The 144,179-nt window shown below is 42.0% G+C and overlaps 2 protein-coding genes across 4 annotated transcripts in view; both read right to left on the minus strand.

The window, feature by feature from the left end:
- Nucleotides 1–2,846: 2,846 nt before the first annotated feature.
- LOC140210885 (monocarboxylate transporter 5-like) lies at nt 2,847–82,399 on the minus strand. Its single transcript, XM_072280141.1, has 8 exons — nt 82,280–82,399; nt 46,073–46,205; nt 35,403–35,546; nt 30,468–30,629; nt 20,413–21,093; nt 14,075–14,286; nt 11,323–11,416; nt 2,847–3,379 (listed from the first exon to the last, which is right to left on the minus strand). The coding sequence occupies exons 1-8, from the start codon at nt 82,397–82,399 to the stop codon at nt 3,150–3,152; spliced, it is 1,776 nt and encodes a 591-aa protein (XP_072136242.1). The 3' UTR covers nt 2,847–3,149.
- Nucleotides 82,400–126,708: 44,309 nt separating this feature from the next.
- LOC140211220 (interferon-related developmental regulator 2-like) overlaps nt 126,709–144,179 on the minus strand; it is a 46,578-nt gene continuing 29,107 nt past the window's right edge. For all 3 annotated transcript variants that reach the window (XM_072280834.1, XM_072280833.1, XM_072280832.1), the window contains 7 exons: nt 143,895–143,945; nt 135,429–135,607; nt 133,649–133,757; nt 132,609–132,743; nt 131,331–131,459; nt 130,323–130,418; nt 126,709–129,053 (listed from right to left, as the gene is read on the minus strand). In XM_072280834.1, coding sequence (XP_072136935.1) covers nt 128,973–129,053; nt 130,323–130,418; nt 131,331–131,459; nt 132,609–132,743; nt 133,649–133,757; nt 135,429–135,607; nt 143,895–143,945 — 780 coding nt within the window. In that variant the 3' untranslated portion in view covers nt 126,709–128,972. The remainder of the gene's footprint in view (nt 129,054–130,322; nt 130,419–131,330; nt 131,460–132,608; nt 132,744–133,648; nt 133,758–135,428; nt 135,608–143,894; nt 143,946–144,179) is intronic.

Genomic DNA, 144,179 nt, shown 5'->3' on the forward strand with positions numbered 1-144,179 from the left:
GTGTTCCATAAGCTTCCATTATTTTAACAGCGGAGGACATCAGATACAGATAGATCTGGATGGGGATGGGACAGGGAGTTAAAGTGGCAAGCATTCAGAAACTCAAGATTACTCTTCATATTGAATACAGGGGCTCTCAATGCAATCACCTAAACGACACCTGGTTTCCCCAATGTATTGTGGATAACCAATGCAGTGTCCTCGACTGGAAGTGACAGTGACTGTCTCTGGATGGTGGGAAGGGGAGGTGTGAATGGATAGGTGTCACATCTGAAGCTGAATGTGGGTGCATGGTAATGTGCTGTTGGATGAGAATGTTTGACGTTGATGTAAGACCAGACGAGGCAAACCCAAAAGAAATGATCGTTTTTGAATACTGGAAGTCTGGTAGTGGAAATTTCCTGAAGGTGACAGAAATTGTGAAATCTGATAAATTCATTCAAAACAGAAATAGGTCCTTTGGCCCAACTCATACACAGCAACCAAGGTGTCTAACTGAGTTAGTTTCATTTCCATGAACTTGGCCCATAAACTTTTCCTATCCATGTACCTGTCCAATATCTGTTAACCATTGTAATTGTACCCACCCCTACCATACCCTCTGGTAGTTAGTTCCATGTAGCCACCAGCCTCTGGGTGAAAATTTTGCCCTTCTGGTTCCATGTAGCCACGTGTTGGCACATGACCAAGTGGTTAAGGTGTCGGTCTAGTGATCTGAAGGTTGCTAGTTCAAGCCTCAGCTGAGGCAGCGTGTTGTGTCCTTGAGCAAGGCACTTAACCACACATTGCTCTGCAACAACACCGGTGCCAAGCTGTATCAGCCCTAGTGTCCTTCCCTTGGACAACGTCGGTGGCGTGGAGAGGGGAGACTTGCAACATGGGCAACAGCCGGTCTTCCATACAACCTTGCCCAGGCCTGCGCCCTGGAAACCTTCCAAGGTGCAAATCCATGGTCTCATGAGACTAATGAATGCCTATAAAAAAGCCACTACCCTCTATGTGAAAATCTTGCCCTTCTGGTTCCATGTAGCCAACAGCCTCTGGGTGAAAATCTTGCTATTCTGGTTCTCCTTAAGTATTCCCCCCCCCCACCCATCCTTAAGTCGATAAATTCAGACTCTCTTGAGAAAAAGACTTTGACCATCTCCACTTTATCTATGCCCCTCATGATTTTACAAACCGCTAGAAGATTGTCGGTTCAGCTCACCCACTCCAGAGAACACTGTCCCATCCTATCCAGACTCTCCTTGTAAATGACTCAGAATAGAACAACATCCCTTTAGAACAGAGTTGAAGAAGGATTTCCTTAGCTGGAGGGTGGTGAATCTGTGGAATTCATTGCTATAGCTGGCTATGAAGCCAAGTCACTGGGTCTACCTAAAGCGGAAGTTCATAAGTTCTTGATTAGTAAGGGCATCAAAGGTTAGGGGGAGAATGCAGGAAAATGGGGATGAGAGGGACGGGCTGTATTTTGTTCCTGTGTCTGATGGTCTAATGGACCAAGCCCTCTTGGTACATTAGTATAATGAATGTGGTGGCTGGTGGGGTGGAGTCATAGGTTCACACAGCATGGAAACAGACATTTTGGCCCAATGACTGACCAGCATTTCACCTAAGCTTGTCACATTTACCTGTGTGTGACCCATATCCTTCTAAACCAGGGGTTCCCAACCTCGAATCCACAGACACTATGCTTAATGGTTTTGGTCCATGGCATAAAAAGGTTGTGAACTCTGCTCTAAATCCTTCCCATCCATTTGGCCACTCTCCTTTCTGAAGTCCAGGCAAACTCTCTGTCTGGAGATGGGGACAATGAGTTAATTTTAAGTTGCAGAAACAATGAAGGACAGTTGAAGTTTCATCTTCCCAAATTCTATATTGAATTGTTTAATCTGCCCATCCTTCAGCCAGGGAGTGGGGGGAGAAACTTGAGTAGTTATTGCTGAGATTTTAAGTAAGGAGGAATATCGACCACGATATGGGAGATCACCTTCCCATTTATGAAACAGCCCCAGTGAATCCTCTCCATTCACCTGAGAGAGAAGATAGGGTCTCCATTTGACATCTCATCCAAAGACAACAGTTCCATCAGTATGATGCTTCTTAAAGAAATCAGTCTAGAGTTTTGCATTTTGGTTTATCTCAGGAGGTGCTTGAACTAACTTTATACAGCAGGTTAAAAATGATGTAAGGCACTGTGTGCTCGGCGAGAACAAAAAGTATGCATCAGTATATCATACATTCCACATTTAATTTATTTAGACCCTTCCGGCCCTTCGAGTCGTGTCACTCAGAAACCATCAATTTAACCCCAACCTAATCATGAGACAATTAACCGACTAAACTGTATGTCTTAGGACAAAGGGAGGAAATCAGATCACCCTGAGGAAACCCACACATTCCATAAGGAATTGAACTTCGAACTCCGACACCCAAAGCTGTAATAGTGTCGCACTAATCGCTACGCTACCATAGCACCCTGACAGAACTAAGGTGGAGTCTGAATCAGTGTTCATCACGTGGTGTTACTCTGCTACACTCAGGGTTTTTGCAACCTCACATTTGTCCTTCATCTAATATGCAATTCCCCTCAATTTCTCTACAATATATTTTCAATTGCTTTACATGCTATTCACAAGTGGGCTGTTTGGTGAAATGGTCCTAAGACTCCTTCCAGATTGATAATATCAAAATCCTAAAACACTCTAGGCAGCATCTGTGGAATTTATTCTGAGTCCTCAAGATTCATTTATTCTTTTATTCTCCGTGCTTTACAAATTACCAGTGGTGATTAAAATTATATTTGTATTATAAAACACAATGAAAACCAATAAAATTATCAGAAATATTGCTTTGTAGAGGTTTTGTACTCTTCAGTATTCAGTGGTTTTCAAATAAAGTGCTGTTCTCCTTTTCTCACCCCGTCTTTGGTTAGTCTGAGTTAGTTCAGGAAGCTCAGCCTCAAAAATCCAGCAAGCATCCAGTCCCTTCTTGGCAATGGAAACAACCATCTCTTAAAACCTTGATGTTCCCTTCATTTTGTTACCATCCAAAGACCTGTACAACTGAAGATGTGATTAGTGGCAAAATCAAGGCACTGGTATTCGTCGAACACAAGTTCTGTGAGATGCTGCGGGTTGAAGTCTCACTCAGACCATGCTTTCTTGTTGTAGATATTCCTTCTTCATGGTGGGACATGGAGAGACAACATCCTCTTCGGCAAAATGGCTGAAGTCATCCTTAATTTTTTTATTAGCCTCCCTGGACAGTTTTTGTTCAGCCAGTGGGACGAAAAACAAAATCAAGAATGAGAGAAGGTAACAAGAGCCAGCCAACTGGAATGAGGCATCGTAATTTTTGGTGAAGTCGTAAAGAGCTCCTGAAACAAGAGAAGATGGATTTTAGTTGAGTGACAGAAGGTTTAAAAACTTTCAAGCAAAGAAAACCTTTTTATTGTAATTCTCAGATGTGATTTGTGAATAACAGTATAGTAGTAGGCCAGTTAACCCCTCAAACCTGCTCTGCCACTTATCTGGATCTTGGCTGTTCAATACCTCCAATTCCTCCATATACCTGATGTCCTTAACCTAACAACAAACCTTTCAAAAGAACTCAGTAGGACCGGCAGCATCTAAACAGTCAATGTTTCAGGCTAAGGCCCTTCATCAAGACTGAAGAGGAAGGGAGAAGAAGCCAGAGGTTGAGTGTGTTGCTCTGGATTTCCTGCATCTGCAGATTCTCTTTTGTTTAACAAACCTTTCATCTCAAGTTTGAAAGCACCAATTGCTCCAGCGTCTTTCTGACTGCTATGGCCTTCTATTTGAACTGCTCGTCTCTAAAGTCTCCTCAGTGTTTGTATCTCCACTGAACATCCCTTTCTCCATTTCAACCCCATTTCGAACGTCATTGCATTTTGTTCTGCATATGCTGGAATCTAGAGCCACAAACAAAATACTGCGGCAAGCATTTGGTCCATAATAACAGATGAGGAAGCTCATTTAACTCAACAACCGTTTTTATTATCACACACTCTGGTAACAGTCAGGAAGACCCTCATACACACACAGTGCCTTACGTCATCTTGTTATAACCCAAGCTAAGATGTAACAATAAATGAATTTGAACATCCCAACGTAATCCCATAGAATCATTTTAACACAAGAACAATAAATAGTGCTGGTTATTAGGAATGCTGTTGACTTTGCCACTCTGGAGCGCCACACTGCCCCACTTGGGGGGGGGGGGTTCAGCCATCCCTGGCAACCTCGGGGTCCACAACAAAGTCCAAAAGTCCTGGTGGAGGTTGACGCTGCTGCTAGGGTGCTGGGAGGTTTCTGGAGCACCCTCCCCCAGGGGAGGCACTGTTTGGAGTGGCAACAGGCAGAGCATCCAGAATGCTATTTCCTTCCGTCAGCTCGACAGGTCAGTGGTGGCCAAGTGCCAACATGGTTCCTGAGGGTCCTGTTGCAGCACGACTGCCTTCTGATGCTCAGGCAACCACACCCGACATTGCACATCGGAGATGCAGTTGTGCACCTCTCCTAACCCCTTCTAGTGGCTTCCCAGTTTGGGGTTAGTCCCTTCTTCTGGGAGGGGGCAGCAGAGTCTTGCCCCCGGCTGCGGGCATCACAAGCCTGTTTTTGGTGGCCGTTGGCTGCACTTTGGTTCTGCCGAGCTGCATCGTGAACAGCCCATAGGCACCGCTGAGGTCCTGCAGGTACTCCCCAGGAATCTGGCTCAGGAGTGGGGTCCAAACACCAGATCCACTGGCGTGCACAGCTCCCACCCGAACATGAGCGCACCAGGGTGCGGATAAAACAGTCCAACTTATACTCCACGAGTCTCTTAGCGATTAAGGTGGTGCTCTGGTCTGGGTCCACGTATGCCCCTGGCCACTATGTGAAGTAATCTATGGCCATGAGAACCTAGCAGTTCTTGGTGTCAGTGCAGGGGAAGTGGCCCAGGATGTCTACCCCTATGCACATTGGGGCCCCCACCAGGTCCTGCTGCATTGATGCCCGAACAGCTCCATGTCCTGACTGCAGCCAGGCAAATAGAAGGCTCATGCAGCTTGCCCAATGTCTCTGCAACCCAGGAATGGCCAGCCCCCATCAGCCCGTGCACTGTTCGCACAGAGCCCCCAGGGGACCACAAACTACAGGAGATATCTGTCGCTGTCAGGAAACTGCCACCTCTGGAACAGCTGTCTGGCATGCTTTGGTTTCAGGACCCAGGGCAGAGACCTCCCCTCACCCTGGCCCACACTCAGCCATCCCCTCACTCGGGTCAGTATGCGATCACTTACTTGCTTGCGGCATGGCTGCTGGTGGTCCACGGTGGGGGGGGTCGCTGCTGACTGTCACCTGAAGTGCTGCCACCGGTGCTCACGGCTGGCTCCGCTCCTCGAGGCGGTGACAGCGTCGACACTCGGTGGCCTCAGGGACAGTGAGAGAGGGCATCAGCGTTGCCATGGTGCCTTCCAGCACGGTGCTGGGTCTCAAAATCATAGTCCTGGAGAGCCTCCAACTGCTGTGACAGCTGCCCCTCGGGACTGCGGAAGCTCAACGGTCAGATCAGTGATGAACGGTCCGTTCGAAGCAGGAACCGTCGGCCGGAGAGTGGTGGAGGGACTGGACCATGACCAAGAGTTCCCGGCAGGTGACACATCAGTTCCATTCAGGGTGGCTGAGGTACGCCACTACGCGCTCTCCTTGTTCCCCCTCCCATGACAGAATGGCGCCAAGCCCTCCCTTGCTGACATCTGTGTCAATAATGAAGGGGCATGCTGGATCGGGATACACCAGCACTGGGGCCTGGGTGAGCGCAGCTCAGAGCCGATCGAAAGTGGCAGCGCAAGTGTCCGTCCAGGTGAAGGGCCTCCTGTTCTCAGTGAGCTGGTGATGCTGGCAGAGTTCTGAGTAAACTGGCGGTAGTACGATGCCCGCTCCTGGAAACTGTGCAGCTTGGAGACATGGCAGGAGTGGGCCATTCCCTGACCACCACCACCTTCTCAGGGTCCATCACCACTCCTTCCATGCCCCAGGAATTTGGTCTGGCAGCACAGCAGGCAGCATTTTGCAGGGTGAGGCGCAGGTTCGCCTAGCCGATGGTGGCAGACCTCTTCCTAGTTCTGCGGCACATCATCATAATCGGCGGTGTGCGCTAGGAGATCATCCAAATAGATGACACTGTGACTCCACAGAATAGGAACCAGCAACCTCTCCATCGGTCTCTCGAATGTGACCAGGGTGTTACACCGGCCAAAAGGCATGACCCTGAAGTGCCACAGTCCTTGACCAATGGTGAAGGCAGTCTTGGGCAAGGCCTCTGGGGCCATTTCGACCTGTCAGTTGCCACTGCAGAGATTGAGAGAGCTGAACCAGGTCAAACCCATGATACAGACCAGTGCATCATCCATTCACGGCAGCAGGTAAGAGTCCTTCCGGGTCATGGCATTGAGACGGTAGTAGTCTACGCAGAGCTTCAATCCATCTTCCTGGCCAACACTGCCATAGCTGCCCATTGGTTGTCAGAGGGCTCAATTATGCCAGCAGCTGCCATCTCTTTGATTCACTGCTCAGCTGCCTGGCTTTTGGGAAAGAGCCAGGCAAAGGCACCGTAGATGGATGGGCTGGATGTCGCCGGAATTAATGTACTATTGGACCAGCCCTGTGCGTCTACAGTCCTCATCTCTGCCTGCGAAGATGTCAAGGAGCTGGTCCAGGAGGTCCTTCAGCTGCTGCCGCTGGTTCTGGTCCAAGCCCTCACGGTTCCAGTGCCATAGCCCTTGCACTACCTGCACAGTCTCACTGGAGGGCGCCACAGTAGTGCTGCGCTGATGTGCTTCCTGATGACAGTGGGCTGCACTGAGGTGACCAGTGGTGGTTGCTGCTGCATCCCCCAGTCCACTTTCTGGCATTGCCCTGCTTGACAGCCATGGCTTCAGTGCCAAGATAGAGGGTTGCCCCCGGCACATCCACACAAGCCCCCAGAGGGACAGCAGGTCCTGCCAAATCATGCAGGAGCCCTGGATGTTGCCTAGACACACCTTGTGCTCTCATGACCACACAGTCACCGGTGACCATATTCAGCTGAACTGCCATCGTTGTCCACCCAGGCAGGAATGGCTGGTCCCAGTTGGGGAGGACAACCAGACAGAGGGTGATGGTTGACCCTGTGTCCACCAGCGCGTGGCACCTGATGCCCTCCACCACGCAGTCCACGTATAAGCCTTACTCTTCACCCAAATGGCCCACCTGGGGAGGCAGCTATGGAGTGATTCTGCTGGAGGTCTTGGCCAATGCTGGAACGTCTTGAGGGGCTAAAATTGCTTCTGCCCCCCCCCCCCCATCTCGGCCAGCAATGATGGTGATTTTAGGTGAATGCGCTACTGAAAGCACTCTGGTGTCAGCATCTTTACAAAGGTGTGGAGGGCAAGCTCTTCCTGGGCCATAGGAGAGAACTGGGGGTAGCCATGCCAAGAACAGTGGTGGAGATCTGCTGCAAACGCCCACAAGCTCTCTCCCACACAGTGCCGCCTGCTGCCCAATTTTTCCCTCACTGCTTCCTCCAGTGGCCTCTGTTCAAAACGCTGCTCCAGCACCAAACGAGGGCCCTGCAGTTACACTGATCAGCTGGCGTTAGGTCAAGGAGGGCCCGCACAAGGGCAAGGTTCACCACCATCTCGGAAGGGCTCCACCCGCTGTGCCAAGTGGCAAGTTTGACTTCACTAGGTAAGGCTCCAGGCGGCCGGCATCATTGTATTGGAGGAGTTTAAGGGTGGACCTTGTGGCGTTTATTACTGAGGCCCATTGTCTTCCTCTTGCTCTAGTGGTGTTTGTGGTACCTGTCTTGTTGCCTGGCCTCCCAAGGCTGTGGTATCTTGTGTTCCCCCGGTGCGGGCCACAAGGGAGGTGGGTGATGCGCTCTGCTGAATTCCTCGGGTTGGAGAGCCTGGGCACACTTGCCCATCAGGGTTCCCTGGGAAGACATGATGCACAGTTCCCAGGTCCTCCCTTCAGGTCAGCGTCCCGTCTTTGGGAGCCCAGCTGGGGAATGCAGGGGAGGCATACAGCTTGGTCCCTCGACTTATTCCCCTGGCCTTGAGGTGCTCCATCTGCCCTCAACTTGTTCCCCAGGTCTTAAGGTGCTCCATCTGACATTGTAGCTCTTCAATCTTGCTGTTAATTCCTAATCTCACTCCTGACATTGATGTGGCAAACATAGTGACAGACCGTTTTTATTGTGATAAACAAAAACAGACTGGGTGCTATGACCCGGGAGAGAACCACTCAGTCTCATACAGATGGGGTAAGTGATTATCACACACCCTAGTTACAATAAGGATGACCCACAACCACACAAGCAAATAACTTTTTAACCCAAGCTAAAATGTAACAAAAAATGAACTTGAACATCTAACCATAATCCTACAAAAGCAATTTAACGCACGAACAATAAATAGCACTGGTCATTAGGAATGCTGTTGACCATGAACCCCCCCCCCCCCACAATACTGAAGGAACCCAATGGGTCAGGTAGCATTTGGACAGTGAACGGTTCAGATCAAGGCCCTTCATCTGGAGCGATCATGCAGAATTCCTGTTGTTTGCGTTTTTAAATTCACTACTGTGAAGGCTCTTCCAGTGATGCCTACACGGAAGAAATTTAGACCCTCTCTTCGACGGGAGTTCAGTGAAATCATCTCTCACTGCTTTCGCCCTCCCCCTCCCACTTTCAAATCTCTTACTAACTCTTCCTTCAGTTAGTCCTGATGAAGGGTCTCAGCCTGAAACATCGACTGTACCTCTTCCTAGAGATGCTGCCTGGCCTGCTGTGTTCACCAGCAACTTTGATGTGTGTTGCATGAAACATCACTGTCCATTTCCCTCCACATTTGCTGCCTGGCCCACTAAATTCCTCTAGCATTTTGTTTGTTGTTGCCATTAACATTTTACTTTGCTCGGCCAGATTGCTCCTTCAGTCTTTACTATTAACACCTTATCGACCTTTCTTCCTAACATAACCCTTCAAATGGTGAGCTATCCACCAAGGAATTGTACGAGATATGAGGTAATGGAAAGAAAGAAAAGGTATCCAAAAGGTAGGACAGCATTGTAGCATAACACCATTACAGCACTAACGACCGTAGCTCAAAACGACTGCTGTCTGCAAGGAGTTTGTGTGTTCTCTCAGTGACAGTGTGGGTTTCTTTCAGGTGCTCCAGTTTCCTCCCACCTTCCAAAGATACTTGAGTTGATAGGTTAATTTCTCATGTGGATATAATTGGGCAGCATGGGCTCGTTGGGCCAGGAGCACCTGTACCATGTAGTATTTCTAAATAAATAAAATAAACCTCGCACCATATATTCATGCAATGGATATAAGTTTGGCTCCATAACAAGGAAATGTTCACGCACCCAACCAATGAGTTGGAGAGGAAGAGGGTCTGGGAATTGGAACTACAGAATCTCAGACAACAGAAGAAACCCAGCGGAGTAGCAAAGCACTGTTCATCCCGCAGTCAAAGGACTCCTCCACTTGAGGGAATCAATTCAAAGATCAAGCAGACTAAAATGGAGATGAGAAAACCGAAGTATGTTGATTGCAACACCAGGAGTCCCAAGCTCATCAAGTTACCAATGACATAGTCATGCATCTTAGTACCTAGTGAACAGTCAGGTGCCCAATAGCTTCACACGATTTCCAAAGTTACGGCTTCATATCAGTGACTTCTGTATCACCTTACGATGGTGTATCTAATTTCTCCTAGCATGTGATTAAAAGGCAGTTGGTCAGATAAATCACCAGAGCAACAAACGTTCTGCTGGAGGATCTCAGGAGGTGAGCCACATCAGTTGGGTGAAAGGAATCTCCAACGTTTCAGGTCAAAACCCTGCATCAGGACTGAGAGTGGGGAGGTGAGATGGTCTGTATAAAGAGGAGAAGAAGAGGGGTAAGACAGGAGTCTAAAGTGGTTGGTGGACTGAAAAGGGGGATTATTGAAGTCTCTCTTCCACTTATTAGCGATATTGATTGGGAGCACTGCATACACAGTGCCCTTAACATTGTCAGTGACCTCTCCCACCCACCTAACCATTTCACTCACCCCCTACCATCAGGCAGGAGGTATCGCAGCATTAGGACAAAAACTATTAGGATGGGAAACATCTTCTTCCTCCAGGCCATATGACTACTGAACTCCCTGCCACCACCCAGGTCTCACTAGTAGCATTATACAGTTTACTTTATAACTTGTATCATAAATGCTCCTTATAATTTGTTAATTAATTTGAGGTGATATTATTTTATGTGTTATGTGTGTGAGTTACGTGTACTGTGTGTGCACCTTGGTCCAGGGAACCATTGTTTCATTTGGTGGTATACGTGTGTACGGTGCAATAAACTGAACTTGAACTCGAACTTGATTACCGGCAGGTCATGCCAGGTAGGAGAGGGGAGTAGTGGTAGAATTGGAAAACAGGGGCAGCTGAAAGCTGGGTGAGTGATTTCTCTTCTTATCCAGCCTCTGCTTCCCCTAAACTCGTCCTCAACTTGATGTGTTACACAAGTACCCTGTGGCCTCTTGTATCTCGATGAGCATTAGTCCAGTTCGATTCTCATCCAGGCTTTGTGCACATCCAGCAGGGCTAAATGGATCACAGTCAGATCTGGCATCCTGGTTTAGCTTAATTAAATGAGTGAGATCAACTTGAGCGTCTTTGCCATCTGCCTGAGATTAAATAGCTAACAAAAGTCTAAACAAATTTAAGACCAACATGGTCTCCCTTTGCATAAACTTTACAATTGTTCTTCTAGCTATGACATTGACAGAATGGATTGACATTCCATTAAGCAGCTCATTTGTTCTTTCTGAATAAAGAAAGAATATCAGTTAACAGCTTTACCTAATTTGGATCTGTCATACTTGATTTACCATAGATTTAGCAATACAGCATGGTGACAGGCCCTTCTGATCCAGTGAGCCCACATCACCCAGTTACATCCACATGCCCAAATAACTTACTAACTGGTATGTCTTTGGAATGTGGGAGGAAACCAAAGCACCTGGAGGAAAGCCATGGGGTCACGAGGAGAAAGTACAAATTCCTTACAGACAGCAGCAGAATTGATTCTGAGTCGTTGCCCCGCAACATTGTTATGCTAACTGGTATGCTACCATGCTATACAATCAAGGCAATTCAAATAATTTGACATGTGAGTCTCCCGTTGGCTTCTAAGCTACTGGGTTTTATACAGTACTTAAATTCATTCAATCATATCACAGATGGGTGCAAGAACACACCTGGGAATATTGCTTACCTGCAGCCGGTGGCCCTATCAAGCAGCCAATCCCTATAAAGAACTGAAAGAGCCCTATTCCCTTCTGTATTCTACGGTTTCCAATAAAATCAACCTTAATGAAAAAAAAACAGAAATTATTCATGTAATATGTTGAGAGTTCTGTCACTCTGAAGACATTTTAATCACTCTCATGAATAGAATGTTTTGTAAAATCCAGCAGATCCAGCCCTGGAATATTAGCCTCACTCAGTTGTTACAACCTTGCTAAAATATTGACTAACCAGTTCCATTCAAATCTACTGTGAGAGGTTGATCATGCTAGAATTAACTCCTGCTTAAGAAATGACCTGGACCCACTACAACTTGCCTACCGCCACAATAGGTCTACAGTGGATGTAATTTCACAGGCTCACCACTTGGCTTTAGACCACTTAGACAACAGAAATCCACATGTCAGGCTGTTGATTACTGATCACACTTCAGCATTCAAAACCATTATCCCCTCAGTACTAATCGATGAGCTTGAAAACCTGGGCCTCTGTATCTCCCTCTGCAGCTGGATCCTTGACTTCCCCAAAGGGAAACCACAGCGTGGATGAGAAATAACATCCTCTCCTCGCTGACAATCAACACAAGCACACCTCAAGGGTGCATGATTCGCCTGCCGCTCTACTTTCTCGACACCTATGACCGTGTGGCTAGGCACAGCTCAAATGCCATCTATAAATTCACTGTTGACACAATTGTTGTTGGCAGAATCTCAGATAGTGATGAGCAAGTGTTATGAAGAGTGCAAGCCAGCAGCTATATGCCATTAGGAGTTTGAGGAATTTTGGTTTGTCACCAAAGACTCTAGCAAATTTCTACAGATGTACTGTGGAGAGCAGTTGAACTAGTTGCATCATCATCTGGTTGCACAGGATAGGAAAAATCCGCGGAGGGTTGCTCCATCATGGGCACAAGCCTCCCCAGTATCAAAGACATTTTCAAAGGGCGATGCCTCGAAAGAGGCAGCATCCATCATTAAGAAACCCCACCAGCCAGGACATCTGCTCATTACTACAATCAGAGAAGAGCTACAGGAGCCTAAAGATACACAGACAACATTTCAGGAACAGCTTCTTCCCCTCCGCCATCAGATTTCTGAATGGACAATGAACCCATGAACACTACCTCACTACTCTTTTTGCACTACTTATTTAATTATTTCTCATCATAATTTATAGTAAACTTTATGCATTGCACTCTACTGCTGTGCAAAGCCACAAATTTCAAGGCATAATGTATGTCAGTGATAATAAAGCTGATCCCAATTCTGAAATCTAACCATAATATTGTGATTTGAATGCCTTCATATTGCAGTCTACAGTAAAAGACCCACTCTCTGTTGTAGACTCTGAAGATGCCCTTTGGTAATGTGTTGAAATCCCATTCTGAAATTCTGTTGTTCCATTGATTTCAACATTGATGTCCAGTGCTTATAACTAAGATCATTCTCTCCCTTAATTTAAACCTTCTGTAACTTTCTGTGGCATAAATAGAAGATGTAATGTGGACATTGGCAATGTAAACCTTTTTTATGATGTGGAATTGGGTATATTAAACAAAAAAGAACTATTCTGCTTACCTGACCTATGGTGGTGTACAGAATACATGTGAATCATCACCCAATCTAATTTCCACCCCATCACCATCCACCAAGTTCAGTCCCCACTATCACAATGATTTCCTCCTTATCTTTACATCAAGCAACAATATGATATGCGTTAACCATTCTTATGGTAGAAATGTCCAATTCCTCACCACTTTCACTGTAAAGGAAATCCTTTGCAATCTTCATCAGCTAGTTTTTTTTTGATACTTGAACCATGTTTGTTCTGGGGTCTGACCCAATTGCTTCAATCCTTGCCTACCCCTCACTATCAATCCCCTTATCTCCTTCAGTATTTTTGAAAACCTTTATCTGGCCTCTTCTTAACCTTCTGTGTTTTTAGAGTAAAGCAGACCAGCTTTCCCAATCTTTTTCATCAATCATGGCAACATCCTTGTTTTCATCTCTGCACTTTCACCAATATCCTTTCTGTAGTGTGCAGGGTGTAACTGGACCAAGTATCGCAAAGTATGGCCTCAATATATTTCTCCAGAATGTAACATTGCCTTTACAATTTTATTTGCTTAGAAATAGGTGCCAGTATTTTTTATCCTATGTTCACCATATGATTTTTAGTCAAAGATCAAAGAACAGAGACATCACAGGCCCTTCAGCCCATGATATAGTGCCAGACCTCTAACCTACTCCCAGATCAATCTAACCATTCCCCCCATTTTTCTATCATCCCTGAGCCTATGTACGAGTTTCTTAAATGCCCGTAATGGATCTGCTTCCATGGCACCATGGCAGGGCATTCCACGCACCCACCACTCTGTGTAAAAAAACTTATCTCTGACATTCCCCCTATACTTTCCTCCAACCACCCTAAAATTGTGCACCTTCAAGAAAGTGAAAGCTTACTCAAATATAGAGAGGCAAAGCCACCCTAAATCAGAATATATGAACAAGAATAGACCATTTAACCCTACACTCCATGCTCACTGTACTTAAGCTTTCTTCCATTCTCTCTCATCTACTACAATCTATTCTCCACCCAGCACTCTGACTGAGCAGTACTACTAAGAAGCCGCAAAGACGCGGGAGATCTGTGTATGCAGAAGGACCTATATGGAAAGGGGACAAATATATATACAAAATAATAAGTAAATTCCCTCTCACCAGGACTGGCAGCAACAAGGTCAGATAACCCCCACAGAACATGGCAAAGAACACTATGTACACCATGAGTGTTGGGAAAGTTTTTGCTAGGGGTGCCAGAAGATTGACAGCTCCACAAAACAGAAGGTAGATTTTATGGTAATGATACTTCTTGATGAAGTTGCGGTCAGCGATATAGCCCGAGATGAGCTGAGCCACAATCTCAACGACTCCTGAAAGAAAAACTTGTACTTTAGGAAAGCAGCCCGTGACTGTGACGTATCGTAAGTCGGCAACACCAAAATGTCAGTTAGCATCATAACATAACTGGCAAAATGATAAATCATAAGATAAGAGAACATCAATTATTTGGCTTTTCATACCTGCATTGCCTGTTTCACAGAACCATCCAAAATATCCCTCATCCTGTTCCAGTGCCCTAGAAATTTGCCCCAAGTTCACATCTTTAAAGACGTCAATTTTGTCTTAAGACTGCATATTTGGAAGATTTATTAGTTTTACCTTTCATTTTGCAAGGGGAACTATAGCGCAAAGGATAACATCACAAATCAAACCAGTTATTAAATGAGACCTGATGAGAATAAGGCTCCTAGTAGTCTAGCTGCATAATGCACTAATCAAGTACTCTTTGAGAAAGATTTCTGGTTTATTAGTGTCTTCCAAATACTCAAGATTTGCCAAAGCATTTCATGGTCATAAGAGTACTACAGAATAAGAGTGGTCTTTGTAATGTGGACTGTCAAACAGTCAATTTTTTTCAAAGTAGGTAACTAAAACAAGAGATAACATTTAAATAATGTGCTTTTATGATCTTGGTTGCGATGAGGCCACTCTCAGGGTGGAGGAACAATACCTCATATTCCATTGGGGTAGCCTCCAACCTGATGGCATGAACATTGATTTCTCCAAATTCAGGTTATTTGTTTTTTCATTTTTTCTCCTTCCCTTCTTTATTTCTCCACTCTGACCTCTTCTCTTCACCTGCCTATCACCTCCCCCTAGTGCCCCTCTTCATTCCCTTTCTCTCATAATCTACTATCAGATTCCTTCCTAAACACAAAATAATCTGCGGATGCTGGGGTCAAAGCAACACTCACAACACACTGGAGGAACTCAGCAGGTCGGGCAGCATCTGTGGAAACGATGAGTCGACGTTTCGGGCCGGAACCCTTTGTCAGGACTGAAGAGGGAAGGGGCAGAGGCCCTATAAAGAAGGTGGGGGAGGGTTGGAAGGAGAAGGCTGGTAGGTTCAGTTGAAAAACCAGTAATTTGAAAGACAAAAGGGTGGGAGAGGGGAAGCAGGGAGGTGATAAACAGGAAAACAATGGGTAGTAGAAGGAGGCGGAACCATGAGGGAGGTGATGGGTAGCTGGCCCCTTTCTCAATCTATCTCGGACACTTCTCTCGCCTTTCTCGATGTCTCGGTCTCCATCTCTGGAGACAGACTGTCCACTGATATCTTCTACAAGCCCACTAACTCTCATAACTACCTCGACTATACCTCTTCCCACTCCGCCACATGCAAAAGTGTCATTCCCTATTCCCAGTTCCTCTGTCTCCGCCGCATCTGCTCCCAGGATGAGACTTTCCGTTCCAGAACATCTCAAATATCCTCTTTCTTTAAGGATCGTGGTTTCCCTTCTACCGTCATCAATGATGCCCTCACCCGCATCTCCTCCATTTCCTGCACTTTGGCCCTCACCCCATCCTCCCGCCACCACAACAGGGACAGAGTTCCCCTTGTCCTCACCTACCACCCCACCAGCCTCCGGATCCAGCACATTATCCTCCGTAACTTCCGCCACCTTCAACAGGACCCCACCACTAAGCACATCTTTCCTTCTCCACCCCTCTCTGCTTTCCGCAGGGATCAGTCCCTCTGCGACTCCCTTATCCACATGTCCCTCCCCACAGATCTCCCACCCGGCACTTATCCCTGTAAGCGTAAATGCTACACCTGTCCCTACACCTCCTCTCTTGCCACCATTCAGGGCCCCAAATAGTCCTTCCAGGTGAGGCAACACTTCACTTGTAAGTCTGTTGGGGTCATCTATTGCATCCAGTGCTCCCGGTGCGGCCTCCTCTACATCGGTGAAACCCGACGCAGATTGGGGGACCGCTTCGTCGAGCACCTCCACTCCGTCCGCCACAACAGACAGGATCTCCCGGTAGCCACCCACTTCAACTCTACTTCCCATTCCCTTTCAGATATGTCCATACATGGCCTCCTCTACTGCCATGATGAGGCTAAACTCAGGTTGGAGGAGCAACACCTCATATACCGTCTAGGTAGTTTCCAGCCCCTTGGTATGAACATAGAATTCTCCAACTTCCGGTAATTCCCTCCCCCTCCCTTCCCCTATCCCTATGTCACTCTGCCCCCTCCCCCAGCTGCCTATCACCTCCCTCATGGTTCTGCCTCCTTCTACTAGCCATTGTTTTCCTGCCTATCACCTCCCTGCTTCCCCTCTCCCACCCCTTTGTCTTTCAAATTATTGGTTTTTCAACTGAACCTACCAGCCTTCGCCTTCCAACCCTCCCCCACCTTCCTTATAGGGCCTCTGCCCCTTCCCTCTTCAGTCCTGATGAAGGGTTCCGGCCCGAAACGTCGATTCATCGTTTCCATGGATGCTGCCCGACCTGCTGAGTTCCTCCAGCGTGTTGTGAGTGTTGCTTCAGATTCCTTCATCTTCTGCCTTTTAACTTTTCCACTTATCACCTCCAAGCTTCTTACCTCATCTCCCCTCCCTTGCCCACCTGCCTTCTTACTCTGGTTTCTCCCCCTTCCTTTCCAGCCCAGATGAAGGATCTTTGCCCAAAATGTCGACTGTTTATTCTTCTCTGTAGATGCTGCCTGTTCTGCTGAATTCCTTCAGCATTTTGTGTGTGTTATTCTGGATTGCCAGCATCTGCAGGATCTTTCATGTTCAATTTTTCTTTCTGTTTTAGGAATTGCTTAACTTTATCTACACCTTCTGGGATGAAGTCAGCCAAGCTAGAATTTGCTGTATCACAGGAACTAGAAAGCTATGGCTTCAAACACTGTTTGGTAAGCTGTCTACACAGTCTACACTGACACTTCAGGCTTGTGCTGAGGCCTGTCTGTGTCACTGAATGATGGACTCAAAATGCTGTGAAAACTCAGCAGGTTAGGCAGCATCTGTGGAGAGAAAAACTATCAACATTTCAGGTCAGTAATCCTTCAAACCAATGTTCTGCTAAAGGATCACCCTGAAATGTTAGTTTTGTTTATCCTTCCACAAATGCTGTCTGACCTGCAGAGCATTTCCAACATTTTCTGTTCTAACTAAGCCAATTATCATTCCATTGATGTTTGTGCAGCTTCTGTCTGAATGGGAGTTAATGCTACCATGTAGCCTAATCATCAAATATGTGGTATCGATCGGATGAATTCTTTTTTCCCGGCAGGTTGTGCGAACTAGAGATCATAGGTTTAGGGTGAAAGGTGAAATATTTAAGGGGACTCTGAAAGAGGACTTCTTCACTAAGAAGGTGGTGTGAACATGGAACAAAGTGATAGATTAGATTTCATTTGTAACATTTAAAAGAAGTTAGAAGGTAGTACATGGATGAGAGGGTATGGAAGATGATATTTTAGGTGTGGTAGATGGGACTAGGCAGAAGACCAGGCTGGCATACACTAGATGAACTGAATGGCCTGCTTCAGTGCTGTAGTGCTCCATGACTTTATCGTAAAATGAGACAGAATCATGCCTGAGACAAGACATCTCTTTGTGTGCCACTTGTAGGAGAGTCTGCCAACCATGGTGTCATGCATCTCAATTCAGATGGAAGGAAAGCATCCTGTTGTCCAGCTTGTCGGACAGCTCATAACTTAGAACAGACATTACAGTGGCATGAGGGGGGAAATGGCCAAAGTTGACTGGAAAGGTACGCTAGCAGGAAGGACAGCAGAGCAGCAATGGCTGGAGTTTCTGCAAAAAATGAGGGAAGTGCAAGACAGATATATTCCAAATAAGAAGAAATTATTGGATTGAAGAAGGACACTACAGTGGCTGACAAGTGAAGTCAGAGCCAATGTAAAAGCAGAAGAAAGGGCATACAAGGAAGCCAAAACTAGTGGGAAGATAGAGGATTGGGAAGCTTTAAAAAAATTGCAGAAGGAAACTAAGAAGGTCATTAGGAAGGAAAAGATGAATTATGAAAGGAAGCTGGCGACTAATATCAAAGATGATACTAAAAGCTTTTTTAAGTATGTGAAGGGTAAAACAGAGTTGAGATTAGATATAAGACCAATAGAAAATGATGCTGGAGATATTGTAATGAGAGACACAGAGATGGCAGAGGAACTGAATGTGTATTTTGCATCGGTCTTCACAGTGGAAGATATCTGCAGTATACTGGACTTTCAAGAGTGTTAGGGAAGTGAAGTATGTGCGGTGAAAATTCTGACTGAGAAGGTGCTCAGGAAACTTAATGGTCTGAAGGAGGATAGATCTCCTGGACCTGATGGAATCACCCTTGGGTTCTGAAAGAAGTTGCTGGAGAGATTGCAGAATCGATAGATTCTGGCATTGTACCGGATGACTGGAAAATTGCATATGTTAATCCATTATATAAGAAGGGTGGGAGGCAGCAGAAAGGAAACAATAGACCTGTTAGCCTGACTTCAGTGGTTGAGAAGTTGTTGGAATCGATTGTTAGGGATGAGATTAGGGATGAGTACCTGGAGGCACATGACATACAGGCCAAAGCCAGCATGGTTTCCTGAAAGGAAAATCATGCCTGACAAACCTACTGCAATTACAAGCAGAGTAGATAAAGGAGATGTAGTAAATGTGGTGTACTTGGATTTTCAGAAGGCCATTGACAAGGTGCCGCACGTGAGGATGATTAGCAAGATAAGCACCCATGGAATTACAGGGGAGTTACTAGCATGCGTGGAGCATTGGCTGATCAGCAGTAAACAGAGAGTGGGAGTAAAGGGATCCTATTCTGAATGGCTGCCAGATACCAGCGGAGTTCCACAGGGGTTGGTGTTGGCACCGCTGCTTGTTACAATGTATATCAATGATTTGGACTATGGGATTAATGGATTTGTGACTACATTTTCCGATGATACAAGGATAGATGGAAGAGTGGGTAGTGTTGAGGAAACAGAGAGCCTGCAGAGAGACTTAGATAGCTTAGGGGCATGGGCAAAAAATAGCAAATGAAATACAGTGTTGGAAAGTGTATGGTCTCATGCACATTGATGGAAGAAATAAACAGGCAGACTATTATTTAGATGGGGAGAGAATTCAAAATGCAGAGATGCAAAGGGACTTGAGAGTCCTTGTGCAGGACACCCTAAAGGTTAACCTCCAGGTTGAGTCGGTGGTGATGAAGGCAAATGCAATGTTGGCATTGATTCTAGAGGTATAGAATATAAGAGCAGGGATGTGATGTTGAGGCTCCATAAGGCACTCGTGAGACCACAGCTGGAGTATTGTTTGCAGTTTTGGTCTCCTTATTTTAGAAAAGATATACTGACATTGGAGAGGGTTCAGAAAAGATTCACGAGAATGATTTTTCATTCACAAGAAAGAATATAGTGGACATTATATAGAGTATATAATGCATATGGAGTAGAGTCAGTTCTGCTGAAGGGTCTCAGCCTGAAACGTCGACTGTTTACTCTTTTTCACAGATGCTGCCTGGCCTGCTGAGTTCCATCAGCATTTTGTGTGAATTGAGAGAAAGGGATTGTTTTGAAAACTGACATAGATTCAACGTTAAGTGTCTCCAGAGAACATACTTAGAATCGACAGTATATATATTCCTGAGCACCGAATGTCTGGTTGAGAGCAGGGAAAATGGGATGAATAATGCAACATGGCAAAATATGGATTCCTACTTTTCTATTTCCAACAGAAATAGGACGTTCCTCCACCTTGGTCCTGAGCAACATTGTGTTGTTTGGTGGTATTCATGTGTACAACTGAATGACAATAAACTTCAACTAGAGCTTGATTATTTTGTCGCTATCACAATGCTGCTCCTGGAACTTGTGCATAAACTCCTTACTTATTTATCTTACAACAGCTATTTCACTTCATCATCATTTCGGTGGCTGTAAGGAGCTTTAGCACATCCAGAAGCTGTGAAAGACACTATATAAGTATGACTTTTATTCTATAAATCCAATTTTGTCATTGCAACCTATATCCAAATATTGCTACCTAATTACCAATGTATCTAGAGCATGTGTGTGCAATGTGTGGGTGTGCGTGTGCGTGTGTGGTGCATGTTGTGAGTTTCAAATACGCACATCAGACCAACTACTTATCAATGTAATTATACAACAACATACTCACCAGCAACACAAATGAGTAAGGTTGCTTGAAATGGGTCAATGCCCAAAGCCTTGGCTTTAGCGAACAGGTGAAAGTAAGGTATGAAGTAGGCCAGTTGACTGAGGAAGCTGCATAAAGTGAAAATAATAAACATTGGGTTCACCAGCAGAGTCAAATCAATAAGGCTTTTCACTTCGACAGAAATGGATTTCAGTTGGTCACCAAATTCTCTGCAGAAGCCCTTGTGTTTCATATCAGTTGGCATGGTTTTGGAGGCCACAAATTGATTTGAAGTTTTGTTTGGGACCCTGCAGCTTGTTTGGGGAGTGGAATTCATCTGTCTTAAAAGGGGAGGGTCTTGAGATAAGGAAGATTCCCTGGGCTCCAAAACAGACAAGTCATTGGGGGTGCAACAGTTTTGCTCACTAGCCTGTTTCCCATCATGCAATAAAATGATAGGTTCCTCTAGGCCATTCCATGTCTGGAGAGTAGGCACTTCCATGGGCTTGTGGTGACTGACTGGAAACGGTGACTCCCCTTCAGTGTTCACGTCCTTTTTCTCTTCAAGCAGACCCGACCTCTTCTGGTGGTCTTGTCTCCAGTCACGGGTCTCGGCCACATCTTGCTTCAAGTAAATTGGACGGTTCAGCATGCCAAGTGGAATTAAGTGCAGTGTTAATCCACACAGGATGAGAACGGTGCCTGCATGATATGAGCATTAAAGTAATTTGTTTTAAAATCACTTTGAAAGGCACAAATTTAAATATGTCTTTCCATTTGAAAATGGCAGGGGAAAAAGTAGAATCCTGAAAAGAAATCAAAATTATCAGAATATATTTTCACTTTTTAAAGCATTACACACCTTTGGTAAGTTATGCATCTGCAGTGAGCTAATTGAACAGAGATAGATATACAGGAACAACGATAAACACAAGATTCTTAAGATACAAGAAATCCATAATAACATACACAAAATTTTGGAGGAACTCAGCAGATCTGGCTGCATCTATGGAAAGGAATAAAGAGTTAATGTTTTGGGCTGAAACCCTTCATCTTGAGCAGCTTTATGATCTAATTGCGTGGTTGAGGGAGATTTTAAATACAAGCAAAACTTCCTAAGGTCAGTCTAGAGTGTATCCTTCATGCACAGAAGGAAAACAAGGAAAAAAAGGGCGGGAGGAGAAGATGGCGATGTGACGCAGCGCGCGTAGCCTCTCCGGTGAAATGATATTGTGTTTGTAAGTAGGGTGCCGTGCACAATTCTGATTTGATGGAGACAGACGTGAGAAGCAGAGGAACATCTGGAGAAATTTCTGAAATGCTCGGTTCGCTGCCACTGCTACTGTGCAATCGAGAATCTCCGGAGGAAAGGCCCCAAAATCCCGGCCTTGTCTGCTGCTGGCGACCGAGGCTGAGGTCAAAGCGTTCGGATAGAGATGGTGCTCGGTGTTTGGTGTCGGAGGGCTGATCGCAGCTCGAACTTTTCAGATGTCTGTGGTCGGGCATGGCAGGGAGAGTTTTCTTCCTTCTCCCGTCTGTGTGAGATGTGGGACTTCCGAGAGACTTTGAACTTTTTTACTGTGCCATGGCCTGTTCTTCATCAAGTTATGGTATTGTTGCACTGTTGTAACTATACATTATAATTATGTGGTTTTTGTTAGTTTTTCAGTCTTGATCTGTCCTGTGTTTCTGTGATATCACATCGGAGGAATATTGTGTCATTTCTTAATGCATGCATTACTAAATGTCAATAAAAGAGGACTGCGTGTCCTCATAATCTAATCTAATCAGTCCTTTCTCCAACCTGAGTATCTGTCTGATATGACTTCATACCAGGAACCTCATTTGCCAATGCTCCCCCTCACTGATTAATATTATTTGGTTGCTGTTTGCTCTATCGTTCCTGCACTGCCTCTTCCCCAAGAAATGGTTTGCAAATGTGATATAATTTTGCACTGCTGTGATGTGGTTCAATCTGAAATGAGGTTTACAATCTGAGCTAAGGAAATTACGAAGGTATGAGGGCAGATTCATGAACAAAAGGGCTCGGCAGAGAATGTTTTTATTTATTTAAAAAATAGTAACAGGCCCTTCTGTCCTAACAAGCCTGCTTCACCCAATTAAACCCATGTGACCAATTAACCTACTGACCCTAACCTGTATATCTTTGGAAAGTGGAAGGAAAGCAGAGATTCAGAGGTCCCGGGGAAAACTCATGCAGTCATGGGGAGAACATACAAACTCCCTACAACAGTGGTGGGAATTCGACCCAAGTCGCTGGCACTACTGTACTGCCCATAAAAGACCGGCTTGTCTGGGATTTAAACCCAGGATCACTTGCACCCAAAGTGAGAATCATACCCAATGAGCCAATACTTCTCACGGCAGTTAGTAAAATTCCATCATTCCCAGAATGTACTGGCACAATTCTACACTGCCATTACTGTCTGGCTTGGTGCAACATCATCTCAATATATATGAAAAATACAGTGAACTGTCAGATCAGCAGAAAAGGACAAGGACAAAGAAGTGGGTGGGGAAAAATCACTGAGGACACTATTAACCCAGCAAACTTTCTTTTCAAAATCTCCCTCTGGAAAGTGCTATGGGGCAGTGAAAACAAGAACTTCACGCCATTTTTAATGATTCTTCCCCAGGGAGTTAATCTGATTAGCCTCCCCGCCCCTCTCTACCTAATACCCCCAACATCCCACTGCACTGGAAACACTTTAAAGCACTTTTTATAATGCTGTTTACATTGTGAATACATGCTGGCATTTATGTACATTTTATTCCAAATCTGTACTTTAACCTCAAACTAATATCTTTATATTTTTTTTTATTCACTAGAATTATTCAAGATTCAAAGATTCAAGATTCAAAAAACTTTATTGTCATTCTAACAGTACATCAGCTCTGCAGGGCAGAATGAGACAGTGTTTCTCAGAAGCAGTGCAATTATAACATAACAAACGCAACACTAAATAATAATAACAATAAATAGTAAAACACAACAGCCACATGTCAGTTAAAATCAAGTTATAAGTGTCCAGTGCAAGTTAAAAGTGTCCAAAGCAGAGTCAGGTAGAGCAGCTATTTAGCAGTCTGAGTGCCTGTGGGAGGAAGCTGTTTAGTAGCCTTGTGGTTTTAGTTTTGATGCTCCTGTAACGTTTGCCTGATGGTAGAAGAACACACAGTTCATGGAGAGGGTGTGAAGGGTCTTTAATGATGTCCCGTGTCTTCTGGAGGCATTGACTCTGAAAGAGGTCTTGGACAGAAGGTAGGGAGACCCCAATAACCTTCTCTGCTCCCCTAACCACCCTCTGCAAGGCTTTTTTGTTGACAGCACTGCAGCTGGAGTACCAGGTTGTGATGCAAAAGGTCAGCACACTCTCAACCCACGCCTCTGTAGAATGTAGTTAAGATGTTAGTGGGGAGTGATGCTTGTTTAAGCTTCCTCAGAAAGCTTATTGAATGTGTTGTTTTTTTTTGCATGTTGTGCCAATATATCACAGCAAATTTCTAATACATGAAAATGTATCATAACCAGCGCACCAATCGTGAGTTGGAGAGCTACGACAGAGGAGGTGGCGCACAGGTCCGAGAGCGACGTTTAAATGGGAGAGCTTCACGGGAGTCAGCTATAACCAATTATGTGTTGGAGAGCAGGGGAGGTTCCAGTATGAAAAAGGAGACACTGCCTAGCGGAGCAGTCATCTAAGAAGCGGTCATCATCGGAGCGGTCTGAGTCTGAATGGTAGGGCTTTGGCTCATTCCAGCTTCAGCAAAAGCGGGCTTCAGCGAAGTCAGCGGGTAAGTAGACTTCATTCTTTTCCCTTGCAATATTTGAGGAATGGAGAGCGTGTCTGTAGGGTTAGCACTTTGCTCTGGATGTCAGATGTGGGAATCCTGGGAATCTTCCAGTCTCCCAGATGACCAGATCTGCACCAGGTGCTCCGAGATGCAGTTTCTGAGAGACTGTGTTAGGGATCCGAAGCTGCAGCTTGATGACCTACAGCTTATTAGGGAATGTGAGCATGAGATAGATAGGAGCTACAGGGAGTTGGTCAGCCAGAGGATGCAGGAGTTAGTAAGTGAGTGACTGTCAGGGAAGGGAAGGGAAGAGCTCAGATAGTAGAGAGCACCCCTGTGGCCATCCCCCTCAATAATCGTTATCTCATTTTGGATGCTGTTGAGGGGGTGACCTGACAGTGGACAACCACAGCGATTGGGTCTATGGCACTGAGCCTGGTTCTGTGGTGCAGAAAGGAGAGAAGAAGATGAGGAATGTGGAAGTCATGGGGATTCCATAGTGAGGGGAACAGACAGGAGGTTCTGTCAGTCTGATAGAGATACCAGCATAGTGTGTTGCCCCCCAGGTGCCAGGGTACGGGATGTCTCCGACGAGGTGCAGAGTATTCTGAAGCTTTTAAAAACTTGCGAAGGAAACTAAGAAGGTCATTAGGAAGGAAAAGATAAATTATGAAAGAAAGCTGGCGACTAATATCAAAGAAGATACTAAAGGCTTTTTTAAGTATATAAAGGGTAAAAGAGAGTTGAGGGTAGATATAGGACCAATAGAAAATGACATTGAAGATATTGTAATGAGAGACGCAGAGATGTCAGAGGATCTGAATGCGTATTTTGCATCAGTCTTCACAGTGGAAGACATCTGCAGTACACCGGACATTCAAGAGTGTCTGGGAAGTGAAGTATGCTCAATGAAAATTACGACTGAGAAGGTGCTCAGGAAGCTTAATGGTCTGAGGGTGGATAACTCTCCTGGACCTGATGGAATGCACCCTTGGGTTCTGAAGGAAGTAGCTGGAGAGATTGCAGAGGCATTAATAATGATCTTTTAAAAATTGGTAAGATTCTGGCATTGTACCGGATGACTGGAAAATTGCACATGTTAATCTGTTATATAAGAAGGGTGGGAGGCAGCAGAAAGGTAAACTATAGACCTGTTAGCCTGACATCAGTGGTTGGGAAGATGTTGGAATTGATTGTTAGGGATGAGAATATGGAGTACCTGGAGGCACATGACAAAATAGGCCAAAGCCAGCATGGTTTCCTGAAAGGAAAATCCTGCCTAACAAACCAACTGCAATTCTTTGAGGAACTCACAAGCAGCGTAAACAAAGGCGATGCAGTAGATGTGGTGTACTTGGATTTTCAGAAGGCCTTTGACACACAAGGCTGTTTAGCAAGATAAGAGCCCATGGAATTATAGGGAAGTTAGTAGCATGGGTGGAGCAGTGGCTGATCGGCAGTAAAAAGAGTGGGAATAAAGGGATCCTATTCTGGTTGGCTGCCAGTTATCAGAGGAGTTCCATAGGGGTCGGTGTTAGGACAGCTGCTTTTTATGATGTATGTCAATGATTTGGACTATGGGACTAAGAGCTAACTTTGCCGATCATACAACGATAGGTGGAGGAGCAGGTAGTGTTGAGGAAACAGAGATTGGGAATGGGCGAAGAAATGGAAAACGAAATACAATGTTGGAAAGTGTATGGTCATGCACTTTGGTGGAAGAAATAAATGGACAGACTATTACTTAAATGGGGAGAGAATTCAAAACGCAGAGATGTAAAGGGACTAAGGAGTCCTCGTGCAGGATACACTAAAGGTTAACCTCCAGGTTGAGTGGGTGGTGAAGGCAAATGCAATGTTGGCGTTCATTTCTAGAGGTATAGAATATAAGATCAGGGATGTGATGTTAGACCATAAGACCATAAGACAAAGGAGCAGAAGTCGGCCATTCGGCCAATCGAGTCTGCTCCGCCATTTTATCATGAGCTGATCCATTCTCCCATTTAGTCCCACTCCCCCGCCTTTTCACCATAACCTTTGATGCCCTGGCTACTCAGATACCTATCAATCTCTGCCTTAAGTACACCCAGTGACTCGGCCTCTACTGCTGCCCGTGGCAACAAATTCCATAGATTTACCATCCTCTGGCTAAAAAAATTTCTTCGCATTTCTGTTCTGAATGGGCGCCCTTCAATCCTTAAGTCATGCCCTCTCGTACTAGACTCCCCCATCATGGGAAACAACTTTGCCACATCCGCTCTGTCCATGCCTTTCAATATTCGAAATGTTTCTATGAGGTCTCCCCTCATTCTTCTAAACTCCAAGGAATACAGTCCAAGAGCAGACAAATGTTCCTCATATGTTAACCCTCTCATTCCCAGAATCATTCTAGTGAATCTTCTCTGTACCCTCTCCAATGTCAGCACATCCTTTCTTAAATAAGGAGACCAAAACTGCCCACAGTACTCCAAGTGAGGTCTCACCAGCGCCTTATAGAGCCTCAACATCACATCCCTGCTCCTATACTCTATTCCTCTAGAAATGAATGCCAACTTTGCATTCGCCTTCTTCACTACTGACTCAACCTGGAGGTTAACCTTAAGGGTATCCTGTACAAGGACTCCCAAGTCCCGTTGCATCTCAGAACTTTGAATTCTTTCCCCATTTAAATAATAGTCTGCCCGTTTATTACTTCTGCCAAAGTGCGTAACCATACACTTTCCAACATTGTACTTCATTTGCCACTTCTCTACCCATTCTTCCAATCTATCCAAGTCTCTCTGCAGACTCTGTTTCCTCAGCACTACCAGCCCCTCCACCTATCTTTGTATCATCAGCAAACTTAGCCACAAAGCTAGCTATTCCATAATCCAAATCGTTGATGTACAATGTAAAAAGAAGCGGCTCCAACACGGACCCTTGTGGAACACCACTGGTAGCCAGCAGCCAACCAGAATAGGATCCCTTTATTCCCACTGCCTGTTTCCTGCCAATCAACCAATGCTCTATCCACGTATGTATCTTTCCCGTCATTCCATGGGCTCTTATCTTGTTAAGTAGCCTCATGTGTGGCACCTTGTCAAAGGCCTTCTGAAAATCCAAATATACAACATCCACCTCATCTCCCTTGTCTAGCCTACTGGTAATTTCCTCAAAAAATTGTAATAGGTTTGTCAGGCATGATTTTCCTTTAAGGAATCCATGCTGAGTTCTGCCTATCATGTCATATGCCTCCAGGTACTCTGTAATCTCATCCTTGACAATTGACTCCAACAACTTCCCAACCACCAATGTCAAGCTAACAGGTCTATAATTTCCTTTTTGCTTCCTTGCCCCCTTCTTAAATAGCGGAGTGACATTTGCAATCTTCCAGTCCTCCGGAACCATGCCAGAATCTATCGACTTTTGAAAGATCATCACTAATGCCTCCGCAATCTCCACAGCTACTTCCTTCAGAACACAAGGGTGCATTCCATCTGGTCCGGGAGATTTATCTACCTTTAGACTATTCAGCTTCCTGAGTACTTTCTCTGTCGTAATTGTGACTGCGCACACTTCTCTTCCCTGCCACCCTTGAGTGTCCGGTATACTGCTGATATCTTCCTCAGTGAAGACTGATACAAAATACTCATTCAGTTCCTCTGCCATCTCCTTATCTACCATTACTATTTCTCCAGCATCATTTTCTATCAGTCCTATATCTACTCTCACCTGTCTTTTACTCTTTATATATTTGAAAAAGCTTTTAGTATCCTCTTTGATATTATTTGCTAGCTTCCTTTCACAGTTAATCTTTTCTCTCTTAATGACCTTCTTAGTTTCCTTTTGTAAGGTTTTAAAAACTTCCCAATCCTCTGTCTTCCCACTAATTTTTGCTTCCTTGTATGCCCTCTCCTTTGCTTTAACTTTGGCTTTGACTTCTCTTGTCAACCACGGTTGCATCTTTTTTCCATTCGAAAATTTCTTCTTTTCTGGAATATACCTGTCTTGCACCTTCCTCACTTCTCGCATAAACTCCAGCCACAGCTGCTCTGCCGTCCTTCCCGCCAGTGTCCCTTTCTAGTCAACTTTGGCCAGTTCCTCTCTCATGCCACTGCAATTTCCTTTACTACACTGAAATACCGACACATCAGATTTCGGCTTCTCTTTTTCAAATGTCACAGTGAACTCAGTCATGTTATGATCACTGTCTCCTAAGGGTTCCTTCACCTCAATCTCTCTAATCACCTCCGGTTCATTACACAATACCCAATCCAGTACAGCCGATCCCCTAGTGGGCTTAACAACAAGCGGTTCTAAAATGCCATCTTGCAGACATTCTACAAATTCTCTCTCGAGATCCAGTGCCGACCTAATTTTCCCAATCCACTCGCATGTTAAAATCCCCCACAATTATCATAACACTGCCCTTCTGACAAGCCTTTTCTATTTCCAGTTGTAATTTGTAGTCCACATCACTGCAGCTGTTTGGAGGCCTATAAATAACTGCCATCAGGGTCCTTTTACCCCTGCTATTTCTTAGCTCAACCCATAAAGATTCTGCACCTTCCGATCCTATATCACCTCTTTCTAATGATTTAATATCATTTCTTACCAATAAAGCCACGCCTCCCCCTCTGCCTACCTTCCTATCCTTCCGATACACTGTGTATCCTTGGACGTTCAGCTCCCAGAGACATGCATCCTTTAGCCAGGTCTCAGTGATGGCCACAATATCATACCTGCCAATCTGTAGCTGTATGACAAGATCATCCATCTTATTCCTTATGCTGCATGCATTTAAGTATAACACCTTAAGACCAGTATTTGGTACTTTTCACTTTGATTTCACTGCAACTTTATTGCACTGCAACTCATCCCAATGGCTACGAATTTGCTCCATCACCTGCCTGTCTTTCCTGACATCTTTACTGCTCACTATCTTAGATTTATTTCTGGTTTCCCCTTCCTCCGCTCTGTCATTCCGGTTCCCATTCCCCTGCCAAATTAGTTTAAACCCTCCCTAACAGCTCTATGTTGAGGCTCTATAAGGCACTTGTGAGACCACACTTGGAGTATTGTGTGCAGGTTTTGTCTCCTTATTTTAGAAAGAATATACTGACATTTGAAAGGGTTCAGAGAAGATTCATGAGAATGATTCCAGGAATAAAAGGGTTACTGTATGAGGAACGTCTGGCAGCTCTAGGACTGTATTCCCTGGTGTTCAGGAGAATGAGGGGAGATCTCATAGAAACATTCCAAATGTTAAAAGGCCTAAACATATTAGATATGGCAAAGCTATTTCCATTGGTAGGGGAGTCTGGGACAAGAGGGCACGACTTCAGGATTGAAGGGCATCCTTTTAGAACTGAGATGTGGAGAAATGCGGAGAGTGGTAAATTTGTGAAATTTGTTACCACGAGTGGCTGTGGAGGCCAAGTCATTGGGTGCATTTAAGGCAGAGATAGATAGGTTCTTGATTAGCCAAGGCATCAAAGGGTATGGGGAGAAGGCAAGGAAGTGGGGGGGCTGACTAGAGTAATTGGATCAGCCCATGATAGAATGGCAGAGCAGACTCGGTGGAAGTGAAAAATGAAACGATTTCACTATTCCAATAAGTTACAAATCACAAAGAATTTGAAGGTATCGGCAATCATCTTAAATGTTTGAATAAAAGTGAAGATTTGGAACATGCAAACATCAACAGGATTGTATGAAAGCAGACGGTTAACTGCACTAGGTGTCTGCATTGATTTTGTTCACTTACAGTCAAAAGAACAGATGAATTCCTCTGTCACTAAGTTTTAGGAACTAATACAGAAGTTTACAGTGCTGTTGTAGTATTGGTGGTTTTCTAATTTGTTCTGTATTTCATTTAAATACAGAATTTGTTACCCAATTTGTTTTTCTAAATTTCTTTTTAACTATTTCCACGTAAATTCAAGTAATTAGGGCAGCCACTTAATTAGGCCAAAATGTACTGGTCCCAATGTGTCTCAGTTAACCGGAATCCACTGCAATGCTGAATAAAGTTGATCCTTGATCCTTGAGCAACTCCAGCCATGAAAACTAGCTGTGTTAGAAGACAGTGCTACATCCCAATAGTTTCTGTGTTTGAGATTGGCTAACAGTGAAAATGTAAGTACAGTAGCCTTTAGCTTTGCAGTATATAACCAATGGTCGATTAAAGTTTGGAACTATATCTTCATGCTCAAATACTAAATAAATATTAGGTTTAAAGGTGAAATAATTCAATTGCATTGAGGATTTGGTTAGAAGCTCACCTTTCCAGCCATATTCATTGAGCAAATACTGAATAAATGGAGCCAGGACAAAGGTTAGGCCTGTACCTGAACGGGAAATGGCACAGGCCATGCTGAACCTTCTACGGAAGTATTTGGTTGTATTAAGAACTGCGGCCTGGGACAGGAAGGCAAAACCACATCCTGAAAAGAGAAATTAAGGAAGACATACACATTAGTTTTCAGAACAAGCTATCTACAGATGGTCATTACCTGAGGGATTTCCTCACCAGCGTAAGTCTATAATTGTGTGATGCTGTGGAGCAACTGAGCTGCTATCCTGATCAGAATGGGGCAATAGCTGAGGCTGCATTGCCTCAGTGTCAGGTTAGGTCTCTGCAGCTGTGCTCTCCTTTTGGGCTTTCCTTAAAACAGTCTCCTTTCACCAAGCTAGTCCTAATTTCTTCTCATGTGGATTGATGTCAAATTTGTTTGAACTGTCTTGCAAAAGTTGCTTTTCATTTCATCATTGGCATTGCAACATCAAAGATCAGCAGTCGGGATTCAATTCTCGCTGCTGTCAGTAAGGAGTTTGTACATTCTGCCCCAAGACCATGTGGGTTTCCTCCGGGTGCTCTGCTTTCCTCCGACATTCCAAAAGCACACAGTTAGGATTTGTGAGCTGTGGGCGTGTTATGTTGGTGTTAGAAGTGTGCGACCCTTGCATGCTGCCCCAGCATAATTCTTGAATTGCATTGACCAGTGATGCAAATCATGCATTTCACTGTATCTCTTTGATGTATATGTGATGAACAAATCCTTAATCTACATCTATTAAAGTAGATGAGTGGAAAGGTAGTTGACACCCAGGTTAAATGAAATAACACAGGTTTCAAAGCTTCAGGAACGGGGCATGAGACAAGGAGACCTCCAGGAGAAAAGAGAGTGTGGAGTGGAAGAAATTAACTTCCCAAATGTAGCAGAGGATTGATATGAAGGACTGTCATAGATCAGGGATCCCCAATCTTTTGCGCACCGCGAACCAGTTTAATATTGACAATATTCTTGTGGACCGGCTGACGGGGTGGGGGGTGGGATCTTCAAGTTCAACAGTGCGTGACAGGGAATGAGGAAAGGTGCAGCTGACTCACACATCATTTCATATCGCCAAATCCTATTGTTTCCTTGCAGCCTGGTAGCACATGCTTTGCTGCCCGGTAGTTGGGGACCACTGGCATAGATCATTTAATTTAGCAACACTCACAACATGCTGGAGGAACTCAGCAGGTCGGGCAGCATCCATGGAAAAGATCAGTCGACGTTTCGGGCCGGAACCCTTCGTCAGGACTGTAGGGGGAAGGGGCAGAGGCCCCATGAAGAAGGTGGGGGGAGGGTGGGAAGGAGAAGGCTGGTAGGTTCCAGGTGAAAAACCAGTAAGGGGAAAGATAAAGGGGTGGGGGAGGGGAAGCAAGGAAGTGATAGGCAGGAAAGGTGAAGAAAGAATAGGGGAAAACACAATGGGTAGTAGAAGGAGGCGGAACCAAGAGGGAGGTGGTAGGCAGCTGGGGGAGGGGGCAGAGTGAAACTGGGATAGAGGAAGGGAGGGGGAGGGAATTACCAGAAGCTGGGGAATTCTATGTTCATACCAAGGGGCTGGAGACTACCTAGACGGTATATGAGGTGTTGCTCCTCCAACCTGAGTTTAGCCTCATCATGGCAGTAGAGGAGGCCAGGTATGGACATATCTGAATGGGAGTGGGAAGCAGAGTTGAAGTGGGTGGCTACTGGGAGATCCTGTCTATTTTGGTGGACGGAGTGGAGGTGCTCGACGATGCGGTCCCCCAATCTGCGTCGGGTTTCACCGATGTAGAGAAGGCCGCACCGGGAGCACCGGATGCAATAGATGACCCCAACAGACTCACGAGTGAAGTGTTGCCCCACCTAGAAGGACTGTTTGGGGCCCTGAATTGTGGCAAGAGATGAGGTGTAGGGACAGGTGTAGAACTTGAGCTTACAGGGATAAATGCCAGGTGGGAGATCCGTGGGGAGGGACGTGTGGACCAGGGAGTCGCAGAGGGATCGATCCCTGCGGAAGGCGGAGAGGGGTGGGGAGGGAAAGATGTGCTTAGTGGTGGGGTCCTGTTGAAGGTGGCGGAAGTTGCGGAGGATAATGTGCTGGATCCGGAGGCTGGTGGGGTGGTAGGTGAGGACAAGGGGAACTCTGTCCCTGTTGTGGTGGCGGGAGGATGGGGTGAGGGCCGAAGTGCGGGAAATGGAGGAGCTGCAGGTGAGGGCATCATTAATGACGGTAGAAGGGAAACCACAATCTTTAAAGAAAGAGGACATTTGAGATATCCTGGAATGGAAAACCTCATCCTGGGAGCAGATGTGGCAGAGATGGAGGAACTGGGAATAGGGAATGGCATTTTTGCATGTGGCAGGGTGGGAAGAGGTATAGTTGAGCTAGTTATGAGAGTCAGTGGGCTTGTAGAAGATGTCAGTGGACAGTCTGTCTCCAGAGATGGAGACCAAGAGATCGAGAAAGGGGAAAGAAAGGGATAGACCAAGTGAATTTGAGGGCTGGGTGGAAGTTAGAAGTAAAGTCGATGAAATTGACGAGCTCAGCATGGGTGCAGGAAGCAGCACCAATGCCGTCGTCAATGTACCGACGGAAAAGTTGGGGAGCAATACCAGAATAGGTTTGGAGCACAGACTGTCCAACATAACCAACAAGGAGGCAGGCATAGCTAGGGCTCATGCAAGTTCCCATAGCTACACCCTTGGTCTGAAAAAAGTGGGAAGAGCCAAAAGAGAAGTTATTGAGTGTGAGAACCAGTTCCGCTAACTAGAGGAGGGTAGTGGTGGAGGGGAACTGGTGAGGTCTATTATCCAGAAAGTAGCGGAGGGCTTTGAGGTCTTCTTCATGGGGAATGGAGGTGTGTAGGGATTGGACATCCATAGTGAAAATGAAGCGGTTGGGACCGGGAAACTGGAAGTTATTGAAGAGGTGGAGGGCATGGGATGTATCCCGGATGTAGGTGGGGAGAGACTGAACTATGGGTGACAAAATGGAGTCCAGGTAGGCAGACACAAGTTCGGTGGGACAGGAGCAGGCAGAAACTATGGGTCTGCCGGGACAGTCAGGCTTGTGGATCTTGGGAAGGAGGTAAAACCGAGCGGTACGGGGTGTGGGAATTATGAGTTTAGTGGCGGAGGATGGAAGGTTTCCGGAGTTGATAAGGGCGGTGATGGTACGGGAGACAATGGTTTGATGTTTTTTGGTGGGGTCCTGTTCCAGGGGTAAGTAAGAGGAGGTGTCAGAGAGCTGCCGTTTGGTCTCATTGAGGTGGAGGTCCATCGGCCAGACTACTAGAGCACCAACTTTGTCAGCAGGTTTGATGGTGAGGTTGGGATTAGTCACCCTCCCCCCACCTTTTTCATAGGGCCTCTGCCCCTTCCCTCTACAGTCCTGACGAAGGGTTCCGGCCTGAAACGTCGACCGATCTTTTCCATGGATGCTGCCTGACCTGCTGAGTTCCTCCAGTGTGTTGTGAGTGTTGCTTTGACCCCAGCATCTGCAGATTATTTTGTGCTTGATCATTTAATTTAGTTTTATTTTGGTTTATTTTTACAGAGGGATACAGTGCAGAACAGACCCTTCCGCCACTACATGCCGCACTGCCCTGCAACCTGCCAATTTAGCCCTAGCCTAACCACAGGACATTCCACAATAACTAATTAACTTACTAACCAGTATGTCTTTGGACTGTGGGAGAAAACCAGAAGACCCATAGTAAACTCAAAGGGAAAATGTATAAATTCCTTATAGACAGCACTGGAAACAAACTCCGAACTCCAGTGCTCTGAGCTATAATAGTGTCACACTAACTGCTACACTATTGTGGGGCAATCTCGCCATCAGAGGGAGAGCACTGCTTTCCATACCATAAGCCATTCCACATATAGCCCTCCTTGGTGGCTGTGTCCAGAGATATCAGCGATAACCTCTGTTGATGGGGTCATGTGTGTGTGAATGATGGAGGGAGTTCCTATAATGCAGTGAGGAATGATTAACAGAGACATCCTCACCAATCAGGTTTGGACTACGATCCGAGCTTTCATCTTTTAAACCATAAAACATATGAGCAGAATTGGGCCATTGAGCCTATCTAATTTACTCTCCCATTCCAGCTTGGCTGATTTATTATTCTTCTCAACCCCATTCTCCTGCCTTCTCCCCCATAACTTTTTGACCCCTCCTTACTAATCCAGAACCTAGTAACCTCTGCTTTAAAAATACCCAATGCCTTGGCCTCCGTAGCTGTCTGTGGCAAAGAACTCCACAGATTCATTGCCCTCTGGCTAAAGAAATTCCTGTTCTCTTCTGTTCTGAAGGGGTGCCCTCTGGTCATGGACCCTCCCACTTTAGCACAGAATAGGCTGTTCCAGCACTTCAAGCCGTGCCACCTCAACAACCTCAGTTTAATCCTAGCCTAATCCCAGAGCAATTTAATCCTAGTCTAATCCCAGTGCAATTTAGAATGATCAATTAACCTTCTAGCTGGTACATCTTTGGACTGTGAGAGGAAACCAGATAACTGAGAGAACACCCACGTATTCCACGGGGAGGATGTACACACTCATTACAGAGGACACAGAATTGAACTCCAAACTGTAATAGCGTCACATTAACTGCTCTGCTACCATAACACCCAAAGCTGGGTTTGTTCAGGATTTGAACATGGGATCTCTTGCACCCAGAGCAAGAATAATACCCAGACCAACAAGTCAATACTAGCCCATGCATAATTAAGCATCTCCCTATATAAAAATCATCCCCATTTGTCCAGTTAGCTTACTCTGACTGTGCCCATTGCACAGGGAAGGCAGAGGCAGAGGAGTTTATAAGCTGCTCCACAGCTCCTGGTCTGGAGAAAGGTCACTGCTCCTGTGCATTTCAGTAAATACTGCCCTCACCTGCCAATAGGCCAAGGCTGACATACAGGAGGGCAATTTGTTCAATGTAGGTGCTTAAAAACAATCCAGTCGAGACCATGGCTCCTCCCAGAATTCCAGTCTGCTTTTCACCGAGTTTTCCACAGAATATGGCAGCAATGGGACCTGGAAGAGACACATGACAGATAATCGCAATGAAAGGTGAGAAGTGTTGGACGACATCAACTGGTCATTCGCAGAGCTGCTCCAGTTCATAGGCTGTACAACAAGGTAGGACACTTTCATTCAAATTCCATCTCAAACACAAAACTCCAGGCTGACATTCTGGTGCAGGACTGAGGGAAGACTGTGCTGTTAAAAGTCGACTAAGCCCTCCAGACTGTGTAGGGAATAAGGTCAGGAATTGGCCTGCATTTCTTCGCTCATGGTGGAATTATCTTTCCTGTTGTATAGCTAATTTCCTATATGGAATGATTTTCTGGACAAAATGCCAGGGGACAATCTAGCTGGCAAGACCTCCAAGAAGGAAGTGAAGGCAGGCGGACATGAAAATTATGAAAAAGTTGGGAAAACTGTATGAGTTATTTATTAATTTGTTGAGATAAGCCCAGCAAGCTCGGATTAAACCCTAGCCGAATCATGGGACAATTTACAATGAGCAATTAACCTACTAACCAGCATGTCTTTGGACTGTGAGACGAACCCAGGGTACCCAGAGGAAACCCACATATTCCACGGGGAGGATGTACTGAGGACGCTGGGACTGATCTCAGAACTCCAACACCCTGAGCTGTAACAGCACTAGTCCAGCATCCACTTAAATAATACAAGTAACACAGAATCTCCAAGCCTGTCAAAATAGAAAGCATCAAGAGACCATATTATAAAGAGTGAATCACTCAAGAAAAAAGAGAAGGAACTCTAAACATTTAACAACTCTTGTTAAACAACAATTAACCAGTACAGGTGTTCTAAAAACCTTGATGTCCAACACTCTCCAGTGCCCTGCACAGGCTTGAAGAGCTCATTGCACTCTTGGCACTGCAGAGGCAGTGGGAGATCCACAACTGGACTACTGCATGGTCAGCGCCTTTTCCATTACAAACCACAGAACTCTATCAACACAAATGGGGTTATTCAGCTCAGTAACAGGAAATTTACCAGGATACTGCTTGGATGAGAGCATATGCATTGTAATAAAACTGGACAAACGTGGAGGCTGAGGGAAGACCTAATTGAAGCTCTTAGGACTGTAAGAGGCATTGAGGGGTAGAGAGTCAGAATCTTTTTTTCCCAGAGTGCAACTGTCCCAGTACTAGAGGAATCAGACTCACATTTAGTATCACTGCCATATATTGTGAAATTTGTTGTCTTGCAGCAGCAGTACATTGCAATCCCATAATAATAAAAACTAAAAATAACAACAGGTATATTTGCATTGCCTATAAAAAATATTCATCCCCTTGAAAGTTTTCATGTTTTATTGTTTTACAACATGTATCACAATGGATGTAATTTGGCTTTTTTTTGACACTGTTCAATAGAAAAAGACTCTTTCGTGTCAAAGTGAAAACAAATCTCTACAAAGTGACCTAAATTAATTACAAATATAAAACACAAATTCTTTGATTGTAGAAATATTCACCCCCTTTAGTATGATACACCAAATCATCACTAATGCAGCCAACTGGTTTTAGAAGTTACATAATTAGTTCAATTGAGATCTGCTTTTGGAGACCTGAGTGCGGTCAAGGTGTTACAATTGATTATGGTAAAAATACACCTCTACTGGGAATATCCAACTGCTGTGAGTCAGTATCCTGGCAAAAACTACAGCATGAAGACAAAAAATACTCCAAGCAAATCCACAAAAAGGTTACTGAAAAGCACAAGTCAGGAGATGGATACAGTAAAATTTCCAAGTCATAGAAATGTAGAAAACCTACAGCATAATACAGGCCCTTCAGCCCACAAAGCTGTGCCGAACATGTCCTTACCTTAGAAATTACCTAGGGTTACCCATAGCCCTCTATTTTTCTAAGCTCCATGTACCTATCCAGGAGTCTCTTAAAAGACGCTATCGTATCCGTTTCCACCACTGTCGCCAGCAGCCCATTCCATACACTCACCACTCTATGAGTAAAATAATTACCCCTGACATCTCCTCTGTACCTACTTCCAATCACCTTAAAACTGTGCCCTCTTGTGCTAGCCATTTCAGCCCTGGGAAAAAGCCTCTGACTATCCACACAATCAATGCCTCTCATCATCTTATACACCTCTATCAGGTCACCTCTCATCCTTCGACGCTCCAAGGAGAAAAGGCTGAATTCACTCAACCTATTCTCATAAGGCATGCTCCCCAATCCAGGCAACATCCTTGTAAATCTCTGCACCCTTTCTATGGTTTCCACATCCTTCCTGTAGCAAGGTGACCAGACCTGAGCACAGTACTCCAAGTGGGGATTGATCAGGGTCCTATAAAGCTGTAACATTACCTCTCAGCTCTTGAACTCAATCCCACGGTTGATGAAGGCCAATGCACCGTATGCCTTCTTAACCACAGAGTCAACCTGCGCAACAGCTTTGAGTGTCCTATGGACTCGGACCCCAAGATCCCTCAGATCCTGCACACTGCCAAGAGTCTTACCAATAATAGTAAATTCTGCCATCATATTTGACCTGCCAAAATGAACCACCTCACACTTATCTGGGTTGAACTCCATCTGCCACTTCTCAGCCCAGTTTTGCATCCTATCATTGAATATCCCTTGGAGTACAGTTAAGTCAATCATCAAGAAATAGAATGAATATAGAACAGGTGTAAATCTGTCTAAAGCAGGTAGTCCTCAAAAACTGAGTGACTGTGCAAGAAGAGGACTAGTGAGTGAGGCCACCAAGAGACCGATGACAACAACTTCCGTGGCTGAGATGGGAGAGATTGCGCATACAACAACTGTTGCCTGGGTGCTTCACCAGTCACAGCTTTATGAGAGAGTGCAGAGAGAAAACCACTGCTGAAAAAAAACTCACATGAAATCTCCGCTAGAAGATTTGCCAGAAGGCTTGTGGGAGATTCTGAAGTCAGATGAAAGGGGGTTCTATAGTATGATAAAACCAAAATTGAGCTTTTTGACCATCAGACTAAATGCTATGTTTGGCATAATCCAAACACTGCATATCATCAAAAACACACCATCCCTACTGTGAAGCATGGTGGTGGCTGCATCATGCTGTGGGGGTGGTTCACTGCAGCAGGCCCTGGAAGGCGTGTGAAGGTAGAGGGTAAAATGAATGCAACAAAATACAGGGAAATCCTGGAGGAAAGCCTGATGTAGTCTGCAAGAGAACTGAGATTTGGGAGAAGATTTGTTCTCTAACAAGACAATGACCCCAAAGCATAAAGCCAAAGCTACACAGGAATGGTTTAAAAACAACAAAGTTAATGTTCTGAAGTGGCCAAGTCAGAGTCCAGACCTCAACCCAATTCAGAATGTGTGGCTGAGCGGTTTTGTAAAGAAGAATGGGGAAAAATTGTAGTGTCCAGATGTGCAAAGCTGATAGAGACCTATCCACACAGACTCAAGGCTGTAATTGCTACCAAAGGTGCATCTACTAAAGTAGTAATAGTAGTAGTCATACTTTATTGATCCCGGGGGAAATTGGTTTTCGTTACAGTTGCACCATAAATAATAAATAGTAATAGAACCATAAATAGTTAAATAGTAATATGTAAATTGTGCCAGGAAATAAGCCCAGGACCAGCCTATTGGCTCAGGGTGTCTGACCCTCCAAGGGAGGAGTTGTAAAGTTTGATGGCCACAGGCAGGAATGACTTCCTATGATGCTCTGTGTTGCATCTCGGTGGAATGAGTCTCTGGCTAAATGTACTCCTGTGCCCACCCAGTACATTATGTAGTGGATGGGAGACATTGACCAAGATGGCATGCAACTTGGACAGCATCCTCTTTTCAGACACCACTGTGAGAGAGTCCAGTTCCATCCCCACAACATCACTGGCCTTACCAATGAGTTTGTTGATTCTGTTGGTGTCTGCCACCCTCAGCCTGCTGGCCCAGCACACAACTGACTTGAAGTGGGTGAATACTTATGCAATCAATTATTTTGTCTTTTATATTTGTAATTAATTTAGATCATTTTGTAGAGATCTGGTTTCACTTTGACAGAAAAAGTCTTTTTCTGTTGATCAGTATTTAAAAATCCAAATTAAATCCATTGTGATTCAATGTTATAAAACAATAAAACATGAACATTTTCAAGGGTGTTGAATACTTTTTATATGCACTGTACATAATTAAATGAGTAGTATTAAATCAGAGGTATAAAAAAAGTACTGGGGTAGTGTTTATGGGTTCATTATCCATTCAGAAATCTGATGGTGGAGGTGAAGAAGCTATTTCTGTTTTCCTGAAATTTTGAGTGTGTGTCTTCAAGCTCCTTTACTTCCTCCTTGATGGTAGCAAGGAGAAGTGGGCATGCATTTAAGGAAAGAGGGGGAGAGTGCAAAGGAGATGAGTGGGGCAAGTTGTTTCTGCAGGATTACAGCCATAAGATCAAAAGACTTAGGAGCCGAATTAGGCCATTCAATCATGGTTGATTTATTTTCCCTCTCTCAGCCATCTCCCTTTAACTTTTGATGACCTTACTAGTCAAGAATGTAGCAACCTCCGCTTTAAGTATACTGAATGACTTGGTCTCTGCAGCCAGCTGTGGCAATGAAATCCAGATTCTCCATCCTCTGCCTAAAGAAATTCCACCTCATCTATCTCTGTTCTAAGGGGAAGTCTTTCCAATCCGAGCTGTGCCCTCCTGTTCTCGAATCTCCCACTATAGAAAACATCCTCTCCACATCCACTCTATCTAGGCCTTACAATAATTGGTAGATTTCCACAAAATCCCCCCCTCACTCTTCTAACCTCCACTACTAAACAGGCCCAGAGCCATCAAATGTTTCCCACATATTAACGCATTCATTCCCAGGACAGCCATGCCTGGAGTGGTGGTGGAAGCGGATAGTGGTGTTTAAGAGGTTGTTAGACATGAATATAGGGAGAGAGAGGGATATGGACCTTCAGTTCTAGCCTCACTCATTCTGAATGTAAATGCAAGCAGGCTCTTTCCAGTAAGGATGGGTGAGTACCCTTGTGGCCATCCCCCTCAACAGGTACATCACTTTGAGTACTGTGGGGGGGGGAGGGGTGACCTAGCAGTGGAAAGTCACAGTGGTCACAGTAGTCTCTGGCACTGAGCCTGACCCTGCAATTCAGAAAGGAAGGGGGAACAAGAAGCGAAATTTGGTGATAAGCAATTCATTAGTTAGGGGAACAGAAAGGAGTTTCTGTAGATGAAAACGAGATTCACGAATGGTATGTTGTCTCCTGGGTGCCAGGACATCTCAGATCAAGTCTTTAGCATTATTAAGTTGGAGGATGAACAGCCAAAGGTCGTGTTCCATGTACTGTCGGTATCAATGACATAGGTAGGATGAATAACGAGGTTCTGCATAGGGAGTTCAGGGAGTTAGGTGCTAAGTTAAAAGGCACGACCTCCAGGGTTGTGATCTCAGAACTGCTACCTGTACCATGTGCTAGTGAGGCCAGAACTAGGAAGATTATACAGTTTAATATGTGGCTATGGAGTTGGTGTAGGAGGGAGGGTATCAGATTTTTGGATCATTTGGCTCTCTTCCAGGGAAGGTGGGATCTGTACAGAAGAGATGGTTTGCATCCGAACCGGAAGCAGACTAATATCCAGCAAGGAGATTTGTTAATGATGCATGGTGGGATCAAAATGGGGAATGGGAACTAGAATGCCAGAACAGATAGTGGAGATGTTGTAGAGACAGAAGTTGGTAAGACCTCAGACAAAGTCAGGATTCAAAAGCTTGAGCATGGTGGGACTAATGCCCTGAACTGCATATATTTCAATGCAAGTAGTATTGTTGGAAAAGCAGATGAGCTCAGGGCATGGATCAACACCTGGAGTTATGATGTTGTCACCATTAGTGAGGCTTGGTTGTAGGAGGGGCAGGACTGGCAGCTCAGTATTCTGGGGTTCTGTTGATTTAGATGTAACAGAATGGGAAGGATTAAAGGAGGAGGGATGGTGTTACTAGTTAGGGAAAATGTCATGCCAATGCTCTGTCAGGATAGATTGGAGATCTTGACTAGGGAGATATTATGGGTACAGCTGAGAAATAAGAAAGATAAGGCCGCATTAATGGGGCTATATTACAGACCACCCAACAGACCGTGGGATTTAGAAGAACAAATTTGTAGAGAGATCACAGACCGTTGCAAGAAACATAAGGTTATTAGAGTAGGGGATTTTGACTTTCCACATATTGACTGAGGCTCCCTTACTGTTAAAGACTAGATGGGATAGTGTTTGTCAAATGTGTTCAGTAAAGTTTCCTTAGTCAAGATGTAGAAGTCCCAATGAGAAAGTGTGCAATACTTGATCTCTTATTAGGAAATGAAGCAGAGCATGTGACGTTAGTATAGGGGAATACTTTGAACCTGGTGATCACAATCACATTAGTTTCAAAGTAAATATGCAAAAAGATAGGTCTGGTCAGTAGCTTGAGATTCTAAATTGGAGAAAGGCCAATTTTGGTGGTATCAGGAATCATCTGCCAAGTGCAGATTAGGGCTGGCTATTTTCTAGAAGCAGTGTACTTTGTAAGTGGGAGGCCTTCAAAGGTTAGGTTTTGAGAGTACAAAGCTTGTATGTGCCTGTATGGATAATAGGCAACGATAACAAGAATAGTGAACATTGATTTTCAAGAGATATTGAAACCTTGGTTAAGAAACAAAAAGGAGGTACAGAGCTGGTACAGGTAGGTAGGAACAAAAGAGGTGATTATAGAGTATAGGAAGTGCAAGAGAACACTTAAGAAGGAAATCAGGAGGGCTTATAGAAGGCATGAGGTTGCCCAAGCAGACAAGTTGAAGGAGAACCCTAAGGGATTCTACAGATATGTAAGGAGCAAAGGATTGAAAGGGACAAAATTGGTCCTCTGGAAGATCAGAATGGTAACCATGTGTGGAGCCAAAAGAGATGGGGAAGATCTTAGATAAATTTTTTGCTTGCATTTACTAAGGATACCACCACAGAATCTATAGAAGTGAGGCAAAGTGTCTTTGGCTTCATGGAACCTATACAGATTACAGAGCAGGAGGTGTTTGCTGTCCTGAGGCAAATCTGGGTGCATAAATCCCAGGACCTGAGAAGGTGTTCTCTCAGACTTTGTGAATGTCAAGTGCAGAAACTGCATGGGCCCTACCAGAAATATTTAAATCATCCTTAACAATAGCTGAGATACCAGACGATTGGAGGATAGCTAATGCTGTTCCACTGTTTAAGAAAGGCTCTAAACATAAACTAGGAAATTATAGGCTGCTGAATCTAACATGTAGTGGGAAAGTTATTGGAAAGTACTCTACGGGACTGGATATATAATCTGGATAGACATGGACTGATTAAGGACAGTCAGCATGGCTTTGTGCATGGTCATGTTTAACCGATCTTATAGAGTTTTTCGAGGAAGTTACCAGAAAAGTGGGTGAAAGCAAAGCAGTGGATGTTGTCTACATGGACTTTAGCAAGGCACTTGACAGGATTTGATAGAGGTTTACAAAATTATGAGGGGTACAGACAGGGTAAGTGCAAACAGGTTTTTTGCATTGAGGTTAGGTGGGAAAGCAACTAGCGGTCATGGGTAAAGGGTGAATGGTGAAAAGTTTAAGGGGAACATGAGGGGAAACTTCTTCATTCAGAGGGCCGTGAAAGTGTGGAGTGATCTACTAGCACAAGTGGTGCATGTGAGCTTGATCTAAACATTTAAGTGAAATTTAAATGTGAAGTTACATGGATGGTAGGGGATGGAAGGCTAGGGTCCTGATGCAGGTCAGTGGGAGTAGGATTTTTCAATGGTTTGGCATTGAATAGATAGGCTGAAGGGCCTGTTTCTGTGCTGTACTTTTCTATGACTGTGTGAGAACTGAGGTTATACATGTAGGTTAAGGGTGAAAGGTGAAATGTTTAAGAGAAACTGGAAAAGGATATTCTGCACTCAGAGAGTGGTGTGAGTATGGAATGAACTGCCAACAAAAGTAGTGGATTTGAGATTTATTTCAACATTTAGGAGAAATTTGGATGTACATGTATGGAAGTGGTATGGAGCTAAGGTGGAGGTATGGGTCAATGGAACTAGGCAGAATAACATTTTGCACAGACTAGATAGGCTGATGGCCTGTTTCTGTGCTGCATTGCTCAATGACTCTGTGATCAGGCACTAGAGATCTGGCATCACATTCAGTAGAGATATTGTGAGGCAAAGGGCCTGTTGCTGTACTATGCTATTTTCTACAACTCTAGCACCACATATACATTGCCCATACAGCAGTGCATCCATATTGAGGTGACCAGATCTGTGAGGACAGGATAGCTCACTTGTGACACAGTAGCACAGTGGTTACTGCATAGCTTTATGGTGCCAGTGCCCCAGGTTAAATTCCTGCCACTCTCTGTAAGGAGTTTGTATGTTCTCCCTGTGGTCATATGGGTTTCCTCCAGGTGCTTCTCTTTCCTCCCATAGTCCAAAGCCGGGCAGGTTAGTAGGTAAATTGGTCACACATGGGTGTAATTGGGTGACGTGAGCTCGTTGGGATGGAAGGACCTGATACTGTGCTCTATCTCTAAATTTAAAAATAAAAAAATAACAAAATGTCTTGTAGTCAGCAAGTGCATGCAGATATAATTTTGTCGTTTAAGTATCTGTGTGTTGTTTTACAATATTTAGTGTTACATACCTCAAGGAGATCTTATGACTTTCTTGTGAGAAGGATGTAATGGTCTTTTGAAGGTCACCTGATGTGATTTTCCCACTGATGTGAGGTCACGTGATGACGTGCACCATGGGTATAAAAGGGAAGACCTCTGATGACGCAGTTAGTGTTTTCCAGTTAGAACGTTAATGAGATACTCTGCTCCGCTGTGTATTTGCAGTATGACACAGTTTTGATTTTAAACAGAGTTTTATGTTCTAACGTAAGATACAGAAATCTGAGCCAGCAGTTTGACAATTGCTGCCAGGTTTGTTAGTGTATCTTTTCAGTAGTATTGGAGAGTAAAGACTTCATCGAAGAACAGGATATGAAGGATTAAGAGAAGTCGGGAATGTTCAGCAGTTTAATAAAGGATCGACCTTATTGAGTATTCGTTGAAGAAGTAACGACCTGCATCGAGATAACTCTTGCCAAAAGAGCAAGGAAGTTCATGCAAGGTGCTCGCTAGAAACTAAGGTCAGTTGTTTTAAGCCGTTTATTTCCTTCATCGTGAATCCTTTGGACAGAACCAGCAGGAAAGTTGCGTCTATGAAGAAATCCTTCTCCAGAGAAGTCTCTCCCAATTGAATGCATAAATCTTTTGGACTTTCGAATTTACCATTTTAAGAACTGTGTTTGACTTTACCGCTTTAAGAATTGTTTTCCAATTTGTCGTTTTAAGAATCAATACTGATTGTCAATTCGTTGAACGACCGCATAGCGGTTAACGTCTGTTTAAGGTTTTCATTTGTTTTTTATTGTTTATCCATGATTAATACATGTTTGAGCAACACACATCAAAGTTGCTGATGAATGCAGCAGGCCAGGCAGCATCTCTAGGAAGAGGTACAGTCGACGTTTCAGGCCGAGACCCTTCGTCAGGACTAACTGAAGGAAGAGTTAGTAAGAGATTTGAAAGTGGGAGGGGGAGGGGGAGATCCAAAATGATAGGAGAAGACAGGAGGGGGAGGGATCGAGCCAAGAGGTGGACAGGTGATTGGCAAAAGGGATATGAGAGGATCATGGGACAGGAGGTCCGGGGAGAAAGACAAGGGGGGGGGAACCCAGAGGATGGGCAAGGGGTATAGTCAGAGGGACAGAGGGAGAAAAAGGAGAGTGAGAGAAAGAATGTGTGTATAAAAATAAAAATAAATAACGGATGGGGTACAAGGGGGAGGTGGGGCATTAGCAGAGGTTAGAGAAGTCGATGCTCATGCCATCAGGTTGGAGGCTACCCAGACGGAATATAAGGTGTTGTTCCTCCAACCTGAGTGTGGCTTCATCTTTACAGTAGAGGAGGCCGTGGATAGACATGTCAGAATGGGAATGGGATGTGGAATTAAAATGTGTGGACACTGGGAGATCCTGCTTTCTCTGGCGGACAGAGCGTAGGTGTTCAGCAAAGCGGTCTCCCAGTCTGCGTCGGGTCTCGCCTATATAAGGCCACACCGGGAGCACCGGATGCAGTATACCACCCCAGCCGACTCACAGGCGAAGTGTCGCCTCACCTGGAAGGACTGTCTGGGGTCCTGAATGGTAGTGAGGGAGGAGGTGTAAGGGCATGTGTAGCACTTGTTCTGCTTACAAGGATAAGTGCCAGGAGGGAGATCAGTGGGGAGGGATGGGGGGGACGAATGGACAAGGGAGTCACGTAGGGAGTGATCCCTACGGAAAGCAGAGAGAGGGGGTGAGGGAAAGATGTGCTTAGTGGTGGGATCCCGTTGGAGGTGGCGGAAGTTGTTTGTTTAATAAATGTTTGGTTGTTTTTATATAACCTGTCTCAATTGATATTCGTTGTTGCCGGTTATGTAACATTAGCAATGCCTTGAATATTAATGTTACCTGCTGTTAATCGTACACATGACATAATTGATCCAATCCAACTGATCTGTTCCATCGATGCCTTGAATGTTTCCTGTAGTGCTACAGATAAGATGCCAAATGATTTCAGTATTCCCATGATCAACATATTTATCTGCAAGAATCAACGAGAAAGAAGAAATGTTAATCTGATGCCGTCCCCACTGCTAAGCAATGTTTCATGGAGCGTGCAGCTATCATGACCCAGCCTGTACATCAAGGACCCCCAGCACACAGACTGTTGTCATGATAACAAGACACATCACTACACCACTTTCATGTGCAACAATGCTTTTAGTTGTCATTAGTGTTAGTGTTGCTCCATTGAGCATTGGTGTTATGCTACACGCCTAAGAATTACATGGGTCAATTACCTGGAATTATAATCCAAAAGCCAACAATGTGTTTATGTTGCACCTTCAAAGTCCCAAGGTACTTTGCAAAGCTGCTATCATACAAAAATGGGGCGGATAATGGAAAGAGCCATTAACCTAATATCTAATGGGGTGGACAACAGAAAGGGAGCTGAACCCAAGAGCCAATGGGGTGGACAATGAAAAGAGACTTTAACCCAGGAGGTAATGGGATGGACAATGGAAAGAGAGCTTAAACTTAAGGGACTAACTGAAAGAAGCAGAAGAGGACATTGAGGAATGAAGAGCATAGCCAGAGATAACGGAGACTACAGTTGTCAGGAGAGAACAGACTGTGTAAGGGCTATGGAAAATGTTACTTTTCTCGTAAAGTATTGTTATTTCTCTCCTCCAAGGTCTATGTGCACCAGAGTGAATTGCTTCCTAAAACTGGGCCAAATCTCCAGAGTAAACCCATGGCAGCTGTTCACCTGTATACTCATATGCTCCACATCTACAAATCTGCTTATATAATGCACACAGCTAGAAACAAAACAGAATCAAGATTGCCATTTGATTTTTAACAGAAGCTTAGGTCCAGAGCACAGGAGAATTGAGGTTGCAGGTGATATAGTTGGAGAAATATGCTCGTATATAATCCACCCTTCAGACTAGGAAAGCAGTACTGCAACAATCCATGGAGAGAAAAGCACATGACAAGGTACAGAAGATGTCATGGTCATCCACACTAACCAAGGAAGTTTGGTTAGTTTGAAAAACAAAAAAACAGAAAATCAGATGCTGGAAATCCAAGCAACCTGCACACAAATATTGGTGGAACTCAGTAGGCCAGGCAGCATCTATGGAAAGGAGTATAGTCGATTTTTCAGGCTGAAACCCTTCAAAGGGATTGGAGAACAAAATATGAGCACTCAGAGTTAGAAGTTGGGAGGTAGGGTAGGAAGAAACACAATGTGATAGGTGAAACCAGGAGGGGGGAGAGGGGTGAAGTAAAGAGCTGGGAAGTTGATTGGTGAAGGAGATACAAGGCTGGAAAAGGTGGAATCTGATAGGAGAGGCAGAAGGCCATGGAAGAAAGAAGAGGGGAGGAGCACCAAAGGGAGGTGATGGGCAGGTGTGGAGAAAAGGTGAGAGAGAGGGAAAAGGGAATGGGGAATGGTGAAGGTGGGGGGGAGTGGGGAAGGTTCATTACCAGAAGTTCGAGAAATCAACCTTTATGCCACCAGGTTGGAGGCTACCCAAATGGAATATAAAGTGTTGCTTCTCCAACCTGAGTGTGGCCTCATCATGACAGTAGAGGAGGCCATGGACTGACATGTCAGAATGGGAATGGGACGTAGAATTAAAAGCATTGTAGAATATCCAGAGGGTCCTTTGCAAACTTGAGATGTGCAACAATGTTTGTTTTTTGGAGAGAGTGGTTTCTTCCGTGGTGTCCTTCCATAAACACCATTCTTGTCCAGTGTTTTTCTTATAGTGGACATATGAACAGAGACTTCAGCAAGTTCTAGAGATTTCTGGAGGTCTTTTGCTGTTACCCTTGGGTTCTTTTTCACCTCCTTCATCATTGCAAGTTGTGCTCTTGGTGTGATCTTTGCAGGATGCCCAATCCTAGGGAGAGTAGCAACATTACTGAATTTCCTCCATTTGTAGACAATCTCTCTTACTGTGGACTGATGATCACTCAGGTCTTTAGAAATGCTTCTGTAGCCTTTTCCAGCTTCATGCATCTCTACAATTCTTCTTCTAAGGTCCTCTGAAAGTTATTTTGATTGAGGTATGGTGCACATAAACAGATTGTTCTTGAGAAGAGCAGGCTCTGTCAGTGTCCTGACTTTCTGTGTCTTTTTTATAGGGCAGGGCACCTCTATATCCCACACCTCCAATCTCATGTCATTGATTGGAACTCCTGACTCCAAATTGCTTTTGTAGAAGTCATTACCCCAGAGGTTAACATACTTTTTTCAACAAATACATGTAATATTGGATCATTTTTCCCAATATATAAATAAACAAGTATAATATTTTTGTGTTACTTATTTAATTAGGTTCTCTTTATCTAGTTTTAGGACTTACATTAAGATGTAAGAAAAGTTATGACACATTTTTGGTCATATTTATGCAGAAATAGAGAAAATTCTACAGGGTTCACAAACTTTCTAGCACCACTATACTTTTTCTGCTAATCTGGATCTTCATGATTTTCGGAAGTCTGTGCCTGTCTGGACACCCTGGAATCTTACCTGTCTGGCTACTGGATGACTATTGGGGATGACTATTAGGCATTTGCAGTCTTTCTACACACTTCACAACTGTGGGGAAAATATTTTCCATCTCCTTGAGGTGATTTATCTGTTCCAATTTCTGTCAATTAATGACTAGCCATAACACACTACTTCCTCCAGAGCTTGTGTAAGTTTATTGCAAGGTGACGAGAACAGGTCAAATCTAAAGTCCATGATGAGCAACAGTACAGAAGTCACCTTGGCTTTCAGTTTCCAGACACCATTGTCCATTATGAAACATTAACCTAGCCTTAACTTCATACTTGCAAACTAGTAAGTACAGTTTGGGCACCACAGTAGCATAGTCTGACACCATTACAACCCAGGGCATTGAAGTACACAATTCAATCCTGGAGCCTTCTGTAAGGAGTTTGTTTGTCCTCCCCATGGAATATGTGGGTTTCCTCCGGGTGCTCCAGTTTCCTCCCACATTACAACGATGTACCGGTTAGTAGGTTAAATAGTCATCGTAAGCTGTCCCGTAATTAGGCCAGTGTTAGATTGGGGGTTGCTGGTGCCATGGCTCGAAAGGCAGGAAGGACATATTCTACACTGTGTCTCTAAGTAAGTAGGAAGAGATGCGGATGAGGACAGTGTTAATGGTGGACGGAGGGAAAACTCCCGGTCTCACCTACTGCCTACTACCTTGTATTTCTTCCTCCCTTCTTCCCACCTTCTCACTCTGACCTCATGTCCTGATGAGGATTATTATCACTGACATTTCTCCAGTCCTGATGAAGTGTCTCGGCCTGATACATTGACTGTGTACTCTTTTCCACAGATGCTGCCTGGCATTATCTTTCTGAAGATGAATTTTGTTTAACTAGAACACTTATTCTTCCAGATATAAGAAGATATAATAGAGTCAAGGTAATCAAAAAAGGATCTAGGAATAAAAACCGGCAATGCCTGAAAGAGATATACAAATTTAGGTAATATATTAATTTTGATAGAGTTGATTCAACCAAATCAGCGATAACAAAAGAGGTGACCAATTTGGTAGTATCCTTTTTACGTGATTCAATAGGGTAAGAAAATTTTCTTTAAATAGACACATAGTTTTGAGTGATCGTTACACCCAAGTAGGTAAATTGGTTTCTTACAATTTTAAAAATAAGGGTAGAATTTGTTGGTATCAAATTTTTCAAAGGAAAAAGTTCACTTTTATATAGGTTTAATTTATAACCTGAGAACTGGCTAAAACAGGAGAGTAAAGAAAGCACATGGGGTAATGAAGTCTCAGCATTAGAAATAAATAGCAGCAGATCATCAGCATACAGCGAGACTTTATGAATAACGTCTCTTCTTAAAATACCGGTGATATCATTAGATTCTCGAAAGGCAATGGCTAAGGGTTCTAAGGCCAGATCAAAAAACAAAGGGCTCAATGGACAACCTTGTCTAGTGCCACGATGAAGCTTAAATGGTTTGGAATTATAAGAATTAGTGATAACCCTAGTGGAAGGAGCTAAATATATTAATTTAATCCATTGAATGAAAACAGGTCCAAAATTGAATTTTTCTAAAGTTTTAAATAAATAATTCCATTCAACCCTGTTGAAAGCTTTCTCAGCACCTAGGGATACCACACATTCCGATATCATACTAGAAGGAGAATAAATAACATTTAATAACCGACGAATATTAAAGTAAGAATATCGATTTTTGATAAATCCAGTTTGGTTATCAGAAGTGACAGATGGTAAAATATTTTCAATCCTAGGGGTCAAAACTTTAGATAGGATCTTAGTATCAACATTAAGTAAAGAGATTGGTCTATAAGAAGAGCATTCAGTTGGATCCTTATTCTTTTTAAGAATGAGCGAAATGGAAGCCTCATAAAAAGATTGAGGGAGTCTGCCCGACTTAAATGAATCTGAAAAAAACTGAACATAAATGAGGGATAAGCAGTGAGGAAAAGGCCTTGTAAAATTCTCCAGAAAATCCATCTGGACCCGGAGCTTTCCTCAAACGTAATGAGCGCACAGCCTCAACAATTTCCTCAAAAGAAATAGTTCGTTCCAACAACTTTCTGTTGTCGGCAGCAATTGTAGGAATGATTAGTTGATCTAAAAAATTGTTCATTACAGTGGTATCCTTAGAAGATTCATAACTATAAAGTTTAGAGTAAAATTCTCTAAAAGTATCTGTTATTTCTAGATAATCATTTGTCCTATCATCATTAGCTTTGCATATTTCTTTAATCTGCTGTTTAGCTATAAAAGTTTTAATTTGATCAGCCAATAATTTACCTGTTTTATCTCCATGAATATAAAATTGACTTTTACCTTTTAGAAGTTGGGTTTCAATTGGATAAGTTAAAAGCAGATCATATTTCATTTTAATTTCAACATGTCTTTTATATAAGGCAGGTTCTGGAGCCAAGGCATACTCTTGGTCTAACTGTTTCAGCTGATTAGCTAACTCACTTCTCTCTTTATTAGCTTTTTTCTTAATACTTGCAGTATACAAAATAATTTGTCCTCTAATATACAGCTTAAAGGCATCCCATCTGCTAAGACTAGAAGTCTCCTCTAATGTATTCTCTTCAAAAAAAAAGTAATTTGTCTCTCCAGAAACTTTAAAAATTTTTTAACAGATAACAAAGTTAGATTAAATCGCCAGAATCTATTTGTTTGAAGAAGACCAGGGAGATTTAAAGATAGAAACACAGGAGCGTGATCTGAAACAGCAATCTCTTTATATTCACAGGATCGAACTAATGGAATCATTTGGCTATCAATAAAAAAATAACCAATCCTGGAATATGTATGATGGACATGAGAGAAAAACGAGTATTCCTTGTCTACCGGATGAAAAAAACGCCAAGCATCAATAATACCACATTTCATTAAAAAAAGATTTAATAAACACAGCTGATTTATTTGGTATTATTGGTTCAGAAGATGAACAATCTAAAACTGGATCTAAACAACAATTAATGTCTCCACCCATCACTAATGAGTAGAGACTTAGATCTGGCAATGATGAAAAAAAACGCTCAAAGAAACCTGGGTCATCTGTATTCAGAGCATATACATTGGCAAATACCATTAATTTGTTATTTAGTTTTCCTGATACTATAACAAAATGAAATTACTTTATGTTGAAAAAAGGGAACTTTATTATCTATAAAGATTGAAACCACTCTAGCTTTGACCTGAAATGAGGAATGAAAATGAGACCTTCTCCATCGATTAAAAAGTGTGAATTGTCACACTTATGTATATGGGTTTCTGGAAGAAAAACAATTGGTATCTTAAGTTTTTTAATATAGGCAAAAATCTTCTTTCTTTTCATGGGGTGATTTAGCCCTTTCACATTAAAACTAAGTCAATTAATACTTTGATCCATTTTAAAACTATTTATAAGAAAGATTAAAGTAGCAATCAGAAAAATATAAATTAAACCCAAATAATAAACCTTGAGCTATATTAGCTAAGCAACAGAATTGACTAGATTCCCAAATCAGCTTCAAAAAAAAAAAGAGCTTCCCATCCCCTTCCGTCCTCCCAAAGAGACAGCAACCGCTATCTACTTCCCCTAAACACATTCCCTTAGAAAGCCTGTTGGAACCGCTCCAAAGAATTCAAGATTATTTACTATTCCAAACAAGACTAAATAATATACAGTGGAAAAAAAGCTTAGCCAGGTTTATCAAACAGAAATAGCAATTATTCATACTGAAAAATATTAAACAGTCATTTTTAAATATGTAGTATTTCTGTTTTTGCAAGATTTTTAATCTATTCAATATACGTATACAGTCATTTTCTTAAGTCCAAAAATTCTTGTACCTGCTCCTTCATATAAAACCATTTAAATGATACATTTTCCAATATAATTCTCAATCGAGCTGGAGAACGAAGACAGGGTTTAAGATTTTGGCTGTATATCTCGCCATAACTTTGTAAAACTTAACACGTTCTGCCATAACTTCTGATGAAAAATCTTCAACAATACGAATCTTTTGATCTTGGTAGTCATTCATACCTTTTCCACGGGCAGCATGAATCAGACGATCCTTTATTTGAAATTCATGGAAACATATAATGACTGATCTTGGTTTTGATTTTGAAGTTGATCCATAGATAGGCGACCTGTGGACACGATCAATCAAAGACAGAGACTTTATAATATCAGGGAATAATTCCATGAAAAGGTTTGCAAAGAATTCTTTAGGATTATCTCCTTCTGTTTGTTCTTTAAGTCCCAAGATTCGTAAGCTGTTCCTCCTACTTCTGTTCTTCAAATCAATAATCTTCTGTCCTATTATTTCGTTGGACTTGGACTGTTTTTCATATAGCTTTTGCACATCATCCATTCTTTCATCCAGTAAAGTAATAACATCTTCATGTTCCTTTATCTTCTTATTGCGCTCAGTTAGAATTGCTTGAATATCTTCTAGTTTCGTACCTATTTAACTTCAGCGCTGATTTCTTTTCTGAACTGTTGAAACTCCTCAGTAAGTTTTTGAATTGAGACCAGAATAACTTCCAAAGCTGCTTTGGTAGTCATAGTAAAATAATATCCTGTCTAACAGTAGTATTTCAAAAGGTTGGAGAGAAAAGTAAGTAAATTAGGAGCACCAGGAAAGAGCTGTTACTCCATCAGCGGCCAGCAGGCCACCTGCCCTTCCTGACAGTCTGACTGCACGCTATCTTTACTTTTTTACTATCTGTCCTATCCTGAGTCCCTTCACTCCCCTGCCAAATTAGTTTAAACCCTCCTCAACAGCTCTAACAAACCTGCCCACAAAAATATTGGCTCCCCTCAGGTTCAGGTGCAACCCATCATTTTTGAACAGGTCATACCTCCACCAGAAGAGATCCCAATGATCCAAGAACCTGAAGCCCTGTCCCTCCACCAGCTTCTCAGCCATGTAATTATCTGCCAACTTATCCTGTTTCTACCCTCAGTGTCACGTGGCATACGCAGCAATCCAGAAATTACTGCCCAAGAGGTCCTGCTTCTCAGCTTTCAATCTAGCTTTCTAAATTCCCTTTTCAGGACTTCTTTGCTTTTCCTTCCTATGTCATTGGTACCAATATATCCCAAGACATCTGGCTGCTCTCCCTCCCTCTCCAAAATGTTGTGGATGCGATCTGAGATGTTCCTGACCCAGGAACTTGGGAGGCAACACACCATCTAGGTCTCCCATTGACATGCACAGAATCTGCTGTCTGTTCCCCTCACTACCGAGTCCCCTATCACTACTGCTCCCTTCTTTGCTCTTTTTCCCTTCTGCACCACAGACCTATGCTCAGTGCCTGTAACCCATTCGCCATGGCGTTATTTGTCACATGTACGTAGAAACATACAGTGAAATGCTTCATTGGCATCAAATCAAATCAGCAAAGATTGTGCTGGGCAGACCACAAGTATTGCCACTCTTCCGGTGGCAATATTGCGTGCCCACAACTCTGTAACCCATATGTCTTTGGAATGTGGGAGGAAACCTACGCAGTCATGGGGAGAATACACAAATTCATTGCCGACAGCAGAGGGATTTGAACCCCGATCTTAGAGCTGCCATGCTGTTAGGCGTTGTGCTAACCTCCACACTACCATGTGTGTAATTCACTCTATTACTCTGTTATAAAAGTGGATGGTTTGAAAGTATTCCATGAGACTGAGGAGGGCAGAGCAGTGCTACATGGCAACTCCTTTGCTTGCATCTTTGGAAACAGCTCTATTTCTATCTTTAAAATCTCCTTTTTCCTTTTCAAGTGTAACCCACAGCTTATTCTAGGGGAAGACAGCCTCTGGCCCGGCCAAACTGGAGAAATCTTGTTTGGGTGAACGCTGCGTGATGTGTTCCCGTGTTTCAAATCAGTACCCCGAAATAACAAACAGTACACAATATGCAAGTAAACGATTGAGCATTATAATTCTTAACTTGACTATAAGTTAGTAAAGAAACAAAATAGAACAAGGGCCCATTCTCATAAAACAGTCTAATGCACAACATTGGTGCTCACTGTGTTCCCGTCTGTTAGCTCTCCATCGATTTTCCCCTCGGGAGTTGATTCCTGAACCCATTCCAAGTGTACTGTATCCTGCAGACTATTGATCAATCTGACAGTTTGGGCAGAGTAACTGTTTTTGAGTCTAGTCGTCTCAGCATAGATGCTGTGTAGTCCCCTCTCTGTTGGGTGTGGGACAAACAGGGTCAAAGCTGACAAATTAGGTTCCACAATTGATACATGGGATAATCTCATCTCCTGGATCATTTGAGTATTTATAAGTTTTAACAATTATATAATGTTCAATCGACTTGTAACAGCTTCCCAAAAAGCTAAAAAAAGTACAGTTTTACCTGACAGACTTTCATAAAATGACTCAGATGTTACAAAGTCCAAAGTCATGCACTGATAAGGTAACAATAATGAGATCACACTGACAACTTTTAATACAGTGCACGCTAATTACTACACTTCCTCCATTTCCTGAGAAGATTGAGGCCAGCAAGGTGGCACTACCCCTCCCCCACCCATTCTAACCTATTTTAACAGAAGTACCATCGACAGTGTCCTGACAGGCAGAATTACCACAAGACACGACAAGCATTACAAAGACTGCTGAGAGGATCACTGAGGTCTCTCTTCCATCCACCAGAGATATTTATCAGAGGTGCTGTGCACAAAGGGCCCTTAGCATTTTCAATGTTCCCTCCCATCTGGCAACCAATCCCTTTGACCCACTACCATCAGGCAGGAGGTACCATAGCACAAGGACAAGAACAGATAGGATGGGAAACAGCTTCTTCCTCCAGGCCGTTAAAGTACTGAACTCTCTGCCACCATCCAGGTCTCATCAGGTACGAAGTACCAGTAGTGTTATACTGTTTACTTTTTAACTTATACTGTACATGCACCTTATTATTTATTAATTTATTTGCCGTAATATTACTTTATGTGTTACGTGTGTGAGTTATTGTTCAGGAGGAACATTGTTTCGTTTGGCCATATACATTTGTGCAGTGGGATAACCATTGGAATAACTTGAACTTGTACTGTCCATATACAGATTGAAATCTACTTTGAACATTGAGGAGCTCTGAGGGAGTGTCACTGACATGAAGTTGCTGCTTGACTGGGTGGCTTCTTTTGTTTTTGCATAGTTATTTCCGAATGTTCCAACAAGCCCCTAGCTAGCATTAACTGACACAAGACATTCATTTTTTTTTTATTTTTATAAGTGTATAACTACTAACTTGTCAAATTGATATGCAGGTAGAAAATACTTATCAGATTTATTTGAATATAAGGTAATAAGGCTTTGGGAATAAACCTTGACAAAAGGTCTGGAGTGGGAGTCCTCAGGCAGTCCTACGTTGAGTTCAACACTGTCGGGCAACTCCTGCGACGGACACTGCTGGTGCCAAATTGAATCGTTCACTGTTGTTCCACCATCATCAACTGTGTGGAGAGGGGGAGCCTGCTACATGGCAAGGGCTTGCTCTCCACGTTGTACTGTCTTGGCTTGCATATCACGTAGAAAGCTGGAACACAACTTTGTCGACCCCAAACAACGGAGGGCCTCAAGATCCCTTATGCGGGAAAAGGCTTGAAAATTGGTAAATAGCATTAGTGTGATGCTATTTGAGATCTTAAATTGTCGGAGCTTGGTGTTCAATTCCAACATTATCTGTAAGGAGTTTGTACGTTCACTCCGTGAATGTGAAGCTTTCTCTGGGTTCTCTGGCTTCCTCCCACAGTCCACAGACTGTGTAGATTAATTGGACATTGTAAATCGTCCCATGATTAGACTAAGGTTAAATAGGTGGGTTGCTGGGCAGTGCAGTTTGGAGGGCCGAACGGGCTTATTCTACAATGTACCTCTAAATATAATAAAGAAAGAAAGCCAAAACACAACTATATCCTACACATTATATGCTGCAACATTAGGGTGGTTCCAAATCTGGCAGTCCCACCATGTATTGGGGGAAAATATTTACTTGAACCAATTAGATTTCCTTCTTAAATCCCCCCGTTACTCAGAGAATGAATCACTTCAAATCACTGTTTGCAGTCCAGTCAGTTTAATACGATTGGTTTTACCCCAATTTAATACTGCTATTTTGTTATTCTTAGCAGCTACAGAAAAGAAAGTGCAGAGCAGATAAAAAGCTAAAGTGCAAAGGCCATAACAAGCTAGACTGGGAGATCAAAAACTCATCTTTAGCACGTGAGAGGATCACTTGGGAGTCTGATAACAGCATGATAAAAGCTGTCCTTGAGTCTAGTGGTATGTGCTCTCAAGCTCTTAATGATTAAAATACTCTGTATGAAAAGAAATAGGGTAAAGGTGTTGAATTGGGCTGAACTGTGCGCTGACTGGTGTCAATTTAATTAATTAAGTTTTAATTAATATAATTTTTAAAATCGTTTTTATTTTCATTATATAATAATGTATAGTTTTTATTAAGTATTGCAACGTACTGCAATTTGCACAAAACAACAAATTTCACGACATATTCCAGTGATATTAAACCTGATTCTGATTCTGATTGGAAACATTGCCTTGAGTCCCAGGTACACCTATACGTGCCTCCTTCAGATGCACAGTGCTCTGTCTCCCAAAATTCTGAAAGCTTTCTGATATTCAGAGTCATTTAAAAACAAGTAAAATCAAGATAAATTATTTTTAAAAAGCAGTTGAAATAAATTAATTAAAAACTATTAGATGTACTGTAATTAACATTACAACAAAAGAATTTCAAAATGATCTTAAAATAACCTTTATTGCAATCTTGTAGTCTGTGCACTGTAAACCTCATTGAAATGGAGTTGACACGGGATCCTGCACGTGCTCTGTGCAGAGGGATGGTGTGTTGATAACCCAGTACAATGCTATACACTGTTCTGCTACTGAACTTCACGTGTGGATCAGTAGAGAGACAATCTCATAGCTCTGGTCCCAAGAATTTCTACGTTCTCTGTCACCAGGTATAGCCAGAAGAACTTGGTCCCATCATTACCTTGACCCAGGTCAGTACCAGAGTGCTCAAAGCCTGTGCCCCTCAGCTATGTGGAGTACTTTGTCATGTATCCAACCTCAGCCTGAGGCTCTGGAGGGTTCCTGTACTGTGGAAGACGTCCTGCCTCGTCCCTGTGCCGAAGACGCCGCGCCCCAGCGGCCTCAATGACTACAGACCAGTGGCATTGACCTCCCACATCATGAAGACCCTGGAGAGACTTGTTCTGGAGCTGCTCCAGTGGCCAGTGCTATCATGTTTGCTGTTGTGTGCTGGAGCAGCAGGCTGAGGGTAGCAGACACCAACAGAATCAACAAACTCATTCGTAAGGCCAGTGATGTTGTGGGGATGGAACGGGACTCTCTCACGATGGTGTCTGAAAAGAGGATACTGTCCAAGTTGCATGCCATCTTGGTCAATGTCTCCCATCGACTACATAATGTACTGGGTGGGCACAGGAGTACATTCAGCCAGAGACTCATTCCACCGGGATGCAGCACAGAGCGTCATAGGAAGTCATTCCTGCCTGTGGTCATCAAACTTTACAACTCCTCCCTTGGAGGGTCAGACACTCTGAGCCAATAGGCTGGTCCTGGACTTATTTCATAATTTACTGGCATAATTTACATATTACTATTTAACTATTTATCGTTCTATTAGTATTTATTATTTATGGTGCAACTGTAACGAAAACCAATTTCCCCCGGGATCAATAAAGTGTGACTATGACTATGACTACCATAGTCACAATGGTAGTTGCCCGTGCATTAGCCTCTTCACGTTAAACAAAGTCACACACCAGCATTCTCCATTAAATTGATGATGATGATGATGATAATGATGTATATGTCATCATATGTTATCTTGATATTCATTTTCTTGCAGGCATTCACAGGAAAATAAAGACATACAAAGTAATTTATGAAACACTATACAGAAACAAAGACCAGCAAACAACTAGTATGCAAACAAGACAAACTGCAAATAAAAAACATACTGAGAATATGAGTTGTAGAGAACGTAGAACACCTAACCTGTTTAACATATGTTATTCTGTATGCACTGTTTTACCTATAGAAAATATTTCACTGTATCTACACTTGGCACACACACTATGCTTCCACCGGCTATAGCAGACATTTGATTATCTGATGTGTGTACCAGCAGGGTGAAGAGTGAATCATTTATCCCTTAAAAGCATTATAGATAATAACAGCAACTCTCAGCAAGTGAAACAGCATCTGTGGAAACAAAAACAAAGTTAACATTTCAGGTCAAAGATTCTTTGTCAGAAGTGGGAAAGTGCGGAAGACAAGTTATTTTAATGTGGCAGCGCTTGGGGGGAGAAATAGACAAGGCAAAGGAAATTATCTGTAAAAGGATGAGGACAGGGTAGTAATAGTGACAACTTATTGATGGGTTAATGGAGGCATTTAGGAAACAATAATAAGAATAAAGGATTGTAAAAATTCAGAGGAAAAATGCAGGACAAGCCCACCAGGTTAGGCTATACCAAATGCAAGGTGTAAAACTGAGCCAAAATCATGATTTAAAGAAGAAATGTCCAGTTCTCATTAAGCTTTAAATGGGCATTTATATGACCATAAGACATAGGGGCAGAATTAGGCTATTCGGCCCATTGACTCCGGTCCACTATTCCATCATGGCTGATTTAATATCCCTCTCAACTCCATTCTTTGGCCTTCTCTCTGTAAACACCAATTAATCAAGAATCTACAAACTTCTACTTTAAATATACCCAATGACCTGGCCTCCATCGCCATCTGTGGCAATAAATTCCACAGATTTACTACCCACCGGCTAGAGAAATTTCTCCTCAACGCTGTTTTAAATGGATGTTCCTATTCTGAGGCTGTGCCTTCTGGTCCTAGAATTCCCCACTATAGGAAAATCCTTTCCACATCCACTTTATCTAAACCTTTCAGTATTTGATAGGTTTCAGTAAGTCCCCTTATCCTTCTAAATCCAGCAAATACAGGCTCTGAGCCATCAAACATTACACACACGTTAACTCTTTCATTCTCGCAATAATTTTCGGGAACTTCCTCTGCACCCTCTCCAATGCCAGCACATCTTTTGTCCAACTCTGTGATTATTCTTTTCCTGGACATTTCGTTTGGCAATAGGCTTGATTTCAGTTCTGAGGACAACAAATGTAGAAACACAATTTCTAGCCTTAAATGTTTCCCTGTTAGATGCAACATGGAAGATGACAGCACAAATACAGTGGGAGTAACTGGGACCAACGTGCCTCTAACCCCACTCTCCTTCCAAAGCAGTAATCTCCGATAAAATTCAGTCTTAACCTGGGGTCCACAGATTCCTTAATTAATGGTATTAGCCCATGGCCTAAAAAAGGGTGGGAACCCCTGCTTGGAAGCTAAGAATGTGCAAATAATAATTAACAATGGGACAGAATGATTGATTAGTGTCCCAGCATTGAGTTTGCTTGGAAAATAAAGGTAAACATTACCAATACATAGCAATTGTTGGGCAAAATACCTGCTGAATAGTCCACAGAATAAAATGCATTCACACAGGTAGGTACACGTACTTCAGGTCAATTAACCTTCTCCTCAATATGAGACAAAGACTGGTGCATTTGACTCCATTGTCACAAGTATCTCCAACCCCCCAGAAGCTGATCAAGTAGCAGTAGGCTCAATTTGTAGCTGAGATATGATGAGTGAAGCCACCGTCAGTGTAGGGAGTATTGCTGAAGCATTTTTCCAGCTGCCAGATATCTGTGAGACATGGCGACCTGATGTTGAACATACAACACAGACATGACTGTGCAAACTCTTTCATTACATTACATTCTGCACAGGCTGGTGGCATGGTGTGAAGACAATAACCTATTCCTCAACGTCAGCAAGACGAAGGAATTGGTTGTTGACTTCAGAAGGAGTAACGGGCCGCACGACCCAATTTACATCGGTGGTGCGCAAGTGGAACAGGTCAAAAGCTTTAAGTTACTTGGGGTCAATATCACAAATGACCTGACTTGGTCCAACCAAGCAGAGTTCACTGCCAAGAAGGCCCACCAGCGCCTTTACTTCCTGAGAAAACTAAAGAAATTTGGCCTGTCCCCTAAAACCCTCACTAATTTTTATAGATGCACCGTAGAAAGCATTCTTCTAGGGTGCGTCACAACCTGGTATGGAAGTTGTCCTGTCCAAGACCAAAAGAAGCTGCAGAAGATTGTGAACACGGCGCAGCACATCACACAAACCAATCTTCCATCCGTGGACTCACTTTACACCGCACGCTGTCGAAGCAGTGCTGCCAGGATAATCAAGGACACGACCCACCCAGCCAACACACTTTTCGTCCCTCTTCCCTCCGGGAGAAGGCTCAGGAGCTTGAAGACTCGTACGGCCAGATTTGGGAACAGCTTCTTTCCAACTGTGATAAGACTGCTGAACGGATCCTGATCCAGATCTGGGCCGTACCCTCCAAATATCCGGACCTGCCTCTCGGGTTTTTTGCATTACCTTACTTCCCATTTTTTCTATTTTCTATTTATGATTTATAATTTAAATTTTTAATATTTACTAATTTTAACTATTTTTAATATTTTTAATATTTAATATTTGTAATCCAGGGAGTGTGAAGCGCAGAATCAAATAACGCTGTGATGATTGTACGTTCTAGTTCCAATTGTTTGGCGACAATAAAGTATAAAGTAAATGTCACAGATCACTTACAACTTCAACCAATGGTGGAGAAGCATACTGTATGCTGCATGACTTGTGACATCATTAGCCACATAGCTAATGTGACGTCAAAAGAAGTTGCAAGCAGGGATTGTTAGCTTATCAATGCCTTTTACAAATGCAACATACACTCAGATGTATCCAGTTTCTACATTCTGATCTTCTAGTTTAGCTCTAGAGTTGATAACAGTTTTGACTATCTTTATATCTCAAAAGACCTCCCGTACTTTTCTTCATGAAAGAATTGATTCAAGGAAACCAGCCAAAGACCTACAAAACTAATTAGCTAAGAGCTGGAAACTGCCAGAATTTATTTCAATTTAAGTAACTCTATAGTGCAGTTATATTGCAGTGTTAAAAAATTGAATTGTTAAGGAGCAGCACAGTAGTGTAGCGGTTAGTGCTACATTATTATGGCTCAGGGCATCAGAATTCAGGGTTCAATACTGACGTCTTCTGTGACCAGTCTGGAATGTGTGAGCTTTCTCCACTGAGCTCCAAAAACTTAGAGAAAACATTCTTTCAGATTCAGCACCACACTAAACATATCCTTTGTATTCTGCTATTGTTCAATTTAGTTATCTTGTTACACATTCTGTTATAAAAACTTTCTAGTCTTGAACATTATCAATTTGTCTTCAAAAACCTATGTGGGATTCAGAATTTCAATGTGCTGTTGAAGAATTCAGTTAGAATATTGATTATTTATTATTTATCAATATCATTCGTTATTAGACAGATATTGCTCATCTTTAAAGAATTTCGGAAAGATTTTAGAACAATTAGCTTTATTTGTGCACTAAAACATCAAAATATACAGCATGTTTCCATCAATGACCCACACACTCCGGGAATGTGCTGGGAGCAGCCTGTAAGTGTTGCCATGCTTCTGGCACCAAATAGAATGCCCACAAGATGTTAATGATAACCAGATCATCCTTTGGAAACCTGAGGTTCCGGCAGAAACCCCTGCAGTCACGGGCAAAGTGCACAGACTGCTTACAGACAGCGGTAGGAATTAAACCCCGATCTTCCAGTTGCTGATGTTATACAGGATTACGCTAACTGCAACACTACCATGCTCCCCATCAGTCAACTAGAAATGAATGTCAAGAGTTCCGATAAACAGCATGTGGAGCTTTGACATTGAAATGGCTAATATGGAAGGAAGATTTCCTCCATGCCTGTAAATATAATAAATTATAATTTAATTGCAAACATAATTTACCTCTGCTGTTTTTGTAGTTCTTGACAATACTAATTCCTAACAAAATTTGATATTTTGTAACCACCTTCCAATACCATGGAATATTTTGAAATTGCAGTTAAATTATATGACAAATTGTCAAACAGTTCCTGACCTAGCAAAATTCCCACATTTCTTATTCTTATTCTCTTAGCATTTTGAATCTAAATACACAGTGGTGAAGCCTGAAAGTTGGGCTGAATATTTTAAGGTGGAGGAAATAAAGAAAATGTACAAAATAGGTGAGTATTTTTTGTGAGTATTAGTAGTTTAATAATCCTGCCTATTATAGAATAGTTTCTTTTCACCAAGGATTAGCCATTCAGCTCAGAGAAGGGCAAGAAACAGCAGGGTCTCGAGGATGGTACGCATGTTGTGACTTCCAAGAAAGGCCCTAGAGACTGACTGTAGAGCTATGTGTTCTACTGAGAATGGGTATTAGTAAGTTAATCGGAGTGATATACTAGGAGCTCCACTGATAGGTGCAGAATTCTTTTATGCCATATTCCAGTTGTGTTCATCAGATTTCAATCTCTCCAGTTATGAAAAATTTGCATTACCAACCTAGTAAAGGAGATCTACTCTTTCAACAAAAGGGCTATTTTTTCCATTTAATCTCTGGTGCAAATATTACCTGATAATACTGTGTCATATTTTACTGAAAATAACAGATTGACTATAGAAAGTCTGCACTCACCTCTTATTATATCTAATAATGTATTTATTTATACATTAACAGAGGAGATGTCAGGGGTAAGTTTTTTTTTATACTAAGAGAGTGGTGAGCGCATGGAATGGGTTGCCAGCAATGGTGGTGGATACAATAGGGTCTCTTAAGAGACTCCTGGATCGGTACACATAGCTTAGAAAAATAGAGGGCTGTGGGTAACTTCTAAAGCAAGTACATTTTTGGAACGGCTTTGTGGGCCAAAGGGCCTGTATTGTGCAACACACACAAAATGCTGGTGGAACACAGCAGGCCAGACAGCATCTATAGGAAGAGGTACAGTCGACGTTTCAGGCCAAGACCCTTCGTCAGGACCCTTCGAAAGAAAAGATAGTAAGAGATTTGAAAGTGGGGGGGAAGGGGGAGATCCAAAATGATAGAAGACGAGGGAGGGGGGGATAGAGCTAAGGACTGGAAAGTTGATTGGAAAAAGGGGAACAAGGCTGGAGAGGGGAGAGGATCATGGGACGGGAGGCCTAGGGAGAAAGAAAGGGTGAGGCGAGCACCAGAGGAAGATGGAGAGCAGGCAAGGAGTTATTGTGAGAGGGACAGAGAGAGGGAAAAAAAGGGAAAATAATAAATAAATAAATAAATAGAAGATAGATAGAGAGATAAATAAATAAGGAATAGGGTAAGAACGGAAGAAGGGGCATTAGTGGAAGTCAATGTTCATGCCATCAGGTTGGAGGCTACCCAGACGGAATATAAGGTGTTGTTCCTCCAGCCTGAGTGTGGCTTCATCTTGACAGTAGTTTTGTTGGCTTTGTGGAACAGTCCATGTTCCAAGCCTATACTGGTATCTGTCCCCCACTTTTCCTTTGCTACATCGACGACTGCATTGGTGCTGCTTCCTGCACGCACGCTGAGCTTATTGACTTCATTAACTTTGCCTCCGACTTTCACCCTGCCCTCAACTTTACCTGATCCATTTCTGACACCTCCCTCCCCTTTCTAGATCTTTCTGTCTCTATCTCTGGAGACAGCTTATCTACTGATGTCTACTATAAGCCTACGGACTCTCACAGCTACCTGGACTATTCCTCTTCCCACCCTGTCTCTTACAAAAATGCCATCCCCTTCTCGCAATTCCTCCATCTCCTCCGCATCTGCTCTTAGGATGAGGCCTTTCATTCCAGGGCGAAGGAGATGTCTTCCTTTTTTAAAGAAAGGGGCTTCCATTCCTCCACTATCAACTCTGCTCTCAAACGCAAATCCCCCATTTCACGCACACCTGCTCTCATCCCATCCTCCTGCCACCCCACTAGTGATAAGGTTTCCCTTGTCCTCACCTACCACCCCACCAGCCTCCGGGTCCAACATGTTATTCTCTGTAACTTCCGCCACCTCCAATGGGATCCCACCACTAAGCACATCTTTCCCTCCCCCCCTTTCTGCTTTCCGCAGGGATCGCTCCCTACACGACTCCCTTGTCCATTCGTCCCTCCCATCCCTTTCCACCGATCTTCCTCCCGGCACTTAACCTTGTAAGCGGAACAAGTGCCACACATGCCCTTACACATCCTCCCTCACCACCATTCAGGGCCCCAGACAGTCCTTCCAGGTGAGGTGACACTTCACCTGTGAGTCGGTTGGGGTGATATACTGCGTCCGGTGCTCCCAATGTGGCCTTCTATATATTGGCGAGACCCGACGCAGACTGGGAGATCATTTCGCTGAACACCTACGCTCTGTCCGCCAGAGAAAGCAGGATCTCCCAGTGGCCACACATTTTAATTCCACGCCCCATTCCCATTCTGATATGTCAATCCATAGCCTCAACTACTGTCAAGGTGAAGCCATACTCAGGTTGTAGGAACAACAGCTTATATTCCGTCTGGGTAGCCTCCAACCCGATGGAATGAACATTGATTTCTCTAACTTCCGTTAATGCCCCTCCTCCTGTTCTTACACCATCCCATCTTTCTTTCTTTATTTATTTATTATTTTCCTTATTTCTCTTTCTCTCTCTTTCTTTTCTTTCTTTGTCCCTCTCGAAATAACTCCTTGCCTGCTCTCCATCTTCCTCTGGGCTCCCCTCCCCCTTTCTTTCTCCCTAGGCCTCCTGTCTCATGATCCTCTCCCTTCTCCAGCCTTGTATCCCTTTTGCCAATCAACTTTCCAGCTCTTAGCTCCATCCCTCCCCCTCCTGTCTTCTCCTATCATTTTGGATCTCCCCCTCCCCCTCTCAAATCTCTTACTATCTCTTCTTTCAGTTAGACCTGACGAAGGGTCTCGGCCCGAAACGTTGACTGTGCTTCTTCCTATAGATGCTGCCTGGCCTGCTGTGTTCACCAGCAGCTTTTGTGTATGTTGCTTGAATTTCCAGCATCTGCAGATTTCCTCATGTTTGCTGTATTGTGCTGTAGTTTTTCTATGTCTATGTTTCTATTAACAACTGAGGTTGTAACTTTTGATAAAATCACAAAGATTTTCATTCATTAGGTTTTTCTTCACAAGAAAAACTTCCTCTTCATAGTATATTCTTTCCACGTCTCACATTTCCACCTCCCTCAGAGTATTCCTCTGGTTGTTGTAATGCAATAAGGCCCCTTGGCCCCTCTTCTTAATTCCATCACCCCTACTGGGACATAAGCTGTTAAAAGCAGCTCACCAGAATCCTCTGTCCTGGGCTGAAAATTGATCAACCCTGTGGCTTCCTCTTTTCTCACATAACTTCATATGTTTTTTAAGCAAAGATCTTCCTCTTCCAGCGATGATGTCTTTGGAGTTTCTGTTGGTCTTTCTATAGTGTTGAGATTTTACGGGATTGTAGGCCCATGCTCAATCCTCCTCCTTTTGCAGATAGGCTTGGGACAACCCATGCCAGAGTTTCTTCAGTTTATGCTAACACCTAAAAAGAATAATCCTATCATGCTCTTTCACAAAGACTTACAAACTATACTTTGTCAAATGTCTCTTCAGTTCTCCCAAGAGGGGACTAATTGATTCAGCTTCCACCATTTTCACAAGAAGTAATTTCAAGATCATAATACTCTGCATGAGGAGGTCTTCTTCCAATCCCCTTTGAAATTGGAAACTTCCCCAGTCCCCCAACCCACACCCTAAAAGTTCAGCAATTACAGGCACAGGACCATCAAACACGTCTCATACATTAAATCTTTTATTCCCTGAATCATTGTGCTCAAAATTGGCCCTTGAACGTTTTACTTATGGGAAGAGTCTACCCCTTTCTACCCTTCCTAAACTAATCATGGAGAGGACAATTCTTCCGCATTCTGATGTTTGTTCTGAACAACAATTGAACCTCTCTACCATGTCCGCCTGCATGATATGCTGCCACATGATTGAATATTTGCATTAATGGACAGGTGTAGAGGTATACCTAATAAAGTGACCACTGAGAGTATGATTCAAATGTATAAAATCAGTCTTCATCATTTCTCCCTCCATTGATCAGGCCCTATAGATTGACTGTAAAGTTAAAGGAAGACAGTATTCTACCGAGAATATGTATCAGTAAGTTAATTAGGGTGACATAGTAGCAACCTTATGTGGGACACCTTTTCAAAGACCTTCTGAAAATCAAAGTGAAGCACTTTATCTACCCTGCCTATTATTTTCTCAAACAATTAAAACAGATTGGTCAGGCAAGATTTCCCTTCATGAGAACCATGCCGACTTTGGCCCATTTTATCATGTGTATCAAGTACACCGAAACTTCATGCTTAATGATGGACTCCAACATCTTCCCAACCACTGAAGTCAGGCTAACTGGCCTATAATTTCCTTTCTTCTGCCTCCCTCCCTTTTTAAATAGTGGAGTGACATTTGCAATCTTCCAGTCCTCAGGAACCATTCCAGAATCTAATAATTATAGAAAGATCATTTCAAATACCTCCACAATCTCTTCAGCTACCTTTTTCAGAACTTTTGGTGTAGTCCATCTGATCCAGGCGACGTATCTATCTTCAGACTTTTCAGCTTCCCAAGTACCTTCTCTTTAGTAATAGCAATGACATTATTTCTGGTATTCAGCTAGTGTCTTCCACAGTGAAGACTGACACAAAATACTTATTAAGTTCTTTGTTCCCCAATACTACCTCTCCAGCATTATTTTCAGCAGTCCAAAATACACTCTTGCCTCTCTTTTACTCTTTATATATCTGTAAAAGCATTTTGTATACTTGTTACATTATTGGCTAGCTTACCTTTGTATTTTATCTTTTCTCTCTTCATGGTCTTTTTAGTTGCCTTCTGTTGGTTTTTAAGAGATTCCCATTCCTCTATCTTCTCACTAGATTTTGCTATATTATATGCCTTCTCTTTTGCTTTTATACTGGTGTTGACTTCCCTTGTCAACCATGGTTGCCTCATCTTCCCTTTGGAATACTTCTTCATCTTTGGGATGTATCTATCCTGCACCTTTTGAACTGCTCCCAGAAATTCCAGCAATTGCTGTTCTGCCATCATCCCAGCTAATGTCCGTCGCCAATCATTTTTGGTCAACTCCTCTCTCATGCCTCCGAAATTCCCTTTACTCAACTGCAATACTGATACATCTGACTTTATCTTCTCCCTCTCAAACTGCAGGGTGAAATCTATCATATTATGATCACTCTCACCTCAGGATTCCTTTACCTTAAGCTCCCTAGTCAAATCTGGGTCATTATATTAGACTCAATTCAGAACTGTGATTGCCCTAGTGGGCTCAACCACAAGTTTCTCTAAAAAGCCACCTTGTAGGCACTCTACAAATTCCCTCTCATGGGATCCAGCACCAACCTGATTTTCCCAACCTACCTGAATATTGAAATCCCCATAATTATTACAACATCGCTCTTTTTACACGTCTTTTCTATCTCCCATTGTAATTTGTAGCCCGCATCGTGGCGCCCATCAGGGTCTTTTCACCCTTTGAGTTTCTTCACTCTAACTACAAAGATTCTACGTCTTCGATCCTACGTCACCTAAGGATTTGAGTTAATTTTTTTAACCAACAGAGCCACCCCACTCCCTCGGCCTACCTGCCTGTCCTTTTGATACAATGTGTATTCTTGTATGTTAAGGTCTCAACCATATTCTTCTTTCAGCCATGACTCAGTGAATCCCACTGCATCATACCTGCCAATCACTAACTGCGCGACAGGGTCATCTACCTTATTCTGTACACTGCGTGCATTCAAGTATAACATCTTCAGTCCTGTATTCATCACCCTTCTCGATTCTGGCCCCCCGTAAAAGCATTTTGTCAGCTCATCCCACTGACTGCAATTTTGCCCTATCATCTGTCTGTCCTTCTTCACAGTCTCACTACACACTGCATCTAGTTGTATACCAACTGCCCCATCCTCAGCCTTATCACTCTGGTTCCCACCTCCTACATTAAACTACATTAGTTTAAACCCTCCCCAACAGCTCTAGTTCCCCTCGTGTTCAGGCGTAACCTATCCTTCTGCATAGGTCATACCTTCCCCAGAAGAGATCCCAATGATCCAGAAATCTGAAACCCTGTCCCCTCTGCCATGTATTCATCTATCAAATCATCCTTTTCATACCCTCACTGGCATGTGGCATAAACAGCATTACAGGGAATACTATCCTGAAGGTCCTGCTCTTCAGCTTCCTGCCTAGCTCCCTATTTACTAAGTTAGAGTCTCTGCCTGTTCTTAGCCAACCCCGTGGAGCCAAAGCCTGACCACTCTAACTCTGGCCCACTCACACAATGACCATTCCACTTATACCTTCCTTCTTTTTATTGGCCCCGCACTGATCACACCCAACTCAAAAGAGCCAAAAGTATCCAAGCCCTTTTTAAAGCTTGCACTGCGTCACCAACAAGTGACCTCACTTTGATTGTAGCCCTCTGAAAACAGAAGAAAGCACCTGGGCTCCTTTTAAACCTTGCATTGTTACCAACAAACAGCCTCTCACACTGACTGCAGCCTACTGAAGCCTTCCCTATAAGTGGGTATAGCCGCATGGCAGCAGAGGCTTGAGATCAGAGTCTTCCTTCTCCCAGATGAGCTGCCAATAACAGCTGATGAGCCCAATCTACCCAGGATGGTTGCTCAACAACATAAAATATTGTCGAAAAGTACACTACAGATAAGATTGGCCCATCTTATTCGGCATATACTGTAAACAGCAAGTGGCTAAGAGGAGGAGGAATGGATGAGAAAACAATTAGTTGTCTGTGGAAGGAAGCAGAGAACATAATTGAATGCAGTGACTGCATGGCTTTGTTCAGCATAGAGTCGAGCTCTTCAGCCCACAGGTCTATTAAGTTTTCACCTACAAAGTTTTCAACCCATAATGATCTCATTTGTTTTATTCTCTCACAGTCCTAACTCTCCCCAGATTCTAAGATTTAAAGATTAATACTATTTGTCACATATGCATTGAGGCATACAGTGAAAAAGATCATTTTGTATCAAATCAAACGAGTGAAGATTGTGCTGGGCCACGTTTCTGGTACCATGCCCACAGCTCGCTAATCCTAACTGTACATCTTTGGAATGTGGAAGGAAAGGTGAGCACCTGGATGAAACCCAGGTGGTCAAAGGGAGAATGGACAAGCTGCTTACAGGTAGCAGCATGGATCTAACCCTGATCTTGCAGCTGGGAGGAGAAGATGGCGGCGTGACGCAGCTCGCAGCGGCCACTCCGGTGGTGATGTCTGTTATCTGTCAAGCAGGGTGCTATGCATAATCCTGATTTGATGGAGACGGACGTGAGAGCACGGAGGAACATCCAGTGAAACTTCTGAAATGCCTGCTTCGCTGCTGCTGCTACCGTGTGATCCAGAATCTCCGGAGGGGTAGGCCCCAAGTCCTCAGCTTTACTTGTTGCTCAGCGGCCAGGGTGGGGTCGAAGTGCTTGGCAGAGGATAGTGCTCAGTGCTCGGTGTCGGAGGGCTGGTCGGAGGCTCGAAGTTTTCAGACGGACTCAGAGTCCGCTGCAGTCAGGTGCTTCGAATGGTGTGGCACCAGCAAGTTTGCGGTGCTTGGAGGTTCATGGCGGGGAGAGTTTCTCCCTTCTGCCACCTGCGTGAGATGGTGAGACTATCGGAACTTTGAGACTTTTTTTTACAGTGCCCATGGTCTGCTCTTTGTCAAATTACGGTATTGCTTTGCACTGTTGTAACTATATGTTATAATTATGTGGTTTTGTCAGTTTTAGTCTTGGTTTGTCTTGTGTTTCTTGTGATATCATTCTGGAGGAACATTGTATTATTTTTTAATGCATGCATTTCTAAATGACAATAAATTAGGACTGAGTGTCCTCATAATCTAATCTAATCTAACTGTGCTACCATGCTGATCCTTGTATCTGCAATTATCATGGATACTGCTATAGCCTTAATAAAATAGAAGATAGAAAACATAATAGATGGGATGAAATTTGTGTAGGAGGAGGTACTAGAAAAGCAAGCTGGTTTATAGGTAAACAGGATGAATGCAAAGTTGATTAGAGATGGGAATAGAAATACAATAGATTCTGGTTAATTGGACTAAATGATTAATTGGGGCAGCTGATTATTTGGGACGACTCTTAAAAAACAAAAACTAATCGAGAAAATAGCCAGAATTCCCTTTGTTTATTTGGGACATTGTGCTGCTTAATTGGGTTAGGAGACTGTTGCCAAACAGTTTCTAACTAGTGTCAGTCACATGAACTTCTGTGGGTGTTAGACATTACACAGTGCTTAGAGCAAACACTTTTTAAATACATCAGTTGCATATGCTTGTGTACATAAAGCAGTGATTTTTGTCACTGATTGTTGGTTAGAAATAAGGAGTAAGACAATTCAGAACTGTTTTGTTCACTGTGCTTTCAAGCATTCAGGCTTGGAGATGCCAGAAATGGCCAGAAGTGGAAGTGAAACAATCTCACTACTTCAGCAAGTTAGAAACTATGAAAAATTTGAAGTAATCAGCAATCATCTTGAATGATTCATCCCAAACCATTTTGAAAGATTGACAGGCTCCGTGGAGCGGCTTCACTCACCCCAGTGCTGAACTTGCTCCATGACTGTGGACTTATTTTTGGAGACTCAGCAGTTAATGTTCTATGTGTTAATTGTTTACTTTTTTACTATTTGCAAGATTTGTTCTTCCTTTTGCACATTGGGTGCTTGATGGTCTTTGCTGTGTGGGTTTTTTAAAAATGGGTTCTATTGAGTATCTTTGTTTTGTGGCTACCTGCAAGAAGATGAATCTTAAGGTTGTGTACGGTATACATACTTCGACAATAAATATACCATGAAACATGAACTTAGTTACATTGGAAAGTGAAGAACTGGAATATGCAATTGTTGACAGCATTGAATAAAGGCAGTTCATTATCTACATCAGGTGTCTGTGCTGATTTTGTTCTTGTACAGTCAATCAAAAAAACACGGCAGTGTACACTGGATGAATTTCTACATTGATAACTATTAGATTAGATTAGATTAGATTAGATTAGACTCAATTTTATTGTCATTGTGGCGAGTACAGATACAAAGCCAATGAAATGCAGTTAGCATCCGAATAGAAATGCAAAGAATAGTGTTATTTACAAAATAACTGTGAATAAAAAGTAAGTGCTACAGCACACAAATATAAAAGTACTGAGACAGTACAATATGGGTGCAATACTGCTTAGCACTGTGATGTGAGGTTCAGCAGGGTCACAGCCTCAGGTAAGAAGCTGTTCCTGGGACTGCAGGTGCGGGAGTGGAGGCTCCTGTAGCGCCTACCGGATGGGAGGAGAGTAAAAAGCACATGATTAGGGTGAAATGTATCCTTGATAATGTTTTTCACCCTGCCCAGGCAGCGTTTATGGTAGATGTTCTCAATGGTGGGCAATTGGGTGCCGATAATCCACTGGGCAGTTCTCACCACAAGCTGGAGTGATTTGCGGTCCGATACGGGACAATTGCCATACCACACTGAGATGCAGTTGGTGAGTATGCTCTCAATGGTACAGCAGTAAACGTCCATCAGTATCCTGGGACAGAGGTGAGCTTTCTTGATGCTCTGCAGGAAATAAAGGCACTGTTGCGCCTTTTTGATCAGGATGGAGAAGTTCATGGACCAGGTGAGATCCTCGGAAATGTGGACACCCAAGGAATTTGAAGCTTGATACACAATCCACTACAGCTCCGTTGACGTAGATGGGGATGTAAGTGTGGCTCCTAGCATGCCTGAAGTCCACAATGATCTCCTTGGTCTTCTGGGTGTTAAGGGCCAGGTTGTTGTTGGCACACCACGTGGCCAGGTGCTGGACCTCGTCTCTGTAAGCTGTCTCATCATCTCCTCTGATCAGGCCAACGACCACGGTGTCCTGAAGTAATGTCCATTAGGAAGTAATGGACAGTTTTGTAGTACTGTAGAGATATTGGCAGTGTTCTAATTTGTTCTGTATTTCATATAAGTACATAATTTGTTATTCAGTTAAATGGTAGATTTTTTAAAAACCCTTTTAACTATTTCCATGAAACCGGCTGATTGGGGAAAAATGTACCAGTCTCGATGTGTTCCAATTAACCAGAATCCACTAGTAGGTGGACTGGCCATGGCTGCTCTCCCATTCTCTATGGACACAGAGATACTGCCAAAGAGCATCACAGGAGTGTAGAAACAATCCTGGCAACAAAAGGCCAATGAGTTTAACTTCACTGCTGGGGCGCTTTCAGTAAGATAAACAGAGAAAAATAAATGTTCGCTCTACAAAGCCAAAGTTAATAAAAGACAGCCACCATGGACTTGAGAAAGACAATTCATTATTTGACTAACCTGACTGGTATTTTTACTTATGTAGCTGAGAGTTCAAGATAATGCATTAAATCAATACATAGATTTCCAGAAGTCACACATAAAAGACCGGTAAGTTAAGCTGAGGCAAAGGGAATAAAACAGTCAGCAAAAACTTAGATAAGAAATTGACTCAAGGTCAGTGATAAAGTCACAGTAAATGATTGATTATCAAACTGAGGGAAAGGTAGAAAGTGACGCCTTTGATGGTACCACTGTTATTTATAATATACCGCAGAGTATAGCATCCCATTCTGCTTCCCAAAACTGGAGAAGGATAAGAAGAGATATAGACAGCTGAAACATAACTTCCTGACTCTTACACTCAACACCTGAATGACATAAGCAAGTACGCTAGACTACATCCTACTAAAATGCCCCTCTATTTACACTGTCTAAACGCACCTCGCCTGATCCAAAGAAACACAAATTCTTTAGCCTAAACTTGTAAAGTAAATCCCCTTAAAAAAATAGAATTGATTTGCACTCAGTGGCTACTTTATTAGGCACACCTGCTCACCTGCTCATTAATGTAAATATCTGATCAGCCAATCATGAGGCAGCAACTCAATGCATAAAAGCATGTAGACATGGTCAAGAGACTCAGTTGTTATTCAGATCAAACATCAGAATGGGGAAGAAATGTGATCTTAGTAACTTTGACTTTGGAATAATTGTTGATGCCAGATGGAGTAACACAGAAACTACTGATCTCCTGGGATTTTCATGCACTACAGTCTGTAGAGTTTACAGAGAATGGTGTGAAAAACAATAAAAATCCAGTATGTGGCAGTTCTGTGGGTGAAAATGCCTTGTTAATGAGAGAAGTCAGAGGAGAATAGCCAGACTGGATCAAGGTGACAGGAAGATGACATAACTCAAATAACCACGCGTTACAAAGTGGTGTGCAAAGGAGCGTCTCTGAATGTACAACATGTCAAACCTTTAAGTGGATGGGCAACAGCAGCAGACAACCATGCTGGGTTCCACTCTTGTACCTGATAAAGTAGCCACTGTGTGTATTTGTATAATGTGGAGCTGGCTGGCATAATGCACGTGGTTTGTCAGCTTAATTATATCCTGCCACTCATTCATTGTAATGTTGTCATCAGCTGGAGATTGTCTTTATATGGAGATCATATGGATTAATACAATAGATATAAACATTCAGTGTATTTACACTCTTGAACGTCATCAACCCACTGCATAATCAAATAGTTTGCACAACACACCCCTCACTATGACACAATTCAATACTTTACACTTTATACTTTATTGTCGCCAAACAATTGATACTAGAACGTACAATCATCACAGCGATATTTGATTCTGTGCTTCCCACTCCCTGGATTACAAATAGTAAATACTAAAAATATTGAAAATAGTTAAAATTAGTAAATATAAACATTTAAATTATAAATCATAAATAAAAAATAGAAAAATGGGAAGTAAGGTAGTGCAAAAGAACTGAGAGGCAGGTCCGGATATTTGGAGGGCGTGGCCCAGATCCGGGTCAGGATCCGTTCAGCAGTCTTATCTCAGTTGGAAAGAAGCTGTTCCCAAATCTGGCTGTACGAGTCTTCAAGCTCCTGAGCCTTCTCCCGGAGGGAAGAGGGACGAAAAGTGTGTTGGCTGGGTGGGTCGCGTCCTTGATTATCCTGGCAGCACTGCTCCGGCAGCGTGCGGTGTAAAGTGAGTCCAAGGATGGAAGATTGGTTTGTGTGATGTGCTGCTCTGTGTTCATGATCTTCTGCAGCTTCTTTCGGTCTTGGGACAGGACAACTTCCATTCCAGTTTGTGATGCACCCTAGAAGAATGCTTTCTACGGTGCATCTATAAAAATTAGTGAGGGTTTTAGGGGACAGGCCAAATTTCTTTAGTTTTCTCAGGAAGTAAAGGCGCTGGTGGGCCTGCCTGGCAGTGAACTCCACTTGGTTGGACCAAGTCAGGTCATTTGTGATATTGACCCCGAGGAACTTAAAGCTTTTGACCTGTTCCACTTGCGCACCACCGATGTAAATTGGGTCGTGCGGTCTGCTACTCCTTCTGAAGTCAACAGCCAATTCCTTCATCTTGCTGACGTTGAGGGATAGGTTGTTGTCTTTGCGCCATGTCACCAGGTTCTTAATTTCCTCTCTGTACTCAAACTCAACATTACCCAAGATACGGCCTACAATTGTTGTGTCATCAGCAAACTTATGTATTGAGTTTGATGGAAACTTGGCTACACAATCATGGGTGTACATTGAGTACAGCAGGGAGCTGAGCACACAGCCTTATGGGGCACCAGTGCTCAGAGTGATTGTAGCGGAGAGCTTGTCCCCTATTTTTACAGCCTGGGTCCTGTCTGTGAGGAAGTTGAAGATCCAGCTGCAGATCTGAGTGCTAAGGCCCAGGTTCTAGAGCTTAGGAATCAGTTTATTTGGAATGATGGTATTAAAGGCAGAGCTGTAGTCAATGGAAAGGAGCCTTACGTATGCGTCTTTATTCTCCAGGTGTTATAAGGAGGAATGTAGGGTCAGAGAGATGGCATCTGCCATTGACCTGTTGCTCCAGTAGGCGAATTGCAAAGCGTCGAGGTTGACCGGTAGGCTGTGGTTGATGTGTGCCATAACCAATCTCTCGAAGCACTTCATAGCAAATGATGTCAGAGCCACAGATCGATAGTCATTCAGGCATGCCACCTTGCTCTCTTTCGGCACTGGGATTATCGTTGCCTTCTTAAAACACGAGGGGATCTTAGACTGAAGCAAGGAGCAGTTGAAGATGTCAGCAAACACTCCAGCTAGCTCGTTTGCACAGGCCCGGAGAACCCGTCCTGGGACGCCATCTGGGCCCATTGCCTTCCTTGGATTTATCTTCAGGAAGGCCCTTCTAATGTCCTCCTCGGTGATGATGAATCTTGATGCCACCAGGTCCGGTTCATCTGGAGGGAGCAGGATGCTCTTCTTCTGTTCAAATCTTGCGTAGAATATGTTAAGTTCGTCAGGAAGAGATTCGCCACAATTATTGATATTCCCAGCCTTTTCTTTGCACCCAGTGATCTCATTTAGACCCTGTCATAGTCTATTGGCATCCCTCTGGTTAGCCTGGGCTTCCAACTTGGCTCGATTTTGCCTCTTGGCGCCCTTAATGGTTTTCCAGAGTTCACGCCTGGATTCCGTGTAGCGACTGGTATCCCCGGACCTAAAAGCCGCAGCTCTAGCCTTCAAAAGGGACTTGACCTCATAATTCATCCAAGATTTCCGGTTAGGGAATACCCGGATCGTCTTGCGAGACACACAGTCCTCCGTGCATTTCCAAATAAAGTCAGTGACAGTTGAGGCATACTCATCGAGGTTAGCTGCCGAGTCCTTGAATACTAACCAGTCCACCGATTCAAAGCAGTCACGGAGGACCTCATCCGTTTCCTCCGTCCAACGTGACACTACTTTTGACACCGTAACCTCCCGCTTCAGTTTCCGTTTGTAAGCCGGGAGGAGGAGTACGTCCTGATGGTCTGATTTTCCGTAGTGAGGTCGTGGGACGGAACGGTAGGCATCCTTGACTGCTGTGTAGCAGTGGTCAAGTATATTCAGGCCTCTAGTGGGGCAGGAGACATGTTGGTATAACTTTGGCAGCACCTTTCTGAGGTTGGCCTGGTTAAAGTCCCCGGCTGTAATGAGCAAAGCCTCCGGATACCTGGTCTCAAGTTCACTGATGTTGGCATAAAGTATGTTCAGAGCACACTCCACGTCCGCCTGGGGGGGAATGTAGACTGCTGTCAGTGGTGAATCTATGGAATTTGTTGCCACGGGCAGCAGTGGAGGCCAAGTCATTGGGTGTATTTAAGGCAGAGATTGATAGGTATCTGAGTAGCCAGGGCTTCAAAGGTTATGGTGAGAAGGTGGGGCAGTGGGACTAAATAGGATAAAATGGATCAGCTCACGATAAAATGGTGGAGCAGACTCGATGGGCCGAATGGCCTACTTCTGCTCCTTTGTCTTATGGTCTTATGGAATTCCTGTGGCAGATAGTAGGGATGATACTTCACTGACAGGTGTTCCAGGTCCGGGCTGCAGGAGCTTGTCAGTGCCACTGTGTCCGAGCACCACCCAGTGTTGATCAGTAGGCAGACACCACCTCCCCTCGTCTTGCCCGAAGACGCCGTGCGGTCCATCCAATGGATCGAAAATCCCTCCGGTCGGATGGCACAGTCGGGGGTGGCAGGGAAGAGCCAGGTCTCAGTGAAACAGAATGCACAGCAGTTCTGCATCTCCCTGCAGTAGCTGAGTCTCCTTTTAAGATCATCCACCTTGTATTAACAGACTATTCACAGATCTTTCTCCACTAAGAAAATATTGGCTTACATTATCTTGTGATGTGTCCCACATAACACACAGCTTTAATTCAAAAATCAAGGCCACTTATATCATAATCCTGCTTGCAGTGTATCTATTTACTTTCATATTCTAATTGTGACATGGAATCCTCATGATTCACATTTTGTCACCAATTGTAACTAGGGGGAAACACAAGTAATTATCTAGTTGAGATTAAACATAAATAATGACAAAATCATAGTAAATTCAATAAGCAAAGCTTTCTAACCCATTTTAGCTTTCTCATTTGCCATTGGATCTATCTTTGTTGTTGTAAGCAACAAAAACTGAGCAAAACCACACCAGGTTCTTTTCTAGAGATGCGAGAGACTGGAGATAATAGGATCTGGAGCAACACACAGTCCCCTACAGGGTTTTGACCAATGTGACAATTCCTTTCCCCCATTAATGCTCTCAACCTGCTGAGTTCCCCCAGAAGATTGTTTACTGCTCAACAATTATTGCAACATCAGTGCACAAAAGTGATCACATACTTTAAGCATGGAAGCAGCATGCCATAGAGTCGTAGACTTATACAGCCTGGAAACAGGCCATTCAGCCCAAATAGTCCCTGCAGACTAAAGTACCCACTTCAGCCAGTCTCATTTGCCTCTGTTTCTTCCAAATCCCACTATTCATGTTCAAGTGTACCGGTCTAAATGTCTTTCATATGTTGGAACTGAACCCTCTTTCATATACCCACCAATCTCGAAGTAAAACAACTTTCCCTTTCAGCCCTCATCATTCAGATTGTATCTCTAAAGCCATTACAAGCCACCAGAGGAAAACACAATAAATTATCTAACTGAGTTTAAACATGAGTAATGTACAATTCAAAGGAAATTCAATAAGCAAAGCTTTTTGACCCATTTTAGCTTTGTTTGCCATTGGATCCATCAATAATCATCACAGGCTGATGAAGAGCACTGATGGTGAAGAACATTACTATATTTCTCACTGCTAGCTTTCTAAGTGCAGGCTTCTCATTTTCTGTCTCCACCTTTTGCCAGCTACAACATGAAGAACCACGTGAGTAAAAATCATCTTATCAGTTTCATACCTTCCCCATCAGCAAGACCCTTATTGAGACTAGGGATGCCAGCTGCTGATTTTCCCCTCTCTGTGCAACTGAGGAATCCAAATTTACAGTAGAGATCGACACAGTTTGGCACCAGCAGCATTGCAGGATTTGTCAGTGCTACAGACACAGCAACAGAAGCTCCGGAGACCTCATCCCTGGGAGAGAAAGGATCTAAGAAGATGGGATACCCCTGGTGATAACTTGATGACTGGCTGAGGACTGAGGACTCTGGTGAGCTGTTGTCAGCAGCCTAGGCCCCAGTAGAGGTTATGGGGTTAAGTAAGTTAGGATATTTAGGATCCTTTAAACATCAACAACAGCCAGTCTCTCATTTTTGTTTTCTGTTTTGACACCAAGTAAGTAAATTCACATTTGTCCACATTATATTGCACCTGTCACTGAGAATCAAAATCAGGTTTAATATCACTGGCATATGTTGTGAAATTTGTTTACCTTACAGCAGCAGTACAATGAAATAAACAATAAATAAATACAGAGAAAAAAAGCTGAGTTACATCTATTAAATAATTAAGTAGTGCAAAATAACAGAAATAAAGTAGTGAGGTAGTGTTCATGAATTCAATGTCCATTTAGAAATAGATGGTAGAGAGGAAGAAGCTGGTCCTGAGTCACTGAGTGTGTGCATTTAGGCTTCTGTACCTCCTTCTCAATAGTAACAGCGTGAAGAGGGGATGTCCTGGGTGGTGGGGATCCTTAATGATGGACAGCGCCTTCCTAAGGCACTCTCCCAACGTGTCTAATTCCCCTTGACCACCATCTCCCCTGGCACCCCTGCTCCTTCCCTTTCTCCCATGGTCCACTCTCCTGTCCTACCTGATTCCTTCTTCTCCGGCTCTTTACCTTCCCAAACTCCTGACTTCACCCATCATCTCTTACCTAGTCGCCCTTCCCCTCCCCTCACCTTTCTATTCAACCATCTTTCCCTTCCTTTCCAGAACTGAAGAAGGATCTCAGTCCAAAACGACCTGACTATTCGTTCATTTCGACAGATGCTGCCTGACCTGCTGAGTTCCTCCAGTATTTTGTGTGTTTACTTTGGATTTCCAGCATCAGCAGAGTTTCTTGTCTTTAGCGTCTATGGAGGGGAATAAGATTCAGGATTCAACATTGTTTGTTATCATTCTTTCGTACAGGAGTGTAAAGGAGAGCAAACCGTCTGTTACTCCAGATCCAAGGCAGCATAAAAAATACAATAAGCATAAATAACACAATTTTAAAAACACACAATACGTATAAATACAAACCCCATTTCCAGAAAAGTTGGGATATTTTCCAAAATGCAATAAAAACAAAAATCTGTGATATGTTAATTCACGTGAACCTTTATTTAACTGACAAAAATACAAAGAAAAGATTTTCAATAGTTTTACTGACCAACTTAATTGTGTTTTGTAAATATACACAAATTTAGAAATTGATGGCTGCAACACACTTAACAAAAGTTGGGACAGAGTTAAAATAAGATTGAAAAGTGCACAGAATATTCAAGTAACGCCGGTTTGGAAGACTCCACATTAAGCAGGCTAATTGGTAGCAGGTGAGGTATCATGACTGGGTATAAAAGTAGCGTCCATCAAAGGCTCAGTCTTTGCAAGCAAGGATAGGTCGTGGCTCACCCCTTTGTGCCAAAATTCATGAGAGAAAGGAACATTTCTCAACGCAAGATTGCAGAGAATTTAGCTCTTTCAACACCTACAGTACATAATATTGTGAAAAGATTCAGAGAATTCAGAGACATCTCAGTGCATAAAGGGCAAGGTTGGAAACCACTGTTGAATGCACGTGATCTTCGAGCCCTCAGGTGGCACTGCCTAAGAAACCGTCATGCTACTGTGACAATTATAGCCACCTGGGCTCGGGAGTACTTTGGAAAACCATTGTCACTTAACACAGTCTGTCGCTGCATCCAGAAATGCAACTTGAAACTGTATTATGCAAGGAGGAAGCCATACATCAACTCTATGCAGAAACGCCGGCGAGTTCTCTGGGCTCGAGCTTACCTTAGATGGACCGAAAGACTGTGGAACCATGTGCTGTGGTCAGATGAGTCCACATTTCAGCTAGTTTTCAGAAAAAACGGGCGTCGGGTTCTCCGTGCCAAAGATGAAAACGACCATCCAGATTGTTATCAGCGAAAGGTGCAAAAGCCAGCACCTGTGATGGTATGGGGGTGCATCAGTGCCCACGGCATGGGTGAGTTGCATGTATGTGAAGGTACCATTGACTCTGAGGCGTATATTAGGACTTTAGAGAGACATATGTTGCCATCAAGGTGACGTCTCTTCCCGGGGCGTCCATGCTTATTTCAGTAAGACAATGCCAGACCACATTCTGCACGGGCTACAACAGCATGGCTTTGTAGACACAGAGTGCGAGTGCTTGACTGGCCTGCTGCCAGTCCAGATCTATCTCCTATTGAAAATGTATGGCGCATCATGAAGAGGAAAATCAGACAACAGAGACCATGGACTGTTGAGCAACTGAAGTCTTATATCAAGCAAGAATAGACAAAATTTCCAATTGCAAATCTACTACAATTAGTATCCTCAGTTCGAAAATGATTAAAAAGTGTTATTAAAAGGAAAGGTGATGTAAAAGGAAAGGAAAGGGAATGGTAAACATGCCTCTGTCCCAACTTTTGTTGAAGTGTGTTGCAGCCATCAAATTCTAAATTTGTGTATGATTACAAAATACAATTAAGTTGGTCAGTAAAACTATTGAAAATCTTTTCTTTGTATTTTTGTCAGTTAAATAAAGGTTCACGTGAATTAACATATCATAGATTTTTGTTTTTATTGCATTTTGGAAAATATCCCAACTTTTCTGGAAATGGGGATTGTATATATGAGTAGCTTATTTACTGACTGGATGCCCACAAAGTGACGCTAGGTACAGGAATACCCGTACATAAGGTAACTGACTGGAAATGATAAAGTAGGGGGTGTGACCACCGTGTCCAGCCGAGATCCTTAACGTCGACTGTTCATTTTCCTCCATTGACGCTGTCCTAAAAGTGGCCCTGCCTTTTATGCCCAAAGTATAGAAAAAAATCAAAATGAAAAATCATCCCAAAAATACAATGTGAAAAGAACTGATGTACATTATTACAGATTATTTACAATATATACAACTCTATTTAGATGATAATTGTACCTATATATTGAAGGATAGATATGCATATATAACCTCATTGGGACATTCATCCCTATACCATCAACGCCAAACGCAGTTATATCCTATGCAGCAAACATGAAGCGGAGTTTCCTGGTTTTACCGCCTTTAGCAAACAAATCTAAAAATATTTTTGTATTAATCCGAAGTCCCGTCCGAATATCAATGACTTCCTTTTGTCGCCAAACTAACATAATCAAACTCCATCAAACAAGCCTCTTCCTGTTTATGTTCGGCCCAGAGATTTCAAACATGCATATACTTCAACACCCAAGGCGCTTTCAACCCTGGGCAGCATTTCCAGGGAGCGAAACGCGACTCTTGGCTTCCAGCAACCACATCAATCCAGCGAGTTACCGGTGTTCCGTGTTTGACCGTGATATTGCAACAGGTAGTCACTGCTACAATTCCCACTTTGTTCTCTCTTGCTGTAAAACTTTCCCCTTACCGCAAAACAATAGCAGACGATGATCCATCCCCAGCCTCCTTCCGGGGGGTCTACCAGTTTCCGACCACGAACTTCGTTTGGACCAGACATTGTGTTGGCTGTCGTTTCAATTCGGTCCATCATCTCCTGCGTGCCAGCTTCCATTCTTTCTTGCTTTCTTTCTTTATCTCTCTGTCTCCCTCTCTCTCTCTTTCTTTCTCTCTCCCCGTCTCCCTCTTTCTTTCTCTCTCCCTCTCTCTTTCTCTCTCTCCCTCTCTCTTTCTCTCTCTCCCTCTCTCTTTCTCTCTCTCTCTCTCTCTCAGTCTCTCGCAATCTCTCTCTTTCTCTTGCACCTCCTACCTGTCCTTTAACGATGTGTTACCAGAATTGTTTTCTGCCTTTGAAAAGTCCAACGGACACAGCCTACCTACCCCTAGTGGCGGATGTAAACAAGTTCAATTCAAACCATCTGGGTTTTCTGAACATCAGTGGCATGTGGTATAATGGTCATCTTGAGTCCTGGGGTTCTACAGCACAGAAACAGGTCATTTGGCCCAACTAGTCCATGCCAAACTGTTATTCTGCCTAGTCCCATTCACTTGTGTCTGGCCCCATAGCCCTCCATACCTCTCTCATTGATGTATTTATTCAAAGTTGTTTTAAACGCTGCAATCGAACCAGCATCCACCACTCCTACCGGCAGCTTGTTCCACACTCCACCACCCTCTGAGTGAAGAAGTTCCGCCTCATGTTCCCCTTAAGCATTTCACCTTCAACCCTTAATCTAGTACCTCTAATTCTAGTCTCACAAACCTCAGTGGAAAAAGCCTGCTTGCATTTACCTTACCTTCATCCCTCATAATTTTGTATACCTCTATCAACTCTCTGCTCATTCTCTTATGCTTCACAGAATAAAGTTTGAATCTGTTCAACCCTCCTATACAACTCAGACCCTCAAGTCGTGGCAACATGTGTGTAAACTTTCTCTCTACTCATTGAATCTTATTGATATCTTTCATGTAGATAGGTGATCAGAACTGCACACAGTACTTCAATTTGGCCTCACCAAAACTTCTGATACAAATCTTATACAATTTCTTTTGCACAGATGCTGCCTGACCTGCTGACTCCCCCCAGCATTCTGTGTGTGTTGCTTTAAAATAGCATCCCAGCTGCTGCACTCAGTACCCTTCATTTCTAAAGGCCAAAAGCTCTCTTTATGACCCTATCTATCCGTGATGCCACTTTCAAGGAATTATGGATCTGTATTCCAGAATCCTCTTTTCTACCGCAGTACTCAGTGTCCCATGATTCACGGTGTAAGTCCTACTCTGGTTTGTTCTCCCACAGTGCAACGTCTCCTACTTGTCTGCATTTAATCCCATAAATTCTGTATTTATTTATTTAGATACAGCATGGTAATAAGCCCTTCTGCCCAGTGAGCCTACACCTACCAATTACATCCATGTGACCAATTTAACTGACTAACCAGTACGTCTTTGGAATGTGGGAGGAAACCAGAGCACCCAGAGGAAACTCACATGGAGAACATGCAGACTCCTTACAGGTCACTGGTGCTGTAATCTGAGGCCCTCAATTAGTCAGGATCGATGCTATAACCCAGCTGTCTACATGATACGCAAGCCCCAGCAATACAATATGGAAAGCAAGCTGGTGCCCATATAGCAGGCTCCCTCTCTCCAATATAGTTTGGCAGAGGTGTCGTGACAGGAGTTGCCGGTCAGCGTTGAACTCAATATAGTACTGTGTTTAGGGACTCCTAATGCATGGCACTGTAATAGCATTACACTAACTGCTACAAAAATTAAATAAAGTTTGTTTCAAAACTAACTGGTGGAACAAGACAAGGAGAAGAAGTCCTTGGAGACAGAAGTAATGTTATAGAATCACACTGAATGGAAACAGGCTGTTTGGCCTCATGGGCCTGTTTGACCAGTGAAGATCTGTTAGCATTAGTATCCCACCTTCCAGCACAGGCCCCATAGTCTTCTCTGCCGAGACAATTGAAGTGCTCCTCTAGCCACCTCTTAAAAACTGTTATCAACTCTGCTACCACCACACTCTCTGGCAGTGTACTCTCCAGGTACTCAGCACTCTCTGAGTGAAATTGGTCCTTGATAGATCCCCTCTAAATTTCTTACGTCTTCCCATGAATCTGTGTCTTCTAGTTCTGATGACATTTCATTAGAACTAGGCATGAATAGGTTCTATTGTTGTTGTTGTTCCTTTCTGCACCTTGTGGTGCATCGGGTGGCAACCTTGCTATTTCTTTTATCATTTTTGTCTGTTTCCATGAAGCTGAGTTGCTAGCTCCACCTCAGCCCAGCATGGATAGAAAGCAAGTCAGGATTCAAACAGGGAACCACTGGCCTCGAAGTCTGGTGCAGATGCCACTACAATATCACCGGCCATCAGAATAGGTTCTGTGGTTCTTATGTATTTGTGCATTGAATGCAATCTCAATACCTAGTGTTTAAAATATGTTTGGACAGTTACATGGATAAGAAAGGTTTAATGTGGACTAAATGCAGGAAAATGGAACTAGCTTGGATGGATCAGCATGAATGAGTTGGATCAAAAGGCCTGTTTCCCTGCTATATGATTCTATGACCCTCTGACCTTATGGAGTCCTACAGAAGGGCAACAGGCCCTTCAGTCCAACTTGCCCTTGCCGGCTGTGTAGGTGACTAGAGTTAATGCACGCCATGACCAGCTTCCTGAAGCACTTCATGATGGCGAATGTTGGAGCCACTGGGCAGCAGTCATTACCTTGATTTTGTTAGGTACTAGGATGTCTGCACCTTAAAGCAATTGGAAACCTCAGATCGAAGCAACGAGAGGTTAAAGATATCTGTGGGTATCCCCACCAGTTGATCTGCACAGGATCTAAGGACATGGCCAGGGACACCATCCGGGCTGAATGCTTCTCGTGTCCTCACTCTATAGAAGACTGATCTTACATCTAAAATGGTGACTGTGGGATCAGGTGCATTGGAGGCTGTTGTGGTGGATAGTGACATGTGATAATCCCATCCACTCATGCTGCTTGACTTGCTGAGTGGTTTTCCCCAGAACGTCTTGGGTAGGGAATGATACCTGCAAAGTATTACAGGTAAACTAGTTGAGTGAAACTAGAATTAGAGATCATAGGTTAAGGCTGAAAGGTAAAATATTTAGACCATTCCACTATAAGAATAAGAGCAGAATTAGGCCATTCAGTTCCACCATTCCATCATGGCTGATTTAATATCCCTCTCAATCTCATTCTCCAACCTTCTCACCTTTAAAGGGGAACCTGAAAGGGACCTTCTTCACTCAGAGGGAGAATGAGCTGCTGGAGGAAGTGGTGATGCAGGTTCAATTTCAACATTTAAAAGAAGTTTGGATAGGTACACGGACAGAAGGGGTATGGAGAGCTATAGTCCAGTTGTGAGTCAACGGGACTAGTAGACTAACAGTCTATTGTGACTAGATGGGCTGAAGGGTCTGATTCTGTGCTATACTGCCCTATAACTACACGACTCTAAAGACCCCATACATGTGCATAGGTTGTGTCAGTATTCTCAGAGCCACTGCTGAGTGGGGTTCTAGTTAGTGTTAACATAATTACATTCAATAATTATATGATTATAGTAACACAATAATCATTCTTCTCAAATCTTTTTTGCAATGCTCAGCAATTTTTTTCATATCTCCTACTAAAAATTTGGGATAGAAAAATGGATAATTTTAGGAAATATTTTGTACAGTGCATTTTACTGCAGTAAATTTTATGCTTGATGTTTCCCAAGACCATCCTTATGAACCAAAAACTAACAATAGACCTTGAAAATGATAAATACACGAGAATGACTATATCATTAACCTACAGCAACAGAAGGGCACAGACTTTTCACACACTTCACGTCAGACATCTTGTGTGTAAAATCCTGTCAGATTAAATGATAAACTAGCATTAACCTTTGGAGGAAAAGGGCTACATTGATAAGAGCATTTGTCTGTACGTGTTTAGACCATTAAACCGTAAGATCATAATGCATAGGAATGGATTTAGGCCATTCAATCCATCATGTCTGCTCCGCCATTCCATCATGGCCGATTTATTATCCCTCTCAACTCCATTCTCCTGCCTTCTCCCCTTTGACATCCTTAATAATCAAGAACCTATCAACATCTGCTTTAAATTTACCCAATGACTTGGCTTCCACAGTCGTCTGTGGCAATAAATTCCACAGATTCACCTCCCTCTAGCTAAAGATATTCCTCCTCATCTCTGTTCTGAAAGGATGTCCTTGATGCCCTTGCACTCTGAGGCTGGGGCTGGGACCTCTGGTTCTGGACTCTCTCACTATTGAAATAATAGGTTTTAATGAGATTCCCCCTCCCCATCCAACCTCCCCCCTCCATATTCTTATAACTCAAGTACCGGCCAAGAGCTATCAAATGCTATATTTACACCTCATAAAAATTGACTTATGAGGAATAATTCTGATAAAAGAAGAAATTAAATGTTGCTGTATTTATTGCATTCCATCGAAAAGAATTCTGTATTTCATTATTGATGTTATTACTACTCATCTAATGTACATATATAATGATTGTTACATCTCTTGTCCTCTAGAAGTCTAGTTGTGGATACATGGATATTAAAATTAATTATTTTTGTCCAAAACTGATATCAGGATTGAGATTGATATCTTTTTTTTTGTGACTGGACATGAAAAGACAATTGAGATAGACCTACCACCCACTTTTCTCCCCACCTGGTCTTACCTATCACCAGCTAGCTTTTACTCCTTCTACTCCCTGTAGCTTCTTATTCTGCCCCCTTCCTTTCCAGTCCTGAAATAGGGTCACGGCTCAAAACCTCTCTGCAGATGCTGCCTGATCAGCTGAGTTCCTCCAGCATTTTGTGTATGTTGCTCAAGTTTTCCAGCATCTGCAGAATCTCTTTGAGTTTTTGTGAGATGGATCTATGACATTATTGAAAGGGAGGTTCGATTTGTGACGGAGGTGTATGGGGTGTCAGGGAGGGGTAGCACCTCTGGTGGGGAAACATGTCACGTCCTTTTTAAGGTGGTTAGTCCACCTTTGGTCTCCACCTGGCACTCAGCTCTCACCTGTGGTTTCCTGTAGCTGTTTGCATGCGACAGCAGCCATACCCCTGGCAACGGCTTCGACAAGCCGGTTAAACCAGGTGAGGGTAGCCGACGGGTCTCAAACCCTCAGTGAGATAGGGAGTTGTCTATCCCAACATGTGAAGACAGACTCCGGCGGATTGAGCGGACGAGACCAATGGAAGGCTCAACGGTCAAGAAGGCGGTCTCTGCAAGTGTCGTGGAATGTGTAGAGCATGACTAGACACAGAAGACGTCCTGGTCATCCACTGCGCCTAGTCCCATCTCCAGCCGTCTAGACTCTGTCTTGCCACTGGATCCAGATGGGAATTGGGAAGAGAGAGTGAGGCTGACACTGCGCAACTCTCCCTCACTTAAATCCAAACCACGTGCTAGTCTCAACACCATCATAATGGTGTCAAGGTCCTCATTGATGTCGACGAAGGAGAAACAGATTTATGACAATGCTTTGGCAGTATACTGGTTAGATTAACTGCCCTTGAATTCAGAACTATCGATCCAGAGATATGAGTTCATATTGCAGGGGGATATATAAATTCACATAATTAAATAAATCTGGGACCAAAACAAAACACTTCTCATGGTTATAGTAATCATGAAACTAATAGATTGTTGTTAAGAATCCATTAGGTTTGCTAATGTTGCTCAGGGAGTTAAATCTGAAATCTTATCCAAGTCTGGCCCATATGTGACTCCAGACCAACTAATGGTACTAATTCTTAAATGCCTCCTCAGTTTAGGAGCAATAAGAGGTAAATAATGAAGTGCAAGTCATCAGGAGTTTGAGGAGATTTGTTATGTCACGAAAAACTCTAGCAAATTTCTACAGATGTAGTGTGGAGAGCATTCTGACTGGTTCATCACCGTCTGGTATGGAGGAGGTTCAGAAAAACCGCAGAGGGTTATAGACACATCCAGTTCCATCATTGGCACTACCCTTCCCACCATCAAGGATATCTTCAAAAAGTATTGCCTCAAAAGGGCGGCATCTATCATTAAGGACCCCCACCATCCAGGACATTACTATCAACAGAGAGGAGGTCCAAGAGCCTGAAGACACTCGCTCAACATTTTCCCCTCCAGCATCAGATATCTGAACGGTTCATGAACACTACTTCATTATTTCGCTCTCCTTTTGACTATGTATTTTATATATTTTTATTGTAACGTAGACATTTTAATATATTGCACTGTACTGCTGCCACCAAATAACAAATTTTACGACATATGTCTGTGATAGAAAACTTGTTTTTGGTCTTCATATCTCTAGGACAATTAAAATTTAAATAGGACAGTCTTTGTTTCTTACTTTTCATGTTCAACTAGGCAACGTGTGTTTCTAGAACATGAACATATATTCTTCAAAAACAGTTCTTTAATTCTTTCTCCTTCCTTCAGATTCACTGTGCAAAGGAGAACTCTTGGGTTCAAAGGCCAGAAAGGTTCATTACAATGTTGCTTTTATGTTTACCCCCCCCCCCCCCAAGCTCATGAGCAAAGTGCCACTGCAGTTGCTGGGTAACCGTGTGTTCTGATGGTGTAAGTGGCCAGTAAGTCAACATGGACCAAAATGTGGCTCAGAAGTAACTCTCCTACTTTAGCAATCCCTTGGGTGTGATGGTGAAAGGCTTCCACTCCAGTTTGTGGATTCTGGGGAACCTAATGGGGCTAATGTGGGAAATGCAAACTCTTCCATTGATGGCTCAGGAAGTGGTTGATGGGCTGGTTAAATGGGTACAACACACTCAAAGTGCTGGAGGAACCCAGCAGGCCAGGCAGCAATTGTGGAAAAGAGGAAAAAGCTAACATTTCAGGCCGAGACCTTTCATCAGAACTGGAAAGGAAAAGATGAGAAGTCAGAGCAAGAGGTGGGAAGGGGAGGAAGAATTGCAAGGTAGTGGGTGAAAGATGAAACTGGGAGGGGGAGGGGTGAAGTAAGGAGCTGGGAAATTGATAGGTGAAAGAGATAAAGGGCTGAAGAAGGAGGAATCTGCTAAGAGAGGGTAGAAGACCGTGGATGAAAGGGAAGGGGAGGAACACCAGAGGGAGATAATAGGCAGGGTAAGGAGATAAAATGAGAGCGGGAAACAGGAATAGGGGGAATGGTGAAGGGGGGCGTAGCAATTACCAGAAGTTTAAGAACACAATGTTCATGCCATCAGCTTGGAGGCTACCCAGATGGAATATAAAGTGTTGCTCCTCCAATCTGAGTGTGGCCTCATCGTGGCAGTAGAGGAGGTCATGGACCAACATGTCGGAATGGAAATGGGTAGCAGAATTGAAATGGGTGGCTACTAGGAGATCCCGCTTTTTCTGACAGACAGCGTGTATGTAGGTGTTTAACGAAGTGGTCTCCCAAACTATGTTAGATCTCACTGATATACAGGGGGCCACAGTGGGAGCACCGGGAAAGAGATCAGTGGGGAGGAAAGAATGGACAAGGGAGTCATGTAGGAAGCAATCCCTGTGAAAAGCAAAAGTGGGAGAGAGGGAAAATGTGCTTGGTAGTGCAATGCAGTTGGATATAGCATGTTATATAGAATTATGTACTGGATGTGGAGGCTAGTGGGGTGGTAGACGAGATCTAGGGGATCCCTACCCCTTGTGGGGTGGCAGAAGGATGGGGTGAGGGCCGAGGTACACGAAATGGAAGAGATGTGGGTGAGGACAGCATTGACGGTGAAGGAAGGAAAACCCCTTTCTTTGAAGAAGCAGGATATATAATTAGTTTTGGAATAAAAAGCCTCATCTTGAAAGCAGATGCATGCAGTAGAGACGGAGGAACTGAGAGAAGGGAATGGCATTTTTGCTGGTGACAAGGTCGGAAGAGGTACAGTCCTGGCAGCTGTGGGAATCAGTAGATTTATAAAAAATATCAGTAGATAAACTGTCTTGAGAGATTGAGAAAGAAAAGGGAAGTGTTGGAAATGGACCAGGTAAATTTGAGGGTAGGGTGGAAGTTGGTGGCAAAGTTGATGAAGTTGATGAGCTCAGCCTGAATGCAGGAAGCAGCACCAATGCAACCGTCAATTTAGCGTACGTAAAGTTGTGGAGTTAAATAGGTGGTTAGTGCAATGGTACATTCCTTCTGCTGTTTAGACAGGGCTTCAGTGCAAGGAAATGTGGTTCTCAATACCATCCTGAATATTCCTTCCCCTCATGGACCAGAAGTTTCTATAAATCAGTGAGGATATTACACTTCATCAAGAGAAATCTGAGCATACAACTGAATCTTTTTCTCTCCATGCCTAGTCATGTCCTCCCATGACAGAACTTAGAATTGAGTAACACATCCAAAATGCTGAAGGAACTTAGCAGGTCAGGTAGCAACTATGGAGAGGAATAAACAGTTGACATTTTGGAAGAGTCTTGGCCCAAAATATCAACTGCTTATTCCTTTCTGTGGCTGTTGTCTGACCAGCTGAGATCCTCCAGTGTTTTGTGTGTGTTGCTCTGGATTGCTAGCATCTGCAGAATCTCTTGTGTTTGTTTTAGGAGTCTTGCATCAGGAGTACAAATGATGTGTCCTACCCAACTGTGAGTAACTGGAGCCTCAATGCAGAGTAGGTAGGCCCCAGGAGATGGCGGTCTGCCTGTCCTAGTGAATTTGGAGGATTTCATTAACAGTATAGGTAGATTTTAAGACTGATGTTAGGTCTGTGGTCTTTAATATGAGAGTGATCTACGTATGTGTTTTTGAAAAAGTGATGCAACAGACCGAGTTGGTAGAGGATTTTGGTCTTGCAGAGGTTGATGAACAAGTCATCCATGTCTAGGAGCTCAGCCTGCACAACTGTCAGCATCATCTGAATGCTGCTACTCAATTATTGAGGTTTGGGTGACCTTGGCTCTGGAGGGTAATTGCTGCAGGTTGAACAGTTTCCCATTTGTTCTGAAAAGTTCTTCCATTCCTGCAGGATGTCTATTGAAGATGAGCTACAAGGAAGATCCAAAAAAGTGTTGTGGCTGTGTCACAGCTTGGTTGACCATAATATCCACTGAGATTGGTTCTGAAGTAAACACATTGGTTAGTACCATGATGAAATGGTGCTAAAGTAATATGGAGCTGAATTTCAGTTGGCATCTGAATTTGAGGAGGATGTTCACACATCTCTCTCAAGTGATGGTGTCAAAGGCTTTAGTGATGTTGAAGAAGACTACATATAGTTGCTAGTGCTATTCTGGATTTTTTGGGGGGCTGTCCTGCAGTGAAGATTATGTTCATCTGCCCCTGTGATGTACAAAATCCACTTTGTGATGGCCAAAATCCACTCTGTAATAGCCAAAATTCATTCCATAATGGACAAAATCCAAGCAGTATTAGCTGAAATTTACTCTGTAATGGTCTCACATTCTGATGAAGGGGCCAACAAAAGTATGAAAGGCAGCTCAGGGGGTTAGTCTACAGGGGGAAAAAAACAGTTACTTTCCCCAAGCAGTAAGGCTGATCAACACCTCCACCCAATAACTCCACTACTACTTTATTATTTCCCATCAGTCACCCTCTGTACAGCCTAGCGTCACTTTAAAGATATACACTTTATGTAAGCTGTCTTATATATTTATATTTATTGTGTTTTTATTATTATCATTACTATTATTATTATTATTGTATTCTTTATCTTTTATGTTTTTTTGTTCTGTATGAAATCCAGAGTAACAATTATTTTGGTCTCCTTTACACTCATACAATGGAAATTACATTAAATAATGTTGAATTTTGACTCCAGCCCCAATGTGCAGAAAAACTTGGCATTAATTTGGTTTCTCCTCTCACTGTGATAGCTGAGATGAGAATCTTAAGAAAAAGAGTACTGAATGCAAACCCTTTCCCAGCATGTTAGGTGCCTGCATCTGTTCTAGAAGGCTTTGCATGGTATTGGTCAGACTTTGCCTGGAGTATTGTGAGCAGATTTGGGCCCCTTATCAAAGAAAAGCTGTGCTGGCATTGGAGAGTAGGTTCACGACAGTGATTCCGAGAATGAAAGGGTTTATGTATGAGGACTGTTTGATGGTTCTAGGCCTGTACTCGCTGGAGTTGAAAAGAATAAACGGGTATCTCATCGAAACTTATTAAATATTGAAGAGCCTAACAGATGTGGAGAGGATATTTCCCATTGTGGGAGAGTCTAGGACCAGTGGACACAGCCTTAGCATAGAGGGACATCCCCTTAAAACAGAGATGAGGAGAAATTTCTTTAGACAGATGGTGGTGAATCTGTGGAATTTGATGCCAACAGAAGGCTGTGGAGGCCAAGACATTGGGTATATTTAAATAGGAGGTTGATAGGTTCTTGATAAGTAAGGGTGTCAAAAGTTACCTGGACGAGACAGGAGAATCACGTGACCCCATTTGCAGCATGGCCAAATGCTGTTCTTATGACTTATCGTCTTATGTTCCTCTAACTTACCACATCCACATCACTTTCAGCTTTATCTCAATGTCCAATCTAAGATTAGAACTTCCTGTAGATAGTCCCATGCAGAAGTACCATGTGTACTATTTCCTATCACAAGTATACAGTTCTCAGACCACGAGTAACTAGAAAAGATTTCCAATAGTTAAAGGAATATTCATACTCACTTTTATGCATTCATTATTGGTGTTGAATGCTACAGACCCTGGAAAAATACTGGCCAAACTTATCTTCATTTTCTTAGAAAATTATTCCCCACTCATTCAATTGGCATGGATGAAAGGGGAATCGACAGAATGTGGCTAGAAATTCCTAGAAACACAAGTGAAATATTAATTATAATGTGGATTATAATTTGTTGAATGACAAATAGAAGATTGGAACGTTCCTCTCTTGGTATGGTAATATTTGATAATGTTACATAAATTTGTTAAATATTTGATACAAAATAAGAGAACTTTGTGTTCTTCCACCTCTATTCAGGAGTGCTGGTGATGCTATTATTATGTGCCGTGCATATTTGTTGTATTTCAATATTTCACATTAATATTAGTAAAAAGGTAAAATAACAGAATCAGAATGAGAATCAGGTTTAATATCACTGGCATATGCCGTGAAATTTATTGTTTCACAACAGCAGCACATTGCAATACATAATAATAAAAAGAAACTGGTAAGTTACAATAAGAAATGCATATATAATTAAATTAAGTAAGTAGTGCAAAAAGAAAGCAAAAAAAAGGAAAAAATAGTGAGGTAGTGTACATGGGCACATTGTCCACTCAGAAATATGATGGCAGAGGGAAAGAAGCTGTTCTTAAAACATTGACTGTGTGACTTGAGGCTCCTATACCTCCTCCTCAATGATAGCAATGAGAGAGACCATGCCATGGGTGATGGGGGACTTTAACGGTGGGTGCTACCTTACACAGTAAGTCAGGATGTCCAAAGTGCTGCCTTAGTGACCTGCAGCCTCTGTGTCTTAGCATCCCATTGAATGAATTCCTAATAAACCCAGGTAGTCTTAATACATATTGTTTCTATGTTGTCCTCTATTAATGTAACTTCATTTGAATGTTCTTTTAGCAACGTGACTTCAATATAGCCCAAAATGAGGAGGCCAGGAAATAATTGTAATTGAGTGCTTGGTGTATGTGAAAATTAATACTTTAATCTTTGTATAACCATTGATACTAAGTTCTGTGCAATAGATTAGTTTACAAAGTATATACTTGCAATAATAAAGCTAGAATGGTTGACTTACAAGGGAGTTTGGGCAGGCTATCACTTTGTTCCTTGGACAACAGGAGACTGAGGAATGACTAGATACAACTGTAGAAAATCATTGGGTGAACACGTACACTTTTTTCCCGGGAAAAAAGTATCAAAAACAAGAATGCATAAGGTTTAAGGTGAGTGGGAAAAGGTTTAAAAGGACTTGAGGGCAACTTCTTCAAGCAGAGGGTGGTGTGTATGTGGAAAGAGCTGCCAGAGGAAGTGATTGAGACAGGTACAATAACATTTATAAAGCACACTTGGACAGATAAATGAAAGGACAATGCCGGCTAATGACACTAGTTTACTTGGGCATCTTGGACAGTAAGGAGTAGTTAGGCCAAAGTGTCTGTTTCCATTCAGAATTACGCTATGCGTCTATGAATATTGCACTCAATGCCTGCTATTATTTACACCATGAAATTTGATATATCACCCAGGTCATATCCTCTCCTCATTGCTACCAGCAGGTTCAGGAGCTTGAAGACAAACACTCAACATTTCAGGAACAGTTGCTTGCCCTCCACCATCAGGTTTCAGAACAGACAAAGAACCAACCTCTGAACACCACCTCACTATTATTTGGCTCTCTTTTTGCACAACTTATTTAATTGTGTGTTAGCTGAAGTTTCATGGAAAAAGTTTAAAAACTTTATAAAAGACCAATTACCATTTAACTGAGTAACAAATTGTGTATCTAAATGAAATACAGCACAGATTAGAACACTACCAGTACTACAGAGGATTTCATCCAGTGTATGCTGCTATGTTCTTTTGATTGTTGGTAACTGAATAAAATATGTGTGCATATATATTTCTTTTTGCAATTTATAGATCTTTAATGTGTTGTACTAGACTGCTGCCAACAAATTTCATGTCATATTGTAGTCAATGATATTAAACCTGATTCTGATTCTAAGTTACATGAGGGTTGTTCTCCCATGCACATCCGTTACCCTTCTCATCCCCTCTCCTCTCCCCCTCCCACACTGAGTCCTACCCATCCATCATTACCCCACTATCTGGTTCCACCTATCAGCTACCCGCCTCTGTCTTACCCCTACCTCTCCCCTCCTCCTCCCACACCTGATCCTACCTGCCCATCATCACCTCACAATTTGGTTCCGCCTCAAACACGAGGAAATCTGCAGATGCTGGAATTTCAAGCAACACACATCAAAGTTGCTGGTGAACGCACCAGGCCAGGCAGCATCTCTAGGAAGAGGTACAGTCGATGTTTCGGACCGAAACCCTTCATCAGGATGGTTCCACCTATTAGCTACTCGCGTCTACCTTACCCCTATCTCATGCCTTTTATATTGGCAATCTTTTCTCTTCCATCTCTGTGCTCTCAATCCAAAACATTGACCTGCACCCTTTGATCCACAGATGTTGTTTAAGCTGCTGAGTTGTTCCAGCGTTCTGTGATTTGTTCTAGATTCCAGCAACTGCTGTCATTTCTGTCTTCATGAATTACCTTTTGTGTTGTAGCCCTCATTTTTGTCAAACTGTATCTTGTACAATTGTAATACACGTCATGGGATTAATGGCAACAGACAAATGAACAATGAGAATGTTCAATGTATTTAAAAGAAAAGCCTTTAATGACAAGAAGATTAACTCCACCGTAGAATAATTCTGGTGTATGCAGCACTCCCTGGTCCTAACAAGATTCAAACTGGATGTTGGTGTAATTTGTGTCCTTTATCTTATAAATAATAAAAATAACAATATATCAACCTTTGCTAACCAGTAACAAAGAGGTATTGACAATAACAAAGACTTAGAAAAAGCTAGGAACAAAGGCAAAATAATACTTTGCTGGCAAGCTGAAATAATAGCAAAAAAAAGTGCTGGAAATTACACAATGTACCTGGAAACACCTGTGAAGACAGAAATGTGGTTAATATTTTAAATATGCAACCTTCAGTCAGAATTGGAAGATACTGGATATTCAGCAGTGAGTGAAAAAAAAAATTCAGTTAAAGGAGGTATTGAGTGTGGGAGGACACTTTTATCCAGATTTTCCCAATTTCCACCATGACTTTCTCCCACCCTCAGCATCAATTATGTACAACTTCCCTGGATCCACTACATCATTTGTTTCTTTTACTGGTGAGATTAACATCCCATTTTGACTCGTACCATGGCTCCTTCACTCCTACCTGGTCCGTAATTAATCCTAAACTTTCCCTCTTGCCCTCCCTTTTCCACTCACCTTGCCATCTAAACAAATGTTCCCTCTTTCTCTAACTTGAAACACTAAAACATTGTCCAATTTCTACATCCTTCATTTCTGACGAAATTTCATCCGACAGGTGGATAACTCTTTCTCTCCGCAGCATGGGAGACTTGCAACATGGGCAACTGCTGGTCTTCCATACAACCTTGCCCAGGCCTGCACCCTGGAAACCTTTCAAGGCGCAAATCCATGGTCTCACGAGACTAACGGATGGCTATTTTTTTTTTGTATTTCTTTCTGCACAGATGCTGTCTGACCCACTGAGTATTAAATAGTACTATTTGGAGCCATGTGTAACTATTGCAAAGAAAATAAATGATTTATATTGGAAGTGGGAAATGATGTTTAAAGTTGATTCATGGCGATATCCTGTTTTGCATTGGTACATTTACTGACAAAAATTGTTTAAATTAATAAATTCATGGTTAGATAGGTATCAGCCTACTATTTTTGTACATTTAATGAGCAGCTCCAACATTCATCTTGTATTAATTTACAGCACTCAACATTCAAATCACACCAGTTTCATATACAGAGAGAGGCATGCTCTTGTTAAATGGTAGCTTATGTGTTGTTGATTGTATCTATGTTCTCTGTGAAGTTCATCTGGTTTTGTAATAGGTAGCTTGCAAATTTCATCTGTTTCACACTCTGGTCCAAGGCATCCAGATAACTGGACATCTCCTTCAATTCTTTGTTCATTTTTCCTAATAGAATTAATTCAAGAATATTAGCAGAGAGGTTAACTCTGATACACATTCAAACTTTTCTTTGAAATTAAAACATTTCTTCCCTTCCTCTGAAACTTTCTTCCATGTTTCACATAAGATCTCGCAACCAAGGTGGCTCTTGCCATTCCCAACATCCTTTGCTCCAGCCAGATTTACAAACTCACCCTCCATTCCACATTGACAAATACAGCACTGTCAAAGGTTCTAGACACCTTAATTATATATATGTGCCTAAAACTTTTGCACAGTAGTGTATATCTTTGGAATGTGAGAAGAAACCAGAGCACCCAGAAGAAATGGGGAATAAGTAGAAACCCTTTACAGACAGTGGCGGAATTGAGCCAGGATCAATCACTTCAACCTTCCTACCCTATACCTACATCTTTAACTTCATTATTGTCCAAATGCCCATCTTAGCTTCAATTATATGATTAACACCTCAGAATTGAGAATTACAAAGATTGGGAGCTCTTGGAGAATACACATATTCCTCAGTATAATGGGAACACAAAGATAAAAAAGGAAAATAGGCTGCATCTTCTTTCAAGCTGTCCTACCTTTCAACAACATCATGCTTGATTTAATCTTTGCCTCAATCCTTGTTCCATTCCCATTCTCCACAACCCTTAATTCCCTCCTGGACCCTCATTATCAGGATCAGTGTCAAATGTAGGTCTCAATATACCCCTCTGCAAGAGCAATGTCTCTGATTTTGCATCAGGACATATCACCTGAATTAAAATAAGATGTTTGGTTTCACATTATTGTGTTTCCTTGATAGCTGGTTTCCTTGAACACAGAGAAAGGAAGGATAATGGCAGATTTTGTCATGAGATAACCAAGGATTTCAGCCCAAAGAGAGCATGCAGCTGAGAGGGTGATGCAGTTAGAAATGAGATGTAAAATGGATCCTGCAATGTATCAAAGCTCCCCTAGTTCTCTTTGAAGACGTGAGCAAGATTCAACCAATGCCTGTACACCAACACCAATAACACCAATGATCTGGTCATTCATCTCTTAGCTGTTTGTGGGAACTTGTGTAAATTAATTATCAAAGTACAAATTTGTCTCCATATACCACCCTGAGATTCATTTTCTTGCAGGCATTTACAGGAAAATAAAGAAATATAACAGAATTTATTTAAAAAACTATACATAAACAAAAACTGACAAACAACCAATGTGCAAAAGAAGACAAATTATGCAAGTATTTTAAAAAACAAATAACTAGTACTTAGAATGTGAGCTGTAAAGTCTTTGAAAGTGAGTCTGTAGGTTGTGGAGTAACTTCAGTGTGGAGTTAGTTAAGTTATCCATGCTCAGGAGCCTGAAGATTTTAGGGTAATAACTGTTCCTGAACCTGATGGTGTGGGACCTAAGGCTCTTGTCCCTCCTCCCTGATGGCAGCAGTGAGAAGAAGGCATGGCTTAGATGGGTACTCTGTAGGCTAGTACCAAAGATGGAGCCGACTAAATTTACGACCCTTTTGGTCCTGTGCAGTAGCACCCCCACCCCGCCCCCATACCAGACAGTGATGCAGCCTGTCAGAATGCTCTCCACAATATATCTATAGATTTTTTTTTAGTGTTTTTGTTGACATACCAAATCTCTTCAAAGTCCTAATGAAGTATAGTTACTGTCTTGCCTTCTTTGTAGCTGCATCAATATGTTGGGACCAGGTTAGGTCCTCGGAGATCTTGACACCCAGGAACTTGAAACTACTCATTCTCTCCACGTCTGATACCTCTATGAGGATTGGTATGTGCTCCTTTATCTTATCCTTCTTGAAGTCCACAATCAGCTCTTTCATTTTACTGACGTTGAGTACTCAAGGTTGTTGCTGTGACACCACTCCACTAGTTGGTATATCTCACTCCTGTACACCCTTTCATCACCACCTGAGATTCTACCGACAATGGTTGCATCATCAGTAAATTTATAGATGGTATTTGAGCTATGTCTAGCCACACAGTCATGTGTATATAGAGAATAGAGTAGTGGGCTAAGCACACACCCCGAGGTGCGCCAGTGTTGATCGTCAGCGAGGAGGATATTTTATCACCAATCCGCACAGACTGTGATCTTCCGGTTAGGAAGTTGAGGATGCAATTGCAGAGGGAGGTACAGAGGCCCAGGTTCTGCAACTTCTCAATCAGGATTGTGGGAATGATGTCATTAAATGCTGAGCTATAGTCGATTAACAGCATCCTGACACAGGTGTTTGTATTGTCCGGGTGTTTGTATTGTCCGGGTGTTTGTATTGTCCGGGTGTTCTGAGGCCATGTGAAGAGAGGCTGAGGTTGTTTTGTTGTTTCTAATCTAACCCTATGCCCCTCTGCTCCTGCTTCACCTCCCTGCCTCTCCTACCCAATCAGAAGCATGAGACCTGATGTAGGTTTTGACCCAAATTGATGACAATTCTTACATCACCCCCTCCACAGATGCCACTGAGTTCCTCCAGCAGATTGCTTGCTGTTCCAAATTCCATCTGTACTCTCTTAAATTCCATTTAATAAAAAATTTAATTCAATTAATTTTATTGTTATAACTGCCACCTATTAAATAGCAAGTGCTTGCTTGCAGATAAGCCCATAAGATGCAACAATATTTCTCTTTCCCAACTCCTAAATCAAACATAATCTCTGACATTGATATCAAGCTGATGAAACAAAGGAACAATAATCTGTTAATTTATTTGTGGTAGCATTACTTCATGTGTTATGTGTATGAATCAGAATCAGAATGAAGTTTAATATCACTGGCATATGTTGTGAAATTTGTTGCTTAATGGTAGCAATACAGGCATTACATAAAAATAAAATCTATAAATAATAATAAATATAATTTTTTAAAAACTGAATTAAATAAGTAGGGAAAAATGAGAGATGAGAGAACTGAGATGGTGTTCATGGGTTCTTCTCTATTCAGGAATCGGATGGTGGAGGGGAAGAAGCTGTTCTTGAAACATTGAGTGTGTGGCTTCAGGCTCTAGTATTTCCTCTCTGATGATAGCAAGGCATGTTCTGGGTGATGGGGAATCCTCAATAATGGATGCCATCTTTTCGAGGCATTGTCTTTGAAGTGTCCTCGATACTGGGGAGTCTACAGCTGCTGAATTCACAATTTTCTGCAGTATTTTCCAATCCTGTGCAGTAGCCTGTCCATACCAGACAGTGTTGCAATCAGAATGCTCTTCACAGTACATCTGTAGATTATATGTGTTATAGGTACCACGTTATACACCTTTGTCTGGAGAAACCATCTCATTTGGCAGTATACATGTGTAAAGTTGAATGGCAATAAACTTGAACTTGAACATAAAGCATGCATATGGTTTGAAAGAAAATAATTAGGGAGTTCAAACGTACCCATGTAACAAACAGTGAACAGGCCAATGATAATGGTGATCGACACAAGCAGAATTACCACTGCAAAGAAAACATTATCTCGACAAGCTGGTTGGCAGCAGATACAGTTGCATTCACAGTGATCTTGGGACTCCTGATGTGGATCGAACAGATGAGTTAGGGCTGGCTCACCCTGTCCCGGTTCCAGTAAAGGAGCAGCCACCAGCCCGTTCACAGACACTTCCGGTCCTGTGAAGTTGGCTGAAGATCTCGTCTGGTTTTGATCTGTAAAATGAGCATTACAGCCAAATTTAAGGGCGGCAATCTTTTATTTATTTATTCATTTGTTTGTTTATTTAAAGATTGTTGTTGTTATTCTTCTCCGTGTCTTGCGGCATATCGCATGGCAGTCTTGCTGTTTCTTTACTACTTTGTCTGTGTTTTACGAGGCCGAGTGCTAGCTCGATGCTCAACCCAGCACAGATGGAAAGTGTGCAAGGAGCCAGCCGGGTTCAATCTCGGAATCACTCTCCTCGAAGTCCGGTACTGATGGCACTACACCACTAGCTGGCTATTATTTAGAGATACAGCACAGAATAGGCCCTTCCAGTCCACTGAGCCACACCGCCAGCAACCTCTGATTTAACCTTAGCCTAATCATGGAAAAATTTACAATGACCAATTAATAGTCATAGTCATAGTCATAGTCATACCTTATTGATCCTTGGGGGAAATTGGTTTTCATTACAGTTGCGCCATAAATAATTAAATAGTAATAAAACCATAAATAATTAAATAGTAATATGTAAATTATACCAGGAAATAAGTCCAGGACCTGCCTATTGGCTCAGGATGTCTGACCCTCCAAGGGAGGAGTTGTAAGGTTTGATAACCAGTACATCTTGGGACTGTGGGAGGAAACCAAAGCACCTGGAGGAAACCCACACATTCTCTAGGGAGAATGTACAAACTTCTTACAGAGGATGCCATAACTGAACTGTGAACTCTAACACTCCGAGCTGAAAAAGCATCGTGCTAACCTCTACACTACTGTGACAATACTGTAGTAGATGACGCTTCATCATCATGAAGAATCTACCAAAAACTTTTGTAGAATGGTTATCTGTTGTAGAGACATAGAGTACTACAATGCAGAAACAGGCTCTTCAGCCTATGTACTTTGTGACAAACTGTTATTCTGCCTAGTCCCATTGACCTGCACCTAGCCCAAAGTCCTCCATACCCCTTCCACCCATCTACAAACGTACTTATCCAAACTCCTAAATACAATCGAACTTGCATCCACCACTTCCACTGGCAGCTCATTCTACACTCTCTCTACTCTGAGTGAAGAAGATCCCCCTCAGATTCCCCTTGAATATTTCTCCTATCACCCTTAACTCTGGACCTTTACTTCTTTTCCCACTCAAGGTCAGTGGAAAAAGCCTTCTTGTGTTTACCCTATCTCTCCACTCACAATTTTGTATACCTCTAAGCTCATCTATACCCTTCATAGGTTTGTATACCTATACTCTCACAATTTGCATTTATATAGTTATTTAATATATTATGTACATCAAAGAAGTAAAGCTACATTGAGTTACAGTCAGAGTAACAGCTTCAGAAAGTTACTTAGGTAACAAGGTAAAAGGTGACCAACCCAAAAGGACACAGAGACCTGAAGGCTTCAGCACAGAATTTCAATGGCAGGAACAGGGTTTCAGCTACTGATCAGTGGCTGCAATTTCAGTGACATACCATGAAAGTGAAGTCCACAAGACACAGGAGCAGAATTGGGCCATTTGGCCCATTGAGTCTGCTCTGCCATTCCATCATAGTTGATTTATTATCCCTCTCAACTCCATCATCCTACCTTCTCCCAGTAACCTTTGATGCCCTGACTAATCAAAAAGCATGGTGCAGCGTCTAAGTGCACGTGACTGACGCTAGTTAGAAACTGTTCAGCAACAGTTTCCTGCTCCAATTAAGCAACATGGTGTCCCAAAGGTAACAAATCAAATCCTGGCTATTTTCTCATTAGTTTTTGTTCTTTAAGGGTTGACCCAAATAAGCGAAGTCTTGATTAACCAATGGCCAGTTAACTGGAGCCCAATGTATAAATTTCTAAGACAGCATGGTGTGCGATCTGGTCAGAAATTTACAGATGCTGATGTTTCATTTGTCCTTCAGTGGTAGGTGCTAGCAGGTACTGTTTAACTTCAATGTAATTTTAGATGGTGCACACAGCAACCAAGTGATACCTTGGAAAAATGAGCTCTTCCATACTTTACTTGGAAAACATGGTGATGCTGACTGGCCAAATATAAGGAAATTCTATCACACATTAGATGGAATCATCTGTAACTAAATATCTTAAAACTTGGTTCCTCCTTACTGGTGAAAACAGAAGACATTGGAGCAAAATTAGGCCATTCGGACCATCGAACCTGCCCTACAATTTGATCATAGCTGATTTGTTTCTCTCCTTCTGCCTTCTTCCTGTAACCTTTGACATCAAGCCTGGGTCTTCTTGCACTAATCAAGAACCAATCAACCTCTGCTTTAAATATACTCTATGACTTAGCCTCCATAGCCATCTGTGGCAATGAATTCCACAAAGTCAGTGGCAGTCTTCAATGCCTCCCATTCCGGTGAAGAGTCATTAACCTGAAACATCAGGGAAATGAATTCAGAAGTAGAAATAACTGTTCCAACTTTATCAAACCTTGGCCATACCTCAGGTGGAGTACTGCATGTAGTTCTGGTCATCAAGGTAATAGGAAGTGAGTGATAGTGTTGGAAAGGTGCAAAAGGGATTCACGAGGATGATGCATGGGATGGAACAGCACAACTCTAAGACAACTCTAAGGAGAGACTGGACAGCCTGAGTCTTCTTGCATTATTTATTTAACACATATATATCTTATTATAATTTATAGTATATTTCTGTACTGCTGCCACAAAACAACAAATTTCACTACTTATGTCAGTGACAATAAACCTGATTCTGATTCTGTCTGTCGAACCTAATTGAGGTATACAAACTTATGAAGGGTGTAGGTAGATTGGACTAGGGTAAAATTTTGTCCATATACAATTAAAGCACATGGGTGTAGAGATAGGGAAAAGAGGTTTCGAGGGTTTTTGAGGGGACCTTCTTCACCCAGAGAGTGGTAAGTATGTGGAATACACTTTCTGAGAGAGTTATTGAAGTTGGGTCACTGGTACCACTTAATGTGAGTCTGGATGAACACAAAAATCGCTTAGGCATGGAGTGCAGAGGAGATTTACAAGGATGTTGCCTGGATTAAGCAGCATGCCTTACGCGTACAGGCTGAGTGAACTTGGCCTTTTCTCCCTGGAGCAACAGAGGATGAGAAGTGACCTGATAAAGGTGTATAAGATGATCAGAGGCATTGATTTTGTGGATAGCCAGAGGCTTGTTCGCAGGCTGAAATGGCTAACACTAGGGGGCAAAGATTTAAGGTGCTTGAAAGAAGGTACGGGGAGATGTCAGAGGTAAGTTTATCACACAAAGAGTGGAATGCACTGCCAGTGATGCTGGTAGCGGTGGATAAAATAGGGTCTTTTAAGAGACTCTTAGATAGGTACATGGAGCTTAAAAAAATAGAGGGCTATGCAGTCCTAGGCAGTTTCTAGAGCAGGTTGCATGGTAGGCACAACATTGTGTGCCAAAGGGCCCGTAATGTGCTGTAGATTTCTATGTTCTATGTGCTAAATCCATGGAGCAAGTTATTGGCAAAGAGGTTAAAATGGAATATGCTGTAGATGAGTTGGACCAAATGGTCTATTTCCTTGTTAAATGATACCATGAATTTTTTTTAGAGTGATAGAGTCATAGAAAAGTATCACACAGAAACAGGCCCTTCAGCCCATCTAGTCAGTGACAAATTATTCAAGCTGCTTCATCCTATTGACCTCCACCCAGACCATAGCAATCAATATGCCTAATATCCATGTACCTATCCAAACTTCTGTTAAATGTTGAAATCGAGCTTGCATGCAACACTTGCACTGGTAGTTCATTCCACGCTCCCACGACCTTCTGAGTGTTTCCTTCATGTTCATCTTAAACATTTAATCTTTTGCCTTTAATCCATTACCTCTGATTGTAGTCCCATCCAACCTCAGTGCGTCCACCACCATGCTTCATGGTAGGGATAGTGTGTTTTTGATTATGTGCAATGTTTGGCTTATGACAAACATAGGGTTTAGTCTGATGGCCAAAAAGCTCAATGTTTCATCAGACCATAGAATCTTCTTCCAGCTGACTTCAGAATCTCCCACATGCCTTATAGCAAATTTTAGCTGAGATTTCATGCGAGTTTTTTTCAACAGTGCTTTCTCTTTGCCACTCTCCCATAAAGCTGTGACTGGTGAAGCACCCAGGGAACAGTTGTATGCGCAATCTCTCCCATCTCAGCCACTGAAGCTTGTAACTCCTCCAGAGTTGTCATAGGTCCCTTTTTTGCCCGATCACTGAGCTTTTAAGGACGGCCTACTCTAGGCAGATTTACAGCTGTGCCATATTCTTTCCATTTCTTGATAATTGACTTAACAGTACTCCAAGGGATACTCAGTGACTTGGAGATTTTCTTGTATCCATCTCCTGACTTACGCTTTTCAATAACCTTTTTGCAGAGTTGCTTGGAGTGTTCTTTTGTCTTCATGGTGTAGTTTTTGTCAGAATACTGGCTCATCAACAGTTGGACCTTTCAGATACTGGTGTATATTTAACTACCATCAGTTGAAACACCTTGTCTGCACACAGGTGTCGAGAAACAAATTTCCATTTAACTACACACACAAAATGCTGGTAGAACGCAGCAGGCCTGGCAGCATCTATAGGAAGAGGTACAGTCGACGTCAGGAGACGAAGGGTCTCGGCCCGAAACGTCCACTGTACCTCTTCCTATAGATGCTGCCTGGCCTGCTGCATTCCACCAGCACTTTGTGTGTGTTGCTTGAATTTCCAGCATCTGAAGATTTCCTCCTGTTTGCTCCATTTAACTAATTATTTTGTGACTTCTAAAATCAATTGGCTGCACCAGTGATGATTTGGTGTGTCATATTAATGGGAGGTGAATACTTATACAATCAATTACTTTGTGGCTTATATTTGTAATTAATTTAGATCACTTTGTAGAGATCTGTTTTCACTTTTGACACAGAAGTGTTTTTTTTCTGTTGATCAGAGTCAAAAAAGCCAAATTAAATCCACTGTGATTCAACGTTGTAAAATAATAAAACATGAACATTTTCAAGGGAGGGTGAGTACTTTTTATAGGCACTGTAATAAATATGACTGCACTCTGGAAGTAAATAATTAGTACTTTACTGTATCTGGAAATGTGGAATGTGCTTTATAAAGACATTTTTTTATCTTTCTTTCCAAAGGAAACAGCCTCTGAACATCTATTTTATCAAGCCCCCTAAGAATTTGGTACTCTTCAATGAAATGACATGATTTATTGATTTAGCGATACCGCGCAGAATTAGCCCTTCCGGCCTAACAAGCTGCACCACCCAACAACCCCACCTATTTAACATTATCCTAATCACAGGGCAATTTACAATGACCAATTACTCTACTAACCAGTTTGTCTTTGGACTGTGGGAGAAAACAGGAGTACCTAGAGGAAACCCATGCAGTTCGGGGGGAGAACATTCAAACTTCTTATAGGGTGGAGCCAGAATTGAACAACCCGAGCTGTAATAGCATCACACTAACCACAATGCTAGTGAATTTCATTGGCCCATTATAACAGTTTCACAGGACCAGGCTCTCACGCCAGTAGTCAAGCTAATGAACAAGTTGATTAGCATTTGCTGGCTCTGGGACTGGACTCACTGGAGTTTAAAAGAATGAGGAGGGATCTCATTGAAACGTATTGAGTATCGAGGGGCCTGGATAGACTGAACTGGCAGAGGATGCTTTCTATAGGGGAGATTCTGGGACGTATCCTTAGAATGAAGAGAATGAGGAATTTCTTTAGCCAAAGGGTGGTGAATCTGTGGAATTCTTTGCCACAGACAGCTGTGGAGGCCAAAGTCATAGGGTGCATTTAAAGAGGAGGTTGATAGGTTCTTGATGAGTAAGAACATCAAAGGTTATGAAGAGAAAGCAGAAGAATGGGATTGAAAGGGATAATAACTCAGTCATGAAGGAAAAGCAGAGCAGGTTCAATCGGCTGAATGGCCTGATTCTGCTCTTCTTTCTTAGGATCCTATGAATATGAAGCGCTCAACTCTCTCAACCTAAAGCTGTTGATGTAAACAGGAATATGTGCTCTACCCTCCTTCCTGAAGTCAATGAATAGTTCTTTTGTTTTGCTGATATTGAAGAAAAGGTTGTTCTCACGACGCCATGTCACTACGCTCTCCATCTCCTTCCTGTATTTCCTTTCTGACTCATCACTATTTGAGATATGGTCCTTTACAGTGGTATCATCTGCAGACTTGTAGATGGAGTCCAAGCAGGCACTGGCCACAGAGTGGTGAGTGTATAGGGAATAGAGTAGAAGGCTGAGTCCTAGGACGCAATCTTGCTGGGCAGACTTGAGAATAATTGTGACAGAGGTGTTGTTGCCCTTCCTCACTTAAGTCCCTAGGGCACATTTTGCCATTCCTCTTCTCTGAAACTACCTTTTCACGTTGTGACTGTACACTGGGTCTTAATCCTTGACATAAATCTTTTATGTAGGATTTAATCAGATCTGTGAATTTAATTAGCTGCATCGCCATCTGGTACGGAAAATTGCAAGGCTTCTGGCTGCAAATCCCTACAAAGGTTTGTGAGTACTGCTGGGAGGATATTTGGGGTCTCTCTTCCACCTATTAGAGGTATATATCAGGAGAACTGTGCACGCAGGGCCCATAGCATTGCCAGTAATCCCTCCCATCCATCCAACAATACTGTAGCATTATGACAAGAACTGTTAGGATGGGAAACAGCTTCTTCCCCCAGGCTGTAGGACGACTGAATTCCCTGCCACCACCCAAGTCTCATCACACATTAAGTGCCAGTAGGGTTATACTGTTTACTTTTTCATTTATATCATATATGTACTTTATTATTTGTGGGAGCATTACTTTATACATTATGTGTTTGAGTTATATACATGTGCACATATATATGTAGTGTTGTACATCTTGGTCTGGGGGAACATTGCTGCGTTTGGTGAAACAAACTAAACTTGACCTTGAACTTAAAGCAACAGAATGTCAATGCAGCCAGTTACCTGAGTAAGGTTTAGCAAACTCCAGGTTGGAATTGGTGCAGTGCAGGTCGTTAATGGACTCCACGGCATGGAGCTGAATTTCGTGCAGTTCACTGTTGCTCTGCATTGAGGATCTCAGTGAACTGGAAGGTGCTGCTTTCAATATCTGTGTTAAGACAATAGCAAAACACCGGTACAGAATTAGAGTGAAAGCTGATTAAAGAGAAGCGAATGTTTCAGGCTTACAGCTTAATGAATGAGGACAGTGCTGGATACATAGAAGGGCAGCACGCAGCTGAGTGCAGCTATGGATAAAGCAGCTCTTCACCTTGAGATGAGCTTGCCAATTCAATCTTCACCTACGGAATTATGTTATCTAACACAAGCTAAGGGAGTTCTCACACACTCTCAATATTCAAACCAGTCAGTCCAGGAATCTAGGTGAGGTGACCGACTGAAGTATCTTTTTAAGAAGTACAGTGTGGAATAAGCCCTTCCAGGCCTTGAGTTGCGTTGCCAACAACCCGACCTAATCACAGGACAATCTGCAATGACTAATCATTACATCTTTGGAAACACATACAGTGACAGGGAGGACGTGTGAACTCCTTACACGATGCCAGGATTGAACTCCAAACTCTGAGGTCCCAAGGTGTCATAGTGTTGCACTAACTGCTGTGCTACCATGGCACCCAAGTTAAGTCTACATCATCCACCTTTCACACAAAGAAACAGCTTCATGGATAATCATTATCTTACGCAAAACATAATTAACTTATTTTAAATTTCTTTTTCCCTCTTGCCTTGGCAAAAGCATAGTGTATGGAATTGTTGCTTCATTTGATGTGTATGGTTGAATGACAATAAGCTGAACTTGAATCAACGTATGTCAATGCAGCAGTTCCCTGAGTAAGACTTACATCGCTGTTTGTAAGGAGTTTGTACAGTACGTTCCTCCCGTGACCACCTGTTTTTGCCTGGGTGATCCAGTTTCCTCCCACATTCCAAAGACATATTGGTTAGTACATTAATCGGTCACTTGTGTGTAATTGGGGCAGAAGGGCTTGTTACCCTGCTGGATCTCTAAATAAATAAATAATAAGACTCAAAAAGATACTCTCCAACATTGAAGGGCTCACCATAAAGATTTTGCGGTTGTTGTGACATGTGGAGTAAAGACAACCATTCACCACTGCTTCTTTCTCAACTCTCCACTGTTGTCGTACCTTTAATGAACTGGATTCCATTCTGTGCAGATCACAGCTTGATGCCATCTAATTCCCTATTCCCTTTTAAACTTATCTCCTTTTTTGCCTTTTAAATCCATTTTCCCATAGGTATCAACAATCTGTCTTTGCATAGAAATGTAACCGTAATAAAGATTCATTGATTTACTCCAAGATCAGTGTAACCCTTCCCTTCTACACAACCCATAAGGCTACCTCTGACATTTCTCCTAATTTTCCTCCACTCACCTTATAAGGATATCCTTTGTAAAAGTTCAAAGGAAATTTATTATTAATGTAAGTATAATTCACTGAATACTACCCTGAGATTCATTTTGTTGCAGGTGTAATGCCCTGGTTCATATTTTTTTGCTGTTATGCTGCACGTATTTCATTTTGTGCTGTCTGTGTGAGCTGCTTGTTTTCAGCTTACGTTTGGGTTACTGTTGAAGATAAGAGATGAGGAGACATGTCTGCCATCCAATTAGGATGGTTGAATTGAAGGGGACGTTTCTCTGTTGAGGTACACTAAGATTGGGCTTGGGTTTTTTTATGTGGCTCAAGAGAGATGAAGAGAGAAGAGGTCATAGGATTCGACCTGGAGCGGGACCATGATTCGAAGAAAAACAGGGGGAGATTGATTGAGGATCGGTGACCTGGGGAAACCGTGAGCTCCAAATTGTGCAGGAAACATTAGACTATTTTATTAAACTGGGTCCTTTTCTTTCTTTTTGTTCTTTCCTTTACTAGCTCTTTAGTCACATTAAGAATTATGAAGCTAAATCGTTTAATTGTATGCAGTGTACTGTCTGTTATTTCATGGCACTCATTTGTAACAGGGTAACAAATTACACAGCATCCTCACAAATAGGGGGTTTTGGGGTGGGCTCACGCCTCACTCTCACACGTTTGGTGGGGCCAGAGATCGTCTTCCCTAGACTTATGCAGCTGTGGAAACCAAAGGCCTTCTGTTGGTCTACGTCAACCATGCTGCCAGTACGCAAGCCAAGGCAGTACGACATGGAGAGCAAGCTATTGCCCACTTAGCAGGTTCCCCCTCTCCATGCAGCTTATGAATCCAAAGGAATGGCAGAGACCAGCACTGATATAATTTGGCATCAGTGGTGTCACGGGAGTTACCAGTCAATGTTGAACTCAACGTAGAACTGCCTTAGAAACTCCAGCCCTAGATTTTTCCTCAGGGTTCACTTCCAAAGCCTTCCCCATGAGTGGGTATAGCCACAAAGCAGTAGAGGTTTGAGATCCTAGTTTTCCTTCTTCTAGATGAGCTGCCAACCACAGCTGACGAGCCCCATCTGCCTGAGGTGACTGGTCTTAAGGCACCAGTAACCCGCCTTTGCCCCTTTTTCTGTCAGTAGAAATGGCTCCGCCGGGATTTGTAGTTCAACCATATGTGAAGTCCAGAGGCTGGATTTATTTGTCAGAGGCATGCCATTGGGAGCATTTAATAGGTAGTGGGAGCTTATCCCCACTACCTCCCCAGACATAACAACCTTAATGAACCAAAGAAATACAATAGAATCAAGGAAAGACAAATAGTAACCAAGATAAAATCTATAGATGCTGGAAATCCGAGCATTACACACAAAATGCTGGAGGAATTCAGCAGCCCGGGCAGCATCTATGGAAAAGAGTACCGTCAATGTTCCTGTGGAAGGGTCTTGGCCTGAAATGTCGATTGTACTCTTTTCCATAGATGCTCCCTGGCCTGCTGAGCTCCTCCAGTATTTTGTGTGTGCTGAAAGACAAATAGTCATGTTATTGCCATCAGAAAGTATAAAATTTCACCGTGTCTAATGCCTAAATGTGGAGCAGAGTGACTAACTTTGATGTTTCACCATATTTTAATAGGCTATGCTTGCTTATTTACTTATTTATTGAGATACAGCACAGAATAGGCCCTTCTAAGTTGCACCACCCAGTAACCCCCATTTTAACCATAGCCTAATCATAGAACAATTTACAATAACCTACTAACCGGTACATCTTTGGACTGTGAGAGAAAACCGGAACACCCGGAGAAACCCATGCATTCCAAGGGGAGGATATGCAGATTCCTTACAGGTAACATTGGAACTGAATTTCAAACTCTGACAGCCCGATCTGTAATAGTGTCACACTATGCTAACATGGCACCCCGTACACTTAATCAGTCTTAAGCATTGGAAGAATGAACAAAAGAGATCTGCAAAAAGTGCTGAAGAGATAAGAGTCTGGACTTTGTTCAAACAGCCCACTCCCCTTGTTCACACTACAGACTAGATGTTTGTGGCTGCAGAGACAAAGATCTGTGGATGATGCCAAAACCTCAATGGTTTGGGATCCAAAGACCCCACCTCTGACTGCCCATTGACCTTTTGACAATCGCTGCTGTCAAAGTCCTTTGAACTATACAACCTTTGATGATCATAGTCACTTACTTAGAGATACAGCTCAGTAACAGGCCTTTCTAACCCAATAAAGCCATGCCGCCGAATTATATCCATGGGAGCGATTTGCCCATGTCTTTGGAATGTGGGAGGAAACTGGAGCACCTGGAGGAAACCCACACTGCCATGGGGAGAATGTACAAACTCCTCACCGGCAGGGCAGGAATTGAACCCAGGTCACTGATGCTAATCACTACGCTTCCGCGCCGTCCAAACAGTGTCATAGAAAACCACAGTACATAACCAGGCCTTTTGGCCCATCTAGTCCATGCTGAACTGTTAATCTAGTCCAATTGACCTGTACCTGAACCATACTACTCCCATTCATGTACTTACCCAAACTTCTAGAAGCATCTAAATATGCTTTACTAATATTTACACATACCTTTAGAAAAATATTAAACCGTGCTTACATGATAAATTATTTAAAGGTGCATGATGGGTGGCAGAACGACACACAGGTAGAGTTGCTACCTTATAGTTCTCATTCCTAACCACAGGAGATGTCTGTGAGGAGTTTGCACATTCTGCTGGAAATGCACAGACATCCATAGGATGCTCCTATTTCCTTGAGCTACTTGGTAAGTTAATTGATGTCTGTAATTTACCACTAGAGTAGTGGAATGGTAGGAATTTTAGAGGGGTGCTCATTAGTATGGGAAAAGTAATAGGTTACAGGGAAATACATGGAGGAATGGGATCACTCTAAGGGACAGTGTGGACTCCATAGTCGGAAAAGTCTCCATGCATTTATTAAGGAAGTATGCATTGGATCACCTGGGCAATGCAAATACCTATGTTATTGACTATAGCTCTGCATCTGTCACCATCATTCCTACAGTCCTGATTGAAAAATCTACAGAACCTGAGCCTCTGGACCTCCCTCTGCAATTGGATCCTCATCTTCCAAACCAGAAGACCACAATCTGTGAGGATTGGTAATAACATCTCCACCTTGCTGACAATTAACACTGGCACTCCACAGGGATATGTGCTTAGCCCACTGCTCTACTCTCTCTACACCCATGACTGTGTGGCTAGGCATAGCTCAAACAGCATCTATAAATTTACTGACAATACAGCCATTGTTGGCAGAATCTCAGGTGGTGACAAAAGGGCATATAGGTGCGAGATATACCAGCTAGTTGAGTGGTGTCATAGCAACAACCTTGACCAGCAAGACCAAAGAGTTGATTGTGGATTTCAGGAAGAGTGAGAGGAGGGAACACAAACCAGTCCTCATAGAGGGATCAGAAGTGGAAAGACTGAGCAATTTCAAGTTCCTGGGTGTCAAGATCTCCAAGGACCTAAACTGGATACAACGTATTGATGCAGCTATAAAGAAGGCAAAGCAGTGGCTATATTTCATTGGGAGTTTGAGAAAATTTGGTTGACTGGCTGCCTGGTATGGGGGTGGGGGTGGTGGGGCGGCTACTGCACAAGATAGAAATAAGTGGCAGAAACTTATTATGAGTACCAGCCTCCATAGCTTCCATGACATGTTCAAGAAGTGGTGCCTTAGAAAGTTGGCGTCCATCATTAAGGATCCTCAGCACCCAGGACATACCCTTTTCACACTGTTACCATTGGGAAGGAGGTACAGAAGCCTAAAGGCACACATTCAGCAATTCTGGAACAGCTTTCTTCCCCTCTGCCATCAGATTTCTGAATTGATATTGAACCCATGAACACTACCTCACTACTTTTTTATTTCTATTATTTTATGCTACTTAATTTAACTTAACTATTTAATAGACGTTGGCCAGCTGGTGGCTTAGTGGCATCAGTGCTGGACTTCGGAGCGAAGGCTCCCGAGTTCAAATCCAGCCGGCTCCCTTGCACACTTTCCATCCGTGCTGGTTGAGTGTTGAGCTGGCAACTTGGCCTCGTAAAAATAAGAAAGCCTGCTAAAGAAACGCCGTCATGACGGCGTCCGGATGACTCCACTTGGAGTTAAAGGCTTTCTTCTTCATTTAATAGACATGTATACTTAATGTAACTCAGCTTTTTTCCTCTATATTTATTTATCGCGTATTTCATTGTACTGCTGCCATTGAGTTAACAAATTTCACAACATCTGACGGCAATATTAAATCTGAATCTGATTCCGATAAAATTGTACTGACAGAAAACAACAAATTTCACAGCGTATGGCAGTAATAATAAACATGATTCTGATTCTGGTACTTGAGTGACACATCTCCTTGTAATTTAGAAGAATGAAAGGGGCCTTCACTGCAACATACAAGATCCTAAGTGTAAGTGATGAGATTGAAAGACCTAGTGAAAATGAACACGGGGAGGCCTCAGAATAGAGGGATGACCCTTTAAAACAGAAATGAGGAAGAATTTCGCCAGCCAGAGGGTAGTAAATGTCTGATGTTGATTGCCACAGACAGCTGCAGAAGCCATGTCATTGAGTATATTTAAAGCAGAGGTTGATAGGTTCTTGATTAGTCAAGGTGTCAACAGTTATGGGGAAAAGGCAGAAGAGAAGTCAGCCATGATCAAATTGTGGAGCATGTTTGATGGTCCAAATGACTTAATTCTGCTCTTATGTTTTCACCAGCAAATTAATCTTGAAGGAGGAACCAAGTTTCAAGACATTTATTTATATATGATTTCATCTAAAGTCTGATGGAATTTCCTTATGTTTGGCCAGTCAGCATCAGTAAGTGAAGTATGGAAGAGCTCATTTTTCCAAGGTATCACTTGGTTGCTGTGTGCACCATCTAAAATTACATTGCAGTTAAATAGTAGACTACTCCTGACAGTACCTGCTAACATCTACCACTGACAGACAAATGAAACATCAGCATCTGTAAATTCCTGACCAGATCACACACCTCGCTTAGAAATTTATACATTGGACTCCGGTTAACTGGGCCATCATTTAATCGGGCAGCCACTTATTTGGGTCAATTCTTAAAGAACAAAAACTAATTGAGAAAATAGCAGAGATTCTCTTTGTTTGTTTGGGACATAATACTGCTTAATTGGGGCAGGAAACTGTTGCCAAACAGTTTCTAACTAGCGTCAGTCATATGCACTTTCGTGGCCATTAGACATACCACCATGCTTTGAGTGAGCAGTTTTTAAATAGAGTCAGTTGCATATATTTGACTTCAAAAAGCAGTGATTTTGTTGGCGAAAAATAAGCAGAAAGACAATTTGGAACTGTTTTGCTCTCTGTGGTTTTAAGCATTCCAGTCTGAAGATGCCAGAAATGGCTGGGAGTGAAAATAAAATGATTTCACTACTTCAATAAGTTAGGAGTGATGCAGCCAGTCGGGATGCTCTCAAATGTGCCCCTGTAGAAAGCTCTTAGGATTTGGGGGCCCATACCAAACTTCCTCAACCGTCTGAGGTGAAAGAGGCACTGTTACACCTTTTTCACCACACAGCTGGTGTGTACAGACCATGGGAGGTCCTCAGCGATGTGGATGCCGAGGAACATAAAGCTGTTTACCCTCTCAACTCCAGATCAATTGATGTCAATGGAGGTTAGCCTGTCTCCATTTCTCCCGTAATCCACAACCAGCTCCTTTGTTCTTGCGACATTGAAGGCGATGTGTCAAGAGAAATAACTTTTTCCCTGTAGGCCACCTCGTTATTATTTGAGATTAGGCCAATCAATGCAGTGTCATCAGCAAATTTAATTAGCAGATTAGCGCTATGGGTGGCGACACAGTCATGGGTATACGGGGAGTAAAGGAGGGGACTTAGTACACAGCCCTGAGGGGCTCCTGTGTTGAGAGTCAGAGGAGTGGGGGTGAGGGAGCCCACTCTCACCACCTGCTGGCAATCTGACAGGAAGTCCAGGATTCAGCTGCACAAGGCAGGATCAAGGCCAAGGTCTCTCAGCTTCCTGTCGAGCCTGGATGGAATAATGGTGCTGAACTGTAGTCCAAGAACAGCATTCTCTCATAAGCATCCTTCTTCTCCAGATGCATAAGGATGGTAGGTAGGACAGTCGCTATTGCGTCATCTGTCGATTGGTTGTGTCAGTAGGCAAATTGTAGGGAGCAAACACAAGGAATTCTGCAGATGCTGGAAATTCAAGCAACACACATCAAAGTTGCTGATGAACGCAGCAGGCCAGGCAGCATCTCTAGGAAGAGGTACAGTCAACGTTTCGGGCTGAGACCCTTCGTCAGGACTAACTGAAAGAAGAGCTAGTAAGAGATTTGAAAGTGGGAGGGGGAGGAGGAGATCCAAAATGATAGGAGAAGACAGGAGGGAGATGGATGGAGCCAAGAGCTGGACAGTTGATTGGCAAAAGGGACATGAGAGGATCATAGGACAGGAGGCCCAGGGAGAAAGAAAAAGGGGAGGGGGGGAAAAACCCAGAGAATAGGCAAGGGGTATAGTGAGAGGGACAGAGGGAGAAAAAGGAGAGAGAGAGAAAGAATGTGTGTATATAAATAAATAACGGATGGGGTACGAGGGGGAGGTGGGGAATTGTAGGGGGTCCAGTTTGGGTGATAGCATGCTGCGGATGTAATCCTTGACTAGCCTCTCAAAGCATTTGCCTATTATTGAGGTGAGTGTGACAGGACGCCAGTCATTCAGGTATGTTACTTTGGTCTTTTTTGGCAGAAGGACAATGGTGGATAATTTGAAGCAGGAGAGCACTCTACACTGGAAGAGGAAGAGATTAAAAATGTCTGTAAACACACCTGCCTTCTCTACCACCGACTCAACCTACATGTTAACCTTTAAAAAATCCTCCATTAGAATTCCAAAGACCCTTTGCACCTCTGATTTTTGTATTCACTCCGTTTATTCCTTCAACCAAAATGCATGACCACACACTTTCCTATAATATATTCCGTTTGACACTTCTTTGCACATTCTTCTAATCTGTTCAAGTCTTCCTACAACTCCACCTATTTTCAAATCATCCACAAATGACCACAAAACCATCAATTCTATCACCCAGATTATCAACATACAACATGAAAAGCAGTGCACTCAACACTGACCCCTACAGAACACCACCAGTCCTCAGCAGCTAACTAGAAAAGGCCCTTTTTTTCCCCACAGCTTGCCTACTATCAGTCAGCCAATTTTCTATGCATGCTGGCTTCTCTCCTGTATTACCATTGGCTCTTAACTTATATAGCGGCCTCATCCGCAGTACTTTATCAAAGGCCTTCTGAAAATCCAAGTAAATAACATCCACTGACTTCTTTTTGTATGTCCTGCTTGTTATTGCCTCAAAGAATTCCAACGTACACTCAATATCCACTTTATTAGGTACACGAGGAACAGGTGCCCACATATGAAAATGAGCATTGAGTGTATGTCCATGGTCTTCTGCTGCTGTAGCCCATCCACTTCAAGGTTTTACGTGTTGTGTATTCAGAGATGCTCTTCTGCACACCACTTGTAGAACGTGGTGATTTCAGTTACTGCCACCTTCCTGTCAGCTTGAACTAGTTTCCACTGACTTCTCTCATTAACAAGGCATTTTCACCCACAGAACTGCTGCTCACTGGATGTTTTTTGGTTTTTGCACCATTCTCTGTCAATGCTAGAGACAATTGTGTGTGAAAATCCCAGGAGATCAGCAGTTTCTGAAATACACAAACCACAATGTCTGGCACCTACAAGCATTCCCGGTCAAAATAGCTTAGATCACATTTCTTCACCAATCTGATGTTTGGTCTAAACAACAACTAAACCCCTTGACTATATCTCCAGGTTTTTGTGCATTGAGTTGCTGCCACATTAGATATTCTCTGATTAGATATTTGCATTAATGAGCAGTTGTAGCTAATAAAGTGGCTTCCGAGTGTACTTGTCAGACAAGATTTCCCGTTAAAGAAACCATGCTGACTTTGGTCTATATTGTTGTGTGCCTTCAAATAACCCGCAACCTTATCCTTACTAATGGACTCTAACTTCTTGCCAATAACTGAAATTAGGCTAACTGGCCTCTGGCACAGCTCTGCCTTCTTCTACTTCAGGGATCCTTTCGAGGTAAAGCTGCTCTTTTTAGAGTCACAAAGTACTGCAGCACAGAAACTGGCCCTTCAATCCATCTAATACATGCCGAACCAATAATCTGCCTACTCCCATTGACTTCCACTGAGACCATTGCCCTCCATACACATCCTATCCATGTAGCTGTCCGAATTTGTCTTAAATGTTGAATTCGACCCCGCATCCACCTCTTGCGCTGGCAGCTCATTCCACACTCTCACTACCCTCTGAATGAAGAAGCTCCCCCTCCCATGTTCCCCTTAAAAATTTTACCTTTCACCTTTACTCATCACCTCTTGTTGAAGTCTCACCCGAATTCAGTGGAAAAAGCCTGCTTGCATTTACCCTATCTGTACCCCTGATAATTTTGTACACCTCTATAAAATCTCTCTTTTTTGTTGACAGGATTTAAGTTGTAATTTTTCCTGTAGTTTAACTTTCTTTATGTTTACTTATCTGTTTGCATAGTCACCTGTTTTTAAGTGTTCAGTAGATTTTCAGTAATTTGTAGGAAAGTTGGTTCTGTATTTTTGGCAGTTTTTCTGCAAGCCTCTGTTATGCCAGCATAAATTGAACTGTCTCAGAGGCTGTTCTTACCAGAGGAACGTTACTATCTGCCCAGTTTGAGCTAGTTTTCAGTATAAAGATGATCACAAATTGTTTATTCTTTGTCTTTTTCTTTCCTGCCTTTTTTCTTTTGGTTCTTTCTTTCTTACACAAACCTGGGGTCCACAGACCCCTCAGTTAATGGTAATGCTCATTGGCATAAAAAAGGTAAGGCACCCCCTGCACTGAAGTGAGTTAGTTATTGTTACATCTTTGTTATGAATATCTAATAAAAATGCTAATAAGATTTGTGTCTCATTCCTGACTTCTGCAGAACATTCTAGACAATATCATCTCCAGATTCAACATCAGGAATGCCAAAGGCATTTTTAGAACTTAAGGAATATTTTCAAAGTCTCCCCCTTTACTGTATCTCTCTTTATGCATGGTTCCCAAATCTTGTTGTCCTTTATGTTTCAACCGCACTGGAACATGCTCGTCCTGAGCTCAAGTCAACTGGCTTTTAAAATATTCCCATGTACCAGATATGGATTTAACCTCAAACAGCAGCCCCCTGTCTTCTTCAGTCCTTATCTAATACAGTTGTAATTAACCTACTTGTGCAGAAGGATCAATGTTACAGCAACCTTCCTCAACATCGTATTGTAGTTGTGAATTTTCAACTGTGAGTTCACTCAATTGGTATGTGCACAACTGCATGAGTCACAGCAGAACATAACCCATTCCTCAATCAACACTAAACAATCATGTGAATGAACTTGGCTCATCTTTAGTTCAATTATAAAAACGTCTCTTTTTAAAATTTAACTTGACGTATTGTAGTTTCTAGACACTGTTGTGCTAAGATAACTGATACGATATGGAAAAGAATTGAATCTGTTGTTTGTGTGGTTTAGTAGCATGCAGCGAGTGACATTTGATATGTTTCTGTCCTCAACCGGCCCCATTTAAGTACTCTTATCCTGTGGCGATAATTAAAAGGTCTTTGAGCCATAAAATAGATTTTCATCATTTAGGAGTTAATTATGGAATGCCTTTAAACTAATATACAGGTTATTTGACATGTATTTTAAACAAACACATAATATCTATTTGATGGGAAGTGGCTGATTATCCAAAAAAAGAATAGGCTTATTGTTAAAATGGTGAGAAACTATGTATCTTAAATATTAAACATTTTTATTTGATGAAATTATAAACTATGATTAAAATTACATTTTCTTAGAACCAAAATTTTCCTAAGCATTTGTAATGGCTCGTAACACTATTAAAGAGTCACTTAAATCTCATCACTTAAAATGCTTCATAAAGCTATTCGTTCAGGAAAACGTCTTTACCAGGACGTTTTCCAGAAAGAATAGCTTCAGGAAGCATTAACAATTCACAGATTTCTTACAATTACAATGGAGGTAACAGTGAATCCCGACTGAGATAGAGGGAATTGCTGACAATAACTTCTATATTTTCCCAATTAACTGTTATTTGCATACCTCAATGCTGCTGCCACTTTCATAGTGTACAACAAATTAATTAACATTTACATTACAACTGCAACATCTGACCTTATCCAGCAAACTGTATTTCTAAACTTAAACTCACTTACCACAGATTAAATGTGCCAGGATTGAAATAAATGAATGAATTCCTTTTGTTTTCCTTTCCCCCTCACCTACAGCGTAGCTCTGCAGACAGAACTGAACTGAAGAAATGCACAAAAAAAGCAGCCCATTGGATGAAACTCACCGGAAATCTCGTTTCTGAAACACTCAAAGGAAAGTTTTTTAAATCAGTGGTAATACCTAGCTGTTAACCCTCAGACGTTCACTTACTTAATAAATTCTCTTCTAAAATAGGAACTATCCAAAGAGAACATTTGTTAAAAATAGCCCTTAGTTTTCTGTTCAAGGCAGCAGATATCAGTGCAGCTGCGAACAGAGCAGGATCGGAGGACAAGAGGAACAGCTGCTATATTTCTGCCAAGCAGCTCATTTTTAGAGAGCACTGAAGAGTAAAGACATATTGGATGAATCAGAAGGTCTCAGAGTTAATGGTGCAGTAAAGTGAAAACTATAATTGTTACTTAAATTCTCAACAGGGAAAGTGTACAGGAAATCAAGGCAGTTGGAGTTCTTTCACATGACTGTGCAATTATAATATGTCAAATGGCCTCCTGTGCTCTAGGATTCCATGATTTTTTTTTGTTCCCACTTGCTAACTGATGGGTTGTTACATTGCTATATGCTCAGTAACCATTTTATTAGGGACACATCTTCATTAATCAGTCAATCATGTGGCGGCATCTCTGTACGTAAAGCATGGAGATATGGTCAAGAGGTTCAGTTGTTTTTCAGACAAAACATCAGAACGGGGAAAAAGTTTGATGCAAGTGACTTTGACCATGGAATGATAGTTGGTGCCCAGCCAGGGTACCAAGATACTGCTGACCTCCTGGGATTTTCAGGCACAACAGCCTCTAGAATTTACAGAGAATTGTGTGAAAAACAAACAAAAAACCAGTGAGTGGCAGATCAGTGGGCAAAAGCTTCTTGTTAATGAGAGAGGTTAGAGGAGAATGGCCAGACTGGGCAAGCTGACATGAAAGCAATAGAAACTCAAATAACTGTGTGCTAATAGTGATATGATTTGCACCTTGGCCTTGGAGGAATGCTGTTTTATTTGGGTATATTCATGTATAGTTGAATGATAATTAACTTGAACTTGAAAATTACAGTGGAATTACAACATGCCAAATGCTGTCTTGTGCAAAGGATTCCATGATTCTTCTACTACCACTTGCTAAGTGCACAATGATAGTCCGTTGAATTTCAGATTTATTTTCATTAACTTTGGCTGACAATTTCCTGGATTTGGGAATTATTGCAAACACTTATGCCGTTTGTCACATATACATGCACCAATGGGATAAAGGATTAATTATATGACAGAACTTTGCATTCAGCATGAGAGTGATAAAGCCTGAAGCTGAGGTCAAATAACTTGACTAATGCCTTTTAAGTAAATGTAAATACAGATAAAGATATACCTTTCAGATAAATGTAGATAACAAGGTACAAAAGGAGAGCTTGGATAAAGTGCATTGTGAAGTTAGACACACTGAACCGAATGACACCATACGTCAATAAGCTTAGTGATAGGTAAAACGTACAGGCTATTTAAAGTTTTATAATTCTTAAAGGTATACATGTATTGGGAAATACAAATTCACATTGAATAACCCAAAAACAGTTAACAAATTATTAGGTGGGGGGAAAAAAAGAGGGCTTATAAATTTGGAAATCATTTTAGCAATAGCAGGAAGGGATGGATAAAACCAAAAGACAGAAAACAGGATGAAAATACTAAACATTCACAAGAAAGCAGTATCCATCAAGGACACTCACCATCAAGGTCATCCTCTTTTTTCTGTTGTCATCTGGACAGTGGTCCCACACCACCAGTTTAGGAAGTCAAGCATCAGATCCTGCACCAGAGTGGATAACTTCATTCACTTCAATACTGAACGGATTCTACAACCAATGGACTCATTTTCAAGGACTCTATAACTCGTGCTCTCAATATTATTTATTACTTATATATTTATTATTACTTTTTTTGTATTTTGCTTAAACCGTTTTGTTTTTTTCACATTGGTTGTTTGCTCATTTTTGTAGATTTTCATTGATTTTATTGTATTTCTTTGTACCTTCCGTGAATGCCTGCAAGAAAATATATCTCAGAATGTATATGGTGACATAGACAAGGGATGATTGATAAGTTCGTGGCCTAAGGTAGACTGAGTCAATTTTAGAAAACCTAGCACATTTATTTTTCAACATAGTCCCTTCCTACATGTACAGCATACAGATCCCTTCTTTGTAGAAGTGGTCCACAGCAGGGGTGATTGATAAGTTCGTGGCCTAAGGTAGAAGATGAGTTGTACAGCTCTTGTTACATGCACGTGCAGTTCAACTCTGAGTGAAAATGCAGAAAGTTTGAAGTTAATAACTCATCTCCTTCTACCTCAGGCCACTTCTGGAGGTCCAAGATGTCGACTTCTACAAAGAAGGGATCTGTATGCTCCACAACCGCTGGACTAAGTGTGTAAATGTAGGAAAAATAAATGTGCTAGGTTTCCTAAAATTGACTCCTTCTACCTTAGGCCACGAACTTATCAATCACCCCTCGTATGTACGTTGACAATAAATTTACTTTGAACTTATGAAAAAAGCAGAGAGATCATAATGCATTAGTAAATCTTGGTTGTGTGAAAGCTAAGATGGGAGTTTTTCAACTGCGAATGCAGCAGAAATGTTAAACAAATATTTTATATACATCTAAAAGTACTAAAAAGACAATTGAAGCAAAAATGAGATCACAAGTGAAAAGTTATGGAGTATGCTAATAGAACAAGTTGGCAAATCCTCTGGAATGTGGACTTGCACTCAATGATTTTGAGAGTAAGTGAATGCATTGATCCTCCGAAATCCCCTAGATTGGGAAACAGAAAATGTAACTGTTATTTATCGGGGGAGGGAAGATACAACATGGAAGAGGCCAACTAGCTTAGCAATAGACTGTTCAGAAAAATGAAGAAATTCATTATGAAGAAAGTGATGTTTTAGTAAACATAACACAATGAGGCAGAGTTAATATGTTTTATGAAAGAAAATGTATGTTTAATAACGAGTGTTCTTTGAGAATGCAAGTAGAAAAGTATGAACACAATGGTGGTTAATTTGATCCTCAAAAGGTATTTAAGGAAATGATAGATTAAAAGTTCCACGGGAGTTCTTGGGTTAAGGATAATATATTGCATAAGTATAGACTGAGAACTAAAACAGAATAAAAAGTTCTGTTAAATATCACTTACCCAGAGTTTGTAAAAGAACCCAATGGATTGTAAAAGTTAAGAAAGTAACAATATTGTTTGAGGAGAAAATGGGAAAATATATGATTTATATTAATAATTTTAGTATAGGGATAAAGTGTATTGTTTCCAAACTTTCTGATGATAAAGATTAGCAATGTAAATTGTATAGAGAAAACAGTATGTAATTTGATATAAACAGCTTAAAACAGGTCAGATGGAGCATTATGAAGCAAAATGTGAGGTAGCCACCTTGGCCAAAAGCCAGTAGAGTATTATTTATCTACTGTGATGCTGCTAAATATAGTGTTTAGAGTCTGTGTGCCTTTGTAAAAGAAACAAAGTTAATACGTACGTACAGCAAATAATCTAAAAGTGCCCTTTATTGCAAGGGGAGATGAAGTGCAAAACATTTGAAGCCTTGCTGTAACTCCTTACAATTTTGCTGATTTCAAATCAGGAACACTATCAGTAATATTTTCACCTCTCTCAATAAAGGTTACATTCCTTTGGAGTCACTGTAACAAAGGTTCACAACATTGATTTCAGTCAGGGGATGAGATGTTCTGAGGAAAAACTGGTCAAAAATGGAGCATAGGAAACTCTCTGGAAATTAGAAAAAATATTATTTCTTTCCAATCTTCAAGATTTTGAAGGGACTTAGCAAGTTAAATGCTTTGAGGATGTTTTTCCCAATGGGGCAAGTGTAGAATAAGAACTGTTATACTTATACCTTATTGTCGTCAAACAATTGGTACTAGAACGTACAATCATCACAGTGATATTTGATTCTGCGTTTCACACTCCCTGGATTACAAACATTAAATAGTAAAAATAGTTAAAATTAAAATTTAAATTATAAATCATAAATAAAAAATAGAAAAATGGGAAGTAAGGTAGTGCAAAAAAACCGAGAGGGAGGTCTGGATATTTGGAGGGTACAGCCCAGATCCGGGTCAGGATCCATTCAGCAGTCTTATCACAGTTGGAAAGCTGTTCCCAAATCTGGCCGTATGAGTCTTCAAGCTCTTGAATCTTCTCCCGGAGGGAAGAGGGACGAAAAGTGTGTTGTCTGGGTGGGTCGTGTCCTTGATTATCCTGGCAGCACTGCTCCGACAGCGTGCAGTGTAAAGTAAGTCCACGGGTGGAAGATTGGTTTGTGTGATGTGCTGCGCCGTGTTCACGATCTTCTGCAGCTTCTTTTGGTCTTGGACAGGACAACTTCCATACCAGGTTGTGATGCACCCTAGAAGAATGCTTTCTGCAGCGCATCTATAAAAATTAGTGAGGGTTTTAGGGGACAGGCCAAATTTCTTTAGTTTTCTCAGGAAGTAAAGGCACTGGTGGGCCTTCTTGGCAGTGAACTCTGCTTGGTTGGACCAAGTCAGGTCACTTGTGATATTGACCCCAAGGAACTTAAAGCTTTTGACCTGTTCCACTTGCGCACCACCGATGCAAATCGGGTCGTGCAGTGCGCTACTCCTTCTGAAGTCAACAACCAACTCCTTCTTGCTGACGTTGAGGGATAGGTTATTGTCTTCCATGCTACCAGGTTCTCAATTTCCTCTCTGTACTCAAACTCATCAATACCCAAGATACAGCCTACAATTGTGCATCAGCAACTTATATATTGAGTTTGATGGAAACTTGGCTACACAATCATGGGTGTACAGTGAGTACAGAAGGGGGCTGAGTACACAGCCTTGTGGGGCACCGGTGCTCAGAGTGATTGTAGAGGAGAGCTCGTCCCCTATTTTTACAGCCTGAGTCCTGTCTGTGAGGAAGTTAAAGATCCAGCTGCAGATCTGAGTACTAAGGCCCAGGTTCCAGAGCTTAGGAATCAAGTTTATTTGGAATGATGGTATTAAAGGCAGAGCTGTAGTCAATGAAAAGGAGCCTTACGTATGCGTCTTTATTCTCCAGGTGTTCTAAGGAGGAATGTAGGGCCAGAGAGATGGCACCTGCCTGCCGTTGACCTGTTGCTCCGGTAGGCAAATCTTTTCAGGAAAAGATGTATCTCCAAATCGAAATAGGGTAAATTTTCTCAGCAAGTTGTGAAATTTTGGAATGTGCTATTCTGCAGAGCTATGGAGGTCAAGCAATTGAATACAATGAAGCTTGAGATATGAATTATATTACTGAGGAATCATATGTTAAGGAAGTTGGACAGCAGAGAACTGAAACAAAAGACCAGTCCGTCCATGACATTGGATTATACAGTAGATTTGAAGGGCTTATTCCTGCATATAGCAACAACAGGTAAATTAAGGAATTATATTTTATCCACATTTCTATGGTATTTGCTTATCTGTAGATATGCAGGGTGCACTGTGTGTAAAATTTACAAAGGCCCAACTTGTGTACAGCACGTTCATAGGAATGAACGCTTGGAATGGATTTAATGACTGCACTGGGGTGCACATCACCTGCTCTGTTGCAACTCTGTTTGTGGCCAGATTTAATTGGGTTCATGAAGTTCACAGGAACAGAATGCTGCCCTAACGTGGGGAGGATATGCCCATTAACCTAGCATTCTGTCATGATTTGTTAATATTATGGTTTCCCTTTATTCCTTTTCCAGTACCTGGGCAGCACTGGAAAAGTCAACATTTCTTGGCCATCCTTAATTGGCAACAACTTGACAAGGCCAAAAGTAGTCTGTGACCTGTGGGTGGTGATGTTCCCCCTGCATGTGCAGTCCTCATTTTGAGTAACTGTTGGACATTTTCTAATGGATACACACTAGTCACTAAATACCAGTGATTAGAGAGCTTTAATAGGTGGCAGGTGTGGTGTCTATCAAGGGGACTGTTTTGACCTGGATGGCGTCAGATTTCCTGGGAGTTGTATTCAGAAGCAAGAGAAGATTGTGAACAAAGTTTTAGTTTGTCAGGAGGTAACTTACCCTGGGATACTCTGCCTCTGAACTATCCTGTAGTCCAAGTATTTGTATCTTGGTCTAGGTCAATGGTGCTCCCACAATGTTGACTGGGGCAGGGTGAAGAGCTTTGAGACAAGGATGACATTTAATGGCATGAGGTTAAATTCTCTCTGGTCCATGTGTGAATGCTATTTCTTTTGTGCTGTATGCAAGTAAGGACTTAATTTTTTTTTAGAAGTAGCAGTAAATGGAATTAAACATTGATTATTCTTGAATTTCACCATCATATATGCCTGAGTAAAAAACAAAATCATGGAGCACCACACACAAAATGTTGGAGGAACTCAGTAGGCCAGGCAGCGCCTATGGAAAAGAGTAATCATTTGAGGTATCACCCTTCTTGCAGACTGGAAAGGAAGGGGAGAAGTCAGAATAACATGGGGGAGGGGAAGATGTAGTACAAGGTGGCAGGCATAGCTGGAACACGTGAATGGCCATAGCTACACAGAATCATCATAGCACATTTGGTCCATCTACGCCAGAGAAATCTGAATTGAAAAGGTAGAGCCTGAGAAATAAAAAGCTGGGTTAGTGATAACTAACAACTAATAAAACAATATTAAAAGAACTATATTAATATATAAACAATATTAAAAGTGTATGTGTAGAAGGGCACCAAGAATTTGCTCGATTTTACTTATTGCATTAAGTCATTCATAAAACCTTCTAAAAAGGCAATAGAACTAACATTCAGGCACTTTCTGCTTGAGGCAGTTAGTTTCTGAATTGCAATAAAATGGTGTTTTACCTTAGTTTAAAAATTTGAAAGTTTGGCTTTTTGAAAATGCTTTGTGTCATTGTAATGTTTAAAGTTGTACTTTTTCCATCATAAATTGGTTTACTTAAGCACATTTCATTTCTTGACAGAAAATATTGTATATATTTTGCCCAAACATTGGTAAACTCTTTTTACAGGTTGTTCTATTTAAGGACAGGTTTTGAATCATACTGTGATATTAATTATCCACCAACAATACAAAAATATGTAGAATTACTTTCACAATGTTTTTAATAAGCTCTTTCAGATACAGCACACATTATGCAAAGGCACATATACAGAATTCCTTCCTCATTTTAGTAAAATAATTTGATAGCCAGAAACAGTTTGCATAAACACACCTGTAAGTAATCTGGGCTGAAGGCAAATCCATCAAACTGGGTGGATACCAGGTGCTTGGATCTCTAGGAATCCTAAATGCAATCTATCTTAAATCAATCTCCTGGGGAAGGGAAGTAAGGCCTATATGTTTGTAAGTTTTGTTTCCAATCTGACAGGTGGTTGTTGGCCATTCAGGTATGAGATTCACTTGCACTGCAGACAAGCCAAACCGCCAACAAATAAAATGGAACTATAACAGGCTTAAAACTACCAACTCTACATTACTCATCAATTTGCTTCAACCAATGCTAAGCTTTATTCCTCATTTTAATTGGATTTTAGTGAAATTAAATCAGTAAATGCCATAATCAGAAAGTATTAAGTATGTTATATCAGTACGAGTTGCAGTGGATTTTTGTTCCAAGAGGTATATTTTCAGCCTACTGATTGGAGACATAAGAAAGACTGGATGCAGAACTAAAAGCACTGAAGTCAAAACATAAATCCGCTAAAATAATGTAAGATTTCTGTATTTTGGATGGAGATAGCACAAGAAGAAAATTCTGGAGAATTAGAGATTCTACAGATGTTGGAAAACCACAGTAACACACACACAAAATGCTGGTGGAACCCAGCGTCAGGTATTATCTATGAAAAAGAATAAACAGTTGACCCTTCATCAGAACTGAAGTGTGCTCTTCATAGATGCTAACTGATCTGCTTAGTTCCTCCAGCATTTTCTGAGTGTTGTTCAAGATTAGTAAGTTTGTACAAACACAGCACCCAGATTTTTTAAAAAAGCACAACTCCTGGGAAATATGTAAATACCAATAGCATTATTATTTGTGTAGTTCTTAAAAATAATGTGTTGATGCACTAACACTCACTAAGCTGGTAGACTAATTGTATGTTTGGATGGAATCACTCAGAAGCCCAGTTCAAATTGGAGGACACATGGTTCAACTGTTCTCCAGTGAATCTGTACCTTCTCTGATGTTACACTTCCCAAAAGAAGAATACTCAAGTACACCTTGTACAGATACACCAACTGACTGGCCAGAAGAAGAAAACCATTTTCGGTCGGCACTCTGGTCTTGGAGCAATATTGGTAAGGCGTGCAAATCCTACCCAGTCAGAAGCTGGGACAGAAACCCTCGCAATGAGGTAACATAAGCAATAGGTTTTATAAACACAAAATTCAAGATAAATATTAAAAGCACCAATTGTTTCATTCATTTGGCTAGAATTAATGAAAAGCATTTTCCGTTCTACTAATTCTTTGATACAAATTGAATGAACAATATTTCAATTTCAAGTCTATTGTAAATCTATTTGCCCTGAATAAATACTTTTAAGATTGAAATTCCACAGACTCAGAAAAGAAATACAATACTGCTTATACACAAATGAAGCAAAAATCTAAAATTTATGCAATAAAGGCAGAAGCTTGCATTTTTAAGTAAACCGTACTAAACGTAAACAGTCTCCATATGGTGCATGATTTAAATTATGGACAAAGATCTCGGAAATCACAAGACAAAATTAGTTGACTACGTCCATGAGAATTCAAAAGTTTGGAGTTGAGTTTAAACTTACAGGTGTAACCAGAAATAATGTCAACTCAGATATCACGTTTGATCACCAAATGAACTGTATACTACCTTCTGCAAATCCAACTCCTGTCCCAGTTGATCTCACTATTCCTATATTTAAAAAGCAGATACCTGCTGATACAAAGTGTAGGTAGGAAAAAATAGAAAATTCTACCTACTTTAATTTTTAGGATTTTCTTTTTTTTGCAAAATTAAATAAATTTGAAATATTTAATCAATTTCCCCATTAATATACTTTCAACAAAATGATTAACTTTACAAATTCATTTTGCAAGGCAAGGGATCAAATGGAAAAAAGATAATTTACTGTATTGGTTTGATTTGATAGAAACATAATCTTAGAGGCAATCCTACAGAGAATCTGTTAATTTTCTACACAATTTAAAATGCTAATTCAATTAAATAAAAAGTCAACACAGCAACAATTTGTGTGTACATGCAGTGTTAAAAGGCTCCATGATTGCTTACACAATTCAGAAAACCCTGTCAAATGTAATTCATATTCACAGTGAGCAGCAACAGAGGTCTGACATGATGGTTGCTTTGGTTTCTCAAAGTACATCAGCTCTTTTATCACGGACTTTGTTTCTTGCCTTTGTCCTTGCCTTGAACACAGCAGAGTTGTAGTGATGCTGTTTCAAAAATAGAAAAAGCAAAACAGTTTTTTTTACTTCTGACAATAATTATAAAATATTTGATAGCCATGTCCTTAGAAAAAAGTTTTAAAATTTTAAATAGAATACAATACAACTGGAAGAAATAGGTAGTAGCTTACATCCTGCTTATACTTTAATAGAATCAGAATATTTAATATTACTGATACAAATCCTGAAATTTGTTGTCTTACAGCAGCATACAGTACAGTATATATACAAAATAGTGAGGTGGTGTTCATGGGTTGGTTCATGTCTGTTCAGAAATCTGATGGCGGAGAGAAAGAAGTTGCCCCTAAAACATATAGCGAATGCCCTTGAAAACCAGTGCACCTTCCAAAGATTAGTTTCCTGCAACAAAGGCAAATATTCCTCAGCTGGCATGCACCTCATCACGATCATCACAATGTATTGGGTGATTCTAAATGGAAAAAAAAACCCTCCAGATTTGGATATCTGAAATCAAAACTGAAAACTCTAGAAACACTCCATGACCTGTAATATTGACTGTTTCAGTTACTGCAGATCATGCCTGGTCTGCTGAGCAGTTCCAGTCTTTATTATTTCAATGTACATGGTAAATTAGCCTAAATTGGAATGATACAGTTTTTTTATTACCATGAAAGGAGTATGCTCAAGTCCTGTCACACTATTATGTTTGTGCTAGTCAGTAAATCAGGAGTCAAAGGGAAGATAGACAATTTACTGATTGGTTCATAAACAATAAGCTTCAATACTGAAATGACCAACTTCATTACAAAAGACTTCAGAATATACAAGATGAAAAAGAAAACACTAGACAACTATTCAAACAGTGGACCATATCTCAATTATAAATCCAGTTTATTGTAAGCAACTTGGCAATGAATTAAGACTGAGATCTGACATTCCTGAGCAATGCTTTCATAGGAACAACTCCATTAAGGTAAAAAGGGAAGAAGAGTGAAAAAGTCATCCTAGAATTTACAAATAGAATTGCTAATCAATTAGAATGTCTTGAATTTTACTTCAAAGTGTAAGTCTCCCATTACAATTTGTTATACAAAAATTCTGCAAAGAAAAACTCTACATCACATCTGTCCCTTAGTAGCCGAGGAGCAAAATGTGATGCATTCACATATATTCCCAATGGATTGAGGAAAGGGAAAGTGGAAAAACACTACAAAACTTGCATAATATTTTAAATAATCTACTTAAATATGTAGCACGTTTCATATCAATATTTACTTGGACTTTAGAAACACATACCTTTTCAAACCTTGAAATTTTATTGGCTTTGATAGCAGCAGTATCCAATACTAGAGGAGGGCCAAGTTCAAAGATATCTCGCAGCAATTCATTGTGCTGCAGAATGAATTCAGTTATTAAAAAGTTATGATGTGTCATCACCAGAATTATTTTAACAATTTCTAGTTTAAACAGATCACTTCATCTTTGCCCATGGAGTGTACTTAATAAAAAATGGGCTGGAAATAGGCGGTTATGGAAAAGTTTTAAAAAGACACTGTACCTTTGCTGATGATTATGCTCATCTTTACTTATCCCACTTGCCTGCATTAATTCCATATCCTCCTAAGTCTTGTTCATTTAACTACCAGTCCAATTCTTGTTGTTACACCTTCTCCTCATTCCAGATACCAAGTAATCTTAAATCATACCTTTAAGCTTCCCCCCTCACCCTAACTCTATGTGCCCACTAGTTTAAATCCACTAGGGGAAACAGAACCCGTATCTATCTGATCTATGCCCATCATGAATGTATATACCTCTGTAAGGTTACCCCTCAGCCTCCTACACTCCAGGGAAAAGAAATTCAGCCTATCCAGCCTCTCTTTATAACTCAAGCCCTCCAGACCTGATCACATCTTTGTGAATCTTTTCTGCATCATCCAGCTTAATGACATTATTTCTAATAGTGTGGTAATCAGAATGTACATACTCCAGCTATGGTCTTACCAACGTCCTGAACAGCTGTAACATGTAACACCCTGGAATTGTAACGTCGTAACTCTCCCTCTAACTTTACTAAATAGTTTACACTTGAAAAGCATGATCTTCTTTGTAATCATCTGGCATGTTCATGACCTCCTACAGCCCTACAAAAGGACCTTTGATGCCCTTATTAATCAAGAGCCTATCAATCTCCTCTTTAAATATACCCAATTTAAAAATACCAGCTGTCTGTGGCAATGAATTTCACAGATTCAACCAAATGAGCTTTACTAAATTAATTGGAATTGTGCTTGTTGCTTTTACCTGCAGGTGGTGTCTGATACCAGACCCAAGAGCCTCTTTGAAGGCATCATAAGCTCTTCTTCTGGCCCAGCTGTCGACGCAAAGGCACTCAACCCCAAACTTAACTGTTTCCTCTGGACAGTCTTCATCCTACACAGTTATGGACATCATTGATTTCATAATGAAGATCACATTTTAAAATAAAACTATTTTAAGATGCAGGCACTGCAAGGTCAGCTGTTACTATTCACACTTATCTCCCTTTCAACTTACAGGGAACAGTTAAGAGTCAACCACATGGTGTCACACATCAGCCAGACTGGGCAAGGACACCAGATTTCTTCCCCAGAGGGAAATTATATTGTTACAGCACTCCTGTAATTTTTAGTAATAAACTTTATTATTGTCGTGTTTTTTTTAAATTCCAGATTATCAAATTCAATTAGGATTTGAATGCATATCTTTGCATTGTTGACTTTGGGCTTTCAATTACTGGTTTGGTAACTTAACTGCTGTACCATCACTATATCTTGCACCAATCAGATAAATATTGTGGCCCCCAGGCAATTCAAAAATGGGTATCATGTGGCAAGGGTTACACCAAACCTTTTTCACAATCAATGTGTCACAAGCAAAGTGTTTGATTAAAATCAAGATGAGGGCAGCTCTACAAATTAAAATGAATATGATCGAAGACCAAGCAGGCCAATGGCACTGTAACTGCCAGTAAACAACGGCTAAAGTGCATTTCATCTAAAAATTACTTGCACTCCCAAAACTCCACCTCTTCTATCAAAAGGGTAACATGCACTTCAGAAATTTAACACCTGCATGTTCTTCTCCAGGATCCAGACCTGAAATATATTGTAATGCCTTCATTCTTATTGTGTCTGAATCCTGAAACTCCTGACCCAACAGCAGTAGAGGAGAACCTTCATAAAACGGACCATGGTAATTGAAGTACGTGGTTAACCATAATTTTGGAACAATCATTAATAGGTAACAGTTACAGCTGCAATATGGGAAGTATGAAATCAAATAAGTGCAGAGTTCTGTAATTCCTGCATCATCTATTTCAGTGATTTCTAAAATAGTATCAGATACATTTTCCCAATAGCGATTTAGGAAAAAGATGGAAACTTCGTTTAAGATTTGAAACAGGGCAACTCTGAGAGTGTGCCAATCTATAATTGCATGTTGGCCTGTATTTAAATACGTCAGTGTCTGCAGGGGGCTACTGCATCCATTTGTACTGACTACAACATTTCTTGCTTTCAATGGCATCCCCAATAAAACTACCTCAATGGAATGTAAGACATCTCGGAAAATGGAGCGCTGTTTTCGCCGATCGTTCTTGGCCCTGTATTTATTACTGTCAGTTGCCAATGCTTTCAGCTTTTCACAGAGCTGGCCGTTGTCTTCATACAAATAGTCCTTTAAATAACACAGGAAAATGGGATCAGATAACAGAACTAATATAAAGCTGAAAGCTAATCACTAGTTCAGAGCATCAAAGGGCAAGTTTCATATACGTAAATCATTCAGTTTGAAGGAATACTGGCATTTTACTGTGCAATACAATTTAGCACCATCAGGATTCAAAAGCAACTCAAATTTTTTTCAAGCTTAATCCAACTTATTTATCCAAGCTCTCTACCACATACCTCAACCTGATATAACTAGGGTTATATTTTGCAATTAGTATACTTTTCTCTTTAGGCATCTGTAATTATAAGGCTCTGATGACAGATGCAAAAGAACTATCAAATTTTTTACTCATCACCAGTTAATACATTCTCAAGGCAACAAGTAAGATTAAATCATAAATACTAGTACATAATTTAAATTTTGTTCAAACCTGGAAATACCATTCAGACTTCACTTAAATATCTGTTGACCACAAATGCTCAATCATGATGTTAATGTTCTATTTTATTTATTTAGAGAGACAGCACGGAATAGGCCGTTCCGGTCTTTTAAGCCATGCCGCCTAGCAAACCTCAACAACCTATCTGGTACATCTCTGGAGTGTGGGAGGAAACAGAACATCCGGAGAAAACTCACACATTCAATGGGGAGGATGTACAGACTCCCTATAGAGGAAAGAAACTAAAGAAAATATAGCATATATAGAATTAACAACACCAAAAATCTTAGACACAAACACAGCACTTCTAATTCCCACAAGAAGCACATTTGAGAAGGTGGGGAAAAAAGTGCCAAACCCCTCAATATTTAATATATTTTCCCAAAAATAAATAGTAAACTATTGCTAAAAGGGAAAAAATATCGAATTTGAGTTTCTCCTCTCTCAGAAGGAACACTAAAAGGTCCCTTACTTGATCAGTCTTGCGTGCCAACTCAAACAGAAGTGCTATCGCTTCCCCAGCTGCTATTCGCAAACTCACGTTGTCACTACACAGGAGGCCAGGTAATTTGGGCATATGACTGAAAAATATGATTAATAATTCATTAGTACAGTTCCATACCAAATCAGTAGAACACTTAGAAGTTTTCCTTTCAATTAAAGTTTATTTTCTCTATGCAGTCCAAAGACACAGATACCTAAGAGATAGTACTGTTGTTACTTCATTTGAGGAAGGCAGTCCAAATGTGTGTATCTGCCTCATGGGTTGTGGTAGGGGCATCCAGGGGGAACAGCACCACTGTCATTGTCAGGGAATTAGAGAACAGAAGAGCAGCATATTTTGACTTGTGCTCAATTTAAAACTGACCGGCTCACTGCCTGTCACATCAGCTGAATCGATCATTTCAGAATGTCAGCTATGCAAGAGGCTACAATGAAGCAATCCAAATTCTAATTTCTGCCAAGCTGCTTAATTAGCTTCGGCACATTATTTAAAAAGGAAATTTGACATACAATGAAATAGAGTAAAAAAATTTAAACATTCTTTCAAAATATTTAAATTTTGAATGGGCACCATGGTAGCATAACAATTAGTGCAACGCTATTAAAGCTTGAGTTGTCAGAATTCGGAGTTCAATCCTGGTATCCTCTATAAGGGGTCTCTGTATATCCTCTCAGTGGAATGCATGAGTTTTACCCTTGCCCTCCGGTTTCCTCCCACACTCCAAAGACTAAGGGTAGATTAAATGGTCATTGTAAATTGTCCCGTGATTAGGTTAGGGCTAAATCAGGGTCGTAGGGGGTTGCTGGGCGGTGCGGGCCTATTTCCCGCTGTATCTATAAATAAATAATAAAACATTCAAGAATGGTTTATTTATTTTTGCTCTGATCAGCAACTTACATTATGCAAACAACTACTGATTTTAAGGACAAGCCATCTAAAATTTTCTTCTGAAGCCATAGAATGGCTATTGTTCTCTCGTGTGCACAAACAGGCTTTACAATTGTAATACTACTAATTACTGACCAATCTCAAGGCTCCCAAGTAAACACACAATGCTGGAGGAACTCAGCAGGCCAGGCAACAACTATGGAAAAAAGTACAATTGGCATTTCGGGCTGAGACTCTTCAGAAGGACTAGAGACAAAAGATGAGAAGAGTAAAAAGGTGGGGGAAAATGGGAGGGAGACACACCAGGTGATAGGTGAAACCGGGGGGGGGGGGGGGGGGAGTGAGAAAAGAGTTGGGAAGTTGATTGGTGTAAGAGAGGGCTAGAGAAGGGGTAAATCTAATAGGAGAGGACAGGAGGGCATGGAAGAAAGAAAAAGGGGAGGAGCACTAGAGGGAGGTTACAGGTAGACAAAGAGATAAGTTGAGATATAGTGGAAATAGAAATCAGGAATGGGGGGGGGGGGGAGGAATTACTGGAGTTCGAGAAATTGATGTTCCTGCCATCAGGTGGAGGTTAACCAGAATATAAGATGTTGCTCCTCCAACCTGAAAATAGAGGCCATGAATGGACACGTCGAAATGGGAATAGGAATTGAAATTAAAATGGACAGTTACTGGTAGATCCCTCTTTATCTGGAAGACGGAGCGTAGTTGCTTGGTGAAACTGTCCCCCAATCCAAGTCAGGTGCCAAGGTTCCCAAGTTGGGTTTAGTTAAAGTAGTACAAGAAAGAAATGCACTAACTTGCAACTAAAGGCAATCGAAAAGTAGTATTCATTTCTAATAATGTTCATACATACATTTCCAAGAACTTCTGAATTTTGGAGGGTGGACAGATAGTAACCAGTAAGGACCATGCCCGCAGGGCACTGCAGTGAAGGACTTGAGTCTGAGAATTGTGGGAGGGCACTGATCCATCCCCCTTTACATAAGAAGCACTGAAGACGTTCTCCAAACATGTCAGGCAAGATGCAAGATCCTGATATAGGAATAATTGTTAGAGGCAAATAAGAAGATATATGAAACAGGTTTACAACTTTATTTTAATCTAAATGCACAAACGAAATATCATAGAGAACTATGGTGTAGAAAGAATGTTCAATCTTTCATTTCTGGGGCTTTGCTATTCTTTCCTTATCCCAATAATTCATTAACTTAACTGATGTTCAACATTCCTTAATTTGGATCACTGCTTACAGCCTTACGGGCACCCACCATTTAAGGCAGACATCCCACCTCTCCCGGAAGTTCCTGGAGTCTCTCGCATATTGATAGCGGCTCCCTGACGCCCGGAAATTATATATAATATCCCGGAAATCGATTTTTTTTAAGAGTGAGAGGGAGAGCGAGAATCCTGATTGGTCCCTCTTCGTGCTAAGTAGACCTATCAGTTTTCTCTGTGGGCGGGCTTTACAGTTGACCTCAAAAATAATGACAGTGTTGCTCGCTGCACTGTTTGCAACAGTGACTTTTCTATTGCCCATGGTGGGTTAAAATGGAAAAGACATATTGAGGTGAGTTCAACAGCTGTCATTCCTTCATTAGCATAGCTAACGTTATTTAAACTAGCTGGCTGGCTGCTAAGGAGCTACTCTATTGATGTCCTACATGATGAGGTTAAACTCCCTGTCGACTTGCTTTAATTAAAGTTGTAATAAAATAAGCATGATAATGCAAGTACATATTTTAATGTCACATTTTCTGCATATACCCAACTTGGTATATCACTAAATCATTAAAGAAAGTATTACAAGTATTACATACACCCTTGGAGGTCAGCCGGGGGTGTGGGGAGGGGATGGAAGATATGGGGTTGCGGGGAGTGGGGGTGCTACCTCCCTGAAATGAGTTTTTGCAGGGTGGGATGTCTGATTTAAGGCCTGATAGTAGCCAGTACCATCTGATTTCAATGATCATACATAAGAGATGAATTTCATTGTCAGCTTAAGGCGAATACATTAAGTCTTTAGAGCACAATAATTGAAACAGCTTTGCCAACTTCACCATTCTGTATTACAAAAAGTACTATCATTATTATGACTTACTTGCCAAGGTTATTCACTGGAAACTTAGCTAATTCACTAAACTATCAAAATATTGTAACTTTTAGTTGAAATGGAACAATGCATCTCAATGCTAAACTCTGGAACCCAGCTGTCCTGAAATATGGTACAGAGGAGATGTCAGGGGTAACTTTTTTTTTTAAACGCAGAGAGTGGTGAGTGCGTGGAATGGGCTGCCGGCGACAGTGGTAGAGGTGGATACAATAGAGTCCTGGATAGGTAGATGGAGCTTAGAAAAATAGAGGGCTATGGGTAACCCTGGGTAATTTCTAAAGTAAGTACATGTTCGGTACAGCATTGTGGGCCAACGGCCTGTATTGTGCTGTAGGTTTTCTATGTTTCTATGTTTATAAAGGAGTAACATTTCATATGGCAGGGTGAAAGAAACTAGACGTCATGTGCACAGGAATTTGAGGTCTATTCATATAGTCTAAGACACATTAAACTAGTCAGGGTTAGCCTGAAAAACATACTCAGCAAGCCCAAAGATATTACATAAAACATTCATTGAGTCCATGTATAACAACATTTACAAACTTGATTAGATTAGTGATTTAAAAAAAAACACAAGTTTAATGTTGAAGATATCATACAAATATTCGTTTTGCAGTAATTATTAAAATACATTTTGCCACTGCAATGTTCCCAATAGAAGGTGACAGCACATTTTCCTTGATTGCCTTAGAGCTCAGGAAAAGAAAAGTTATAAACAAAGGGCAAAAAACAGATGCACTTTCCTGCTCTGCAGGTTTAAGTAAAGATGAAATTGACAGGCAGCTTCTGTCAGAACACTGGCGAGAGTGGCTTTGGCTCGTACAAACAACTGGTGGAATTTGTAATATAGAAAATTATCCTCTGCTGCATGCACAAAGCAGGCGGTATAAGTAACCTATGTGTTGAATACTTCAGAAGCTTTGTTCCACCAACTTCAAAGAAAAAAGGGCATTTACTAATCATCCCCAGTTTAGTATCCAGTTCAGGTATTTCATCAACATTGCTCGATTTTTTCTGTATCATACTCATAAAATATTTCACTCATAAATTTTCATTGCTAACTTTTCTAACTTACTTATAGGGTGTTTGAGTTCCAAGGGAGAATCCAGACCCACAAAATCAATTTTTCCCCGTTTAATCAGTAATTGATGTATTGGATGATTCATACTTTCATGTGACGGCAAATAGTAATCAATATTTTTTCCCAGAATACAAATGTCAAATACCAGAGAACATGCTTTTAAGGTTAGAGGGGGGAGTTTGAATGTGATATGGGGACAGATTTTTTTTTTTTTTAAATGGTAGATGCCGAGAAAGCATTGCCAGGAGTAGCAGGCAGTGTGGTGGAGTTTAAAAGGCTTTTAGACAGACACATGAATATGAAGGAATGGTGAGATGAGGGGATATGGAAGATATACATGAATAGGGCATTCTAAATTGGCATCAAAATCGGCACAACTTCATGGGCTGAACAGCTTGTCCAGTGCTGTACTGTTCTATGTTCTATGGCGCCATGGTAATATAGCGGTTAGTGCAACAATATCACAGCTCAGGATGTTGGAGTTTGGAGTCAATTTCTGTGTCCTTTGTAAGGTGTCTGTACATCCTCTCCACGGAATGCGAGAGGTTTTCTCCCACAGTCTAAAGACATACTAGTTAATTGGTTATTGTAAGTTGTCCCGTGATTAGTTTAGAGTTAAATCGTGGGTTATTGGGGGTTGCTGGCTGTGCGGATTGGAGGACTGGAAAGACCTATAGATTTAAGATTCAAGTACATTATTGAAGAATGTATAATTTATACAACTTTTGAGATTTGCTTGCTCACAAGTAGCCACAAAGCAAGAAACCCAATTAAAGAAAAAAAATAAGACCAACACAAGAGAAAGAAAAAAAACACACAAAACATGCAAGGAATTGAAGCGAACAACACCATTCCGAACCAAAACTGAGTCCTCAGATCCAAACCCCAGAGTAATCCGGAATAGGCTCAAAGCCTCGCTGTACTTCTAAATAAAATAGATGTTCTATGCAATTTTATATAAAATGGAAATTGTATTATACAGTATAGTGTACTTCAGTGAAATATACCAACGTAGATTCACACTGGTTCACTTTTAATATGTAAAATGTTTTTGGGGCAGCACATTGGCATAACTAGTAGAACTGCTGACTCAAAATACCAGGGCCCAGGTTCAATCTAGATCTCAGGACTTTTCTGTAGCTTGGGTTTACTATATTCCTATGGGAAAGATCGAGGGGTTTGGTAATTTTCTTGCCTTGTCATCAGGTACGGAATCTGCTTCTTTATGGATTGAAAGGTTGGTAGGTTAATTTGACCACTGTAAGTTGCCCTAATGTGCAGTTAAGTGGTAGAATCTGGGGGGAGTTGAAGGGAATGTGAGGAGAATAAAAAGTGGGATTTATGTAGGATTAGTGTAAGAGGTTCCAAAAAGGTTCTTTGTCTGTGCCATGTCTTTCTATGACTTCTTATGGACTAATGACAAGAGAGAGAGTTAGTCTTGTAACAAGTCAGCTCATTTGATAAAAATCCAAGAATGCTCCGTAACATTTAAAAAATAAAGCTGATATATGGATGTACCATAGCTATTAGAAATATATCAAAAAACCTTAATTTGCATTTTCTTTATATTGACAATGACTATAATTTAGTTTACCTTTCAGACTATTAGCAATTTAAATAAATGCCTTCTACAGAGCAGTTAAGCTTTATCCCATTCTGGGGCTATCTAACTTCCACTCAAACACACTGAGCAATCAAGGTGTCTTGGTGTGGTCCACTGTACAAAGCACCAGGATATAAAAATTTACTCTGAAAATTCTTACAATGTAACACAATTAGTAGTGGGACCATTGACGGAAAATTGTAGGATTAACCGCTGTAGTCTCACAGTTAAGTTACTAGAATCCAATCCAGAAATCCAGACTAACAAATCAGAAAATGAAATAAAATCCTCCTATGGAATAGAAATTTGGTTAATAATCTGGAATTAAAAAACCCTGAAGATGTCCACAAAGCCACCTGATGGCCAGGAAAACTCATTGGGCTCAGTAAGGTCCTGCAGAGCAGGAAATCCTTCTGTATTCTGATCTAAATGTAACCCTCCAATGTTTAATGAAATGGAAGGCATACTGTTCCATTACAATATTGAAGCAGTAAAACAATCAAACCAAATGAAACACTTAGCGTTGATCTTCGAAATGAAATTCAAATTCAAACTCAGTTTACTGTCATTCGACTGTACACATGTATACCACTAAACGAAACAAGGCATTTCTAAAGACACAGTACAACACAAAGTTATGTTACCACTGCTAAATTAACAAATAATAAGGTGGATTTACAATACAAATAAAAAAGAAAACAGTATTAACACTACTGGCACTTCAAACATGAGGAAACCAGTGTGGTGGCAGGGAGTTCAGTAGTGCATAGCTTGTGGGAAGAAATTGTTCCCCCTCCTAATAGCTCTTGTCATAATGCTACTCTACCTCCTGCCTGAAGGTAGGGGATCAGAGAAATTGCTCGATGGATTGGAGAGCTCACTGAACCCTACGTACACAGCGCTCCTGATAAAGATCTCTAATGGGTGGAGGAGAGACCCTGATGATCCTCTCAGCAGTCCTTGCAATCCTCTACGGGGACTTGTGGTCAGGTCCCTTGAAGCTCCTGTACCAAATGGTGATGCAGCTATTTAGGACAGTGCTCCCAGCTTAGTTGACCTTGCTAAGTCCTCCATACAAACCTCTGGAGACTGGTGGCTAAATTAGTAGAGCTACCTCAGGTACAAGTAACCACCTAACACTGTCATAATCAGAATCATGTCCTGGATTCCTCCATCACATACCCTTGGTGTGGCCTTTCCCATTAGCAAGACACCAAAAGGAATAGTGAGAATAGATATTATGAACTACAGTTCCCATGAAATCTCTTGGCATCAGCAGGAAAATTTCTTCCTTAGTACACCCACTGCAACTCTGCCATGGAGGGTCCCAAGCCCAGCTGTGAAAAGAGGAGGGTCAGGCATGGGGCTAGCAATCCCATCCCGCAAAAATTTAGAGCTACAGAAAAACCAACAGAAGCTCCAAAGACCGTCATCCCTGAGAGAGAAAGGAAACTCCAAGGAGATGGGCTACACCTGGGAAAACTTAAAAGACAGGCCCAAGACAGAGGACTCTGGCAATTTGCTGTCAGCAGTGTGAGCGATGGGCTTCAGACACCCATTGTCCTCCTTCAGATGATCAGTGCTCCTCCATGCACAGCAACTCTTGGAAGAAACAACTGAAGTAGCAAGGGCACATCGTATACGGAGTGTGGGGAACTTCGACATTCACCACTAAGAATGGCTGGATAGCACTAGCACTGACTCATCTGAATGATGTAAATGTGGCAGGTAGTGTGTGAACCAACATGAAGAACAGAACTGTTTGAACTTGTCCTTACCTACCAATCAGCTGAGGAAATGTAATTGTTCTAGAAACAATGGTGTGTATGACTAGAGCACAATCCTTGTGAATAATATCTGTCACAGATTCATATTAGTATCAAAATCATGCTAAACAGAATAAACCCCAAAGTTCAAAGTAAATTCATTATCAAAGTACATGTCAGTATCTACAACCCTGAGATTCATTTTCTAGCAGGCATGCACAGTAAATACAACACAACAGAATCAATGAAAGACCACATTCAACAGGTCATACAACCAATCTGCAAAGAAATCTCTGCAAATACAATAAGAAAAAAACCCAATAAATATCATGAACATGAGATGAATACGCCTTGAAAGTGAGTTCACAAGTTATGAGAACAGCTTAGTGATAGGCTAGTGAAATTGAGTGAAGTTATCCCCTCTAGTTCAAGAGCCTAAAGATCAGATTCTGCAGTCCGACCATATTTTAGTTGAGAGTGGTGCAGGACAAAAACAAACAGCTGATGAAAAGAGGTGGCTTCATGAGTATCCTCATCTTCCTTGCATTACCAATTAATAAACCCTGAGAGCATTTTCCTGATATCTTTATGACAGAAGCTAGTCTTTAGTGAATTTGAAATGGCTGCATTCAATGATCTCAGCTGGGCAAGGCACAAGATAACTTAAGTACTAAAGACCTGCCCTCCAGTAGCTGCACTTTTAGCTAAGCTTTTCCAATACAGTTGGTGTTTGTCCATCGTGTCCATTGATGACAAGAAAACTGTGAGGAAGAATTATAAAGTAGAAAAATCATCACACTGGGGCAGTTTAACTCTCTTGCACTCGGAAGTCTGGGTCCAGTGGTAAAACAAGTGGGGTCTCCTTTGGTTGCAGTGGATGACTTTTGTGCCTTCACTCTCCACAAGATATTGCAGAACCACCTTCCTGGCCATTGGATCTCATCCGCCCAGTCTCCTCGAGCTGACTTCACATGCTAGGACAGGCATGTCCCTATCTCACTGGGGTATGAGGCTGCCGGCTACCCTCCAACAGAATTCTAATACAGGTATTTACCTGAACTATCTCGGAAAATGCTTCCGAATGACCTGTTCACAAAAACAGGCCAAATGCTATTTAGAATGACTGCCGTGGACATCAATGTAGCAAGTGACTGGAGTATCATAGACTTAATCCAATGGGTAAAGCACCACAAAAGTTGTAGTTTTGCCTTGCACAAAGAAACATGGATGTAGCTGTCAGACATCAATTATCCCAGTCACAGGATATCATTGCAGCTCCTTAAAGCAGTATTAAGCCCAATGATCTTCATGTGCTTCATCAGTAACTTAACAGTTCATCCATCACAAGGTTAAAAACAAGGATGTTCACTAATGACTGCACAATGTTTATTTCTATTTGCAAGCTCTCCATAAATGTCTGTATGTAGCAACACCTTGAAAGAATTCAGGCACAAGCTAATAATTCCCGCCACTCTTCGTAAGGAGAGCATGTTCTCCCTATGACTGGTTTGGTTTCCTCCATTTGCTCCAGTTGCCTCCTATATTCCAAAGATGTACGGGTTAGGACTAGTAAGTTGTGCTGGAAGCGTGGTGACACTTGTGGCCTCTCCTCAGAGATCCTCATACTATATTGGTGGTTGAAGCAAACCATGCATTTCACTGTATGTTTTGATGTATGTGTGACAAATGAAGCTAATCTTTAAATCTTTACGTGACAAATGGCATTCACACCACAACAAAACTAGACAATGCCCAGTTCCAACAAGAGCAAGTTTAAGTATCAAATCTTGAGATTCAATGACATTAACATTGCCACATCCCGTGGCAATGGTAGCTGTCAATGACCTGAAACTCAACCACATCAGCCACATTAACAGATATCACAATAGAAGGGCCAGGATATTTATTTATTTAGATAGTGAGCAAGAACTGCCTTGCCACTCAGCAACCCATCTTTTTAAACACTAAACTAATCACAGGGCAATTTATAATGACCAATTAACCTATTCATTGGTATGTCTTTGAACTATGGGAGGAAACCAGGGTACCTGGAGGAAACATACAGAGAGGAATTGAACTCCAAGCTCTGCTACCCTGAGTTGTGACAGCATTGTGTTAACTGCTACGGGGTATATATGGACTCAACTCCCCAATCCCTGTCTACCACCTACAAGTCAGAAGTCAGGAAGCAGATGGACTGCAAGTTGCCTGGAACTATAGTTCCACCAGCAGTCTAGTTATTGTCATCTAGGACAAAGGGTTGGCTTGATTAGTACTCTATTCTATTCTAAATTCCAAACATTTATTCTCTCTTAAGTGCACCTTGGATGTAATGTCTACAAATCAACATTGCAATTATTTGCCTAAACTACTCTGATAGCACCTTTGGTCCCACAAACTCTACCATTGAGGAAGACAAAAACAACACATATATGGGAACACCACCATCTGTAAGGTAATACAACTAACAAGTGAACAGGGGGGGAAAAAAACCCCGAGCTAAGTAAGCATAGGTAGATAGGTGAACATAACCTTCATATCAGACTAAGGGAACTAGTTACATATTTATTGTACACATACACCTGAATGGTTTATTTTGAACTTTAAAATACAAGCAAAAGCATCAAGCACCAAACTGTCCAGTGCTATCACAGTGCATTATTCTGCAAACAATATTTACAAGTACCATCTTCTGTGAACACAAGTAATTAGCTATTCATTAATAAAAACACAATGTTATGCTCCAAATTAAAACTCACCTCTGCTTCATTAGCAGCTACGTAGCAGCATGTTCCCAGAGCTGTGGCACACTAAAAAGAAGCAACAGAAGACAGTGAGCAAGGCAATGTTTGCCTCAACTGGAAAACTGGATGGATGGCATATAAATCTGAAGGTTTAGTCTATTATTCATTTCTCAAAACTAGTCTGGTTTCCTCTATTAGCCAGATAAGAAATCTATGAAAGATCCACCACAGGGCACTTTTCTCTCTCATGGCTCTCAGGTTTTGATAACTTGTAACTGTTTTGGCTATTACACACTTCTG

This window comes from Mobula birostris, chromosome 16, assembly GCF_030028105.1.
Source record: "Mobula birostris isolate sMobBir1 chromosome 16, sMobBir1.hap1, whole genome shotgun sequence".
In the NCBI taxonomy this organism is placed as follows: Eukaryota; Metazoa; Chordata; class Chondrichthyes; order Myliobatiformes; family Myliobatidae; genus Mobula; species Mobula birostris.

What these genes read in the sequence shown, in the direction of transcription:
- LOC140210885 (XM_072280141.1), bottom strand. Translation starts at nt 82,399, where the DNA reads ATGGACCGAATTGAAACGACAGCCAACACAATGTCTGGTCCAAACGAA. An exon ending in CAGCCTTGGCCTATTGGCAG is followed by an intron (nt 30,630 to 35,402) that starts GTGAGGGCAGTA and finishes TTCTCTTTTCAG; the next exon opens with GATGTGGTTTTGCCTTCCTG. An exon ending in CAATGAATATGGCTGGAAAG is followed by an intron (nt 21,094 to 30,467) that starts GTGAGCTTCTAA and finishes CATATCATGCAG; the next exon opens with GCACCGTTCTCATCCTGTGT.